Source organism: Oryctolagus cuniculus, chromosome 3, assembly GCF_964237555.1.
Source record: "Oryctolagus cuniculus chromosome 3, mOryCun1.1, whole genome shotgun sequence".
In the NCBI taxonomy this organism is placed as follows: domain Eukaryota; kingdom Metazoa; phylum Chordata; class Mammalia; order Lagomorpha; family Leporidae; genus Oryctolagus; species Oryctolagus cuniculus.
Window position 1 is genome coordinate 90,396,258 of NC_091434.1, and position 103,180 is coordinate 90,499,437.

The window sequence follows — 103,180 nt, forward strand, 5'->3', positions numbered from 1 at the left end:
TTAGACCTAAAAGTAGTTGTAAGGATGCCACATTTATGATTTCAAACAAACTCCACTTGTAGAAGGACTAGCTGGATGGTGGTCCCTGCTGTATAAAGGAGAACTTAAACTAGACAAAAGTATTACAAATCTGTATGACTTTGTTGTAGAAGCTGCCATGGGTTAGATTCTGAATAAAGTGTGAAATAGAAATTCACTGACAGAAAAATAAGTGAGATATATTCTCAGTTACAAAGAGGAAACAAATACAGGAAGTCAGGCATTAATACTAGGTTGATAAAACTTAAAATGTTTTAATTATATACACCCTATTTTTTTAAACCAGGCAAAACATACATATATAAAAGAACAATTTAACTTTTTTCAAGTTTTTAGGTATAAATGACAATAGCAGATAAATTTTAGACTTCTTATAGTCCAACCTGCAATGACAATAGTCAAACTAACTCTCCATTAAGAAGAAATTTAACGAGGCACGCTTTCTAGTGGGTGATATCTTCTTCCAAACCAAAAAGGGGGGAAAATGTTAAGCATATGAATAGCAAGGTTGTCATGTAACATTTTCTCATTTTGGTAATTTTAGTCATTCTAGTTACCTTAAAAAATAAACTCATCTGTTAACTAAGTAAAAAACTATGTGCTATTTTATTTGTAGATACAGAATACTACAAGTATCTGCAGCAAGCCCATGAAGCACTTCTGTCTACTGATACTTCAGTTTTAAATATATACAAAATGTATCTGTCAAACAAACCAATGTATTCACAGAAGCTGCAGAAAATTCATGCAATTAACGAAGGCTGAAATTTATAAATTAAAAATATTGTCATCTATACATAATGTACAAATTTGTGCATTTAAAAATGAATACTATTGTCTAAAGAGTAAATTTTCACAGGCAACTTTTGCTGCACAATGTTTGCTAATCAATGAAATCTTAGTATATTTTGAATATTTTGCCCTCAGAAATTAAAACTTCTGGTATTTTTCCTCAAAAATTGTCCTAAGTTGTTATCTTAAGAAAAAAGTACAGTTCAATTACATCCCATTTGAGGTGCTTTTCAAAGAACAATTTCCTAAATTTCACCACAAATACAAATAATTTGTACAATTAGTTCAGCAAAAATTCAAAAATGTTTCAATTTTACTTAAAGCATTCAGTATTACATATTTCACTAGAATATGCATAAGTTGAAGAAAGTGCAAAACATCTATACTTTTGTTTCTAGTTTCACATCTTGGTAAGATACTGAAGTTTGAAAACAGCACAGCAGCCAGGAAAATTACATGGGGGGGGGGGGGGGACACATAATGAAATTACAAGTCTAACTTACATAATAAAATATTGCCCCTCAGTGTTTTGAAACATTACCATCTTTGCAATAGTCTCTTTGAAATTGTGCTATACTTCTGAACTTAGTCAATCAAGAAGAAATCCAGTGAGGCTTCAGTTCTCTTGAAATACTAAATAGAATTTTCATGGGCTGATGACTTCCAACGTGACTGCAGATTTTTTATTATAGAGTTTGCCATACTACCAAGTTTCTCATGCATTTCAAATAGCTGGTTTCCTGAGTAATTATGGAGATCTTCTGAATCTAACTGAAGAGCAAGAGCACTAATTTGTGCCATAAGATTTTTAGAAAATGGAGTTTCTAAAGTAACAGGATCAGCCAAATCTAAAAGAAAGTGCAAATAAATGAATGGCAGATAATAATATTCAATTACAGATATCACCTTTCAAGTTAATGAAGTTTAAGTGCATAGGCTTTAAACAGAGAACAGGCTGAGTTATCCTTGCTCTTCAAGAGAACAAGGTGACAGAAAAATTCACCACACATGTTTTCTGTTAGTCAAGAAACCACTAGACTAGTTCATTTTTAGTAACATAACTGTAACAAAATGTGTGGTTTATATCCTTGAGACCTTGATGAACTAAAAGCTGACAATTAGAGGAAACAAACTTTACACAGATAAAGTAAAATCAGTTATTTTTTCCACACATCTGTCATCAAATGTGTGCACACACACTAATATACACAATTAAGGACTCTTCAAATTAAAACCAAAACAAAAAATTAAGAAAATGAGGTATCTTCATAAAATTGTACAAATATGCCAAAATATACCTGAAGCAAGTCTTTCATCATCTGAAGATTTAGTTTCTATTCCATTTACTGTTTTTTCAGAAATATCAAAAACTGGAATCTCTTCTAATCCATGAGACTTCACCTTGATTATACAATGTTAAAGAAAAAAAAAATCAAATCAAGCTACATTTCATAAACATTGGTACAAACACCAGAAAAAAACTTATGTGGAAAACATGGTCCATAGCTAATTATAATTAACTTAGCTTATCTTGCTAACACTATGTTCTCTACTAACTATATAAAAATAGCATTACTATTTCTTCCCTAAGAGTCAGAAATGTGTATTTCATAGGGGCCAGCATTTTGGAGTAGCAAGTAAAGCTGCCATCTGCAATGTGGGCATCCTCTATGAGTTCTGGCTCACGTCCCAGAAGCTCTGCTTCTGATCCAGTTCCCTCCTAATAGTGTGGGAAAAGCAGATGATGACCCAAGTGCTTGTGCCCCTCCTACCCATGTAGGAGACCTGGAAGCACTTGGCTGCAGCCATGCGCAGCTGTGGCCATTGTGGCAATCTGGGAAGTGAACCAGTAGATGAAAATCTGTCTAACATTAACTTTCAAATCAAGAGAAATCTTAAAAAAAAAAAGTTATATTTTGTAATAGGTTCAGTCATGAAAGTCAAGGAAATTGCATTGTTTTCCCAAGTTCAGGGATGAGGGAAAGGAAAAGTCTATGGCAGCAATTTCTAAGTACAATACGTATACGTATATTTAAACAGAACATAATTTTCATAGCTCTTCCCAGAGCCTGACCAAAAGCTTTCCAATAGTTATGTTACTCAGAAACTACTCTTCAAGGTACATATAACCAAAATAAATGAAAATATACATTCAAAGCAAAAACTTGTATATGAATGATCAAGCAGCATTACGAACAGCAGCAAAAATGTCCATCAATTTACAGAAAAATGTGGAATATTTTTTCAACTTTAACATGGAAAGAAATTGACACGCTAAAACATGGGTAAACCTTTATAATATTAAACTGAAAGAAGCCAGTTAAGCAAAGACTAAGCTAAGGTTATATGACTTCATTTTCAATGTCCACAGCACACAAAATCTATAGGGACAGAGGAAGGAGTTAACAGCTAATGAAGTAAGTTAGGGCTTTTTAAGTTCCAAAGTTAGGCCATGGGGTTGGCTGTCTAACTCTGTATACAGAAAATAAAAATTAATGGAATAGACATTCTAAGTTCCCATGGACACTGAATAAGAAAATTTCAGAACTCGAAATCTTTGTCTAAGAATGAAAATTACACACACAGCACAGTTCTTGATTTTGTTTTCTATTCTGAGTTACTGCATTTTTTTTTTTTTAATTTTTATTTTTTTGACAGGCAGAGTGGACAGTGAGAGAGAGAGACAGAAAGGTCTTCCTTTGCCGTTGGTTCACCCTCCAATGGCCGCCGCGGCCAGCGCGCTGCGGCCGGCGCACCGCGCTGATCCGATGGCAGGAGCCAGGAGCCAGGTGCTTTTCCTGGTCTCCCATGGGGTGCAGGGCCCAAGCACCTGGGCCATCCTCCACTGCACTCCCTGACCACAGCAGAGAGCTGGCCTGGAAGAGGGGCAACCGGGACAGAATCCGGCGCCCCAACCGGGACTAGAACCCGGTGTGCCGGCGCCGCTAGGCGGAGGATTAGCCTAGTGAGCCGCGGCGCTGGCCTGAGTTACTGCATTTAAAAGTTCCTGAAGACAACAAATTAATTGAAAATCTAGTACTCTGGAATAGAGACAAATCTCCATTTTAGAAGTTCTAACACAGAATTCTGCTTTTCACCCTTAAGTATACAATTTTTCCATTTATCACAATTCATACAGTGTCAATGGATAGGAAAATCTTTGACTGGGCTCCAGAAGTTTTGTAAATCCTAAAATAACAAGCGTTAAGTTTTCATATACATTTTAACCAGGAGGCTTACTCTTGGCTTTCATCAAAATTTTGAAAATTATTAATGTGTACAAAATGTTAAAAGGAAAAACAAATGTAAACTGGCAGACATCAAAATCACAATATTGTGACCAATAAATTTGTGTCAAAGCTTGGATTTGAACAACCAGGTTTTAGCAGTACTCACATCCAACCAATCATTGATTGCAGGGAACGAATCAAAGAAAAAGTAGAACAGAATACAATGAACAAGACAATTAAAAAATTAACTTATATACTCCCTAAAAATTACTTAAATACATGAACTAACTTCCCTGTGGAATTCTAAATCCCTTTTAAGTTACGCTTGATTGGGAAGGGGAGTATTACATAAACTGCACTTGTAAAAGCAACTGTAATTCTGTATCATTAATATACTTTTGTAATTAATACTTCAGCTTTTACCTGTTGCTCATGATATACTCTGAGTGCCCTTTTTACATTAGACACTTTTGGAGAACGGATAGGAAGAGTTTTTATTTCTGAAGCTGTAAGAGTACTCAAATCACCAATTGTTTTTATATTCTTGGCTCTAATAAGTTGTCCCAGGCCTCTTGCCCTGAGAAAAGATGAGAGAAAAGCAAAATTATAGTTTATATCTTAGTTGTGAACACTCAATCCAGTTGACATTTCTTCATGTGAACTCAAACTCCTAGCCCATAAGGGGGCAGGCATATATATGAAACAATCTCCAAAACGTACATGGAGGAGCTGGCACGGTGGCCCAGTGATGATGCTGCCACTTGAGACACAAGCATCTTATATGGGTGACAGTTTGAGACTACCTCCCTGCTAATGCTCCTGAGAACAGTGGAACATGGCCCACATGCTTGAGACCAGGTGACCCATGTGAGAGAGTCAGGTCAAGTTCTAGGCTCCTGACTCTGGCCCAGCCCCAGCCCCAGCCATTATGGCCATTTCGTGAGTGAATCAGCAGATGGACCATCGCTCTCTTGCATCTCTCCATCTCTCTGAACTCTACCTTTCAAATATTAAATCTTTAAAACTTTATGGAAATGTGAATTATGAAAACTAGACTTTTGTCCTAAAATAAAATTATTTAATTCCATTTTTCTCTGAACATTTAGTAGTACCTTTTATGCATTTAGTTAAAAACAAAATTTCAATCTTTATTTTTATACTTGGCTTTAGCAACGGCACAAAAATAGAATAAGCTCATGGGGGCTGGCACTGTGGCACAGTGGGTTAAAGCCCTGGCCTGAAGTGCAGGGATCCCATATGGGCGCCAGTTTGAGACCCAGCTGCTCTACTTCCAATCCAGCTCTCTGCTATGGCCTGGGAAAGCAGTGGAGGATGGCCCAAGTCCTTAGGCCCCTGAACCCACGTGTGAGACCTGGAGAAAGCTTCTGGATCCTGGCTTCGGATCAGCACAGCTCCAGCCACTGCAACCATCTGGAGGGTGAACTAGTGGATGGAAGACCTCTCTGTCTCTACCTTTCTCTCTGTAACTTTCAAATAAGTAAATCTTTATAAAAAAAAAAAAAAAAAAAAAAAAAAAAAAAAAAAAAAAAAGCCCACTGTGATCTCTGCTTCTATGTTCTTTTATCAAGTAACTGCTTTCTAACCGTTGTTACATACACAGCAGCAGCATACGGAGACACTTTTTATGCTGAAATGTCCGGCTGCATTTACAGTTCAGGCTCCTCAATGATTTTTTTCTTTCCCACATCCCTTTTATTGTGCCCTCTCCCCAATTTCTTTTATCAAAAATGGACACACATTATCCCTTGAATAAATCTGAGAACACTTTTCATCCTACTGAAAATTATATCATAATACAGAAGTCTAATACTTCATTTAAAAAGTAATTTTCTCAAGGTGTGAACAAGCTACACGGAACTATTTTCTTAAACAGGACATGGTACCAGAACTGTCTACCCATAAGCATTGTTGCCAAGACTGACAACATTAAAGAACCATTTTTTTTTTTTTTAAAAGATTTATATTTGAAAGACAGAGTTACAGAGAGGTAGACACAGAGAGAGAGGTCTTCTATCCACTGAATCACTCCCTAGATGGCCGCAATGGCCGGAGCTGATCCGAAGCCAGGAGCCAGGAGCCAGGAGCTTCCTCCAGGTCTCCCACGTGGAGACTTGGACTTGGGCCATCTTCCACTGCTTTCCCAAGCCGTAACAGAGAGCTGGATAGGAAGAGCAGCAGCTGGGACTAGAACCGGCATCCATATGGAATGCCAGCACTTCAGGCCAGGGCTTTAACCCACTGCGCCACAGCACCAGCCCCTAAGAATCAAAAACAAAAACGCTTCGGAGTAAGTTCTGCATATACGGACATCACACTTCAGACTTTTGGTGGCAGTGCACTTTTGGTGGGTTAATCTTTATGAACATCATTTCCTAATAAAGAGGAAGTGATATATTATTCATGGGTTTATGTTAAACAAGATAATGCATGTAGGGGCCAATGCTGTGGCACAGTGGGTTAAAGCCCCAGCCTGAAGCACTGGCACCCCATATGGGCACTGGCTCAAGTCCCAGCTGCTCCTTTTCGGATCCAGCTCTTTGCTGTGGCCTGGGAAAGCAGAAGATGGCCCAAATGCTGGGGACCCTGCAACCACGTGGGAGACCAGGAGAAAGCTCCTGGCTCTGGATCAGCTCTGCTCTTGCCATTGCAGTCATTTGGGGAGTGAAACAGCAGATGGAAGACCTCCCCCTGGCTCTACTTAACTCTTTCAAATAAAAAATAAATCTTTTAAAAAAACATAATGTACATAAAGATTTTTTTTTTTTAATTATCTGAAAGGCAGAGAGTCAGTTACAGAAATCTGGTTTATTCCCAAAGTGCCAACAACTAGGCTGGGCCAGATTGAAGCCAGAACCAAATATATAACTCCCCTGTAGGTGGCAGAGAGCCAACTACCTGAGCTACCATCTGCTACTTGACACGTATGCGCAACAGGAGGAAGCTGGAATTGGAAGCAGAGTGAGCTGAGAACCAAACTAAGGCATTCCAATTCAGTAGGTAGGAATCTCCAGTGCAAACTGAACTGCTATGCCTCAGCACCTGATACACTTATCTTGAAATACATTAGGAAAAAACTATCTCTCACAGCTCAGTCTGGCCTATCTTCCAAACTGTATTTTCTTTTTAATTCCTAAAACACGATGTATGTGGGAGTGATACCAATCAATTCTAAACAAGAAGTCCTCTTATAAAAGAGTCATGTTGGAATATAAGCTATCAGGCTTATAAATAAGCACTTACCACATGTTTGATGTAATCTGAGGTAAAATGATGTCAACTGGTGCTGCACAGTTCACCAATGCTGGGTAAACACTTTCTGTTGGGCATGGCACAGATTCTTTCACCATTTCTGTAATCTTAGAATAAATTTTGAAAACCATTAAACACAGGTCACCAGAGTGAACATAAAAATAATAAAGTTACGTGAAAACTAAAGCACTTCTTACTAAACACTTCTTTGAGCTCTTAAATTTAGGGCTACGTGATCCTGGGGACAGAAATCCTTTGGTTGAAGTGGTATTATGCTAGATAGAAGAAAGGAGAGAAAAAAAAACTCAGAACCCTAAATAACTATAATTTTACAACTTTCACAATTTAGACTATAGTTATTTCTTTAAAATTTTAGAGAACATAAAAAGGGTAGAATAAAACTAGTACCTCAATTACTTAGCTCAATCACCACCACCACCTCTTACCAAGCAGCCAAAGAATAAACGCAAACCAAAGAAAACTTTCTTAAATAGCTCACTGTGAGACCAATTATGTACATCATGTGCATATTCACAGATGTGTATTTTAAAGCTTATGGCTTACCTTAGATTGTACAGTGGGTGAAATTTTAACACTTTTTGCAATGGGAGAGTTATTTAAAGGATGGGACCTAACAACAGAGCATCGTCTATCAATGTCATCTGCCAATCCTGCTTGGTATATTGGATCTGCAAAGGAGACACGGCGAACCTGAAAACACAAGTCAGATTTTTATTTAACAAAATTAAAGTTTTTAGAAGTGATACCATAAATTCCCGTTATGAGGTTACTCAAAAATGTGGATTTGGAATCTCTATTTCACCAGAGGACAACTATGTATAGTTGTTCAACCTTGTGACTGCTTAAGACCAAAGTTCATTCTAGCTACCTATATTCTAAACTGTCTTCGCCTAATGTAGCACTAAAGATTGTAAAACTGACAGTGTAGAAACTTAATGAAATGGCATGTGGCAGTTCATACTACAGTGATTCATATTACTTTATGGAGTTACTAAACAGACTAGACAGTCTGAAAAAGATAAAGATGTTAAAAAATAATTGGCCTCTGGTACCCCTTACTGATGTCTTTAAATTCTTTGAGAGCACCATCAGAGTCATAGTAACTAGGTAGCAATTTCTGTCTTAACCACAGCTTGAAGAGAATTACGTCTGAATTCTTACTTTATGTTTCTTCATTCAGTTATGTCATAAACACTTTTTAAAAAAATTATTTCAAAGGCAGAGCGACAGGGAGAGATAAAGATATCTTTCATTTATTCATTGGTTCATTCACTGGTTTCATTTATTCATTCATTCACTCTACCTATTCAAATCCAACACCACAAGAGAAAGTTCATTTACCTGGACAAGTAGAATTTCACCCTGGTTTGCAGGGATGGTTCAATATTTGCAAATCATACTAACAAATTGAATAAAAACCATACAATTTTTTGAATAGATGCAGACAAAGAATTAGACAAAAAATAGCTCTCCATGATAAAAACCTTTAGCATTTTGGGTACAGAAGGAATATTCCTCAACACAATCAAGGCAATACATGACAAACCCACAACTGGCATCATATTTAATGGGAAAAAGTTGGAAGCATTTCCACTGAGATCAAGAACCACACCACACCTGGATGGAAAGGAGGAAGTCAGATTATCCTTGCTTTCAGATGACATGATCCTATATAGAGGGAAACCAAAAGACTACACTAACAGACAACTGGAGCTCCTAGGAGTTTGGTGAAGATGCAAAATACACACACACATACACACACAAATCAATCTTTTTACACACAAACAATGCTATGGCTAAGAAAGAACTTGTAAGATTAGTACCACTAACAATAGCTACAAAAAAATCAAATATCTTAGAATACATTTAACCAAGGATATGAAAGATCTCTGCAAGGAGAATTACAAAACATTAAAGAAACAGAAAAAACAAGGGACACCACTGAGGCACAGTAAGCTAAGCCGCCACCTGCAGTATGGGCATCCCATGTAGGCACCAGTTTATGTCCAGGCTGCTCCTCTTCTGATCAGCTCAGCTTATGGTCTGGGAAAGCAGAAGATGGCCCAAGTGCTTAGGCACCTGTACCTGTGTGGGAGACTAGGAAGAAACTCCTGGCTTTAGATGGGCGCAGCTCTGGGCATTGCAGCCATTTGGGGAGTGAACCAGTGGACGAAAGACCTCTCCCTCCGTCTCTCCCTCTATCTGTAACTCTACTTCTCAAAGACAAGAAAAAGGAAAAATTTTCCATGTATGTGGATTGCAAAAATATCCATACTACCAAAATCAATTTACAGATTCAGATTCACTGTGATCCCAACCAAAATACCAATGGCATTCTTCTCATCTCTAGAAAAAAACATGCTAAATTCATTTGGAAACACAAGAGACCCCGAATAGCTAAACCCTGCAAGACACTAGCATAGGCAAAGTGTTCTTGGGAAAGACCCTAGAGGCACAGGCAATCAAAGCCGTAACTGACAGTTGAGATTACAAACTGAGAAACTTCTGCACTACACAAGAAGCACTGAGAAAAATGAAGAGAAACAGACAATTGCAAACTATGCAATTGAGGAAGGATTAATATCCAGAATCTGAAGAGCTCAAGAAACTCCTACAACAGAAAAAACAATCCAGTTAAGAAATGGGCAGAACTTTAACAGGCATTTATCAAAAGAGAAAAATTTAAATGGAAAACACACACATGAAAAAATGCTCAGTATCACTGGCCATCAAGGAAATGCAAATCAGAAATGCAGCAACAATTCACCTCCCCCCAGTTAGAACGGTTTTCAAACAGAAAGCAACATCAAATGCTGGTGAGCATGGGGGGGGGAAGAGTAATCTACTTTTGGTGGGAATTTAAACTGGTATAGCCACTGCAGAAGACAGTATGGAGATACCTAAGAAAGCTGAAAATAGATATCCATATGACCCAGCAATCCCATTCCTGGGAAAGGAGGGAGGGTGGGAGCATGGGCAGTAGGAAGGATAGGGAAGGAAGTACTGCTATGCTCCTAAATCTATATGTAAGAAATACATGAAATCTGTTCATGTTAAAAATAAATTAAAAACTTGCTAAAAACTCAGTATGAGCTATATGTAGCAAAACTTGTATAAACATCTAAAATATACTGAAAAACACATCACAAAAAATTCTATCTTCATAAATTTTAAGTATCATGGCCTATTAAACTTACGTATGTTAATAGTCTCAAAACAAAAAAGACTAAAATCCCCACAAAAACAGCTAAGTTTCCCTGAATGGATTTTTCTGAATTCTTAAGTTTCCAGTGTATCAAGTGGAAAGGTCCTAAGAAAAAAAGGCATAGAGATTCAAATATGAAGTTCAAAAAATGTCCTTGCTGAAAGCAAAAAATCAGATATTTTCATATATGTGCGTACTCATTTTAACTATATATATAAAAACATGTCTTCTACAGCAAATAACATGTTGACCTTCAAAATTCACTTTTCAAAATTCAGGGTTTGATGTTTAGCCTTGTGGTTAAGATGCTAGTTGGGGTTTCTGCATGACATATCAAGTGTCTGCGATTCTGAGTACCAGCTCCAGCTGGTACTTTGACAAGGCTGAACTCTGGCTAAAAGTGACTGGGTCCTGCCTCTCATATGGGAGTCCTGGATTTAGTTCCCAGCTTCCAGCTTTGGCCCAGGTCACTGCAGGCAATTGAAAAATGAACCAATGGATGGAGAACTTTCTTTGCAATTTCAGAGTTAAATAGGGGAAAAATAAACTAAAAATTTGCAGAATTTCCTAACACCTTTTGAAAGTAGTTTAAGCAGAAAAGTTAGTTACATAAATGAAAATAAAAATTAAAATGCCTAAGAGGCTAACAGAGACCCCTGCTGGTTCTCTCAAAAGACCTATGAATTCAGTTCAGGCTTTCTACATGGCTGTCAGGGTCCCAACTATCTGAGCCGTCACCACCTGCTGCCTACAGGGTGTGCATCAGCAAGAAGTAGAAATTGGGAACCAAAGGTGGGACTTGAACCCAGCCACTCAGACACAGGACACAGGCATCACAAATCTCAGCTGCTGGGCTAAAGTACTACCATTTTTTTTGATTTTTACTCATTCATTCAACAAACCACATGCAATGTACAAGATCAGAACCTTAAGAAACATGCAAATAACCCTTGTTTCCTAATAGGTTTTTGTGCAGTTTAAAGTTTGTTAAGTGCAGGAGATAAGGATGCTAATAAAACTATAAATGAAATCATATCCAGAAACTGAGAATGAAATAGCTTAAGGATTTTTCAGATACAGACGGAAAATCAGTTTATATAAACACTTAAGTGAACAGCATGCCATCCCAGTACACTTTAAGGGGTTTATCTGTTTTATCGGTAGCAGTCAGTGTCACCTAAATTCCTAAATCTGCTTTTCTTATATATCACACTGAGAATCTAGAGATTGAGATTTGTCCCAATTTTACCAAAGGTTAACCGTGTATATAGCTATTTTAAGTATCTTTCATTTTGTCAAATGATAACCAAAAGGGCTTCAGTTTCCTTTTTTCAACACCTTAATTCCCCCTGCCTCTTCCTCTAGAACAATAATTCTAAGTAAAGAGTTGAGTAATCATAATTCTGTCATTCGCCAGGTGACCGATACAGTTAAAACTTCCAAGCACATACTGGGCTCATTATTATAATGCCTTATTCTACCTACCTTGTTAACAGGTGATGAATTTTCATCCTCTTGAGGTCTTTTTAGTCCCCTCTTTAAAATGCTGGTGGATGGAGAAGCCAAAGGAGACCACACACAACGAGTCTGCATGCCACTTGGACTTTCATTTGCTGACATAAGTAAAGGATCAAGTTCCCTTAATTTTTGAGGAGACACATTATTGTCTTCTCTTATCAGTTCAGAGACAACAGCTTCAGATGTCAAGGAATGTAATGGTTCCTCCACTTTCTTTGAAGTGTGATGAACATCCTGTAAAGTATCATTTTCCAGGACCATTTGATTGTCATCTGATTTCGTTTGTTCAAGTTTATCAAGTTCATTATTTGTTTCTGTTTTCTCAGAGTCAACCTTTTGTTCCTTAGCATTCATTTCAAGTGCATCAGGAACAGCATCAGTTTCTACATTCAACCTCTTTATTTCAGCTTCTTCAGGCTTAGAGATTTTCATAATCATGTCTCTGTCCTCCATTTCCTTGACATGGTCAGTTTCAGCATTCACATCACTGATCACTGCTTCGTCACAGCTGCCCAGGTTGGCATTTATCTCTTCAGATGAGCCTTGATTAGATTCATCCCTTCCTCCACCTACGTCAACAACTGATTGTTCAGGAGTCTTGTTTTGAGCATCCAGTTTTATGTGTGTATTCTCAGAAAGATCAATACTCACATTAAATTCCTCAGCTGCAGTTTTTTCAGTATTCAGTATCTCAGCTCTGTCTGGTTCCGATTCATCACTTCGTTCACTATTTTCTGCTACTGCTGCCTTTCCAACCAAATCAGCTTTGGCATTCTCTTGCTCAGAGGAATTAACTTCAAGTTTTTCATTTTCTCCATCCAATTTCATAGCTTCCATTTCCTCTGGATTAGAGTCTACCATTACTTTATATGAATTCTTGTCATTAACAATGGTTGACTCTTTTTGGGGGGCACCTTCCAGTTTTTCTTCAGTTTCAAAAGGGGAACATTCCTGTTGAATGTTCTTGGGATCACCTATACATGGTCCAACAGATCTAAATTTTTTATTAGCTGGCTCTTGGCTTTCAACATTTTTCACTTCAATGGAAACACTGTTATCGCTCTCTTCAAAATTTACTTGAGAAGGAAGAGATTCTTGAATAACACTTTCTTTCAAGTCAGTTTCAGGTACAACTAGTAAGTCATTACCAGTATCATTCTCCTCCTTGAGATCAAAATGAAAATTCACACTGTGATGCTCATCAACAAATTTTGCTTCAGAATACAGATGAGAAGTTTCTGATAAAGTTACAGCTGTTTGTACATCAATCTTTTTTATCCCACTAATCTTTTCATCATTTTCTGTATTCTTTAACCCAATGACTGACTTTTCCTGAGACTGTGACTTTTCCCCACAGCAATCACAACCTTTAGATTTCCTCACCCTCCTGCTTCTCTTATGTTGGCATTCAACGGTTTGTAGACTTTTTTCAGAAAGCAAAGGAATGTCTGGTGTCCCAGTTTTTGAGGATTCTCCCATAGTGTTATCATCAACAGAATCTCGCTTATGTAATCTTTTACTGGCATTTCTAGTCCTCAGATTTGATTCTGGCACAGGTGGGCTTGTAAGGTAATATTCTTCACATTTGGTAGTTTTACTTTTCCCTTCATGAGTATTGGGTACATCATCAGAAATATGCAATAAATCTGAAGATACTGTAGAATCTTGAAGCATTATAGTACTGTCACCTTTTTCAGAAATCTGAGATTTTATATCTGAATCAACTTCTGAACTTGCTTTACAATCATATGTCTGATTTTCAACTTTCATACATTCTTGTTTTACTGTTTTTTCTTCTTGATCTTCAATGTCAACACTGTCATTGCCTTTGTTTTTCCATTTCCCAGATCTCTTCTTTCTAGAGCCTTCTTCCTTTGCCTCAGAACTATCAGATTCTGAGTTTTCAATGCTGGAAAGCAAACCCTGAGATGCTCTTCTTGTTTGATAACGTGTTCGCCCCCTTAATGGTTTATCAGAGGACTTATCTGCAATGTCCTGGGAACCATCTCCCTCAGAAGCAATATTTTCAACGTCTGACTTTCTTTTATTCTGGTCAATTTCACCATTAGCACTGGTTTCTCCCCTAGTCTTCTCAAGTAAATTGTCTTTCTCAATTAAATTTTCCTGTACAGTTTGTTCTGAAGTCAGTTTTTGCTTAGGTGACACATCAACTTTAACATGAAATGGACTCTTCTGCAGAATTTTTTCTTCTTCTTTACTACGTCTTTCCCTTTTCTGATTGTTTTCTTTATCTTGGCTATCAGTGGTAGACTCAGATATTTCTGAGCGTCGTCTTGATGATCTCCTAAGTGTTTTCTGATTTGGAGTTATCTGAACCTGACTATCCTCATTTACCATCTGATCTGCTGGTATTACTGCTGGGGGTGTATTTTCTTTGGAATCTAAATTAGTCTCTGTGCTTCTCTCTTCTACAGTACTGTTTTCTAATAATACAACATTTTCTACTGTTGGTTTAAGCTTTGCATCTTCATATTCTACTGTATACTCAGAAAGATGAGTTTGATTATCTGACACACACTCGGTTTGATTAAGCAAACAAGCTGGGTTATTTTCTAAAGCTATTATGCCTTCAGATTCCTGAGTATTTTTCTCCTGATTAGACCTCACTAAGGGCTTAGATCTTTTATTCCCCGACTGTTCAGCTTTACTACATCTGCGGCCTGATCTCTTAATTCCATTCACTATTTTTTCAGAGTCACATTGTGAAAGAGTCATTTCTCTTTTCTTTGTCTTTGATACACTGTCTGATTTACTCATGTATTCTTGATTATTTCTCACTGTAACAGGTGATGACATATCATTCAATGGGGAAGGGCTAAAAGGTCTATTTTCTGAACCATCAAATTTCTCCAAGGTAATAAAAGTTTGTCTCCGACTTGTAGGCTGTGGAGGAGTTCCAGACATAGTAGTGCTAGAAATGGAGCTACTGCTGGCAACAGAGGAGTTGTCTGTTTTAGATGTACATTCAGTTGTGGGCTTCGATGAAATTAAAGCTCTTTTTTTGGCATCATTAATGTTCAACATTTTTGGATTGGTTTCATCAACAGAACCAGATTCATTATTTGAAAGGGGAGTGTTTTGAAGATTTTCATCCATACCACAGTTTTCCATCACATCTTGAGAACTGACAATGTCACTCTTTATTTGCTCCTCCTGCACAAAAATGTATACATAGAGATAGATATAGATTAGCCAGGACACAGTTGGACTTTGAGAAAATTTTAGACTTTGTTAAGGTTTAGTAACTCAAAAAATAATCACTGACATTCTGCATGTATTAAAGATATTAAAAAGGCAATGCTGACCAATGATTTAGGTTGTGTTCCTAATTATAAGCATCCAATAAAAGGCAAATATATTTACTTTCAATATGTGTATGCATGCAGACACTATAATCCTGCTAGTGTATGAGTTGGAGAAAAGAGATTAAACAGAAAATTAACAAAATTAAGACTCAAACATCTCCCGGTAATTTGAGGTTCCAAGATTCCAAAATGGAAGGGTGATTCTAAAAACTCTGAAACATGAAATAATGACTATACCTTAATCATTATCTTGGAATCTTCCTTTGATTTTTTGGTAGAAGTAGAAATTTCCCTGAAATAAATATTTATATTAGGAGGTTATTTATAATTACTTAATAAGTAGGAAATTATATAAGTCTGACAATTTCATTACTCACATAGACTCTTCTTGACTGTACTGACTAGATAAGAAGGTATCTTGTGAAACATCCAGATTATTATACATTGCAGGAATATCACATCTGAAAAAGATTTTCAATAAGCAACTTAAAAAATCTAATATTGCTACAATGAGAAATTATACATCAAGTTTTACCATGATGTTTTTTCTATAAACAAAATGAAATCAAGACCTAAATTTGAATCTTGACATGTTCTATGTTAATTATCTTTTACCCCACAACATACCTCACTAGAGAAATTCAGTTTTGAAACATCTGGCACATTAACTAAGTGGCATTATCTTCACTGTAAAAATGAAGTGCTACTTTTCTGCATGAAATGTAAGCATAAATATAGAATTTCAGATAAAAGGCCTACAAACCGCTTTGTTTTGAGTACTTCTTTTTGATGTTCAGTTAAGATTCTTTCCTTCGCTTCATTTTCTTCTGGAGAGATAAACACAAAATCAGTAGATTTTTCTTCTTCTAAAGGCATGTCATTCTTTACTTTTGAAGATGAAGAATCTAATTTCAGCTGCAGATTTGAAAAGCATAAACAGTAGAATGATGTGACTAGGAGAGCTGACTACATGTGCTCATAACACTTTCCTCCACAACAAAAGAAAAAATATACTAAATAATAACCATACATTTGAGTTTCTAAGTTATTTTCCAGTATTTCGTCAGTTTACCTACAAGTATCTAAATTTTTTTTTCCTTTTTCTTCATTTTACTTAAAGGGCAGAGAGAGATGTAGAGATATCTTCCATCTGCTGGTTCATTCTCTAAACACCAACAACATCCTGGGCTGGGACAAGCTGAAGCCAGGAACTCAGAACTGAATCCAGGTCTCCCATGTGGGTGTCAGGGACTCAACTATCTGCGCCATCTCCTGCTTCCCTACAATCTGAGCATTAGCAGGAAGCCGGAAATGGAACATAATACAGACTCAAACAAGACACCCCAATATGGGATGCAGGTATCCCAAGTGGCAACATAACTGCTATACCTCATGCCAAATAACATTTCTAACTTCTGAATAGTGATTATGAAGCTTGAAGTTCAAGTCCCTACAAAAATTATGATTAACAAAATGGTATAATCTTCTATTTTTCTTTTCCTACACATAAATAATAAAGAAATAAACATTAGGGGCCGGCATTGTGGTGCAGTAGTCTTAAGGTTCTGCCTGCTGCACCGGTATCCCCTATCAGCACTACTTTATGTCTCAGTTGTTCTTCCAATCCAGCTCTCTGCTTATGGCCTGGGAAAGCAGTGGAAGATGGTCCAAGTACTTGGGCCCCTGCACCAACTGTCATGGGAGACCTGAAAGAAGCTTCTGGCTTTGGATAGGGTAAACTCTGGCTATTGCAGCCACTTGGGGAATGAACCAGTGTATCGAAAACCAGTCTCATTTCTTCTTTTGTCTGTAACTCTACCTCTCAAATAAATAAAATCTTCAAAATAAAAATTAGTAGGTCCCTGAAAAATTACCATGGACAGGGGACAGTGTTGTGGTGTAGCATGTAAAGCCACTGGCTCCAGCCCAGCATCCCATCTGGAAACTGGTTCAAGCTGCTTTGCTTTACTTTTGATCCAACTCCCTCTGAATGCCTTGGGACAAGCAGTTAAGACATCCCAAGTGCTTGGGCCCCTGCCACCCATGTTGCAGACTTGGATGAAGCGCCTGCTTCCAGTCTGACCCAGCCCTTGCCATGGCAGCCAACTAGGGAGTGAACTAACAGAGGGCAATCTGACTTCCAAATAATTTAAAAAGATTTATTTATTTGAAAGTCAGAGTTACATAGGGAGAGAGAGAGAGGTCTTCCATCTGTTAATTCACTCCAATTGACCACAATGGGCAGAGCTGCAACGATCAGAAGCCAGGAGCTTCTTCCAGATCTCCCACATGGCTACAGGGGTTCAAGGACTTGTGCCGTCTTCCACAGCTTTCCCAGGCCATAGCAGAGAGTGGGATGGGAAATGGAGCAGCTGCACCTCCAACTGGCGCCCATATGGGATGCTAGCACTAGAGGCAGCAGCTTTACCTACTAAGCCACAGCACCCGCCTCCCAAAAAAAAAAAAATCTCAAAGAAAAAATTCACATGGATAAGCATGTATTTTAGGCTGACACATAGGAAATTTCACCAAGGCAATAGTTTCAAAATTCCCCAATCACCATTACTGGTTAGAGGGCACAAAGGGTTCGAGAACTACTGTCTGAAAGTCAGTTAACTATCAACTGGCAAGAAATTTAGTTTTAGATTTGAGGTTAAAATAGAAGTCTTACCTAGACATGGTTTCTCTTTGTAATCAAAATATTAAACTTCAAAGTAATAGCAGTTCTAAATAGAACAAGTATTCAAAAATATTCTCCTACTATATGTTAGTCATTCCAATTCAAGGAGACTATTAATCATTTGATTCTAAGTTTTTGTATCAAGCTAAGTTTAACAGACTTGTTGAACTTTCCTAGGAAGGAATCACCACCCCAGACTTCCAGATTATCCTTCTATCCCATAGAAGTCTTTCTGGAACAAACTATCATTCCTAACTTTTATTTACCATTTTAGAGCTTCTCCCTCTAATTAAAATTTATATCCTTACATGGCTATATGCTTTATTGTAAAATGTCCATTAAATACATCTCTGAAAAAATATTTTTGGGGTGGAGATGTGGCAAAGTCACCATGTGGGTATCAAGTTCTAGCTAGTCAACTTGTAATCCAGCTTCCTGCTAATGTGCAGAACTGAGAAGGTAGTAGTTGAAGGGTAAAGTACTTGAGTCCCTACCATCCATGTGGGAGACCTGGACTAACTTCTGGGCTCCTGGTTTTGGCCTAGCCCAGACCCAGCTGTTGCAGGCACTTGGGAAGGAACCAGCAGATAGAGAGATGGAAAGAAATCTTTCAAATAAAAGTTTTTTTAAATTTAAAATTTTTCTTTAAAATACAAAAGCAACAGTTAATTTAAAAGGAAAACTTACTTTGCCTGATGGCTTCATGTTTTCCTTCTTATCCTTTGTTTGTGACAACAAAGAATCTCTTTTTCCACTTCCTCTTCTTTCCATGCCACTTATCTTCAGATTTAACTGTGAATTTTCTGTCTGTTTTATTAGATTAATACAGTTTCATTAAGCACAACTGTACTATTTTTTCTTTTTTACATTATTGAAAATTCCAATTTAAAGACTATTCACTCCAGATCAAATTTCTTCTAATTATTCAAGTTTATTAAAATCAAATAAATGAAAACCAGTATCTAAATTTCAACAACAGAAAACAGGTTTGGTGTATCTTTCACAGCTGCTGTTCTGTATCATTTAACTATAAATTCTCAAAATAAGATATACCACATAAATACTGTAAAGTAAATCAAAGTACTAGAATCAAATATCTTACTTATTACACGTGAAATACTTCTAAAGACAAAAACAATTAAGCATCAAACATTAAAAAAGACTGAATAAAGCAGGTATGTCAGAACCTATTAATACAAGGACACATCAAAAATTCATGGACAGGGCCGGCGCCACGGCTCACTAGGCTAATCCTCCGCCTAGCGGCGCCGGCACACCGGGTTCTAGTCCCGGTCGGGGCGCCGGATTCTGTCCCGGTTGCCCCTCTTCCAGGCCAGCTCTCTGCTGTGGCCAGGGAGTGCAGTGGAGGATGGCCCAGGTACTTGGGCCCTGCACCCCATGGGAGACCAGGAAAAGCACCTGGCTCCTGCCATCGGATCAGCGCGGTGCGCTGGCCGCAGCGCGCCATCCGCGGCGGCCATTGGAGGGTGAACCAACGGCAAAGGAAGACCTTTCTCTCTGTCTCTCTCTCTCTCACTGTCCACTCTGCCTGTCAAAAAAAATAAAAAAAATTAAAAAAATAAAAATAAATTCATGGACAGATGGAATTAAAAAGTTTATTTTGGTATAACAAAAATTTGAAATCCACTATGTACATGAGTTTCAAAATATTTTTGCTCCAAATAAAGTTATGTGCCATTACTTGCAATTGAGTGTTGACAAGCAGCTGGAAACTGTAGCTGAGCCAGGAGTCAAACCCATACACTCAGATATGGGATGCACAGGTAGGGTCCCAAGCAGAATCTTACCACAAAACCAAACACCCTCTAAAGTTATCCTTTAATTCCATTTTCCATGAAAATTCTGAGGTACCCTTATACATGTCACATCAAAATATATGGTTTTCACAGGCCACCGAGCCTTAAGAAGTCTAGATGGCCATTTGGAACAAATTTCCATTTTATCCAAGACAAAAACAAAGAACAGCTACCTGTAGCATTTTTTCCCCCTCTTACATACTATAGAAGTTACATGTCATCTCTTGCTGAATAAGAATAAAAGTGTTGTAAGGATGCTCTCTCATAATTGAGTAATTGTTATTATGCCCATTTCAAACTTCAACACTTATAAACCTTCAGATAAATTTAAATATCAACACTCAGCAGACTCATAGAATGGCGGATGTCCTAAACAGCACTCTGGCCTCAGAATCAACCCTAAAGGCATTCCAATCTGGCTGAAAAGCCCATGAGAGTATTTCAGGCATGGAAAGCCAAGACATTCTGGCAAAAAAAAAAAAAAAAAAAAAACAAAAACACACACACAACAACACCTAAATCAAAGATCTCTGTGAGTGAGATCCCAGTGGAAAGAACAGGTCTTCAAAGAAGGAGGTACCTTTCTCTGAAGGGAGGAGAGAACCTCCACTTTGACTATGACCTTGTCTAAACAAGATAAGAGTCGGAGAACTCAAGGGGCTTCCATAGCCTTGGAAACTCATGACTGGAGCACAGGGAGATTACTGATGCCATAAACAGGAGTGTCAATTTGTAAAGTCAACAACAGGAGTCACTGTGCACTTACTCCTCATGTAGGATCTCTGTCCTTAATGTGCTGTACATTGAGGCTTAATGCTATAACGAGTACTCAAACAGTATATTTCACTTTGTGTTTCTATGGGGGTGCAAACTGTTGAAATCTTTACTTAATGTATACTAAACTGATCTTCTGGGGAAAAAAAAAAAAAAAGGAAAGAAGAAGAAATTATCGATTCCCAACTTGACTCTCACTGGGATTAAACATGACAATAGGTCTGATCTGATTTCATCATCATTTAAAGAACCATCTATTATTTTTCACTTTATGTTTCTGTGTGGGTGCAAACTGTTGAAATCTTTACTTAATGTATACTAAGCTGATCTTCTGTATATAAAGAGAATCGAAAATGAATCCTCATGTGAATGGAAGGGAAGAGGGAGTGGGAAAGGGGAGGGTTGCGGGTAGGAGGCACGTTATGGGGGGGAAGCCATTGTAATCCATAAGCCGTACTTTGGAAATTTATATTCATTAAATAAAAGTTAAAAAAAAATTAAGTACCAACTAAAATAAGGGAGTTGTTGGGGGATTTGAGAGCAACAATTTGTTTTTTTGACAGAAGTAATGAGAAGTTTAAAGAAAGGAGAAACTAAAAAGTAGGTCTTGCTTACACATTGACACTACTATTACCACCAGGGTTCCCAAAGCAACACCGAAAATATTTAAACAAGGACAATCTTATTCAAGTAGTAGTACGTGAGGCACCTAGAGTTTGAAATTTACATAAAAACCTTTATGTGGAAAAATCTGTCCTTAATTCATAATTAGGTCAGACCACTATGTATATAACAAGAAAATCTTATGCAACTTCTCGTACAGGTTCTTCCTGTCTCTCATTTACAATGAACAAACTACTCAAATATTCAAAAATCAAGAACTTACTGCATCTGAAAATGGCCCACTGGATTCCTCCATCATTTCAACGTTTTCCAAACCAGGTAAAAGCAGCAGAAATTTTTGTTTGGCTTGTCTCAGTATTGGTCTTAAAAAAAAATACATAAATGGTATAACCTGAGTCGTGGTATTATTGGTGAGTACTCATGACATGTCCACAAGAACATTTTTATTATAACTTAGAGTAAGCAAAATACTCGTGGCTTAAAGACTATTTTCTTAGAACATACATAAAAAAACTAGGAGATTCAACCAGTGCTGTGTCGTACCATGTAAAGCCACTTACTGCAACACCAAAATCCTATTTGGGCAATGGTTCAAGTCATAGATGCTCCACTTCCAATCCAGGTCCCTGCTAATGGTCTGGAAAAACAGTGAAGGATGGCCAAAGACCTTGGGCCCCTGTACCCACATGGGAGACCTGGATGAAGCTTTTGGCTTTGGATTGTCCCAACTCCATCTGTGAACCATGGATGGAAATCTGTCTCTCCTTCCCTCTCTGTAACTCTGCCTTTCAAATAAATAAGTCTTAAAAAAAACTGGGAGAAATTACACAAATCTGAATATTTCTATATACTTTTCAGAATTAAGTTTTAAACTTTTCAAAATTTATAAAACTTTTTATCATGGAAAATTTTGAAGGAAAGTATATTACAGGAACAAGCATTTTGGTGCGGGAATTGAACTGCCACTTGGGAATTCTGCCTACTTGCGCTCAGATCCCGACTACACTTCTTCCAATCCAGTTCCCTGCTGATGTGTACCTTGAAGGGCAACAGTGATGGTTCACATTACTTTAGTACCTGCTACCCATGTAAAAGACCCATTCTTAGTTCTGGGCTCCTAGCTTTGGCCTGGTCTAGTCCAGCACTGGCTATTGCAAGCATCTGGAGAATGAACCAGTAGATGCCAAGATTTCTGTCTCTACCTTACAAATAAACTGAAGTTAAAAAAATTTTTAAATCATTGTATTAGGAACCCATGTCTAACTTCAGTAATCAATTTCATGCCCTTCATGCTTCTTTTATTAAGGACAATTTTAAATTATGTCTGGATTTTTTAAATCAAAGTTCTCCTGAGGATCAAGGAAAAAGTAAAATGTTTAATAATTATCAGAAATTCAACTAATAATTATGTAGTGATTCCCCACAAGAATAGCAATTATACTATTACAATACAATCACAGTTTAAGTTTCATTGTTAGCATACTTTAACTCTTCAGGATAATTCAATGTTGTCACTTTAGCAAATGTGGCATTCCAGAACTGAGCACTCTGTTTGCGAATCTGTTTATTCTTATGCAGAAATATTATGCGTAATAGTGGGGAGAGTTGCTCAAGAAATTCACTGTCATAAGTTCCAGAGTAGTTGAACTGCAGACATGCAATAATTTCTCCTAGTAGCTTTTCTAACTAGAAAAAAATGAAACAAAGTATATTGAATATCAAGTCACAGAATATGCTAATTTTAATAAAACAATTTTAACGAGTTTCTCATAATCATCCATCTTTATAAACTTAGATTCATTGGTAAATTTACTTTGCTTATTGATATTACAACTTGATTGAGATATTCCATTAACAAAAAAATTTCTGTATCAATTAGAACAAAAATTGTCTATGTAAATTTTACTTAAAAAATTCGAGCCAAATTCCTCTATATAACAAAATGAGATAAACCTTTGAGTTTAAAGTAAATCACTCAATTTAAAAAAAAAACAAAAACAATATTTTTAAACATCCATTAAACATTAAATATAATTTTAGAAATCAGCATTATGGGAGGCGCAACTGTTAAAGCCACAACCTATGATGCCAGCATCCCAGGTGGGTGTCGGTTCATGTTCAAATTGTTCCACTTCTGATCTACCTCCAGGCTAATGGCTTGGGAAAAGGAGAAAATGAACAGTTCAAGTGTCTGGGCCCCTGTCACCCATGCAGACACTCAGAAGAAGGTCCTGGCTCCGGCCTGGCTGAGTGTTGGCAATTGTGGCCATTTTGGGAATGAACCAGTGGATGGACTATGTATCTCACACCAGCCCCCAAAACTCTTTCAAAATAAACAATCATTTTAAAATCAGAATTGTTTAATTTATAATTAGGATAATTTATCACGAAAACATGCTTTATGGAAAGCTGTCTATTTTTACCTTGTTGTTCAGACAACCATAAACTTTAGGAACTTCATCAAGCCTAGGAACACAAAACAGTACGAAATTTAGCACTACCATCAAGCTAAATCCTAAAAATAAGGGAGTAAAGACAAAAACAAGATACACATGCAGCAATATAATAAAGTATGTGAAGATTTAATAACTTAAAATTGGTATACATGAAATACGTTACAAACCCATTTTTAAAGAAACTGTAGGAATCATCTAGAATAGATCTCTTACGTGTTCATTATCAATCTGCTTGTTTCTCTTTTAAGCATAATTTTTAATGAAATGCCAAAAAAGTGCAAAAGTTCAAATGTCAGGGTTGTATTTCACTGTATAAAATCTGTTCCAAAAACATTCTGCATGGATTTTTAAAAGAAATTATATTATGATTGAATTCTTCATGGCTGCTACAAATAACACCAATGAATACTTTCAAAACGCCTTTAATAAATGTCATTTGTAATTTTTTCAGGCTTTAAGATGCTGCCAATATTTTGATTCAAATGTAAAAGGCAATGCCTATTAATTTAAATTTTTGAGGAGTAATTAGGTAATTTAAGTGTATACTCAGAACCAACAGTTCAACTTATCCTACTAAATAGCAGCAAATGTGAACAAGATTTATATACAAATAATGTTCAACTGTTTGTTGCGATGCAGTCTAAAACATTTTATAGGGCCCAGTGATGTGGCATAGTAGGTAAATAAAGCTACCACCTCAGTGCTGGCATTCTTTATGGGCGCCAGTCTGAGTCCCAGCAGCTCCATTTCCAATCCAGCTCTCTGCTGTGGCCTGGGAAAGCAGTAGAGGATGGCCCAAGTCCCCGAGCTCTGGGCACCCATGTGGGAGACCTAGAAGAAGCTCTAGGCTTCCGGTTTTGGTTCAACACAGTTCTGGCCATTAAAGCCATTTAAGAGTGACCCAGTGGATGGAAGACCTCTAACTCTTTCAAATAAATAAATTAATCTTTTAAAAAAGAAATGCAATCTTATGCAGACATTAGAATCAAATTCCCAGATGAATGGTGCAGGAGGCATCCAACACATCAAGTGCATGCCATATACATACTTGCATAGTAGTATGTGATACATGCTTTTACCATGTATTAATACGCATGCCTGTTTCCATAAGCAATTCTGAATATGCACAAGTTAAGGATGATTGTGAGTAACATGCAAAAAAGGACTTTCAAATTCTATTTTATATTTCTGTCCTAATCACAGAAGTATTGTCTAATGTTACCCTCTAAAGTTAATAAACTGTCATTTAGAACAAAGCTGATAGGAAAACCAAAGTTGCTAGCTATTTCAACCATATAAATTTAATAACAAAGCTATTAAGGTCAAAATACTTACTTTGCATTTTCATAAAATAATGCCAGAGGTCTTGTTAAAGTTGCAAATATTTTTCGGATTACAGAAGGTAAAGAAATATGTCCAAGCACATTGGAAATAATGTTGGTGACTGAGACGCCAATAGCCAGCAGAGTATCAGAATGTACTTCTTTGAAGCTCAGAGTGTGGAAAGAATAGATCACTCTCACAATAAGTTTAAATAAAGAAGCCAATTTCCCTAGGGGCTCCTTCTTCCTTTTGGACCAATCTGAAGGTCTCTGTGGTGCTAAGATAAAATAGTACTGATTAAAAACTCAAGTACTTTGAAAAATATCACTGTCCATTTACAACTTACACCTCACATTTAAATGCTACAAATAGTTTTGCTTTTAACCGATACTGCAAATAAACCTTAAAATAATATCACTAGTAGCTAAAGATCACCACAGTATAGAACTGGAGACAAAGGAAAACATATTGGCAGATCTAGATAAAGAATTCCAGAATCTATTTTCTAAGGAATACAATGCATTTCAAACTTCTATTCATTTCTCAAAAATTTACCATTTATAAGAATAGTAAATCATATAAGGGTCCCAAAATTAAACTTAAGCATTAACTAGCTTATAAAAATCGAAAAATTCACACTAAAAACTGGCATTATACATGTTATATATATATAGATAGATATGTCACATCCATAAATGTATAATTTTAATGCCTATTAAAAATTTTAATGGGAAATATTTTTAATAAGAGAAATGACTACTCATTTCCTATCTCATCTTTAGTAACACTGTTCCCTAATAGTATTCAGCAAGTAAGATACAAATCCTGAAAAAGTATGTAAGGAGTTTACTACTTACTTCTTGGTTTAAAGAAAAAGATTATCTTAAGGCAGTCTGATTTTGTATCCTTAAATTACTTCTCTCCAGGTACCTACCTATAAAAATAAACTCAGATTTCCCTTGCCCAGAAAACCATTTACTCCATTATTATCTTTGTTTCTCTCAAACAAATTCATATTCTAAGGTTAGAGATATCAGAGTTAACAAACTGTAAGATGGTGCTAATTAAAAACTAAACTCAAGCTGTAAAACAGGAAACCATCTCTTACTATTGAAGGGAAGTCAACCTTGTTCCCTAGAATCAGTCTGTCACACAGAAATGTGCATTGAAAACACCAGCCAGAAATTCCTGGGTAGAATATTGATGCTAAAATGACAGCCCGTGTGTCTGGGAAGGCAGCAGAGGATAGTCCAAGTGTTTAGGCCCCTGCACCCAAGTGGGAAACCCGAATGAAGCTCCTGGCGTTGGCCAGGCCCAGCCCCAGCCATTACAGCTGGAAGATTTTGTTCTCTCTCAAATCTTTGAAAAGAAAAATATAAAACTTAAAATTCCTGCAGAACCACAACCAAGGGACTAATTTCATCATTTTCTTTAAAATTTTCATGTCAATTCAACGATTACTTCAAGTCAAGCAAGCTTCCATATGGCATTTTCAGCAATGTTTTAAGTTTCTTGTCTAGGCCCGCGCCGCGGCTCACTAGGCTAATCCTCCACCTTGTGGCGCCGGCACACAGGGTTCTAGTCCCGGTCGGGGCGCCGGATTCTGTCCCGGTTGCCCCTCTTCCAGGCCAGCTCTCTGCTGTGGCCAGGGAGTGCAGTGGAGGATGGCCCAAGCCCTTGGGCCCTGCACCCCAAGGGAGACCAGGAGAAGCACCTGGCTCCTACCATCGGATCAGCGCAGTGCGCCAGCCGCAGCGCGCTGGCCGCGGCGGCCATTGGAGGGTGAACCAATGGCAAAAGGAAGACCTTTCTCTCTCTCTGTCCACTCTGCCTGTAAATAAATAAATAGATAAGTTTCCTGTCTAGATAACCTCATAGCAGATGGAATGAGGAAATCATTCGTCTTAGACAATCTACAATCTGTAATTAGTTATCTTTATGTCACAAAAATGAGTAAAAACATGTTTTTCTGAGAACATGCATGCAAGCTCCAAACATTAACTGACATGGTTTTAAAAAAATGATCAAGTCAGTAAAAAAAAAAAAATCAGTAAAATTAGATGGGAAAACCATTAGAATTCTTCATGACAAATGTTGGGTAGAGTTTATGAAGTACTGAGTGAACAAATACAGGTAAAGATGATACTTACATTTAACTTTGGGCTGATATTTAGCATTATACGGTGAAAAGTCAATGCAATCAACCATAACAGTAATAACATGAACGATCCTATCCAAAAACAACAAATTCTAGGGAGAAACAGCAAGCACCATAATTAGAAACTCAGGCATAGTATTAAACAGCAGTAAGAGAATACTGATATTTTTACTCCCACATACATAGTTAATATACCACTTATAGGTATAGGTTATAAATATTTCCCAGTTAACAGCTGTGGGCCATATACTATAGTCTATTCCTTAACATTTAATGAAAATAATTCAACTATAATATCTCCATAAAACTCATCGTATGAACTATGAAGCTGAGAATAGAAGTACAAGACTTGTCATTTTTATTCTTAAATTCCTCTTGAAAATCACCAATGTTCACTAAAACCAGAGGGAACAAAACATTAAAATGAAAGCTGTTGAGATTCTCCATACTTTCACCCTCCTCCCTCAATTCAACTGAAACAAAATATAAACAAAGCCACAGACCTATCAAAAGACTGTCTGAAATTTGGAATGGGGGTGCTGTTGAAAGGAGAAGCAGGCAAAAGACTAAGATAGCACTGTGAAATTTCATGAATGCAAGTCAAAGAGAACACCTCAAAACTGAGTTTCCACTAATGGATAATTCCACTAATAGAATCTGAGTAGCAGCATCACACTAAGTTTTTTGTGAAATCTAATGGTTATAAACAAAAAGCCAAATGGTTGATTGAAAGGTTGTCGAAATTAAAGACTCGTATATAATACTATTACCCAATGTTTCTACTCCTTTTATTCTACTAACTTCTATTTATCTACTGTATTATACTGATTCACACCTCTGCCTTGAATCTGCCATAAGGGTCAGAGGAGGAACACAATACACTAGTTTATCTATGAAAAACATGTGAAAGTCAATCCAGATGACAAGGCACATACACATGCAGAAAAGACGCTAAATTCCAGATACTTCTTCATTGTTCACAATCACAAAACAAAGAATAACTACAATTTGCCATGCAAGCCAAGAAACAGTTCTCTATTGAATAAGTAATTCTAGCTACCAATACTGTTCCACATTAACCTTTATTGGCAAATATACACAATCACGAGGAAAACAAGTACCATGATGAAGGTGTGCTAACTACCAACTTAATCCATGAATAAAGAGCCAGTATCAGAAACAAAAGAAAATATTCTAAAAGAGGGCTATCATATCCACTTGAAAGCATCCAATGTTAAAATGAAAATCTGAAAACCATCCTCAACATTTATACTGCCAAGGAATAGACAAAGTCAGAAACATCAATCTCCTAAAAGAGCAGCACAAAAACCAAAAGATAACACATGAACAGCTGCAGAAAGGATACAAACTCGAAAAAGCACCAAAACATCTAATGATAGTGAGAAACCCAAAAACCACTAATCAAGGCAATTTTTCTGAATTATTGGCACAGATCTGTATATTGATAGTCTTAGGCTACGCATGCTGCTCAAATGTTCAAATTCCAAAGAAGAGAATAGTCGAACTCTGAGAATAAAAAGGTAACACAAAAGAAAAAATTAGAACCAAAATACCTATTTGTAACAGGAAAAACTGTTAACTTGAACAATAACTTTGGTTTGCAAATCTGATACTCAGACATCCACATTCACGGATTAGGGAAGCATTATTAAAATGGCTACATTCCCTAAAAAGAATTTTCTTCAATTGAAAGGCAGAGTTAGAGAAAGGGAAAGAAGGATCAAAAGACCTTTCATCTGCTGGTTCATTCCCAAGTGGTCACAACGACTATGCCAGATTAAAGCCAGTTCAGAGTTGGGTCATTTTCCTTGCCCTACCCAGGGACATTTGCAAGGAACCAGATCAAAGCTGAGTACCCAGTTCTCTATCCAGCACTCATACACAATGCCAGCAATGCAGATGGCAGCTTAATCCACTATGCCAGCCCCATGGGGTATTTAATCTAGCCGTTAAGCTACCCCAAACCACAATGGACTACCTGGATTGATTTAAGTTTCCTGCCAATGCAGACCATGGGAGGCAGCCGTGATGTCTCAAGTATCTGAGTTCCTATTACCCATGTGGGAGATGGGGATTGAGCTCTTGGCTCATGGTTCTTGCCCCCACCCAATCTCGGTATTTAGGTGGGGGTTCAATCAGCAGATGGCAGTTCTCTTTCAGAAACTAGACAAAAAAAACTCAGAGTCTCATATTTATTTATGTTATCTAGGACACAGAAAGATTCAAATGAATTGAAAAATTATAAATCTTCCAAAAATTCATTAAAAATGTCATTTATGAAGACTGTACATTTATGAAGACTACAAATTTCAAAATTTTATATCAAAACAAACTCACATTAACTTGCAAAAGCATATCAGATCAAATTCTATTCAGATGTGTTAAGACTAAGACAACATTCTGGAAACGGCCCCTTATAGAACAATGAATTCTGCTAAACTTTATGTAAGAACAACCAAATTTATGATAAAGCTTGGGTTGAACTCATTGATGCTTCATGAAAAGTTTATGGGGACAATGAATCACAGCACTCAAATGAGTAACTCCTTTAAAAAGGGAGATGATGAAAATAGAGCCCACAGTGTCGGAATATCCACATTAATTTGTAATAATCTTTTTGTGCCCTAGTTGAAGAGGACAATTAACAGCAAAAACAAAAGCCAACAGAGAACTCTCAATTGGTTCAGTCAGATTACATTAAAAATGTATTTATCTGAAAGGTGGAGTGACAAAGATAGCGGGAGAAACATTCTTTCTCCTGGTTCACTACTTAAACTTTTAAGATTTATTTTATTTATCTGAAAGAGTTACAGAGAGGTAGAGGCAGAGAGAGAAGTCTTCCATCTGTTGGTTCACTCCCCATATGGCCGCAAAGGCCGGAGCTATGTCGATTTGAAGCCAGGAGCTTCTTACGGGTCTCCCACGTGGGTGCAGGGGCCCAAGGACTTAAGCCATCCTCCACTTCTACCCCAGGCCATAGCAGAGAGCTGGATTGGAAGAGGAGCAGTTGGGACTAGAACCAGCACCCATATGGATGCCAGCGCTTCAGGCCAGGGCTTTAACCCACTGCGCCACAGTGCCAGCCCCACTATTCAAACTCTTTTAACAGGCTGGGCTGGGTACCTGCAGGACCAGGAACCAAGAACTCCTTCAACTCTCCCACATGGGTGGGAGGAACCCAGGTATTTGGACCATGATCTGCTGTCTTCCAGGACCATCAGTAGGAACCTAATCAGAAGCAGCAGAACTCAATCCTAGGCACTGCAGTCACCCTAAGCAGAAGTAGAGCAAACATCGCACTCAACTGCTGTCAAACGGTCATGTCTAGACTGCCACAATTAAGAGCAGAGCTTTCAATGGGATCAAGATCCTGACACATCTTTTAAGAACTGTAACGGAAAGCCGGCACCGTGGCTCAACAGGCTAATCCTCCGCCTAGTGGCGCCAGCACACCGGGTTCTAGTCCCGGTCGGGGCGCCTGATTCTGTCCCAGTTGCCCCTCTTCCAGGCCAGCTCTCTGCTGTGGCCAGGGAGTGCAGTGGAGGATGGCCCAAGTGCTTGGGCCCTGCACCCCATGGGAGACCAGGATAGCACCTGGCTCCTGCCATCGGACCAGCGCAGTGTGCTGGCCACAGCGCGCCAGCCGCGGTGGCCATTGGAGGGTGAACCAATGGCAAAGGAAGACCTTTCTCTCTTTCTCACTGTCCACTCTGCCTGGTTTAAAAAAAAAAAAAAAGAACTGTAACAAAATGGACAATGGCTTTACCAAGATTCTGAAGACAAACTACAATCAAAGCAATGGCTACCAAGAGCTGGAAGTGGCCAAGAGCAAAGGTCATGGCAAAGTTTTCTGAGATGCTCAAGGCATTTTGCTCTCTGACCTTCTGGAGGGTCAAAGAAAAATAACATTTGCTTAACAGGAGAGTGTTTGGAAAAGGCTGCTCATCCCTCTTACAAACAAGGGCGATTCTGTTAGAGGTGCAACTGGAAATCTTTAGAATTCACTTTATAATCCTGACTTGGATCCTTCTGTCTTTTGTTTCCTAATGCTTTGTTTCCCACTGCCACCTAGCATCCCGTATAGGACCAGTTCAAGTCCCAGCTACTCTGCTTTTGCTCCATTTCCCTTTCTAATGCAACTGGGAAAACAGTAGAGGGTAGCCCAAGTACTTGGGCCCCAGTCACCCACGTGGAAAACTTAGATGAATTCCAAGCTCCTTGATTTGGCCCGACTCCAGCCACTGCAGGCATATGGGGAAAGAACCAGCAAATCCAAAAAAATATATCCTGAGACCAGTATTGTAGCATATTGGGTTCAGCTGCCACCTGGGTTTCCAACATTCCATACAAGTTAAAGAGTCCCAGTTGCTTCACTTCCAATCCAGCCCCCTGCTAATGGCCTGGGGAAAGCAGCTAAGATCTGTGTCAATGACCCAGATGAAGTTACAGGATCCTAGCTTTGGCCTGGCCCAACCATGGTGGTTCTGTCAGTCTGGAGAATGAAGCAGCAGATCAAAGATCTCGACCTCGACCCCCCCCCCCCCATAACTCTTTCAAATAAACAAACAAGTCTTAGAAGAAAAAAAAAAAAAAAACAGTGAGCTGGCGCCACGGTTCACTTGGCTAATCCTCCACCTGCAGCACTGGCACACCGGGTTCTAGTCCCAGTCGGGGTGCCGGATTCTGTACCGGTTGCCCCTCTTCCAGGGCAGCTCTCTGCTATGGCCCGGGAGTGCTGTAGAGGATGGCCCAAGTGCTTGGGCCCTGCACCCACATGGGAGACCAGGAGAAAGCACATGACTCATGGCTTTTGGATCGGCGTGATGTTGCCAGCCGTGGCGGCCACTGGAGAGTAAACCAACGGCAAAGGAAGACCTTTCTCTCTCTGTCCACTCTGCCTGTCAAAAAAACAAAACAAAACAAAACCCAAAACAAAAACACTGTGACCAAAATGTTTATCATAAGGATACGAGATCACTTCAACGTAAGGAAATGTATTAACAAGAGCTTTTATATACGTCAACAACGTAAAATGTAGGGGATGGATGGAACTCACTTATGAGTTTTAAAAAAGAAAAATCAAGCAAGACTGAAGTATATAAACTCAAATATCCCTAACGAGAATAATTCACGTTATAAAGATGTAATCCATCTATGAATTCAATATAATCTCTACCAAACAAAACATCGAGTCTTTTACAAAGTTTGATATGCTCTTGATTTTTTTTGACAAAGATACAGAGCCCTATGACAATCTTTAAAAGATGAAAACTTCTGTGGTCCAACTAGCTAAACTGCACATTCCATATGCACATAGGTTCTATTCCCTGCTTCTCCACTTCCAATTCAACTCTCTGCTAATATGCCTAGGAAAGAAACAACAGATGGCCCAAGTACTTGGGCCCCTACACCCACATGGAAGACAGAGTTCCAGGCTCCAGAATATGGCCTGGCCCGCCCAACAGTTGCGGCCACTGAGGGAGTGAACCAGTGGATGGAAGTTCTAACTCTGCCTTTCAAATAAATCTTAAAAAAAATAAATAAAATAAAATGATAAACAGTCACCCTTCTTGCCATCAAGTTATAAACACATTTATCAAATTAAGTATTCAGTGTTAGATAAAGGCCAGGGATAAAAGATATTGCCCCTAACCTCATAGGTGAAATAATGATACAGAAACAATTCTGAGACAACAGCCAAAAAAGGATTAACAAGGTCTTGTGATAGAAATTAACACGCCTCGCTTAAGAGTATAAAATTCTTAATGTATGAGTAAAACTAACACCTTTGGATTTGATTCTTGTTTATAGTCTTGTCTATATTCCCTGCTTCACAGTCACCTATCTTGTATTTTTCAACTATTTAAATTAAAAATGTTTTCCCAAACATTAAAAGAATAAAGAGGAAGAGGCAGGGAGAAAGAAATACCATATTCTTAGAATTGCATTGCTAAAACACATTAAATATGTTCTCTTCATATTTAAAAAGTGTAACTTTAAAAATAAATTAACAAAACTAATGAGGGCATTTCAAAAATTAAGAAAAATTTTAATTAAAGTTTGGTTGGGGCCAGCACTGTGGCGTAGTGGGTTAGGTTACTGCTCCACTTCTGATCCAGCTCTCTGCTATGGCCCTGGGAAAGCAAAAGATGGCCTAAGTCCTTTGGCCCCTACACCTGCGTGGGAGACCCTGAAGAAGCTCCTGGTTCCTGGCTGGATCAGCACAGCTCTGGCCATTGTGGCCAACTGGAGAGTGAACCAGCGGATGGAAGACCTCTCTCTCTCTGCCTCTGCCTCTCCTTCTATGTGTAACTCCTAATAAATAATAAATAAGTCCTTTAAAAAAAAGTTTGGCACAAAAAATGTTTAAGTCCATGCAGAGGAGTTTTCTTATACTGATTTTTTGTTTTTAAAGAACTCACAGGGGCCGGCGCAGTAGGTTAATCCTCCACCTGTGGTGCCAGCATCCCATATGGGTGCTGGTTCTAGTCCTGGCTGCTCCTCTTCCAATCCAGCTCTCTGCTGAGGCCTGGGAAAGCAGCAAAGGATGGCCCAAGTGCTTGGGCTCCTGAACCGGCATAAGAGACCAGGAGGAAGTGCCTGGCGCTTGGCTCCTGGCTTTTGATCGGCCCAGCTCTGGCCGTTGCAGCCATCTGGGGAGTGAACCAGCAGATGGAAGACCTTTCTGTCTCGCCCTCTCACTGTAACTATCTCTCAAGCACCCTGATATAGCTGCCAATTATCATTTATAGATTCAATCTACAGGATCATGGAGAGGCGAGTGTTTAGCCTAGTGATTAAGACGCTAAGTTAACACATCCACACCCTGTATCAGAGTACATGGGTTCTGATCCCAGCTCCAGATTCCAATTTCCAGGTAATGTGAACCCTGGGAGGCAGCTACGGGTTCAAGTAATTGCTTTCTTGCCATATAGACTAAATACCTGCCCCTGCCCCCAACCCCACATTACAGGATTCTAGGGATTGAACCTGTGGACAGAAGACAAAAAATAAATAGTTGAATATCAAATACAGATGGAATGATAACCAACGGTAGTTCCATTAAGATAATGGAAGCGAAAATTTCCTATTGCCTCATAATGTTGTAGCTCTCATTCTGTCATAGCATATGTTTGTTGTAATGTTTTAATAAATCTGCAATGCCAGTCTTATCGATGTATAGCACAACTGTGTACTAAATACCTAATGATAAAGCAATTATTTTACTGTTTTATGTATTTACTGCAGTACATCTCTAAAATATGTATCAGACAGAGACACAGAAAGAAACTAAGAATATCATCCACTTTTTTTCTCCCCAAATAGCCCTAACAGCCAGGGCTGAGCCAGGCCAAACCCAGAAACCAGGATTTCAAACCAGGTCTCCATATGGGTGTGGCAGGGACCCAACTACTTAAGCTATCACCTGCTGCCTCCTTATATGCACAATAGCAGAAAGCTGACAAAGAGCAGAGCCAGGACTTCAACCTAGGCTCTCCAAAATTGAATGTGGGTGTCCCAACCAGGGGTCTTAGCTAATAGGAAAATGAGTGCCCTTATAGAAGACTGTTATTTTAATATTTTAGTGTAAATCAGTATGCCGTAATATACCTCATACATCTGTTTAGCACATAACAGCCTCATATATCTATTTAGCACCTCTCAAATTATGTGACTGCCCTATTCCATCTAGGTGTGTAAAAGCACTGATGTTCATACAATTAAGTTGTCTAACAATGCATTTCTCAGTATGTATTCCCACCGTTCAGTGACCCATGTTGTGTACAGAAAAAATTTAATGAATTTTCTCCATTATTTCCTGAACAATACAGTATAACAAGTATTTACACAGGTTTCTTACTGTATTTGATATTATACAGGAGGACCTGTGCCAATTATAAGGAAATACGATGTCATTTTATACCAGAAGTTTGAGCCTCTTGTGGTACTCTTGTGGGGAGCTTCCTTAAAGCAGGTCTTTGTGGTTACAGAATGTCAACTCCACTTTTTAGGATGACAAATTTTGAAAATGATTATCAAAGAGCTAACAAATTAGAGAAAGTGAAGAGGGAAAGGCTATACGTTAATGCCACAAGTACAAAGTACACACAACACTGAAACAGCCTCACTACTAATTTTCTGAAACATGGACCTTAGAGCCCTAAAAACACAACTGTTTCCATAGCATTAGTAAATGAGAGCTCATCAAGTGTTATCTCCATTTAATTGAAGACAAATTAAAAAATGGCACTATTATCAAGAAAAAACTCACTATAAAGTCTTCATCTTCCATACTGGACATTATCTTGAAACAAAGTTCCTCACAGCACAAATTCTCTTCTGCTGTTGCCACCAAAGCTGCACAGCGGGCAAATGCTCTATATAATTCTGACCAAGTTTTAAGTAAGGTCTTCACTGTAGCCTGGTAAAAAAAAAAAAAAAAAAATTGTGTAGCTATATATCAAGCATACAACAACAGAATGCATCTTTAAGTTTTTAAAATATTAATAATGTATTACAGAACAGCCACCTCTGCCCATGAGATTCAAATTAATGAAAAATTCAATTTAATAATGCCACAACATCAGCAATTTTAAAAGGTAAAAAGGAACATTATAATAGGAGAATATTCAGAAGACCATATATTCTTCTCACACAAAAACAGTATTGTCTTACCACTGGAAATTTCTGTACTGAAAAAATATGGTTTATTGGTAAAGTCAATGCACCATAGATGGCACTAAAATTATGTTCTAAGGCATCACCTTGATTCACTTCATTGGTCTGAAATAAGAAAAATAATGAAGTTAGACACACTGTTGTAAATTGCTAGTCCTACTAAGTAATTTAGAAAGTAAAGCAGAACTATGTGCCCCAATTTAACATATTTAAGATACTTTAAACTCCTGTTGTTACCTGTGCTTGTGACCTGATTTGGATATATAATTTTTGTAAATATAACCAAGATGAGTTCATACTGGATTAAACAGACTGGTCACTGAATGGCATCCTCGTAAGAGAAGAATATTTAGACACAGCTTTAGAAGATACAGGGAATAACACCATGTGAACACAGCAGAGATTTAAGTGATATAGCTGCCAGCCCAGAATTGTCAGGGATTGCCAACAACCACTAGAGGCTGAGAGGTGCTAAGACAGATTCTGAGTTATTGAAAGATCCAATCTAACAACTCCTTAATTTTGGATTTCTGGCCTTCAGAAAGGTGAGAGTAAGTTCCCACTGTTTTAAGTCATCAATTCGTGGTAATCTATTGTCACCAGCAACCCTGGGAAACTAAACATACTATGTTTAAGTCCAAAGAGAATCCCAGAGGCAACTCCAAAATCTTTTACTCTTCATGCGCAGCATGAAGCAAAGACTTACATAAAAAGTTTCAGTTCTCCTTCCAGAAGTGGAAAGCTGTTTAGAAATGCTAGCCATTTTCCTTTCAAAACAGTATATTCAATGGTGTGCTAACTAAGCAACCAAAACAAGGCACTTTACAACATGAATTCTTTGGAGCCTTCATTTTGTGAGTTACAAATGAATCAGTACAGAGCATACATTCAAAGACAGAAAAAAACTCACCACCATGCATACCGAGTAACAGAACTTGTGCTTTGTGCCACGTTAATATTGCCACTTATTGAAATACTTAAATATAAGTAGTAGTTAACTCCTAATAGGTTGCTGACTTGGGAGACTGCTATCTGGTCTTAAAACCACAGATATATAGTTTAAATGACCATTATCATTCCCTGTTAGTAGTCAATGAACCCAAGATATAAATGTTAAAAATTTGCATGTCTTGAGTATGTATATTACAGTGTTTTTATTTGAAAGGCAGAGTTACATCCAGTGTTTCACTACCGAAAGGGCCACAACTTCTAGGCTGGGCCAAGCCAAAGCCAGGAGCTTCTTCCAGATCTTCCACGTGAGTGCAGAGGCCCATGCACATAGGTCACCCTATGCTGTTTTCCCAGGCCGTGTTAGCAGGGAGCTGGATCAGAAATGAAGCAGCCAGGACACAAACTGGAATCCATATTGGATGCTGGTATCACAGGCAATGACTTAACCTGATATGCCACAATGCCAGCCCTGCTAACTAGTTTTACAATCCTAGGAGGAGAAAACAGAACTGCTTAGTTCAAGTTCCAATTTTTGGAACTGGTGTTGTGGCACAGCAGGTTAAGCCACCACCTACAACCCCAGGACCCAAAACAGGCAACAGTTTGAGTCCCAGATGCAATGCTTTTGATCCAGCTCCTTGCATATGTTCTTGGGAAAGGAGTGCAAGAAGACGCAAGTATTTGGGGATCTGCCATCCACATGGGTGACCTGGATGGAATTCCAGATTACTGGTTTCAGCCTGGCCCAGAACATGTGACTCTGCCTTTCCAATAAACAAATCTTAAAATATAAAAAGGAGCTCTTGCTTCCAAGATGACAAAGAAAAAAGGAACAACAGCTATGCAAAAAAAAAAAAGGAAAAAAAAAAAAAGCAGCACTGTCATTTGGTACACAAACTGCAGTGTATTGAAGTGTGCTAAAGAACTAGGCCATTTAGAAGTTATTCGAGGTGACATTGTTACAGCATAGAGGGGTAAGCCCCTGCCTGTGATGCAAGCACCCACTATGGGTGCAATTCATGTCCCAACTGTTCCCTTTCCAATCCAGCTCCCTACCAGGGAGCCTGCGAAAGCACTGAAAGCTGGCCCAAGGCCTTAGGCCCCTGCACACATGTGGGAGACCCTGATAAACTCAATCTTTTTTTTTTTAAAGAGGGAACTTCCATCCCCTAGTTCACTCCCCAAACGGCTGAATCCTCTAGTTCAATCCCCAAAGGGCTGGGCCAGGCCAAACCCAGGAGCCAGGAGCTTCTTCCAAGTCTCCCATGTGGATACAGGGGGAGGCTCCAGGATCCTGGCTTCCGCCTAGCATACCCCAGCCATTGTGGCCATTGGGGGAATGAACCAACAACAGACGGATGATCCCTGTTTCTTCCCTCTCTATGTAACTCTGCCTTTCAAATAAATTTAAAAAGCTCTAGGAAAATAGAATTGAAGGATAAATTTTTAATTTTTATTAAATTTTTTAAAAATTATTATTCCAAACACAGTAGAGGGTACAGCCATCAAGGACATCTCCAAAGCAAATGTATCCAATGACCATGTGGTTCCCAAGCTGTATGTATAGCTACATTATCACAGGTTGTGGCACTCAGTGAGGAAATCAGCACTTGATCTTGTGAAGCCCAAAAGGACCCAAAACTACTACTGCAATTTAGATGTGCTGTTGATACCCCATGCCTTCCAAAACCTATGTAAAAGCAGTTTATTAGTCTTTAAGGGCTAAAGAAAAACTATCCTCAGAAAAGTAGAAATTACTACTATAATTGCAGGGTTGGGGGATGACAGAAAAGTTACCAAATCACACTAGATAGAATTTTATGTCTTCTATATAATTCCAAACTGATATTCATTTCTCCTTTAACAGACAAAATGAAAAAAACTAAATTCGAGAGGAAATATACAGATGTTTATCATACCTGATTAATCAATTCAGTTAATGGGGTGACTATAATACTCCACATTCTCCAGAGATGTTCCTTGTTATCCAACTGCTTTGCATTTTGATTAATAACATTTAAAACAGAGTCACTGAAAGCCAGTGGTGAAGTTGGACCAGAAAGCACACAGCTTACAAGTGTTTCCAGATTGAGAAAAAACCTAAAGAAAAAATTAATGCAACATAATCTACTTTTTTAACACATTAATTGTATGTTAAATTTCCAAGACTGCCAAGAATATGATTCCAAGTTCTTAATTCAATTAAAACATTCCAACATAATCATATACATACATTAAATTAAAAGAATCTCATTTGTTACAACCTTTGCAAGATAAACTTTCAGGTTTAAGTACCAACTTACTTTTCATCTGCTATACCACACTCCAGAAGATTACTGAAAATTAACTGAATTAAGAACAATGCTGGAGTTCCCTAAAGAAAGCAAAGAATGAAGTCAATCTTCTCAATTACAATGAATAGTATACTTGTTTTCTATAATCAGTTAAGTAAGACGATTAGTTTAACAGAAGTTTATCTTTTAGCATCTGTTAGGATATAACAATTTCCATACAATTTCCATAAACTATATACAAAAATAAAGCTCTTAATATTGTAATTTTAGTCATTCCATGAATATAAGAAATCTAGGAATGACATTCCAGACATAAAAAGAACATTAACTTACAACTTACTTGACTTGTAATACCTACATCATGCTGATATTAAGTACATTTTACATTATAAAGCTGACATTCCTAATCTTACCAATTTTTTTTTAACAGGGACTAGCACTTACTATGAATAAAATTTTCCTTCTGCAGTCCATAAATTGAGGAAAATATTTCACAATATCTCATTTAATTAACATTACTCTATTACTTCCTCCATCAGTTCTTTAAGTTGGTCAACAAACTGCAAATCTAAAATTTTCAGTTTCACAAAAGTATTTTTTAAAGAAAGGAAAATACCATGGAACTCTCATGTTTTTGACCATATTTATATCATTACATTCAAGATACTTGCATTAAGAATATCCATATTAGCAACCTGATATGCCGGTGAACCTAATACTTTCTGGGGAAGTCCTTTAACCGCAATTTCCATGAGGATCTAAGAAATATAAAAGGTTTTACAATAAATCAGCTATGGAAAAATCACTACTTAGTACAAGGTCAACTAGTGTTAACTGTATTTTAACTTAAAATTTCTCACAAGCAACATTCATTAATGTGAATACATTCTCATTCAAAATGACTAAATACTTGAACAATAAGGTTTACATTATTTAAAAGTTCAAATGAATGTACAGAAAAGTAAAACAAAGACCTTTATCATTAGGAATAAGCAATGCAAAGTCTTCTAAATTTCAAATACAATTCCATTAAACCATTAATTATCAGTGCAGTTTACTATAATTCTAACTTATTCAACCATTTTCTATTAATGAACCTTCAGGCTACTTCTTTTTATACTGCTTTAAAAAAATGTTGCAGTGAATTAGATACTCACTAGCCTCAAAAAAAAACAAGAATTTCAAAGGATTACTTGCTCAAATCAAACTTGAGTCTGCCTAATAGCTGTCCCAGAGTAGTACAATACTAGTACTAATGTGAACTGTGTAACTAAAGTGTCATTAACACTGAGAATTACATTAGTGAAAATAAGTCTTCACATATTCTTTGAAACAGACACTAGAAATATTTAGAGTCTGGCACATGGCATTCTATATGTACCAACTTATTTAATAATCAACCACTACAATTCATATTACAGATAAGGTAAAATAATGCTAATAAACAGTTGGGGAGTTTCAACTTAAGAGCCAATGCTATTAACCATTACGCTATATGGCCCAAGAATAGTACAGAAAAAAATCCATCTAACAGTACTGCTTGTTTCATCTGCATTTTTCAGAGCTTACTGTAAAAATTATGCACAATTTATACTTTCTTCTCCATGTTAAAAACATGTGCTTGATACCAAAGTCAATACCCAAGTAGAAGAGTTATTTTAGAAATGTATTCCAGTAAACCATTCATGAAGTTAAGCAATCTTGTAAAATTAGCAGACATCTGAGTTTCTTTAGTCAACTGTTAAATACACTTGATATAAAAAACGTCTGCCCAGAACCGGCGCCATGGCACAGGTTAATCTTCCAACTGCGGCAATGGCATCCCATGTGGGTTCTAGTCATAGTTCTAGTCCTGGCTGTCCCTCTTCCAATCTGGCTCTCTGCTATGGCCTGGGAAAGCAACAGAAGATGGCCAAGTGCTTGGGCCCCTGCACTAACATGAGACGGGGAGGAAGCGCCTGGCTCCTGGCTTCAGATCGGCACAGCTCCAGCTGGGGAGTGATCCAACAGAGAGATGACCTTTGTCTAACTCTACCTCTCAAAATCTTTTTAAAAAAATGTCTGCCCAACCAATTTTTTTTCCAAGTATCTTCAATGTCATTTTCAGAATCTGTTTTTAATATACTACCTGTAGATATTATACTTACCAATGCTTTTGAAACAGGAAATACTTCTGACTTCACTATGCCTTCCAAAGATTTTAGTAAAACAGTCAAAACCTCAGAACCTGGTCTCTCTTTTTTGTTACCTATCAAAAAGCAAAAAGGTATAGCTTCTAAACATGTAGGTATTTAAAGAGACCAATATATAATGAGACATGAAAATTAATTTCTTAATCAGTAACTGATTCGTTCAAACTAATGCCTGAAACTACAAAAATTCTTTAAAATGAATTTTATGTATAAAAGACAAACATTTCACTAAGTGCTATAAAAATCATTTGATCAGTATTTAAAGTGCTTACCTGATTCAGTAACTGACTTGACCAAGCCAATCAGCTCTTTCCAGATAGCACTGAGAACTGCATCTGTCAAACAAAATAAACTTAACTACTTTCAATGAACTACACATAACTACAAAGGCTGTTCCCCCCTCTTCTTTACACTAAAAAATTGGGTAATAATTTAAAGATACTATTTTCCTTATATTGAACCCATATAAAACACTTGTCATATACTGTATTTGAACAAAGGATTAAAACATGCTAATACAGGACTGTACAAGTAAGAGTAACTGCTGTATCTTTTTCCTACCATCTGTATATTATAAATTCATCTTCAAGACAAGGAATAACAATGACACAGAAAGGTACCTGACAACCAAAAGAAAAAGTTATGTGATTCATTTTCCAATCAGTTAACAGTGAAAGTGTGATTTTTAAATTTCTTTTCCTCATTACTGGATAGATTATACAATTTAGCAGTGTAGATACAGATGCTGGAGATACAGATGCTGGAGACACAGAGCCTGGGAATAAATCATAGTTCCAGTTGTACCATGTACTTTGTGACTTTGCACATGCTATTTACTTCTCTGTACAACCCAGTTTCCTTAGTTTGAAAACTAACAGGGGTTGGAGTTGTAGTGCAGCAGGTTAAGCTGTCAGCTCCAACACCAGCACTCTGTATGAAAGTTCTAGTCCTGGTTGCTCCACTTCTGATCCAGCTCTCTACTAATGCACCTGAGAACAAGGAGAAAATGACCAACTACTTGGGCCCCAGGGGGCCCAAGAATTTCAATGTTATTTGGGGAGTGGATGGAAGATCTCCTGCCTCATCTTTGTAATTCTGCCTTTCAAATAAATCAAAGAAAAAACAAAAACAAAGACTAACAGGGTTATTTCAGGAATTACGTAATGGGCCAGCATCATGGCACAGCGGGCAAAATTGCCATGTGTGGGGCCAGCATTGTGGCCTACACTTGCATCCCATATGGGCCTGCCTGCTCCACTTCAGATCCAGCTCCCTACTAATTCACCTCAGAAGGCAGTGGAAGATGGCCCAAGTCCTTGGGACCCTGCACCCATGTGGGAGACCTGGAAGAAGCTCCTGGCTTCTGATAAGCCCAGCTCCAGCTGTTGTGGCTGTTTGTGGAGTGAACCAATGCCTAGATGCTCACTCTCTGTAACTCTTTCAAATAAATCAACCTTCAAATGAAAAAAAACCGGGGGAAAAAAAAAAACGCTATCTGCAACACCAGGATGCAGCATGGGTGCCAGCTCTAGTCCTGGCTGCTCTACTTCCAGTTCAACTCCCTGCTAATGCACCTGGGAAAAGCATCAGAAGGTTGCCTAAGTGCTTGAACCCTTGCCAACCAGGTGGGACACCCAGATGAAGCTTTTTGCTTTGGACTGAACCTGCCCTGAAGGAGCCACTTGGGGACTGAACCAGCAGATGGAAGACCCATTTTCTTCCTATTAACTCCGACGTGCAAATAAATATAGAGAGCACTGTGGTGCAGCGGTTAAGCTAATGCCTGTATGCCAACATCCCACGTGGGTGCTGGTTCAAGGCCTGGCTGTTCTACTTCCAATCTACCTCCCTGCTAATGGACTGGGAAAGCAGCAGAGATGACCCAGGTGCTTGGGCCCCTGCACCCACATGAGACCAGGAGGAGGCACCTGGCTCCTCGAACTAGCCTGGCCTAGCCCTGGCAATTGTGGTTATTTAGAGAGTGAATCAGCAGATAGAAGACCTCTTTTTATCCATTTCTCCCTCTCTTAACTCTTTCAAACAAATAAAGTAAATCTTTAAAAAAATAAACGAATCCTTAAAAAAACTGAATATATATATTAGGCAAATGGTTAACAACCTGACCAATGAGTGGTATCACAAATATCTGCCAGATTCTTTTTAAACACAAATATGAACAAAGAATCTCTCCAAAATATTTACCAGAAGCATCTTTTCCAACTGCAACAAAGCTATCATGAACAGCAGTAATAAGTATATTTGCATGTTTGGAGAAAAAAGAAGGGCTGCTGATTAAGGGATGTTCAAGTGGCTCTAAAAGGGAGAAAATAAAAGACAATTATACAAAACAGAAATTTGAGACTACTTAATTTAAATTTTAATTTCTGAAGGTCTTAATAAATGTTTTATATTTATAATTTTATACTCATTTCACAAACAGTTACAGAGTATCTGTAGTTGTGGGGAAAATTAAATCTCATCTCAATCCACTGAGTTCTAGAATGGTTTAATAATGGAAATTATTTAAAACAAATACCTAAGCTCAAAACAAGTTTGTTTTGCTTAGCAAAATTCAAGACTTCTGGACCCAACAAAAAATGAAGTAACATCTCAAGTCCCAAAAGCTGAATGGAAGGAATTGCGGCCATTCCACCTAAGTTTGAGATCAAGTTCATCCGGGGAGTCACAGGAACTCCGTAAGTGGAAGCACCTTAAAAAAGAAAAACACAAAAGCTTATTAAATAAGCTTGCTTGATCTTAGCATTCCATATGCATATATTTTACTTCAATAGAATGTACCTTTAAAAATTTATTTTCAGGTGTGAATTTATACCTTGAAGTTTCAGTATTTACTGCACTGGGTCCCACAGCAGTACCTGGGAAGAAGGGAGTGACCTGTGCCACACACTAAGGACCACCCTGAAGAAAGCAGTGCAGAAACTCATCCTGAGATCCAAAAGGCATGGTGGCCTCACCAAGCCCACCCCACTACTGCTCTCTATTCTACCACTTTGCTGTTGGTTAGTCCACAACTGGCCAGCATTTTCCTTCTCTCTGCCCTCCTTCTAGGAGCCCTCCTTCAGATTCCTGTGCTTCCTTTCCCCTCATTTCTCTGTCTCTGAAGTACTCAAGAGTTACCTCCTCTCCCACTTCAAAATGTGGGCCCCTGCCTAGGTGGTATGCATTTCCTCTTACCCTGCTTCCATAGTTTTCTTATCCCAGACACTTGCTGAATTTTCCTTGTTTCTCAAAGAAATTAATTCCCACCATCATTAAATAAATTAGAATAAGTAAGGGAGGTGGGGCTCAGAAGACTTCAATATGTCTTTCTGAAATTTAAATATAAAAGATAGCTGCCATAATTTACAGTAACTAGTCACTTTAATGTTGTATAAACTAAGCAACATTTAAATCTGAGTTGCAACAGTTCATATCCTATGCCAGGAAAACATTCATCTTTTCCAACCTAAACAATGCATTTGTAGTCAATCACAAACTAAAATATATAAGGCTTATTTTTATATTGGACGAAATTTACAAGGAGCTTCATTTTGTGTGGAAAATACTAAACAAAACCTTCTCTAAGAGCCTCTCAAAAATAAAAAAACAAAAATGTTTCTCTTACCTTTGGTTACAGGAGTCATAGGACTCATACCAGGAGAAGTAGCTACACGAGAGGAAGTGCTAGAATCGATGCTTATTGTGCTCTGAATAAGAGGCACACAAACCTATTGAGGTAAAAGGGAAAATTTCCAACTGTAATTGTGATAATTTACAGAGTTCTTACATAACATAAATGCGCTTAAGAAGCCACATAAAGGGGCCAGCATTGTGGCATAGCAGGAAAAACAACTGCCTGCCATACCAATATCCCATTTAGGTGTCAGATTGAGTCCTGGCTGCTCTACTTCCAATACAGCTCCCTGCTAATGCACCTGGGAAAGCAGAAGAAGACAGCCCAAGTATTTTGGACCCTGCATCAAGGTGGACAGCCCAAATAATTTCCTGGCTTTGGCATGGCCCGCACCTGACTATAGCAACAATTTAGGAAGTGAATGAGCAGATGGAAGCTTGCTCTCAAGTGCTCACTCTTTCTGTAACTCTTTCAAATAAACCTTTAAAAAAAATGCAATCTAAATTCTTCTGACATATAGGTTGGATATCCTGAATAACACTGAAAAGTTTAAACTTCTTGAGCTCCTACACAATATTAATACTTGACCTCGACAAGTACACTAAAAATACTGTATTATAATATTCAGGCTACGAGCATAACATGTTTAAGAAACCTATTTCATGGTTAGACTTGGGTCCTATCCCAGGATATTTCATTATATAAAACACAGGTATTCCAAAATACAAAAAAACTGACATCCAAAATACTACTGGGAGCAGCACTGTGGCATAGTGGGTTAAAGCCCTGGCCTGAAGCGCCAGAATCCCATATGGATGCCAGGTCTAGTCCCGGCTGCTCCACTTCCAATCCAGCTCTCTGCTATGGCCTGGGAAGGCAGCAGAAGATGGCACAAGTCCTTGGGCCCCTGCACCCACGTGGGAGACCCAGAAGAAGCTCCTGGCTTCAGATCGGCGCAGCTCCGGTCGTCGTGGCCATCTGGGGAGTGAACCAGCGGATGGAAGACCTCTCTGTCTCTACCTCTGTCTTTCAAATAAATAAAATAAATCTTTAAAAAAATTTTTTAAATTAAATAAATTTATTAAAAAGAAAACACTGCTGGCCCCAAGCATTCCAGATGAGGGAAACTACTGAAATAAATTTTACCAGCTGCTTCCAATCATATAAACAAGCTAAAAATTAAAATCGAGAAATTAACATTATAGCACTATGTGACAGTGTTACAAAAGTATTATCTGTGTATCTGTCAATTCTAAAATTATATTACATAAATAACTTTTGTAAATGTCAACCCAAGTTTTGTATGACATTGGCAGACTCCAATTCTTAAAGCACTTTACAGATTATCAACTAGCACTATGAAAAAAATCAAGTTAACTAGAAAACAAGAATTTTGGGGCCTGGTGCTATGGTGTTAACAGGTAACACCAATGCCAGTCTGAATTCTGGTTGCTTTAGTTTTGATCCAGCTCCATCCTAACCTGCCGGGGAAATCAGCTAAAGATGGTCTAAGTGCTTGGGCCCATGTACCCATGTGGGAGACCAGGAAGAAGCTCCAGTCCTTGTGGTCATTTGGGGAGTGAACCAGCAAATGCAAGATCTCTCTACCTCTGCCTCTAGGTAATTCCACGTTAAAACAAAAATAAAATGAGAATTTTGGATGTTTTCATTCTACAAACATCTTTTAAGTGTTCGAAGAGATAAATATTTTACCTTGACTGGATACTATGCAAGATATATATGTATCAAAATATTACATAGTGTTCCATAGACAATTTTTGTGTCTCCTGAATTTAAAAAATTAATGAAGAGTAAACTTTTAAGATCATTTTTACACTAGTCATATAGTCACTGAATAAATTATTCCAATTAATGTTAGACAACTAGTTAAGATTGTCCTATTTATCCTATTAGGACTTCACAATTGTAGAATTTAGAAAACTGATGGTCCCCATTATATACTACCACCCAAAGCCATTTTTCAGTTCCTTTATGTCATATCATGTTTAAAAGGACTTACTAAAGTTTAAATCATTCTCTTTTTCAAGAATGCTTTTCCTTATATGCATTTATATAAAATCTTAAGAATACAAATTCACAATTAAAATGTAGCTGAAAATGCACAAGAAATCAAAAAGGTAAAAGTTATCAAAGCTACTCTTTCCAATTGCTTAAAAAAAATTGGCCGGCGCCATGGCTCACTAGGCTAATCCTCCACCTGCGACGCCGGCACCCTGGGTTCTAGTCCCAGTTAGGGCGCCGGATTCGGTTGCTCCTCTTCCACTCCAGCCTTCTGCTGTGGCCCGGGAAGGCAGTGGAGGATGGCCCAGATGCTTTGGTCCACTTTGGTCCCTGCACCTGCATGGGAGACCGGGAGGAAGCACCCGGCTCTTGGCTCTGGATCGGTGCAACACTGGCTGAGGGGGCCATTAGGGGAGTGAATCAACGGAAGGAAGACCTTTCTGTCTCTCTGTAACTACCTGTCAAATAAATTCAGAACCAAGGACAGAATTAAAGTCAAATAGGTCTGGAGCCAGCGCTGTACCCAGCAGGTTAGCACCCTGGCCTGAAACACTGGCATCCCATATGGGCGCTGGTTCGAGTCCCAGCTCCTCCACTTCTGATCCAGCTCTCTGCTATGGCCTGAGATGGCAGTGGGGATGGCCCAAGTCCTCGGGCCCTTGCACCTACATGGGAGACCCGGAAGAAGCTCCTGGCTTCGGATTGGCACAGCTCCGGCCATTGCGGCCATCTGGGGAGTGAACCACTGGATAGAGGACCTCTCTCTGCCTCTCCCCTCTCTGTGTAACTCTTTCAAATAAATTTTTTTTCTTATTATTTAGTTTATATTAAGACTTCAACAGTTTGCACCCACACAGAACATGAAGTGTAAAATACTGTTTGAGTACTAGTTATAGCATTAATTCACACTGAACACCACATTAGGGACAGAGATCCTACATGAGGAGTAAGTGCAGTGACTCCTGTTGACTTAAATAAATAAATCTAAAAGAAAAAGTCAAATAGGTTTGATAATATTAAATTTTATCTAAATGCCCATGAAGAGATCTAAATGTGTGCGAAATTCGTAAAATATTAACAAAAAAAATCAAAATAAAATTATTGGTTATCACTATATAGCCCAGAAAAGGAAATAGTTTATCACTATATAGTCCAGAAAAGGAAATAAAGAACTGATTAACTTTATATCTACTCTATATAACACTTGATTTCTTTCTTATAATGTTTCCACAGCAAGAAATTTGACCGCAGACTAAAAAGGCTTTACAGGGCTCTATTTTAGGAAACTTGAAAATATTCCTTGTAGGAAATGATTCAAGTTCTATGCCAAGTAGAATTCCATATATTGTGGCCTACAAAGACAAGGGTATTTCCAAAAGTTCCTACAAAATGGAAAGTTAAGTTTATTCTGATGCAAAGCAAAATACAGAACCAAAAAACTGCAAAGGTCGTTCAGTTTTTCAAGATAATGTGTTTTCCATGAAATTCAAGATCCTTTGTAGATACCAAAATTAGCACAAAGACTATACTGGTAAAAGCATATTAATAAATGTTACCTGTTCAAAATTAGCAGCAAGATGAGGTCCCAGTCTCATCAATAAATACCACCACACTTCTAGTTTAGTTAATGCTAGAGTTTCTGTTCTCACATGGATGGAACTCAAAGGCTGCATCAACAACTTGAGTCTTTTTGCACTACAAAGTATATCTTAAAAGAAAATAAGCACAGAAATAAGATTTAAGAACTAAACACATTTTTAAGAGCAGCAATGCAGCAGACTCCTTTCACCATGAGTGAGTACTGAAAAATTTTAAAGCAGGATCAGACATTTAGAATAGCAATTAAGACTCTGGTTAAGAAACCCACATTCCTACTCACATCAGAGTACTTAGGTTCAATTTCTGGCTCCAGTCCCAGCTTCTGATTCTAGCTCCTGTCAAACTCCTGGGAGGCAACAGGTAATGGCTCAAGTGATTAGGTCTCTACCACCCACATGTGAGTCTTGGGACTGCACTCCTGGCCCCCTAGATTCTGCCTGGCCAAGACCTGGCTATTCTAGGCATGTGGGGAGTGAGCTAATGGACAAGAGTTCTCTCAAATATTTTAAAATAAATTTAAAAAGGTGGCCGGCACTGTATCATAGCAGATAAAACTACTGCCTACAATGGCAGCATCCCATGTAGGCACAGATTTGAGTCCTGGCTGCTCCACTACTGATCCAGCTCCCTGCTAATGTGCCAGGGAAAGCAGTAGAAGATGGCCCCAAGTCCTTGGGCCCCTACACTCATGTGGGAGACCAGGAAGAAGTTCCAGGCTCCTTGCTTCAGATAAGCCCAGCTCCAGCCATTGCAGCCATTTAAGGAGTGAACCAGCAGATGGAAGACCTCTCTCTCTGCCTCTCTCTAACCCTGCCTTTCAAATAAATAAATCTTTTAAAATAAATTCAAGCTATCACTGTGGCGCAGCGGGTTAAAGCCCTGCCCTGGCCTGCTGTGCTACCACCCCATATGGGCACCGGCTCAAGTAATGGCTGTTCCATTTCCCATCCAGCTCCCTGCTCACGGTCTGGGAAAGCAGAGGAGTACAGCCCAAGCCCAGTACCCATGTGGGAGACCTGGAAGAAGCTCCCGGCTTGTGGCTTCAGCCTGGCCCAGACCCAGTCATGGCTGATGCAGCCATCTGGGGAGTGAACCAGTAGAAGGAAGACGTGTCTCTCACTGCCCTTCTCTGTAACTTTCAATTTTTTTGCAAAAATTTGTTAAAAAATTAACTACCTGGTTGTTCCTGTTCTTCTTAAAAGACAATGGACCAAATCACCTGTGTGCCATAGGCAATTTTCCCACAAGAAAACAATCAACAATGCAAAAAGCATCTTTGCCTGTAACAGCTGAGAAGATGTGACTAGCATCCAGTTGGTAAAAAACCGAAGACACAGAAAAATTTCATAGAACACTCAGCAAAATGCTCAAGAATTTGCTCAGTACAAAAAAATTTTTGCTTTCTAAAGTGCTGTCCAAGGTGCTCTGGTATTCTCATTACCTCCATCTGACAATTAGCAGCACATTTTTACATTATGACCAATAAGGGTTGGGTCCAATACTGTGGCAATAACAGGTTAAGCTGCCACTTGTGACATCAGCTTCCCAAATGGGCAATGATTTGAGACCCGGCTTCCCTATTTCCAATCCAGCTCTCTGTTAATGCACCTGGGAAACCAGTGAAGATGGCCTAAGGACTGGGGCTCCTGCCACCCAACTGGGAGGCCTAGATAAAGATGCTGGCTTCAGCATGGCCTGGCCTAGCCTAGCCCTGGCCATTGCAGCTATTTGGAGAATGAGCCAGAGGATGAAAATTCTATCACTCTCCTATGTTTTTCAAAGAATTAAAGATATTAATAAAAAGGAGTATGATACTTTAAATTCAAGAATTTATGCTATCAAACATCACTGCTGTTGGGGCCTTTCATTTTATGTTGGAAATCTAAAGATACATTTAGATTCAGGTCTACCCTACCTTAACAATGATCAGACTGTAAAATTCAGCATGAAAATTAAATCTAATTCTTTAAACAAAATGTTTATACTAGATATACAATGTTAAGAACTGGAGATACATAAAACTAATAGTTTGTTCAAGTATCTTATAATAAAGACTTGAAAAAGATTCTGAAACATCAGGCAAGCCTTGTATTTGATAGAATGGCACTTTTCAATGTTTCTTGTAACTACTTTCATTTAGCTATTTCAATTAACACTTCTGTTATAAAGCAAGATCATGTGGGGGAACTAAGTACTCAAGACACTTCCTTTTTGGAATTCCTATTCCTCAGACAGATGTTGGCCCATGGTTGAGAGGGTATGGTGAGTCCTGGGTCGCACTCCCTGTGCCTCGATTCTGCCTGGTCCACTCTTGGCCATTACAGGCAGTTGGAGAGTGAACCAGAAAATGACTGGGAGCTCCTTCCCTGTTCATCAGTCTCTCAAATTTAAAAACAGAAATGGGGCTGGTGCTATGGTATAGGTTAAGCCTCCACCCGCGGTATTGGCATCTCATATGAGTGCCGGTTCAGGTCCTGGCTGTTGCACTTCCAATCCAGCTCCCTACAGATGGCCTGGGACAGCACTGCAAGATGGTCCAAGTGTTTGGGCCCTTGCATCCATGTCGGAGACCCAGAAGAGGATCTTGGCTTCAGATTGGCTCAGCTCCAGCCATCGCAGCCATTTGGGAACTACACTAGCGCTCTGTGCCTCTCAAATAAATAAATCTTTTCAAAAAATAGAGAAAATTTAAATATTACTTACCCGGATTTAAAGCAAAATTATCTATTAAGCTCTTCCATGCAATAAAAGCTATTTTTTTAATCATAGGTGTTCCACTACGAAATCCTAGTTCTTCCAGCTGTAATAAAGAATTGATGAAGCTTCCACTTCGATGCAAGGTCTGGAAGAGAGAAAAATCATTTAGAAGCTACTTATCTGTAAGAAACTATATACAGATAAATAGTATCATCCATCATTCATTCACTTAATATATGGTCTTAAGAGTCCAAAATGTAATACAGATAAACTACCTATAAAACATTAAAAACAGTAAACGTTAGACATGTGTTTAGTGTAGCAGTTAAGACACAGTGTGCAACACCTGTAAACTGTTATCCAAACGTCTAAGCTCGATTCCAGCTTCCTGTTAATGGGCACTCTGGGAAGCAGAATTACTGACAACGATTGGATCCTTGCCACCCACATGGGAGAACCAAACCAATTTCCTGGTTCCTGGCTCTGGCCTGGCTCAGACTCAATCATTGTGGGCATTTTGAGTGTTGACTGTACGCCTCGCAGATAAATAGTGCTGTAACAGTTAAGTAACATTTTTAAGAATTTAGTAAATATTAGACTTGTATACACATTCAATATTCAAGATTACAAAACAGAAAGCTCTATAAGTATGCATAACACAAGAATTCTAAAATACTAGAGGAAATCAGGAAGAAAGAGATAAACCCCAAATTTTTATCAAGGTAAAAATCAAAGACAACAGGTACAGGTTTGAATATCACTTATCAAAATGCTTGAGAGCAGAAATACATTGGACTTTCAGAGTCTGGAATGCATGTAAATGTATTAATGAGATTATCTTTGGAATGGGACCCAAATCTAAACCAAACTTTGCTGATGTTTTATATACCTTATACACATAGCCTGATGGTAACATGACTGTTTTGACTGCAACTTGTCACATGACATCAGGTATACACACAAGTTTTCCACTCATAATGGATATATGAAAAAAAGAATCAACACTGGAAAGATATTAAACTCTAAAACCATTAAAAACAATCTTTCTGGGGCCAGTGCCAAGGTGCAGTAGGTTAATCCTCCGCCTGCAGTGCCGACATCCCATATGGGTGCCAGTTCTAGTCCCAGCTGCTCCTCTTCCAATCTAGCTCCTCTCTGCTCTGGCCTGGGAAGGCAGTAGAAGATGGCCCAAATCCTTAGGCCCCTGCACCTGCATGGGAGAACGGAAGGAAGCAACTGGCTCCTGGCTTCAGAACAGCACAGCTCCGGCCATTGCAGCCATTGGGGAGTGAAACGACGGCCGCAATGCCTTTCTCTGTCTCTCCCTCTAACTATACCTCTCAAATAAAAACAATCTTTCCAGAAAGACTAAATTAGACAGGAAAAATTATTGAAAACCTGATGCAATGAATAAAAAGCAATGTAGAAAATGGTAATACCTGCTAATACAATGGCAAAGTAAGATCAAAATCAAGAGTACTGGATAGGGGCCACTACTGTAGCATTAACAGGTTAAGCAGCTGTCTGCAATGTCAACAACCATTATAAACACTGATTTGAGACCCAGCTGCTCCACTTTTGATCCAGCTTCCTGCAAAGGTACCTGGGAAGCAGTGGAAGATGGCCCAAGTACTTGGGCCACTGCACGCTCACTCTTTCCCTCTTAAAAGTATTGGGTAATTCCCAAGATGGTAGAATACAGAGGGAACTTACTGCTGTAGTCTAGGGAAAGACAGTTTAAAAAAAGTAGAGTGTTCAACCTCAGGGAAGAATTAGAGAGAAAACCCCAAAAGAAATTCCACACAAATTAGAGGGACATTGTGGACCTATGTTGAGGGTGTGGATGCACACAACTCAGGACCCCAGTGGCCAAGAGCCTCACCACCAACTTTGGAGAGTGATGTGAGACCAGATCGCAGCAACCCAAGCCACTAGCAATAAAGCTACGGGAAGAGGCTGGCGTGAGCCTGGCTTGGAGCGTCACGGGGGACAGTGTGCCTGCCAATCTAGAGGGGAGTGCATGTTTCTCTTTCCCCGACCACCCAGCCCCAGCGTCCCGTAACTAGCCAAGAGAGGGCGCACACCATTTTGGAATTATGTAACAGCTGTGCCAGTTTGTATCTGCAAGCCCAGCAACCAGCCATGCTGAGACACCCATTCTTGGCTAAGAGAATTGACAGGGGCTGGGTGCTCCTGACTGTGGGAGCTTTGTGTGCCAGGACTGTTAAAACACTGTGGCTGCATGGGAGAGCTAACGGTGTAGCTGTGACTTTGAGCAGTCATTGTGGTAGGCTTTTCACACTCGGGGCTTCCCTGATTTCCTGGTAGGGTCACTGCTGCGGGACCCACGCAACACCATGAACCGCATGGATCCTCTGAGCGGTTCTTGTGACAGCATGGACAAATACTGTACCCCGTGGGGCTAGCACACAGGCATTGGTCTCCTTTGAGGGAAAGTAAACCTGAGAATACACCCACAGCACAGGAAAAAACCTCCCATGTGATTTAAAAAAAAAAAAAATTACCATGCCCAACCTGTGTGTCACCTTGGACACTCTCTTACTCTCTTCTACCTGCAGCACTGAACACAGCTCCCTGACGACACCTAGAAAACGCCTCTATGTAGTCAGTGAAAGAAGGGACACTCCAGTAAGCCACAAAAGCATTATCCAAATATAAAAGCCAAAGGTAGAAAAAAATATAACTCTACAAATGCCTAATAATAAACACAGTAATTCAAGAAACAAGAATAAGGAAGATAACATGACGTCTCCAAGGAGAACACAACACTTCAATACTAGAATGTGAAGATGAAGAGCTTGACAAAGTGCAAGAAACGGAATTCAAAAAACTGATCGTAGGATTACTTAAAAGTAATCAGAAGCAAATCCATGAACTAAAACAAATTCATACATGACACATATAAAAATTTTTTCCATGAAATTGAGATTTTAAAGAGAAATCAAAACAAACTACTGGAAATGAACTCAACAGAATAAAAGTGAGGTGGAAGGCCTTAGGACCAAACTCGGTGAGGCAGAAGAAGCAATATCCAAGTTAGAAGACAAATCTCTGGGAATTTTACAGTCAGAAAAAAAAATGTTAGAAAACTAAAACAGCATTACAGATTTATGGAATACTATAAAATGACCCAATATATGGGTCATAGGAGTTCCTGAAGGTGTGGAAAGGGAATGGATTAGCAGATCTTTTAAGTGAAATTATAGAAAACTTTCAATTTGTAGAAAGGGGCAAGTACAGGAAGCACACAGAACTCCTAATGGACATGACCAGAAAAGATCTTCACCACAACATTGTAGCCAAACTCTCCACAGTAAAACATAAGGATTCTAAAATATTCAGGACAGAAATGCCAGAGTAATTTCAGAAGATCTCCAATGAGACTTACAGCTGACTTCTCATCAGAAACCCCACAGGCTAGGAGAGAATGCTGACATAGTCTAAGTCTTAAGAGAAAAAAGCTGTCAACCCAGAATATTTTACCCTACAAAGCTCTCATTCATGAATGAAGGTGAAATAAACCTTCCCACAAACAGAAATTGAGCAACACTTGTCCACCCTTACAAAAGATGCTTAAGGATGTGCTATACACAGAAACAAGGTCATCAGTACAAAAGATGAAGACAGAAAATCTCCTAGTAAAAGTAAAAATGAAGTCCGAAATAAACATTGGAATATTTATGGAAAAATTTCAGGGCCACGTCATTATTTATCAATAGCCACCTTGAATGTAAATGACTTCAATTCTCCAGTTAAAAGAGACAGACTGAATGGAACAAACAAAACCCATCTATTTGCTGCCTACAAGAAACACATCTCAAAGATGCATGCAGACTGAAAGGATGGAATACGTTATTTCATGCTAACAGAAACCGAAAAAGAGCTGGTGTAGCCATCCTAATATCAGACAAAATAGACTAACAAAAACTGTTAAAAAAGACAAAGGGCATTATGAAATAATTAAGGGATCAATTCAACAAGACGATGTGACTATCAATGTATTTGCACCTAATCACAGCACACCTAGCTATTTAAAAAAAAATGTTAAAGGATCTAAAGGGAGAGACAGAATCAGATACAATAGTAATGCGGGGGCTTTAACACCCCACTTTCAGCAATGTACAGACCAACCAAACAGATAATCAACAATATAGACCAGATGGACCTAACATATCTACAGAACTTTTCATCCCACAGTTGCAGAATACACACTCTTCTCACCTGTTCATGGAACCTTCTCTAGGATTGACCACATGCTAGGCCATAAAACAAGTCTCAGCAAATAAAAATAAATCAAAAATCAAAAATCATGCCATATATCTTCTCTGACCACAATGGAATGAAGCTGGAAATTCACTCAAGAATCTCTAAAACATATGCAAACAATGGAAACTGAACAACATGCTCCTGAAGAAATCAAAAAATGTGGAAATAAATGAAAACGACAATACTTCATATCAAAGTCTATGGGATACAGCAAAACCCATATTCAAGGAAAGTTTTTAGCAACTGGTGCCTACATCAAGAAACTGGAAAGGCACCAAATAAACGAGCTATCAATACATCTCAAGGACCTAGAAAAACAAGAGCAAACTAAACTCCAAACAAGAATAATTAAAATGAGAATAAACAAAATTGGAACAAACAAAATGACAGAAGATCAGCAAAACAAAAAGCTGGTTTTGAAAAAACGAAATAGATATACCAACTGCCCAACCAACCAAAGAAACAATAGGGAGAAGGCCCAAATGAATAAAAGTGATGAAAAAGGAAACGTAACAGACACCATAGAAATAAAAATCATCAGAAATTACTACAAAAAGCTACATGCCAACAAATTGGGAAACTCAGAAGAAATGGAGAGACTCCTGGACACATACAATCTTCCTAAACTGAGCCATGAAAACAGACCAATAACCAAATTGGAAAATCAATCAGTAATACGGACCCTCCCAGCAAAGGAAAGTCCTGGACTGGATAGATGGCTTCACTGCTGAATTCTACTTGACATTTAAAAGAACTAACATTCTTCTCAAGCTATTCAAAACAATTGAAAAGGAGGTATCCTCTCAAACTCTGAGGCCAGCATTACCCTAATTCCTAAACCTGAAAAAGAAACAGAACTACAGACCAATTTCCCTGATGAACATAGACATAAAACATCAACAAAATACTGGCCAAACAAATCCAATAACACATCAGAAAGATCATCCGCCTGAACCAAGTGGGATTTATCCCTGGTATGCAGGGCATGGTTCAACATTCACAAATCAATGTGATACATCACATTAACAAATTGAAGAACAAAAGCCATGTGATTATCTCAATAAATGCAGAGAAAGCATTTGATAAAATACAACACCCTTTCAGGATGAAAACTTTAAGCAAACTGTGTATAAAAGGAACATTCCTCAACACAGTGAAGGCAATTTATGACAAACCCACAGCCAGCCTACTAATGAATGGGGAAAAGTTGGAAGCATTCTCATTGAGATCCAGAACTAGACAAGGATTACATTAGGTATCCTAATCCACTGTTAGTGGGAATCTAAACTGGTACAGCCACTGCGGAGAACAGTACGGAGATACCTCAGAAATCTGAATACAGACCTACCATATGACCTAGCCATCACACTCCTGGGAATTTTCCCAAAGGAAATGAAATCAGCACATGAAAGAGTTATCAGTACCCCTTGTTTAAACTGAAGACTAGATAAAGAAATGGGTTATGCACACCATGGAGTACTATGTAACGGCTGAAAAATTCTGTTGTATGCAACAAAATGGACGAAACTGGAAAACATACTCAGTGAAATAAGCCAGTCCCCAAAGCAAAGGACAAATACCATATGTTCTCCATGATCTTTTAGGTGCTCTGTTATCACAGATCATCCATAGAAAAGAAATTAACACATCCAGATGCAATGACTTTGAACAGCCCTTAACAGTTGAGGAAATTTTTTTCAGACATTTTGTTGAACTCTTTACTTCATATAGCTAAATCTTCTGTGATTAAAATAAATTGAAAACATCTTCGTAAAAAACTAGACATAGGAAAGGGAGGAATTAAGAGGGGGTAGGAGTGTGGGTAGGAGGGCAGGTATGGTGTGAAGAATCACTATATTCCTACAGTTGTATTTACAAAATGCATGAAGTTTATATTCCTTAAATGAAAGGTTTCTGGGGAAAAAATTACATGATATGTATACTACGGACTACTACACAGCAGTTAAAAATAAAATGAGGGGCGCCAGTGTCCCATATAGGCACCAGTTCCAGTCCCAGCTGCTCTTCTTCCAATCCAGCTGTCTGTTATGACCTAGAAAAGCAGAAGATGGCCCAAGTATTTGGGCCCCAGCACCCATGTGAGACCTAGAAGCAGCTCCTGGCTCTGGATCAGCCCAGCTCCACCCATTGCAGCCATTTGGGGAGTGAACCAGTATATGAAAGACCTTTTTCTTTCTCCCTCCCTTTCTGTAACTCAACCTCTCAAATACAAATCTTAAAGAAAAACGAAAAAGAAAAATCCTGGTGCCGGCGCTGTGGTGCAGGGTTAATGTCCTGGCCTGAAGCGCCGGCATCCCATACGGGCGCAGGTTCTAGTCCCGGCTGCTCCACTTCTGATCCAGCTCTCTGCTATGGCCTGGGAAAGCAGTAGAAGACGGCCCAAGTCCATGGACCCCTGCACCCACGTGGGAGACTCGGAAGAAGCTCCTGGCTCATAGGTCCAGATCGGCGCAGCTCCAGCCATTGTGGCCATTTGGAGAGTGAACCAGCGGGTGGAAGACCTGTCTCTACCTCTCTGTAACTCTGCCTTTCAAGTAAGTATTAAAAAAAAAAAAAAATGGCTATAACCGGAAAACATCATCATACTTTCCAAAAATGACAAACACCGTATGTTCTCCCTTATCTATAATAAAGCACCTAAAACAATCTATAAGTGAAACTGACACTTTGAGATGCAAGAACATTGAACTCCTCTGTTTTTATACTATTTTTGGAACCCTTAGAGTTAGTCATGTGTATAAAGTTAATTGAAAATAGATCTTTGTAAAAATTAAGAATGGGAATAGGAGAGCAAGAAGAGGGGTAGGAGTGTAGGTGGGAAGATCAGTATGTTCCTAAAGGTTATGAAATTCATGGAGTTTGTACTGGGGGAAAAAAAAGTATTGGGTAACTTCAAAAATACTTCCAAATATTGTACATAATGTGGGGAGCAATCCGGACTAGACTAAGTTACTCGAATTAAGACTTATTCTATGCATCTGCTCTCCCACAATGTGGCGTTGGGAGAGAAGTAAACAGCTTCCGCACAGCTGCCTCCAGTTCAACTGATAAACTGTAGGACTTGCTCCTGATTGGAGGAGAGTGGCGTACTCAGCGTGTGGGCAGCCGAGTTAGGATTGGCGGAGGAGGACTATAAAGGAGGAGAGAGACGGCATGCACCGGGAACATCTATGGGGAACATCTAAGGGAACCCGTGCAGCCCCCGAGAAAGCCGGCCGGCGGTGCGCCGCTCCCCTGCGGAAGTGGGGAATGTGGCCAGGGGGAACCGCCCTTCCACGGAGGTGGAAGGGATAGTAGCCAACCCGGGAAGAACCAGCAGCAAACCCGGGGAGGGCCGAGCAGACGAAAGAACAGCGCAGGGTCCTGTGTCGTTCCTCCACGAAGAGGGGGAGCGACATAATGGTGCCGTGACTCGGATAGGAAACCTAGCTCGGATAGGAAACTTAGGACGGATATGAAACTTAGGAGGGAAGAAACGGGAAGAACTAGGGAAAATATCGGAGAGAGAGACTAGCAAACAGCCTAGGGAAAAGCCGGACGAAAAGGGTGCCGGAAGAAGCTATTGAAAGCCTAGGCATAGACTCAGATATGGACTACGGGGGGAAGCTGGGAGAAATCTCTAAGGTCGAAAGCGAAAGTGAAAGCTAGAACAAACAGACTCGGATGCGGACTGTGGGGAGAGGCCAGGAGAAATGAGGGAGGAGTATTGTTGGAGGAAAGCTTGGGGAAACATACCGGGTAGAGAAAAATGTTAGGGAAATTGAAGCCGCGGGGGGCAGGCCGAGGCGGATACGAAAGCCACTTTGGGATTCTCAAGTTAGCCCGGGAATGGGGGGCGAAAAGTTGAAACCAGAAGCTGAAACGCAAGCCAGGTTGGGATCCGTCTGATTAGCCCGGGGAGCAAAGGACGGGAAGCCAAACCGTGGGGCGGAGACGTATGCTGGGTTGAATTCGCCAGGCTAGCCCGGGGAACTTAGATTGAATGCTAGTGGCGGACACGTAAGCTACGCTGTGTTACTCGTGGAAGCCGCCGCGTGCAGAGAGAGCACGGGGCGTGAATAGATAGGGAACGGGGCTGGCGAGGCCGTGGTTCAGACGCGAAAGGGTTAAGTGCGAGACCGCGGAGCGCGAGAAGCCAAGCCGCGCAAAGCCGAGCCGCGCAGATGAGGCGCGGGCTGAAGCTGCGCGGAGCCGTGAAGCTGCCGGCAGTGCGAGGCGCCGGGAAGCTGCGGGGATAAGAGAAACAGAAGTTTAGAAGTAAAGTGAGAGAAATAGGAATGTTGGCAGACAGAAGTAAAATGGGAGAAATAGGAATGCCCGGAGATAGAGAAATAGAGAAATAGAAAGGCCTCCCTACAACACTGCAATGTGAGAGCTTGGATTCGGTCTGCCTGATTAAGTGAGGCGATGAGCACGATGAGCACCTGCGGCGGCTAGCAGCTTATGCGCCGCAGGTCACCGAAGACAGGCACGAATTAACATCAGTAAGGCTTTCCCACAATGCAACAATTAGGAGGCTTGGATTCGGTCTGCCTGATTTAAGGCGGTAAGCACCAGCAAGCAGCTCGACCAAAGCATGAGCTGCAGGTCACCGAAGATAGGCACAAACCAACACTAATAAGTCTCCCCCACAATACGGCAATGAGAAGGCTTGGATTCGGTTTGCCTGATAGGTTTTGTAAGCACCTGCAGGCAGTTCTAGCAGAGCAGAGCATGCGCTGCAGGGCACCGAACACAGGCACGCATCAGCGCCTAAAAACCTCCTCACAACATGGCGAAGAGAGGACCCGGATTCGGTTTGCCTGATAGGACTTGTAAGAGCCTGTGGCAACTCTAGCAAGTAGAGCAGAGTGTGTGCCGCGGGACACCGAAGACAGGCGCGTATCAACGCCAAAAATAAAAAGAAAGGGGGATCTGTGGGGAGCAATCCGGACTAGACTAAGTTACTCGAATTAAGACTTATTCTATGCATCTGCTCTCCCACAATGTGGCGTTGGGAGAGAAGTAAACAGCTTCCGCACAGCTGCCTCCAGTTCAACTGATAAACTGTAGGACTTGCTCCTGATTGGAGGAGAGTGGCGTACTCGGCGTGTGGGCAGCCGAGTTAGGATTGGCGGAGGAGGACTATAAAGGAGGAGAGAGACGGCATGCACCGGGAACATCTATGGGGAACATCTAAGGGAACCCGTGCAGCCCCTGAGAAAGCCGGCCGGCGGTGTGCCGCTCCCCTGTGGAAGTGGGGAATGTGGCCAGGGGGAACCGCCCTTCCACGGAGGTGGAAGGGATAGTAGCCAACCCGGGAAGAACCAGCAGCAAACCCGGGGAGGGCCGAGCAGACGAAAGAACAGCGCAGGGTCCTGTGTCGTTCCTCCACGAAGAGGGGGTGCGACAACATAACTGACTGGAATGGGAGCATTATCAAACCACAAGGAAATAAAGCACAAAATAGGTAACAAGTAAACATGCATCACTAGAAAAACAGTCACACTCCTAAGAGGCTATAAACCACATACAACCTCAACAGAATGTGAAGAGCAAAAAAAATTGGATTAAAAAGTAACAAGTCTGGGGCTGGTGCCTTGTCGCACTAGGTTAGTCCTCCAGCTGCAGCGCCAGCATCCCATATGGGCCAATGGTTCTAGTTCCAGTTGCTCCTCTTCCAGTCCAGCTCTCTGCTGTGGCCTGGGAAAGCAGTGGAAGATGGTCCAGGTGCTTGGGCCCCTGCACCCACATGGGAGTCCAGGAGGAAGCACCTGGCTCCTGGCTTCGGGTCGGCACAGCTCCAGCCATTATGGCCATCTGGGGCGTGACCCAATGGATGGAAGATCCTTCTCTCCGTCTCTCACTGTATGTAACTCTACCTGTCAAATAAGTAAAATCTTAAAATAAAATAAAATAAAATAAAAAGAACAGAACAAGTTCAGGGGCCAGCGCTATGGTACAGCAGGTAAAAGTTGCTGTCTGAAGTGCTGCCATCCCATGTGGGCACCTGTCGAGTTCCAGTTGCTCCACTTCAAATCCAGCTACCTGTTAATGCATCTGGGAAGGCAGTGGAAGATGCCCCAATTCCTTCGGCCCCTGCACCCACACGAAACCCAGATGAAGCTCTTGGCTTCAACATGGCCCAGCCTTAGCTTTGGCCCAGCCCTGGTTGTGGCAATGGCAGCCATTTGGGGAGTCATCCAGCAGATGGAAGACCTCTCTCTGCCCGTCCTCTAACTCTTTCGAATAGATTTTAAAAAATAACATTCCATACAATAGGGCTAAAAAATCCTGCAATACTGCAGAAAACAATATCAATACATTCCCTGTTTCTAAACACCAGCAATCAAACATCTAAACAATTAGTCAGATTATCATTACTTGATGGAGACAGTCTGAAAAATTTTGTCGAGGCAACATCAAGTATACCTATACAAACTAGACGGTACAGCATCCATTATCAGAGTCTATTAAAAGTCCTGGCTACTCTGCTTCTGATCCAGTTTCCTACTAATGCACCTAGGAAGGTGGCAGAAGATGGATGGAATACTTGGGCTTTACCCTGCCACCCATATTGGAGACAGGGATGGTGTTCCTGGCTTCAGCCTGGCCGAGCCCCAGCTTTTGTGCACATTTGGGGAGTGAACCAGAGGATGCAAGATTCCCTGTCTCTCCCTCTCTGTCCCTTTGTCTTTCAAGTAAATAGATCTTTAAAACAAAAACATTTCTAGTCAAAAGGCGGAAGATCTGTATGATCAAACTTCATTTAGCAATGCTGTATAGTTTAAGAGACCACAAAAATGAAAGACATTCACTCTGGTGGATAACAGTTAAAATGTCAATACTACCCAAAGCCATCTACAGATAGTTTCCATCAAGATTCCAATAGTCTCTTCCACAAATACAGAAAAGTTGATCCTTAAATTCTCATGGAATTACAAGGAGCCATGAAAATTGAAAAAAAATTTGAAAATTAAAAAAGGGCTTATATTACTGATATCCAAATTTAGTACAAAATGAAAAGTAACTGAAACTTATGGTGGGTCCAGCACTGTGGTGTAGCCGGTAAAGCCACCACCTGCATTGCCAGCATCCCATATTGGTGCCAGTTTGAGTCCTGATACATCTCTGATCCAGCTCTCTGCTATGGCCTGGGAAAGCAGTAGAAGTCAGCGCAAGGCCTTGGGCCCCTGCACCTGTGTGGAAAACCTGGAGGAAGCTCCTGGCTCCAGATCGGCACAGCTCCAGCCATTGTGGCCAACTGGGGAGTGAAACTGCAGATGGAAGACCTCTCTCTTTCTGCCTCTCCTGTTAACCCTTTCAAATAAATAAGAAAATCTTAAAAAAAAAAAAAAAAAAAAGAGGGGGGGTGCTGTGGTTCACTTGGTTAATCCTCCGCCTGCGGCACCAGCATCCCATATGGGCACCAGGTTCTAGTCCCGGCTGCTCCTCTTCCAGTCCAGCTCTCTGCTGTGGCCTGGGAAGGCAGTGGAGGATGGCCCAGGTCCTTGAGCCCTGCACCCGCATGGGAGACCAGAAGCACCTGGTTCCTGGCTTCAGATCGGCACAGCACGCCGGTGGTGGCGGCCATTTGGGGAATGAACCAACAGAAGGAAGACCTTTCTCTGTCTCTCACTGTCTAACTCTGCCCGTCAAAAAAAAAAAAAAAAAACACCTTGGTAATAGCCCAGGCACATAGAACAAGAGTAACTATTCCATATATAAACTTTCAAAAATTTACATTCAAATGACTTTCAACTAAGTTACATGGCCATTTAATAAGAAGCGTTAATGAATGAATATATAATTGTATCTATTTGGGGCAGGTGCTGTGGCATAGCAGGTTAAAGCCCCAGCCTGCAGCATCAGCATCCCATATGGGCACTGGTTTGAGTCCTGAATGCTCCACTTCAAATACAGTTCTCTGCTAATGCATCTGGGAAAGCAGAAGATGGCCCACGCCCAAGTGGTTGCCCCTGCACCTACATGGGAGACCCAGAAACAGCTGCTGGCTCCTGGCTTCAGATCAGCTCAGCTCTGGCCATTGCGGCCACTTGAGGAGTGAACCCGGGGATAGAAAGACCAATCTCTGTAAACTCTTTTCTTTCAAACAATTATACGTATTTACCAGAATTTTTAAGAAGAGTAGTATTCCTCCCTTTCCCCCACCAAAAAAAACTGGTTTAGATTTAGTGTGTTTGGACTAGCACTTGATACCCACTCCAATAATGAAGTGCCTGCATTCAGTATCTCCCAAAAAAGTTCTTGATTCCAACTCTCTTCCACTGCACACTTGGAGGCAACAGGTGATGCCTCACGTAGTTCAGTCCCTCCTCTGGTTTCTGCCAGGCCATTTTGAACATTTGGGAGCAAATTCATGGATGGAAGCTAACTTTAAAAAAAAAAAAAAAACAACAACAAACTAAGATTGAAATGAATGTACATGTGTTTCAGTATTTGTGGTAGTTAAGCTTTATATTCACTCTGATCAATGAATTACTGAATACTGAGCCACTGGCCCTATAGGAAATACAAGGTTAGGTTTGAGTCTCTAGTTCTAGCAGCTTGGTCAACTGTTCAACATATAACCCTTTTTACTGATTTCTATTTAGGAAGACACTTCATTTTATTATATTTATATATACACATACACAGTTGATTCCTAACATTAAACTCATGGCCAACAGAAAAAACTAATTCCAGTGAGAACAAAAATTTAATGCACATAACTGTTTTCTTCATTCAAGAGCACATCATAATCTTTCCATGTTAAGATAATACCAGTTTTTTGTCTTATGCTCAGAATTTCAAGCAGCGCAATCAAGAAAAGCACAGACAAGGAGTGGAGAATGCTATTCTAAATGGACCTGGAAAACAGCACTTATTTAAGGTCAGAGAAATAAAAAGGCAGAGTATAACCTTGCCTTGACCTAAGATTGAGACCTCGACCTCAAAGTACAATTCTGTGCCACTCTCCATGTTTACAAATATGAAATGACAGCAACAGTAAGAATTGAATTGGGATTTACAAATGATTTTTAGCAGTAGGCAAATTTGTAAATAAAGCAAACATGAATGGTGATAGTCCAACAGAACATAAACAAAGCTGGTAGACGTTGTGATTTAGCAGGTTAAGCTGCTGCCTGGGATGCTTATACCCTATATGAGAATGCCAGCTTGGAGTCCAGGTTACCCTGCTTTAGATGAAGCTCCTGTTAAATACGCTTGAGAGGCAGCAGTTGACAGCCTAAATACTTGGATTCCTGTCACTCTCACTGGAGACCCAGATGGAGTTTCTGGTTCCTGGTTTTGGTGTACCCTATCCCTGGCTGTTGCAGACGTAAGTGTAGTGAACCAGCACATAAGAGCCTCTCCCGACTCTGCCTTTCAAATAAATAAATCTTTAAGGGAAAAAGAAAAAAAACAAGGGAGGGGGTCCATCATAAAACTCAGATGATTAACTGTGGCACTTACCTTTCCAAGAAGTTTGACAAACAAAGGCCATAATTTTAATACATAGGTCTCATTTTTATTCATAAATAGCTTCTGGAGTTCTGAGAATAATTTCTACAAAAAGCAAAATATTTACCAAATAAAATAGAATGAGAAAAAAGTCCACTATCGAAGTCTAGAAATAATTTTCAAAAATTCTCTTAGACAAATAACTTCCAACAAAATAGCCCTCCTCAAAAAAGCATGAAAATTTTTTAAGTATATAACACATCTGAAAAATTTTACAATACTTGAACACAGACACTCAAGTTCTACCATTAACATTTATTGAGTTTGTCTTATCACTTATCTGGCCACCTTACCATTCACCAATCCAGTTTTTCCTACCACTTATCCCAAAAAACTTGATCATACACATCATTAACTATAGTTCCAAAATAATATATTAACTCCTCAAACTAGTAGTTACAGGGGCCGGTGCTGTGGCACAGCGGGTAAAGCTGCCGCCTGAAGTGTCAGCATCCCAGATGGGTGCTGATTCAAGCCCTGGCTGCTCCACTTCCGATCCAGCTCTCTACTATGGCCTGGGAAAGTATCAGAAGATGACCCCAAGTATTTGGCCCCTGCACCCGCATGGGAGACCTGGAAGAAGCTCCTGGCTTTGGATCAGCCCAGCTGCGCCCATTGCGGCCATCTGGGGAGTCAACCAGTGGATGGAAGACTTCCCCCCTCTCTGCCTCTCTATAACTCTGCCTTTCAAATAATTAATCTTAAACAAAAAATAAAAACCTGGTAGCTACAAAAATACATTAATAGCATCATAAATAGGTATCTCAAAGTTTGAGTTTTGTTTCATATTTAGCTAAAAATGAATTATCAAAATAAAAATTCATGAAGACATTGAAGTTATTAAAATAACATTACTGAGACCTCCTGAATTTCAAAAAACAAAGTCCTAGGTTTTAAAATCCTGAAGGCTCCTCCCCTGATTATTGCATTATCTCCCAATGAGTCTCTCTACTTCTGCTCAATAGCAACCATCTATTTTCAATACCACCACCAGAATGAATGCTTTAAAGTCCAGGACAGCAGGTATCACTCCCAGGCTCAAAACATTGAAATATGGCTTTTCATATTCCTAACGTAAAAGTTACATCTTTACAACGGTTCCCAGAGTCCTATGCGATTGGGTCTTCTGTTCTAATATCTACTCCTCTCACCCTCCACTCCACAGCTGTTATACAGCTTGGTGTTCCCTACAGATCAACTAGATACACAACCAGAGCAGAACAGAGACTTTTTGTCCTTGTGGTTGTTTGCCTGAAGTGAGTTTAAACTATCATCCACATAGCTAGTTCCCACACTGCCATCAAATCATTCTTAAGACATCCAATTTTTTAACCATCCTTTACTACCTCTGCATTCCTATCTGGAAGTCATCATTTAATACATTATATACTTTATCATCTTTCCCACTTGAAAGCAAGCTCAGGGGCCGGCTCTGTAGCGTAGTGGGTAAAGCCCTACCACCATATAGCCTGCAGCACCAGCATCCTATATAGGCACAGGTTCAAGACCTGGCTGCTCCACTTCTGATTCAACTCCCTGCTAATGTGCCTGGGAAAGCAGCATAAGATGGCCTAACTCCTCAGGGCCCTGTATCCATGTAGGAGACACAGATGAAGCTCCTGGCTTTGGCCTGACCCAGCCCTGGCTGTGGTAGCCATTTGGCGTTTAAACACAGGATTAAAGATCACTCTCCCTCCCTCTGCAACTGACTTTTAAGATTTAATTATTTGAAAGGCAGAATTAGAGAAAGGTAGAGGCAAAGATAGAGAGGTCTTCCATCCACTGGTTCACTCTCCAGATAGCCGCAAGAGCTGGAGCTGAGCCAATCCGAAGCCAGGAGCTTCTTCTGGGTCTCCTATGTCAGTGCAGGGGCCCAAGGAATCGGGCCATCTTCTATTGCTTTCCCAGGCCATAGCAGAGAGCTGGATTGCAAGTGGAGCAGCCAGGGCTTGAACTGGTGCCCATATGGGATGCCAGTGCTGCAGGCAGCAGTTTTACCTACTACGCCACAGTGCCAGCCTTTCAAATAAATTAAAATCTACTATGTTCATGATACTTAGAACAGTAAACTGTATTACCAGATACTTAATAATCTATTCTAAGAACAAAGGTTGAAAAATCTAAAGCATGAGGCAAGTAGTAACTAGGAAACCACAGATAAAATAAGTTTATTTCTACTGGATTATAGAGTAACAACCCAATTTCAAAGCTCTTGCTTTTTCTGAAATATAATCTTTTCTATTCATCATTAGGGTTAACTGCCTAGACGGTATTAATAAGGAATAGAAAGGTTAGCACTGCACCATAGTGGGCAAAGCTGCCGCCTGCAGTGCTGGCATCCTATACGGGCACCGGTTCAAGTCCCGGCTGCTCCACTTCGCATCCAGCTCTCTGCTATGGCCTGGAAAACAGCAGAAGATGTCCCTGCACTCATGTGGGAGACTAGGAAGAAGCTCCTGGCTCCTGGCTTCAGATCCACGCAGCTCAGGCTGTTGCTGCCATCTAGGGAGTGAACCAGTGGATGGAAGACTTCTCTCTGTTCTCTGTAACTCTGCCTTTCAAATAAATAAACCTTTAAGAAAATAAACAGAGCTCTGTTCCTGTTACACAGGAGCAATGTCTCCACTCACTTAAGTGGTTGTTTTAACTCAAACCTAAACTCATACATCACAGTGCAATTATACTAATGAGCCCACAATATCTTAAGTTCTATACTAAGCCTAAAATTTAATCTCTACTTAAAATAATACTTACAGTAGTCATAAGCTGCTCTGTAATAGATGCTATTTCTTGTTGCTTCTGGAGCAACAAAGGCATTCCCATCTCCAAAGCAGTTGCACCCCGTAGATGTACCTTTTGTGCTGAATGAACTACTAACGGTATAACTAGTTTGGCCCATCTCACTGATTCTTCTCCCATTTGAACTGGGGCTTGTTCAATTAGCCTGTAACAGAAAAACAAATGAATTAACTTGACCTCACTTTTTAAGCCTAAAGTACTAGGGTAATAGACAATACCTAGAAATATGCACAAGGAGCCAGCGATGTGATACAGGTTGAGCTGCCTGTGACACCAGCATCCCATAGAAGCTGGAATCCTGTATGAGTAAGGGTTTGAGTCCCAGCTGCTCCACTTCAAATCCACCTCCCTGCTAATGCATCTAGAAAGCAGTGGAAGATGGCTCAAGCATTTGGGTCTCTATCATCCAAATCAGACACCCAGAGGGAGTTCTAGGCTCCTAGCCTCAGCCTAGCACAGCCCTGGGCCATTGCGGCTTTCTGGGAAGCAAACCAGCAGATGGAAAATATCTTCGTATCTTCCTGTAACTCTACCTTTAAAATACATAAATCTTCAAAAAAATTTATACACAGTAGGGGCAGGAGTTTGGTACAGTTCTTGAGTCACTACTTGGGAAGCCTGCATTCCACACTGGAGGGTCTGACTGGAATTTTTTTTTTAAGATTTATTTGAAAGTCAGAATTGGGGGGGGGGGGGATCTTCCATCCGCTGGTTCACTCCCCAATTGGCTACAACGGCTGGAGCTGCGCCAATCTGAAGCCAGGAGCCAGGAGCTTCCTCCAGAACTCCCACATGGGTACAGAGGCCCAAGGACCTGGGCATCCTCCACTGCCCTCCCAGGCCACAGCAGAGAGCTGGATCCGAAGTGGAGCAGTCGGGACTCAAACCAGCACTCATATGGGATGCCGGCACTGCAGGTGGCGGCCTAACCAGCTACACATAGCACCGGTCCCGAATGGAATCTGCTTCTCTGCTTCCAATGCAGCTTCCTGCTAACGTATAACCTAGGAGGCAACAGGTGATGGGCTCAAGTACTTGAGTCCCTGTCACCTACTTGGGAGACTTGGATTGAACTTCAGGCTCCTGGCTGTGGCCTCAATCAGCCCTGACTATTGTGGGCATTTGGGAAGTGAAGCAACAGATGAAATCTTTCCACTCCCCATCTCTTTCTCTCAATAGGAAACGTTTAGAAATTTATACAGTACAGCCCACTTGTTTCAGTATACATGTGTACATACATGCAAGAAACATCTAATTTGCTTGCTAATTTATATACTTTTTTCCTATAAATTTTCTAAACAAGGAAAATTCACTTTCATCAGGCTATAAACTGTAAAATACTAATTGTTACACTATTAAATTCAACACTATGAGAGAGAGATTCCAAAGAATCATGATATAATCGGGGGAATCAACAGGAACTTCCAAACGCTAAGAAGTGAAAGCAAATACCCCAACAACTGAAGAAACAATGCAGAATGATGAAAGAGTCTGTGTGGTTACCATATCTGGTAAAAAGCAAAGATGCCTAGAAGACAAGTGATTTTTCTTTTCTTAGTAGGCACTGTGACTGCTTCCCTAAACTTTCCTTATGGCCCACAAAAGAGTTTATGGCCGGCGCCGTGGCTCAATAGGCTAATCCTCCACCTTGCGGCGCCGGCACACCGGGTTCTAGTCCCGGTTGGGGCGCCGGATTCTGTCCCGGTTGCCCCTCTTCCAGGCCAGCTCTCTGCTATGGCCAGGGAGTGCAGTGGAGGATGGCCCAGGTGCTTGGGCCCTGCACCCCATGGGAGACCAGGAAAAGCACCTGGCTCCTGGCTCCTGCCAGGATCAGCGCGGTGCGCCGGCTGCAGCGGCGGCCATTGGAAGGTGAACCAACGGCAAAAGGAAGACCTTTCTCTCTCTGTCTCTCTCTCTCACTGTCCACTCTGCCTGTCAAAAAAAAAAAAAAAAAAAAAAAAAAAGGAGTTTATGGTAATTTTTAAACTCTTGCAAAAAACTTTAGCAGAAATAATCTTTAAAAACTGTTATCAGCGGGTACAATAATCAAAGAGTTAAAATTGTTTTATTTTTATTTTATTTGAAAAGGAGACAGATCGCCCATCCTCTGGGTCATTCCCCAAATGGCTACTATAGGCTGAGGTTGGGTCAGCCAAAGCCAGGAAACTCAATTCCTGTCTGCCTTGTAGGCTGCAGAAACCCAAGTACTTGAGCCATCACCTCTGCCTCCCAGGGTGTGCTCTAACAGTAAGCCAGAATTTGGAGCAAAGCCAGGATTCCAACCCAAGCACTCTTAGTAAGAGATACAGGCAACCCAAGCAATGCCCTAATCACTGCACCAAATGCCTGCCTTCAAGACATTACTTTAAGGCTGTTCTGGTAAAAATAAATCTGCTAGGCCCAGCACTGTGGTAAAGTAGGTTAGGCTGTTATCTGTAGCACCAGCATCCCATCTGGGCACCAGTTCAAGTCCCAGCTGCTCCACTTCTGACCCAACTCCCTGCTATTATTGCCTGGCAAAGTTGCAGAGGATGGCCCCAGTGCTTGGGTCCCTGCATCCACATTCAGAGACATGGATGAAGCTCCTGGCTTCAGCCTGACCCAGCCCTGGCCATTGTGGCCCACAGGGGAGTGAACCAGCAGATGGAAAATCTCTCTCTCCATCTAATTCTGACTTTCAAATAAATCAATCAATCTTAAAAAAAAAAAATCTGGTGGGGCCGCCTGTAGTGCCAGTATCCCACATGGGTGCAGGTTGGAGTCCCGGCTGCTCCAATTCCAATCCAGCTCTCTACTATGGCCTGGGAAGCAGTGGAGGATGGCCCAAGTCTTTGGGCCCCTGCACCCATGTGGAAAAACTGAAAGAGGCTCCTGGCTTTGGATCGGCCCAGCTCCAGACGTCTGGGGAGTGAACCAGTGGATGGAAGACTTCTCTCTCTCTGCCTCTCTAACTCTCCCTTTCAAATAAATAACTCTGCCTTTCAAATTAAAAAAAGTAGATCTGGTGGCCTATGCACATCATCCATCCTCTTATCTTTTTACCATCCTCTTATCTTTTTTCTTTCAGTCTAAGTATTCTTACTATCTCACTTAAATCCCAAAACTTGACCCCGTTAAGTAAATTCTGAATTTTTACTCTTCCAAATCTTCAAGCATCTAAATGCATACCTTATGATAACATTTAATGCTTCAAAATCAACAATGGCAGAATGTATCTCTCCTTTATTATATACTATTTCTAATGAATCAATTATATTGGATACCTACAAGAAAGAAGAAAATAAAAACAAATCAAATAAGCCTGAACTGTTTATTTCACATGTAGTTAAGACATATAAACTATGTACTCACCACTCTGCCAACAAGTTCAGTAGGAAACGTCTGCTTGGATAAGACCCAAAGTGCCCTGGTACGTACATTTTTGTCCGAACTCTTAACAATATCATTTAATTTGGAAAGCAGTTCCTGAATATTTGCCTCTGTAAAGCAAGCAGTTTTAGTTTTTAAATGCAACTTAATTATGTAGAATATTTACAATCTTCAAAATCTTAAAATACAGAAGCACATAAAAATATATTCTTCAATCAACAAAATCTCATCTATATCCTCAGAGCATGTCAAATTTCCTCCCAAAACACATAACTCAGTTCAGAGTGGAAGGAGTATATTCAGGGAACCAGGACTCCAAATCAGATTTTATGCAATTAAAGTATCTCTAAGTATCAGTATGCATAAAAAAAAATGAAGACAATTTTTGGCAAGATAGCCTCCATCTCAGGGCAAGCACTGTGGCACAGTGGGTAAAGCTGCCATCTGAAGTGCCGGCTTCCCACATGGGCACCAGTTCAAGTGCTAGCTGTTCCAGTTCTGATCTAGCTCTCTCCTATGGCCTGGGAAAGCAGTGGAGGATGGCCCAAGTCCTTAAGGCCCCTGCACCCACGTGGGAGACCCAGAGAAAGCTTCTGGCTCCCGGCTTCAGATCGGCACAGCTCTGGCCATTGCAGCCATTTGGGGAGTGAACCACCAGGTTGAAGACCTCTCTCTACCACTCTGCCTTTCAAATACATAAATAAATCAAATCTTAAAAAATAAAAATCCTCCATCTCTGCTGCAAAATGAACGCTGTTATTTCATGTTGCTAACACTTCTACATATAAAAAAAATAAGCAGAAACTTCTTCCTCCAGGAAAAAAATTGAGAGACAAAGCTAGAGCACAACCATCCTCTGATTCACTCTCCCAAATGCCCACAATGGCCAGCCAGAGTTGGAAGGCAGGAAGGCAATCCAGTTCGACCATTTAAATGGCAGGAACCCAATTACTTGAGCTATCTTCCAAGGTCTGCAGTAGCAGGAAGCTGTAGTCAGAAGTCAGAGCTGGGAATCAAATCCAGACACTCTACTATGGCACTCATTTACTAATTGCTACATTGAGGCCTGTAGAGTGGGTAAGAACTATATTTAGGTGTGATGATACTGGTCTTAGGCATCTTTCCAAAAAGCAGTTACTACAAGTTTTTCAGAATAAACTAAAGGTAACAGTACTTGTAACAATATCAAGGTATACTTTAAAGCCTTAAAACACTAAATGATAACAAATTTATCTACCTGATAATCCTGAGGTAACTTTAGGATTATACAAGCAAAACCCCAAGGCCTGTAGAGCAGCACTACTCAGCTCCAAGTTGGGACTTGAAATATGAGTCTATAAAAAACACAATCATTTGTTACAAGTAAATATGATTTTGAACCAATTCTTAGCAATCTTAAGTTGATACATAAGCAAGTCCTCTATATTTTAATTCAATCAACAAAGCCTGTGGTTGTGCAAGAGAAGATGTAAGATCAGAAGGCCAAATAGAAAGCTTAACACAGAAAAGGAGGAACTAGAAAGAAATCAAAGAACATTTTTATTAAAAGAAAAAAACACCTATGTGTGTAAAAACAAAGGAAAGGCCAACAGATGAAAGATGCTACAATTATCAGGCAGGAAATAAAAAGAGTAAAGGCCATCCCACCAAGGGGAAGCAATTGTTTGAAATGCAGAAGCTGACATCGGAGCTTTCCAAGTGGAGTGACACCTCCTGTTCAAAGACTGCCAAAGGGAAAAGACTGGAATGTGACATTTACTAAATACCTAACACAGGAGCAGGTACCTTTCGTCTACCAAGGGTCATCTGGATATGTGTAACATCCAGGAGTCATACAAAATTATCAACAAAATTCAGCCTATTATAAATTTACTGAGTTTCAAGCATTGCCTCCAGTTGCCTTGGCAGGGCCAAATCAAATTATTTTGCAGTCTTTACATGGCCCACAAGCAAGATGTTCCCCACGCCTAATCTAATAGGTGCTATGTGTTTTAAATGTTATTTCTACTTAAAAAAATTTTAATTCCTTCTTTATAGAAAAAGAATGTAGCCCGCGATGCACGGGGCTCCGCAAAGCTGCAGTAGGAGTCGGGGGTGAGCGGGCCGGGCCGGGGGCTCGCGCGCCGCCACCCAGTCTGAAGAAATGAGTGGTGGATTGGCCCCCAGTAAAAGCACAGTGTATGTCTCCAACCTGCCCTTCTCCCTGACGAACAACGACCTATACAGGATATTTTCCAAGTATGGCAAAGTTGTAAAGGTTACTACAATGAAAGATAAAGACACCAGGAAGAGTAAAGGGGTTGCATTCATTTTGTTTTTGGATAAAGATTCTGCACAAAACTGCACCAGGGCGATAAACAACAAACAGTTATTCGGTAGAGTGATAAAAGCAAGCATTGCTATCGACAATGGAAGAGCAGCCGAATTCATCCGAAGACGGAACTACTTTGATAAATCCAAGTGCTATGAATGTGGGGAAAGTGGACACTTAAGTTATGCCTGTCCTAAAAATATGCTTGGAGAACGGGAACCTCCAAAGAAGAAGGAAAAGAAGAAAAAAAAGAAAGTTCCTGAACCAGAAGAAGAAATTGAGAAAGTAGAAGAAAGTGAAGATGAAGGTGAAGACCCTGCCCTGGACAGCCTCAGCCAGGCCATAGCCTTCCAGCAAGCCAAAATTGAAGAACAACAAAGAAAATGGAGACCCGGTCCAGGGGGTCCCTCCACATCCGATGACTCAAGACGGCCGAGGATAAAGAAAAGCACCTATTTCAGTGATGAGGAAGAGCTCAGTGACTGAAATGGCATTTACTGTGTAAATGTCCCTAAGATGGAAAAGCCCGGGAGCATACAGTTCAGCTGAGGGCCATGGTTACTTTTAGAATTTGAGATAAAAACACTTAATACCAAACAGTTTTTTACTAGAAAGTAGTTCATAGGAAATTTAAAAATAAATGGAAAGTATTATGTTTCTCTCTTGCCTTAGCACAGTACAGTTTGAGCATCCCTAATCTGAACTCCTGAACACTGCACAGTCTGAAGCCTTGTCATTGCCAACACAGTGTCTCAAGCCGGACATCGTGACAGTGTCACACACCCTGTGTCCTGCTGCCTTCAGGCTGTGTACATAAAGCTTGACAAAACCTAAATGAAGTTCATATTCAGGCTTGGTCCCTTCCCATCCCTGTGGTATCTCATTATGCTTGTGCAACTAGAAAATTCAGAAAAACCCAGAAAACAAAATACTTCTGGCCCCAAGTATGTTTCAAATAAGAGATACACAACCTATACTAGAACTCAGAACTTGCTACTACTAATCTGAAAAGAGCTAATGTTAATAAAAAATAAGAAAGTATTATAATGCTGTTGTCATCCCATGAGAAAAAGGTATTAAAATGATTTGAGATGTTCATTCCAAAACTTTACTCGGTTTGGTTTACATGGCTTTCAAAACTTAGTCTTCAAAACAAATGCTTCATAAAATGTTAATAAACTTTTTCAAAAGAAAAAAAGAAAAAGAATGTAACTCATGTAAACAGAATTTGAAGTCTTACTGATACTAGATATAAAAGCTATGAATGTCCAAACCTGTCAAATGGGTTCTCCATTTATCCCTCAATATTTGCTTGTACCTGTCACCTTTCCTCTCCAAATTTTTTATTTGAAAAAAAAAAAAAATGACATAAAAACCATACATATATATGGTGTATTATATGAGGTTTCATATATGCATATGGTATATAATATCCAGTAGTTTAATTATATCCCCTTAAACATTTAAGGCAAAACACATCCAAAGATCTCATTTTCTCTGTTTTCTACAACATTATCTACAGTCATCCTGCTGTGCAAAAGAACCCTAGAACTTCTTACTCCTAACTAGTTGTATTTAGTCAAAGTGATTTATTTTCAAAATCCTCTATCTCTCTGGACCAAGGATTCAATGAACCCTCCACTGCCAGTCTTGACCAGGAACAAATGTTAGTGGTCAGATATATGAACAATCCTTCAGAGTGCCCCTCTTACATCTCATTATTAAAAAAAAAAAAATCAAACTTTACAGTATAAGAGTATACCAACCAGTTCAGAAGACAATTAAGACTTAAAGCTACTACTGTAAACCCAACATATGGATCAACTTTTAAAACATTTGCTTGAAAGTTATTCCTTAATAGTGTTACGTCCCATTTTCTAAAATGTTACAGGTCCTTAAGACAATTCTAACAGAATTCAAACAAAACTGAAATACGTTCTACTTTAACATAGGTCTTAAATTGTTTCATTCAAATGGAAAGCTTATGTTAATGGTATATTACCAACTTTCCACATGCTTCCAAATAATTCATAAGGAATTTAAGTTACAAACCCGATTTACAGAAAGGGCAAAGTGCACATAATATGGTTCCTGATCCTTTATGCCCACAAACATTAAATACATGAAAGTATGTATCTTCATCACAAACATATTGTTAGAATGTGAAGTAGGTTAATGAAGAAAGTGGAAAAGTCACTAACATTAATTAAGACTTTTATGGAACTTCCACACAAGTTTCTTAACTTAAAGAAGGTTGATTATGAAGTACTTCTGAGTATGCAATACCTTTAAGTACTTCAAATGTTTCCATGTATGCTAAAACATACAGTCAATGTTTTGACAAAATACATTTGAAAGCACAAAAACAGGATCTTAAAAACAAGAGCTCCAAGAGACCTTAGAGGTTTAGTTTCACTCAAAAACAAGGGACCTTAAGCTGAGATGTTCGTGAAGTTACAAAGCCACTGAGTAGTCAACTAAGGACAAAAAACACAAGTCCTCAGTTCGATGTTAAGCTGTATCCCCTCCTATCAATAAACAAGGAATAACCATAGTAACGGTTCTCTAGTGGCAAAAACTGAATGTGAATGAAGAGAAAAAAAAAGAATGCTATCTACAGAACAGACCAAAGACAATCATAATTTTAGAATCATTTACTTAGAAGTACATTCCCAAAAGGAAAGAAAACAGATTATTTAATCTCTGATCACTGCTTTCAAGAAAGAGCACAGGTTTTGGATTCAAGTGGCCACTGGTGACTTCAGGAAAATTAAACCAATCTCTTCATCTGCAAAGTGGGGATTGAAGTGTAAGCTCATGGAGATATGGAGAAGTAAATGAGAGAAAGCATGTAAGATAATTAAAATACCTGATAATTTATATGTAAATCAATAAACAGTATGACATGTCAATCCTATTGCTACTAGCGTATTTTAGATTCAAAATCGAGTCAACTAAAAGTTTTAGAAGCCAAATGTAGCTCTATTTACCAAAAATACATACCCTTAGAACTTTGTACAACCGAGGAATTTTTTTCTCAACTTCTGTAATGACTTCTTTTCCTTCTTCTCCAGTCATACGACTTTAAAAGTAGAAAAAACACAAGTTTATGCAAACAGTAGAAGCAATACTCATTCCCTAAAATACTCCAATTTACCTAACCTTCTAAAATCTTCTAAAAGATTGCTAAGCCTTGTAACAGAATACATATAGCAATGAAAGTACTTCAAAATGTTTGTGAAACACAGAATTAAAAGAAACTTATTTTGGTGCCAAAAAACTTGAAACCCATGCACAGCTTATTCATACTACGTTTTCCATTCATACTACGTTTTCCATTAACTTTTTAAAGACTGGTTGTATGATTTCAGAATTTATTTTTGCACTAACGAAGCCCCATGAATCAGAAATAGGTATGAAAACCCTCAAAACAACTTCTGGCATCTACAAAGTAAAAGTTTTGACAAGTTTCACTGACGACGGGCACACTTGCCCAAGCTACAAGTTCACTAACAATTACTAGATCTCCATAAAATTCTTCTATAATGTTTGCCACAAAAACATTTTGAAGCATTATACAACGATAATAGAGCTTAATTACTGCACCTATTAAAGAGACAACTCTGAGATGCTCCACCTCCCCAGTACGTCGGGGGTTTACGCTGAAAACCACTCCTCCTTTCAACCACTTACCACCCAAACTTCTCAAGCCTCTCGCTTCCAACACACAGGAAAAGGCTGCCCGCTGAAAAGCCACCTTCGGCGCTGCACCCGGGGCGAGCACGCAGCCCCGGACCCCGACTCCCCGACGACCTCACATCTTGCCAGCGGAGCAGAAGTCACACTCAGCACGCCCGACCCGCCATCCTCCTTCCACCCCGCAGACCCCACGGGACGCCCGTGCTCCCGCCCCCCACCCCTAGCCAGCCTCACCTGGTCAAAGCCAAATAAGCGTCAGTCTGCTCTCCAGGGGAGGCGGAAGAGTCCTCCAACGTCTCCAACAGCGGCGCCAGGGGGCTCCGACCCGGGGCCGTCATGTTGGCCACCCTGAGGCCCGGACCGGAAGAGAAGAAAAGCCAGTGACCGACGGAATCAGCCCCGCGGCGGCCCACCGCGGAGCCGGCCCTAACACCTGCACACCCGCGCCAGCCTCGCAACCCCGCAGCGTCCACACCGCGAGCCTCTGGCGCTCAAACCCAACCTCCCACCTGCCCCCACGGCCGGCAACACGCGCCCAGACCCACGCCGCGCTCGGGCCCGGCCCGCTCCCGCCACCACTTTCCCGGGCAGCTTTCAACAGAGGGAGGAGACCGGCGAGGGGCGGGAGAAGCTCGGGGCGCGAGATGTCTCGCCGCGAGGGGGCAGAGGCTGCGACAGGCTGAGTCTCCCCGGTGGCATAACACCCTCTGCTCCATACTTACCCCCACGTCCGAAGGCCGGGGCAGGGTCCTCTCTGCTGCTGCAGCGAAACACCGGCCGGCAGCCACAGCTCGACTTTCCCGGCACGGGATGTTTACTCACGCGTGCGGCCCGCTCCCTCCTAGGCCAAGATGGCGGCGGGGGCGGGCCCAGGAGCGCGCGGGAGCAGGACAGGCCTGGCGCGCGAGGCTCGAGCCAATCCAACAGGCAGCGGCGCGCCAGAATTGTCGATCGCCTGCCTCCCAAGTCCTACCGCCCCGCCCCGCTCCGCCCCTCCCTCCAGGTCACCTTCAGGTGATGGTATTTTGCCTAAGGCGAAGAACTTGAAATTCAAAATGTCAGTGAGTTGCCCAGGTTCGCCAGATTGAATCTAATGAGCCAAGTTTTCAAACTCACTACTGGTCTCGTTGAAGTATTAGATCATTTAGCAAAAGGAGATAACACTTAAGGTTTGAGGCTAGCAGCTGTATCTCCATCTCAATTTTCTCCCCTAAAATAAAGCTAAAAATAGTACCTATATTTGTGACAATGAGTGGGCAAGGCTAAGGGTTCTTAAATGTTCAGCATGCATAACAATGGCCTGGGAGTATTCCTATAAAAGTGCAGATTTCTGTGTCTCCCCACCCTAGACCTGATGATTCCCTTGTAGACTTAGGCAGCTCCCAAGGATGTGCCTGCTTCTGTTGGACCTCAGGTGTTGCAGGAGTGATTTGACTAGGGCTTCATACTTAGAGAAACTACAATAAACGCTTGTGAACTGAAAAGTCAGAGCCTGATTGGAAAATCAAAGTTGAAGTTTACTCAGTGAGTCAAACTGAGGATTTAAACCTGGAGACAGTTGTCTGAGCTGCCTATTCCCCAAATTTGAGTTTGGTTACAGGTTTTATGACTTTCTTATAGAGAACATGCGTTGAACCAGGTTTAAACAATACAGATTTATGTGTGGTTATCACATGGAAAAGCAAGGAATACCTGGTGAAAATTGAACACCTGATAATTGATGAAGACTGGGCATCACCTCTCCTTCCTCATTCCTACAAAGGATATTATCTGTACACAGGGGAAGGCTAACCATGAGATGTTTAATGATTCTTTCTGCAATGGCCCTAACAAGAAAAGCTTACCACTTCATACATCCATCCTTTTAAAAAAAATTATTTGAGGGCCAGCACTGTGGCACAGTGGGTTATCGCCCTGGCCTGAAGCGCTGGCATCCCATATGGGCGCGGGTTCGAGACCCGGCTGCTCCACTTCCCATCCAGCTCTCCTCTATGGCCTGGGAAAGCAGTGGAGGATGGCCCAAGTCCTTGGGCCCCTGCACCCGCGTGGGAGACCCGGAGGAAGCTCCAGGCTCCTGGCTTCGGATTGGCGCAGCTCCGGCCGTTGCAGCCTATTGGGGAGTGAGCCATCAGATGGAAGACCTCTCTCTTCTCTCTCTCTCTCTCTGCATAACTCTTTCAAATTAATAAATCTTGAAAAAAATTATTTGAAAGACATAGTGAGAGATAATTTCCTCCTGCTGATTCAGCCTCCAAATACTTACAACAGCTGGGGTTGGGCCAGGCCAAAGTCAGGAGCCAGGAATTCCTCCAGCTGTCTCACATGAGTGGCAGAAACCCAGGTTTTCAGGTCATCATTCGCTGCCTTCACAGGTGCATTAGCAGGAATCCTGGGTCTGAAGTGGAAGAGCTAGGACTCGAACTAAAGCTCCTTATTGGATGGCGGCTTAACCCACGGCACCACAATGCCTGCCCAGCTCACTCTTTTTAAGGTACAGTAGAAATTACCTTGCCCAGGAATGATGTGTCCTTGATCACAGTGGGGGTCATTGAAACATCCTGTTACCTAGAAACAAGCCACAGGCCATCTTCAAAGCAAGGACTGCATCCTGGCTGACTTAGACCTCTGCAGGATTTAAGTTCACGCCCTAAGTGAAAGTCAGTTTTTTGGTGTTTTGTTTTTTTTTTTTTTTTTAATTTCTATGCAAGTCCTCTTTTCCTGTGTCTCTGAGAGCTCTCCAGAATTTTAGTGAGTTTAGAACTGGCACTAGAAGCCCAGCAGCAACAGTACTTTCGACTCTGGCACCCTGGGTTTTGAGCCCTGACCCACACTCAGTACAATTTTGGAGTCTAAAAGTTAAAGCTGTGTTTTCTTCTTTTCTGTACCTGCACTTGGCAAAATGTCTGCCAAACCAGGTATTTAACACATTACCTGCCGCTTAAATGAAAAAATAAAGGGAGAGAAAGAGAGGGAGACATACAAGCTCTTGTGAGTCAAGCTATAGAAACTAGAAGCTTTACCAACGGCAAAGGAAGACCTTTCTCTCTGTTTCTCTCTCTCTCACTGTCCACTCTGCCTGTCAAAAAAAAAAAAAAAAAATGGTAAAGTGTTGTCTGGTTGCAATGGAGAGTCTCCTTGGAACTAATGACAAAGTTTTCAATTGCAGTGTGTTAGTGTTCTTCAACCCTCAAAGAGAAATTTGTTTCTCCTTTTCTGGGGTTTAGGAAATCAATACATGTTTAAAAGGAAAGTTATTAGAAAATGAATGAAACATATGGGGAGATTAGGAACACTTAGATTTAGTTATAATGGAGCTGTTATGTTGGGAAGGGAGAGTCTTGAAATCCTATTACTTTATATAGTATCTATGACATTAGTGGAAATTGGCCTTATGACAGGAATCTCCATCCAATCATTACTTACCCTGTTTTATTCTTTCTAGCACTCGTCACTACCTGATATTATATATCTACTTTAAAGCGTGCCTCTCCCCCCTACAATGTAAATCCTATGAGGGTAGGATTTTTTCAAATATTTCTCTCTCTCTCTCTTTTTTAAGACTTACTTATTCATTTGAAATGTATAGTTACAGAGAGATAAGGATAGACACAGAGATCTTCCATCTGCTGGTTCATTCCCCAAATGGCCAGGGGTGTGCCAAGCCAAAGCCAGGAGCTTCTTCTGATTACCTCACATGGGTGCAGGCACCCAGCGACTTGGGCCATCTTACACTGCTTTCCTAAGCACATTAGCAGGGAGCTGGATTGGAAGGGGAGCAGAAAGAACTAGAACTGGAGCCCATATGGGACATGCAGGCCACAAACAGGCCACAGTATAACCCACTGTGCCACAGCACTCACCTTAGGAATTTTTGCTATATTCACTTTCCCCCTAATTTCTTCTTTATAAAGAAGGAGCTGGTAGTCATGTTGCTTCTATGTCTTTCAAATTTATTATTCTATGAGCTTCATAAATTATTATATTTTATTGTTGTCACTCCAATGCCCAACATCCTCTAGCAATTCCCATCAAATACAGGATGAATTTCAAGAATCTTGAAATAACATGCAACCCTATTGGGCTACTGCTCAACCTTTATGTCCAGCATAACTTCCTCATTGTCAGGTTCCAAACAGTCTGCCAGGATCTCCAGTTTTTCTGATTTTGAAGATGCCTCATGTTTAGGACATCAATGCTTTTTTTCCCAAGATTGATGAATGAATGAATTCAAATCACACCTCTCTATAACATCCTTCCCTTGTCTACTCTCCCATCACACATATTACTCCTAGAGAAACTTAAATATTCCTGCCTCCAGGATATCATATTAATAATCACTGTTTGGTTATAGGTGTCTACAAAGGCAGGGTTGAAGGTTAGCCTAAGGGGAAATTAGTTACAGCCTGAATCTCAATCAATGCCCCTCCCTGTTCTTTCTCAATCTGATCTAAATATTAAAAGATTATAGAGTCAAAACAAATCCCCTCTCCATATACTTTTCTCACCCACAATCATCCCGTTTATGGAAATCTGGAACCACTACCATGGATCTGCTCCATTGACAATAAATTCATAGCACTCAATATGGTATGAATTGGTTTGTTCATGCACTCATTCATCCTTTCATTCATTCAAATTAATATGTCACTTTTTAAAGATTTATTTATTTGAAAGTCAGAATTACAGAGAGGCAGAGACAGAGACAGAAAGAGCGGTCTTCTATCTGCTGGTTCATTCCCCAGATGGCCGCAGTGGCTGGAGCTGTGCTGATCTGAAGGCAGGAGCCAGGAGCTCCCACACAGGTGCAGGGGCCCAAGGCCTGGGGCCATCCTCCACTGCTTTCCTAGGCCATAGCAGAGAGCTGGATCAGAAGAGGAGCAGCCAGGGCTCAAACGGGCACCCATATGGAATGCTGGCACTGCAGACAGTGGCTTTACCTGCTATGTCACAGTGCCTACACTTTATATGCCATTTCTTTCTTTCTTTTTTTTTTTTTTTTTTTGACAGGCAGAGTGGACAGTGAGAGAGAGAGACAGAGAGAAAGGTCTTCCTTTGCCGTTGGTTCACCCTCCAATGGCCGCCACGGCCGGCACGCTGCGGCCGGCGCACCGCGCTGATCCGATGGCAGGAGCCAGGAGTCAGGTGCTTTTCCTGGTCTCCCATGGGGTGCAGGGCCCAAGCACCTGGGCCATCCTCCACTGCACTCCCTGGCCACAGCAGAGGGCTGGCCTGGAAGAGGAGCAACCGGGACAGAATCCGGCGCCCCGACTGGGACTAGAACCCGGTGTGCCGGCGCTGCTAGGCGGAGGATTAGCCTAGTGAGCCGCGGCGCCGGCCTATATGCCATTTCTGTCTTCTTTGCCTCTTCAAATCCTAAGACTCTTCTCAGAATATCTTCCCTTTCAGGATAAAGAGTCTTACACCCCCAATCCAATATTACTTTCTAAATTCTCTTGTCTTAAGTCACATGTTACACAGCAAATATCAAGCCTATCATCTAAGTTTCTCAATGACTCCTTCCCCCAGTTGTTTCCAGTGGTTCTAATGATTATTCCTCCGAGGTCAGTTGTATATGTATATATGTACATATATGTATATATTTATAACCAATTTATTGCCTAAACACATCTAAACATTATTTCAAGGTTATAAAATTGCTTTTTTTCTCTCAACTCTTTTATTGAATGGTAGATGCATCCATTATCTCGTGTATTCCTCACAATAGTCCTGACATGAAAAATAAATATAAAGGATATACAAATGAGAAATACGATTCTTAAAAAATAAAATAGAGAACTTTTTACATTCAGTCTGAGCAACACTAAAGCTAATCTACTTAAACTACATTCATTCAGAAACATACTTTTTATTTATTTTTATTATTATTATTTGAAAGGCAAAGAGGCACAGAGAAAGAAGGAGAGAAAGAGCATCCATCTGTTGGTTCACTCTTCAAATGCCCACAACAGCAAGGGCTGAGCCAAACTGAGGACAGTAACCTGGTCACCCATATGAGTAAAAAGGACACAACTCCTTGAGACATTGCCTGCTGCCTCCCTGGGTGTGCATTAACAAGAAGCTGGAATGGAGAACAGAATCAGGATTCCAACCCAAGCATGACAATTTTGGATGTGGGCATCCCAACAGGCATCTTAACGGATGTACCAAATGCCTGCCCATCAAAAATATTTAATGAACTCTACCCTGCACAAGTCAATACGGTAATAATGTTTTTCATGACAGATTTACTACTGAACCTTGTAAAAAAATTCAGTGAGAGCAATCCTATGGGAACTCACCATTTAAAGACCTCTTGTAATATTCCTGTGGTAAAATAAAATATCCATCAGTAATCTAAAATCTATAACAAATGCAATGAACCCAGCTTTGGAGTTAAATAAACCCTTTGGTGAAGGGTTCAAATATACATTGTGCCTTGCATGAATTGATATCTTCCAGAAAAATGCTCAAGTTTATCATATTTTCATTAATAAAATGAAAATAATACCAACATCAAAGTTTAGTAAATATAGGGCAATTATTATTACCTAGTGCCTAGCACAAGTCCTGACTCATAATACATGTTTAATGGTTTCTATTAAGTAAATGTAAGGATAAATTATAATAATTGGAAATCTTACAATTTTTTCTAAAATATACAAATTTGCATGATTAGCATCATTTAAAAATTGTGTAAAAGTATTACACAAAAGGCAACTCGAAATTAATTAAAGACTTAAAACCTGATACTATAAAATTACTAAATGGAAAAACTACAAGACATTGGTCTTTGCAATGATTTTTTTAACTTGATCTCAAAAGCACAAGAAATAAAACCAAAAATAGAAAAATGGGAGTACATTGAATGAAAAAGCTTCTGCACAGGAAAGGAAATAATTCGCAGGATGAAGAGACAACCTACAGATGGGGAGAAAAATATTTTAAGTCATATATCTGAAGAGGTTAATATATAAAGAACTCAGACCACTAAATAGCAAGAAAACAACCTAATGAAATAATGGGTAAAGGGACATAAAAGAATTTCTCAAAAGAAAACATATAAATGGCCGATATATCTATTAACAATTCTCATTATTATTAATCATTAGGGAAACACAAATTAAAACCTGTCAGAATGCCTATTAGTGAAAAAATGAAAGACAACAAGTATTGCCAAGCTGTAAAGAAAAGTGAACTCCTGTACACTGTTGGGAGGGAATGTAATTAGTATAGCCATTATGGAAAAAATATGGAAGTTCCTTTAAAAATTAAAAATAAAGCTACCTGTGGTTCAGCTATCCCACATATGGGTAGTAGCCAAAGATTTTAGAGGGGCTGGCACTTTGGCACAGCAGGTTAACACCCTGGCCTGAAGCAGCAGCATCCCATATAGGCACAGGTTTGAGACCCAGCTGCTCCACTTCTTTTTTTTTTTTTTATGAGCTATTGTATTTTTTAAAAGATTTATTTTATTTATTTGAAAGACAGAGTTATAGGGAGAGGTGGAGACAGAGAGAGAGGTCTTCCATCCGCTGGCTCACTCTCCAGATGGCCGCAGAGCCAGAGCTGCACTAATCCGAAGCCAGGAGCCAGGAGCTTCTTCCTGGTCTCTCACATGGGTGTAGGGGCCCAAGGACTTGGGCCATCTTGTACTGCTGCTTTCCCAAGCCATAGCAGAGAGTTGGATTGGAAGTGGAGCAGCCGGGTCTTGAACCAGCGCCCATATGGGATGCCGGTGCTTCAGGCCAGAGCTTTAACCCGCTGTGCCACAGTGCCAGCCCCTGCTCCACGTCTGATCCAGCTCTCCGCTATGGCCTGGGAAAGCAGTAGAAAATGGCCCGAGTCCTTGGGCCCCTGCACTCCTGTGAGAGACCTGGAAGAAGCTCCTGGCTCCTGCCTTCGGATCAGAGCAGCTCTGGCCATTGCAGCCAATTGGGGAGTGAACCAGCGGATGGAAGACCTTTATCTCTCTCTGCTTCTCCTCTCTCTGTGTAACTCTGACTTTCAAATAAATAAATAAATCTTTAAAAAAAAAAAAAGATTTAAGAGAGGGAGGAGGAAAAGGGTTGGGAGTAAGGGTGGGTGTGCAGGCATGGTGGGAAGAATCACAATATTCCTAGAGTTGTAATTATGAAGTGTATGAAGTTTATAACTGTGAATCTATATAGATGTGCATACATTCCTGTGGACTTACTTCTAAGGGTACAGTTTAAAAACTTGCCATGGGACCCTACATCCCCTTAAGTTGGGTGGTAAAAATGTCATCTTAAGTGTTGAAGTGATCATATGGATAGGATTAAGTGTCTGCTCTGGCCTCAGATTCAGCCCTAAAGGCATACGGATCCGGCTGAGAAGCCCATGAGAGTATTTCAGGCATGGAAAGCCAACACACTGTGGCAAAAAACAAAAAAAAACAACAACAACAAAAAAAAAAAACAAACACCACAACAAACCTAAATGAAAGATCTCCGTGAGTGAGATCCCAGTGGAAAGAACAGGTCATCAAAGAAGGAGGTACCTTTCTCTGAAGGGAGGAGAGAACTTCCACTTTGACTACGATCTTGTCTAAATATGATCAGAATTGGTGAACTCAGAAGGCTTCCATAGCCTTGGCAACTCATGACAAGAGCCTAGGGTGATTACTGATGCCATAAACAAGAGTGTCAACTTGTTCAGTCAACAACAGGAGTCACTGTGCACTTACTCCTCATGTAGGATCTCTGTCCTTAATGTGCTGTATATTGTGATTTAATGGTATAACTAGTACTCAAACAGTATTTTTCACTTTGTGTTTTTGTGTGGGTGCAAACTGCTGAAATCTTTACTCAATATATACTAAACTGATCTTCTGTATATAAAGAGATTTGAAAATGAATCTTGATGTGAATGGAAAGGGAGAGAGAGCAGGGGGTGGGAGGGAAGTTATGGTGTGGGGGGGAATCCATTGTAATCCATAAGCTGTGCTTTAGAAATTATACTCATTAAATAAAAGTTAAAAAAGGATTAAGTGTCTGGTAATAATAATAGATAGAATTAAAAAGGAATGAATGCTCCATCATGGGAAGCAATCCATGTAGCAGAATTATAGAATGACAATCGCTTTAATTAGCACTCTGACCTCAGAATCAGCCCTTACGACATTCTAGTCTGGCTGAAAAGCCCACGAGAGCATTTCAGGCATAGAAAGCCAAGACACTGTGGCAAAAACATATCCTACATGAAGGACCTCAGTGGATGAGACCCCAGTGGATTATACTGAAAAATACGAATAAAGAGAGAAGGAATGACAAAATTTTTTAACCATAATAATAATAGTTGACTTAGGTGCTAAAGCTATTTAGCAAAAGTTTAATAGACAGAAGTCTCAAAGTATCTCCCAATAAGATACCTATCAATTAATAAATTAGGGTTATTTATCAGTAGAGATTCCTTAGGAAAAAAAAATTATTTATTTTATTTGAATGGCAGAATTACAGATAGGCAGAGGCAGAGAGAGAAAGAGAGGTCTTCCATCTGCTGGTTCACTCCCCAAATGGCCGCAACTGCTATTCCTGGGCTGATCCAAAGCCAGGAGCCAGGAGCTTCTTTGGCCATCTTCCACTGCTTTCCCAGGCCATAACAGAGAGCTGGATAGGAAGTGGAGCAGCTGGGACTCAAACCAGTGCCTAAATGGGATGCTGGGGCTACAGGCGGCACATTACCTGCTACACGACAATGCTACCCTCCCCACCCACCCACCCTCAGGTTGAGATTCCTAATGAAGACTGCCAAACTTGGTAGAAACCAAGGTCCCTGCTATGATTCACTAAGGAAACACCTTCACTACTATGGTGTTTCTGCCAAAAGTTCATAACTCTATTATACTCATGGAAAAATAATCAGAAAAATCAACACTGAAGGATCTTATATAAAAACAAAAGAACAACTTGTCCAACAGAAAACTGGCCTGTACCTCTCAAATGTCAAGGTCATGAAAGACAAAAGGAAGCAGAGAAACTGCTCCAGGACAAAGAAGAGTCAATAGTGTGTGATCATGGATTGGGAGCAGCAAATTTTGTTTAAAGGACTAGTGAAGTTTGAAAAGCACACAGACACACACACACATACACCTAAATTTTCTTACACATTCTTATGTATGAGAGTCAGAATAAGAACTTCTTACAAACTTAAGAAAAAAGTTGATTGTTCTGTAGCCATAGATCCAAGTACTGATCAGAACCAGTTTTCAATTTCTTCCTTTGATAAACATGACTCACCTCAGTGAACCTGCTTTTGTGAACTGGTTAGTCCACATTGGCCTCTCATTTAAGAAAGTCAATCAGGGATGAAGTCACTGTAAAGCAACAAGCCTCAGAGTACCAGCCAATCAACAATAAGTTTATTGGGTAACCAACCTTTTGAGAATCTTGCCAACTCACTTATGCCTCCAAAAGTTCATGTATCTGTGAACTCCAATCATCCACCAACTAAGAGTCCAGTAGCCTACTCTGCTCAGAGACTGACAGCGCCTGTCCCACATAGCTCTTTTTAAGTACAGTAAGCAAATTCAGATTTGTCTTTATGTTTCAGATACTAAATGGTAGTCTCATTATCTTTTTGTTATTCCAGAAGCTTCACCATGGTCATTTTGGAGATTCCTTGGCAGCATTCCAGGTAATTTTTGGACCAATGTATGCACTTACCTGGCTCCTTGTATCTATACTTCATTGGTCTACCAGATGCCAGGTGAATCAGTCTCAATAACCATCTGAGCTCAATTTCATTGAACACTCACTGCTGCACTTATTCTTCTGTGCCAGGATATATAACCAGGTAGATCTTTGCATAAGGCCATTAGGCTTACATTTTTGCATTAATTTGACATTTTGATTTGAAAAAGCAGCATTTGATAATTAGAACAAGGTGTTTTGCTTTGGAAGTACACCATTTGAAAATATGTTTGCTGTTAATCTTATTCTCCTGCTGTTTTGTTTCTTTCAAAAATTTAATTATTCAGGCTGGCACCACAGCTCACTAGGCTAATCCTCCGCCTAGCGGCGCCAGCACACCAGGTTCTAGTCCCGGTTGGGGCGCCGGATTCTGTCCTGGTTGCCCCTCTTCCAGGCCAGCTCTCTACTGTGGCCAGGGAGTGCAGTGGAGGATGGCCCAGGTGCTTGGGCCCTGCACCCAATGGGAGACCAGGATAAGTACCTGGCTCCTGCCATTGGATCAGTGCGGTGCGCTGGCCACAGCACGCCAGCCGCGGCGGCCATTGGAGGGTGAACCAACGGCAAAAGGAAGACCTTTCTCTCTGTCTCTCTCTCTCTCACTGTCCTCTCTGCCTGTCCAAAAAAAAAAAAATTTTAATTATTCAATTAAAAACAAAGTATCCTTGTATTAACATAAATAGCATATGTTCATGAGAACAATATGAAAAAATTGGAAGAGGGGCATTGTGTTTTACTTTTAAAAAATCTGTCTTAATAGAACACAGCTGAGTTTTCATAGCAGTTTGCATTTAATTTATTATGTCATCTTCTTGAAGAATATGAAAAAAATCTAGCCTGGCACAGGCATTTATTTGGAAGTGGAAATAATTTTCTTTTTTTTTTTTAAGATTTATTTATTTATTTGGAAGTCAGAGTTACACAGAGAGAGGAGAGGCAGAGAGAGAGAAAGAGAGAGAGAGAGAGAGAGAGAGAGAGAGACAGAGAGATCTTCCATCTGCTGGTTCACTCCCCAGTTGGCCGCATTGGCTGGAGCTGGGCTGATTCGAAGCCAGGAGCCAGGAGCTTCCTCCAGGTCTCCCACACAGGTGCAGAGGCCCAAGTACTTGGGCCATCTTCTTCTGCTTTCCTAGGCCACAGCACAGCTGGATCAGTAGAGCAGCTGGGACTTGAACCAGCGTCCATATTGGATGCCGGCACTGCAGGTGGTGGCTTTACCCGCTATGCCACAGCACCAGCCCCGAAACAATTTTCTGTTTCATTGTTTTAATTTTGTTTGGAGTCAGAGCGACAGAGATAGAGACAGAGACAGAGAGACAGAGAGAGCTTCTATCTATTCTGTCACTCCCCAGATGCTCACAGCAGCTGAGCCTGGGCCAAGTGAAAACTAGCAACTAGGGACTCAATCCAGGTATCTATCCCACATAGGTAACAGGGACCAACCACTTGAGCCATTATCTGCCACCTCCCAGGGTGTGCATCAACAGGAAGCTAGAATTGGGAGTAGATTCAGTACGCTAACACAGGTGCTCTGATATTGAATGCACGGGTTCCAAACAGTGTCTTTTTTTTAAGATTATTTATTTATTTATTTGACAGAGTTGCAGATAGAGAGAGACAGACTGAGAGAAAGGTCTTCCTTCTGTTGGTTAAACCCCCCAAATGGCCGCCATGGCCAGAGCTGCACCGATCCAAAGCCAGGAGCCAGGCACTTCCTCCTGGTCTCCCAGGCAGGTGCAGGGGCCCAAGCACCTGGGCCATCCTCAACTGCCCTCCTGGGCCACAGCAGAGAGCTGGACTGGAAGAGGAGCAACCGGGACTAGAATCCGGTGCCCATATGAGATGCTGGAGCCGCAGGCGGAGGATTAACCAAGTGAGCCATGGCGCCGGGCCCAACAGTGTCTAAATTGGTAGACAAAACACTACCCCAGGGAGCAGTGTTTTAACAACTTTCTCAGATAATTATGGATATTCTTTTTTACAACACCAGAATTTGACAAATGGTAGTTTCCTTTTTTAAAAGATTTATTTATTTTACTTGAAAGTCAGAGTTACACAGAGAGAGGAGAGGCAGAGAGAGAGGCCTTCCCTCAGATGGTTCACACCCCAGTTGGCCGCAATGGCTGGAGCTGCACCGATCTGAAGCCAGGAGCTTCTTCTGAATCTCCCATGCGGGTGCAGAGGCTCAGGGACTTGGGCCATCTTCTACTGCTTTCCCAAGCTATAGCAGAGAGCTGGATTGGAAGTGTTGCAGTGGCACTAGAAACTGCCCATATGGGATGCCGGCACTTCAGGCCAGGGCATTAACCTGCTGTGCCACAGTGCTGGCCCCAAATGATAGTTTCTTAAAGATTCATTGCATTGTGAATTGGAAATCATATCAATTAACTGATTACATCAAAATATGTTGGTCTACCTTAAATTTTGAGTGAATCTATTGTTCATGCATAATTGTGTCTCACTATGTGTTAATCATTAGAAAAATATTAATTCACTGAGTTTTGTATGTCTTTCAAAGATTGGCATATTTTATTATATATCATCAAATACTAGATTCATAAAAATTACTACCAATCTCATCAGAAAAGTCTTATCAGTATTTATATAGCAGTGAAATTTCTGGGTCATAGGCCATGAGAATATTTAATCTTTTTAAAAAAAATTTTTTTGACAGGCAGAGTTAGACAGTGAAAGAGAGAGAGAGAGAGAGAGAGAGAGAGAAAGGTCTTCCTTTTCCGTTGGTTTACCCCCAAATGGCCACTACGGCTGGCGTGCTTCACCGATCCAAAGCCAGGAGCCAGGTGCTTTCTCCTGGTCTCCCATGCGGGTGCAGGGCCCAAGTACTTGGGCCATCCTCCACTGCCTTCCCAGGCCACAGCAGAGAGCTGGACTAGAAGAGGAGCAACCGGGACAGAATCCAGTGCCCCAACCAGGACTAGAACCCGGGGTGCCAGAGCCGCAGATGGAGGATTAGCCTAGTGAGCCACGGCGCCGGCCTTAAAATTTATTTTTAAGGAATACAAATTTTCTAAGTACGACTTAGCAATATAGTTATTCTTCCCACCATATCAGCCCTCCCACCCACACTCCCATCCCTCCTCCTTCTCCTTCTCCCCTTGCCAGTCCTATGCTCCATTAAGACTCATTTTCAATTAACTTTGTACACAAAATATAAACTCTATACTAAGTAAAGATTTCAACAATTTGTACACACACACACACACCTGAGAACTGGTCTTACAGTTAACTCTCTCTCTCTCTCTCTCTTTTTTTTTTTTTTTTTTTGACAGAGTGGACAGTGAGAGAGAGAGAGAGAAAGGTCTTCCTTTTCCGTTGGTTTACCCCCAAATGGCAGCTATGGCCGGCATGCTGCACTGATCTGAAGCCAGGAGCCAAGTGCTTCTCCTGGTCTCCCATGCGGGTGCAGGGCCCAAGAACCCCGGGCCATCCTCCACTGCACTCGTGGGCCATAGCAGAGAGGTGGACTGGAAGAGGAACAACTGGGACAAAATCCAGTGCCCCAACCGGGACTAGAACCCGCTGTGCTGGCGCACAGGCGGAGGATTAGCCTATTGAGCCACAGCGCCGGCCAGTTAACTCTCAATACAACTCATTGAGGTCAGAGGCCCTGCATCGGGAATTAGTGCACAATAACTCTTGTTGTTAACTTAACAGTTAATACTCTTTAAGTATGATGTCAGTGACCACCTGAGGCTTTTGAAATGAGCTGCCTATGCTATGGAAGCCTTTTAAGTCCACAAATTCTGTCAGTATTTAGACAAGGCCATAAGCAAAGTGGAAGTTCTCTCCTTCCTTTAGAGAAAAGTACATCCTTCTTTGATGGCCTCTTATTTCCACTGGGGGTCCCTTTCACAGAGATCCTTCATTTAGAACATTTTTTGCCACAGTGTCTTGGCTTTTCATGCCTGAAATGCTGTACAGATCAGAAAGCCTTAAGGACTGAATCTCAGGTCAGAGTGTAACTTAAAGCAATGTCATTCTTTGAGTGCTGTGTAGATTGCTTCCCATGTTGGAAATTCTCTACTTTTTTAATTCTATCTATTATTGCTGGCACTTGATCCTATTTAGTGAATATTTAATCTTACAAGACTGTGATAACTTCTTTCCCAAAATCATGTTCCCAATTTACAATCTCACAAGCAATTGTTTAAGAGATTTCATTGATTCATATTGTTTCCTAACTTTGGTAATTTAAATTTGAACCAATTAATTGATGTAAAATAGTATTTCACTGTTGCCTTGATCTGCATGTCTCTGATAATGAATATAAGTATTTAAATATTCATATTTATTAGCTAATGTGGAAGAGATGTTATGCCTCTCATTACCCACTTTCTGTCAAATAGCTTTATTGAGATATTCATGTTCTGTACGAGTTACCCACTTGATGTGTACAGTTTGATTATTAGTATATTCACAGTTATACAAACATTGATATAGTTTTAGAACATTTTTGTCAGCATAAAAGGAAAACATTATACTGTTTAATTATCACTCCTCTTTCCTGTACAATAATTCCTAGTCCCAAGCACCACTAATCTTTTTTTTCTCTGTATATAGACTTACCTAATATGAACATTTATATAAATGGAATCACATAATATATGACCTTTTGTGACTGGTTCTGGCACTTAGCATTTTGTTTTCTAAATTCATCCGCATTATAGCATATCTCACCACTATCAATGAAGGTTTTTTTTTAAGATTTATTTTATGTGTTTGAAAGGCAGAGTTACAGAGACAGAGAGGTCGTCCATCTGCTGGTTCACGCCCCAAGTAGCCACAACAGCCAGGACTGGGCCAGGCTGCAGCCAGGAGCCAGGAGCTTTAACTGGCTCTCCCATTTGGGTGTAGGGGCCCAAGGCCTTGAGGTATCCTCTGATGCTTTCCCATGTGCATTAGCAGGAAGCTGGATCAGAAGTGGAGCAGCTGGGACCCAAACTGCTACCCATATGGGATTCCAGCATCACACGAAGCAACTTTACCCATTACGCCATACCACCAGCCCCAATACCCATGAGTTTTGCATCTGTGGATTCAGCACTAAATTCTCAATGTTCTTGTGTTTCAGGTAGGCTGCCTAAAGGTTTAGTTTTTGTCTTGCTTGACTCAGAGCACTGACAGGAACAGAATATATTTTATTTTTGCTTTTCAGATTGATTTATTGGTTTGAAAGACAGAGTATGGGGGGAGAGCTTCCATCTGGTGGTTCACTCCCCAAGTGACTGCAACAGTCCCAGCTGAATCTAGGAGCCCACAACTGCTTCTGGGTCTTCCACATGGGTGGCATGGGCCCAGGTATTTCTGCAGCCTCCCCAAGTGTATTAGCAGGAAGCTGGTGAAAGCAGAGCAGCCGGAACTCCTATATGAGCAGCCAACACTGCAAGCCATCACTTATCCTGCCGTGCCACAACAATGGCCCCCAGTGGTATACTTTGGATGGCAGATTCAGAGCTGCTGACACCAAAGATATATGTTGCTGTGTTACATCAGGGACAGCAGTACCAGGACAAATACAAAGGGAGCAAGAGATTATATACTTCTAAGAGGAAACAGAGGCAAACCACTTCAAGTGGGAGATTATACACACAAGCCCAGAGAATAGAACAGTCCTGGAAAATGTTTGAGAGGTTCTCAGAATTTCTAATCAGACTGGTGAAGATTTTTCCCTGACAAAGACAGTCCATAAAGATGAAAAGTTACCTGATTTTTCAAATGCTGAAATCATGAGGCATAAAAGAAACAGAGAAACAAGGCTCAAAGGAGCAAAAAATAAAAATGAGAGACAACTAAAAATTTTTTAAAAGATTTATTTATTTTACTTGAAAGTCAGAGTCACACAGAGAGAGAAGAGGCAGAGAGACAGAGGGGTTTTATAGCCATTGGTTCACTCCCCAATTGGCCACAGTGGCCTGAGCTGTGCCGATCCGAAGCCAGGAGCCAGGAGCTTCTTTCAGATCTCCCATGCAGGTGCAGGGGCCCAAGGGCTTGGGCCGTCTTCTACTGCTATCCCAGGTCACAGCAGAGAGCCGGATAGGAAGAGGAGCAGCCAGGACTCGAATCGGTGCCCATATGGGATGCCAGCACTGCAGATGGTGGCTTTACCCACTATGCCACAGCGCCAGCCACAACTAAAATATTTCAAAACTTACTATGGAGTGGTCCTGTGGCTGGCTAGGTTAAACCACTGCTTGGAATGCCACATTCTGTATCAGAATGGCCAGAATTAAGTCCTGTCTCTGCCTCTGCCTCCAAACCAGCTTCCAGGAAGCAAAACATGATGTTCGAGTACTTGAGTTCCTGTCCTTTCCACACACTTGAGAGACTTGGATGGAATTTTTGGCTACTGGCTTTGGCCTGGCCTCAGCTTCCCTCAACTTCCAGGCTATCTGGAGCAGAATGGAGAGCAGTGGCGAATAAAGTAGCCTGTTTTCACAACTTTCTTTCATCTTCTCATCTTCCATCATAACTAAGTTGTTAAAAACATTAAAGGCAATTTTTAATCATTGAGAGGTATTGGTCTGAGGACCAATAGCCAATTTCTGGTGTCCAATCTCTTATATATTTGAATCAGCAACTTAGAACTGCCAGGCAATTGGCAAAGCCTCCCACCTATGCCTATGGGAGGAAGCAACTGTTCCTCAAGAGTAAATAAGCCCTGGATGAGCTGCAGTCACCAATTGCTTCATCGCTTGTGTCTAGTCACCCTGATCCTCTGCTAGGGACAGCTCCATCTGGGCTCATCATACTCCTTAGTGGACACAAGGAGTCCCTTAGCGTAAGTGTTGCCAAACAGCTTTAAGCAGAAGTTGCTCGGAGAGAAACTTTATTGAATTGTGACAAGTAAGGAGGCAGTGGTGGTGCAGGTGGGGAGGTGGTTATCAAGGAGGAGCTGAAGTCACCAACACCTTTCTGCAGCCCTGCCTGCAATGCCCACCCCTCCCTTACCTTCTATGCAGTAGAAAACCACAGTTTCTGTGTTTTCACCACTTAGAACTGATGCTGGCTGAAAATAATCAGCATGGCTCTGGCTGTGTCTCTGCAATGACCTTCAGCTCATTATAATAAAACTGACACAAAAGATGCTTTCTTCTGTATACCCTTCTATCCAGATCCCAGTATCTATTCACTTTTGAATAGACAAATCCATCCTCAAATATAACTCAGCTGTACATCTGGAAGGTCCTTCCTCAGGGCTTTAGGGATGACCTTCATTTGCTTTGCGGTACCCTTGTCAGGGAACTTGGAAAGCTCAAGTTAAAGACTGAAGCATTTTACAATATGTAGTTGGTATCTTTATTTGCAGTCATTCTTAGGAGGGCTCAGATGAAAACAATATTCAGGTCTTAAGTTTTTTAGGAAGACAAGGATATAAAGTTTTTCTAATCAAAGCCCAGATCTTCAAACAGAAAGTAGCCTCCCTGAAATACATCCTGACCCTGAGAAATTGTGCCCTTTTGCTTAAATAAGAGGAAACAATATTGCATGTAGGGCCACTACAGACAACGAAACAGATAAGGACATTCCTGGGAATGGTAGGCTTCTACAGGATCTGGATTGCAGGATTCAGACCTACTACTAGTGGTCTACTTTTCTAAAAAACTGGCTTCAATGGTGATAGGATGGCCTGGATACTTGAGGGCAGTTGCTGCTACTGTACTTATGATAGATGAAACCACCAAATTGACTTTAGGCCAGTCTCTTGAATTTCAAACTCCACTACAAATGAAAGGGTTTCTAGAGATTAAAGGACACGAAGAGCTAATGGGAGGATGCCTTACTAAATACCAAACCCTTCCTTTAGATTCACCAAAGGTCACTCTCAAAGTATGACAAATCCTTAATCCAACTACTCTTTTGCTATCTGAAGATACTAAAAAACTAACTCATGCTTGTGTAGAGACCATACAGCAGTTCTGCTCCAGTACACCTGACCTACAAGATGAACCTCTGGAAAACCTGGATGAAGAATAGCTCACTGATGGCAGTAGTTTCAGGAAGGAAGGTATTAGAAAGACAAGTTATACCATTTTAGACCTTACCCAAGGTGTGGAGGCTCAGGAGTTGCTCCAACATCTTGGCTCAAAAGGCTGAACTTACTACCTTGGTTAGAGCCTTAAAATTGGGAAAAGACCAGAGTCAATATTTACAGACTCCAAATATACTTTTGTTATGCTACACAAACATGCAGCAATTTGAAGAGAAAATGTCCTACTGGCTGTGAAACTCCTCCCTCTCCCCCTTTGGATACAACCAAGAGAACGTGACTCTCCAAGCAGGAGACTTCTCCAGGAGCCTCCAGAAATGATTATTTTTTTTACAGGGGTCTCCAATAGAGAAACGGGGGTATTGTCAGAGTGAATGTACTGGCAGATAGGGCAGCAGATAGGGCTGTGACTCAGGGGATTCTGGAAATGACTCTAATACCCCAGATTCTAGAGACAGCTGGAGTCTCTGCTATATTCCACCTGAGATAGAATGGGCCTAGCTGTAAGATTACACTAAAGTTTCCAATGGGTGGTGGACTTTAGGACATAAAATCATGTTCCCAATAGCCTGCTGTGGAAAATTATCAGACAGAACTGCAAGACTTTACCCATCTGGGATGAGAGGCCCTAATTTTGTGACTTTGGATCAAAAAACTACATACTACTATAAAGGTAGTGACCCAATCTTGTCTGTTCTGCTTACAAAATAACCCTAACAGCTGCATCAAACCACCTTCTCTACCCACTCCTGTACAAAGGAGAGGCTTGTACCCTCATGAGGAGTGGCAGATATAATTAACTAGCATATCCCTAGGAAATAGCCACAAGTATTTGTTAGTCTTCATTGATATTTTCACTGGATGGATTGAGGTCTTTTCAACCTGAACAGAAAAAGCACAATTTTCCAAAGTCCTGCAGTCTCTTGTTTGGCCTCCTAAGGTTCCTCCAGAGTGACAACAGCTCCTCCTTAGTTCTAAAGTAACTCAGCAGATAGCCACCACTTTGGAAATTTCCAACCATATTCTGCCTCTTGGAGGCCACAATCCCCAGGAAAGGTTAAGACAGTCAACCATTATCTCATAAGAATGCTGGACAAGCCAAGAGACTCAGAATCCTGGTCCACACATCCCATGTCGGAGTGCCAGTTTGAGTCTTGTATATTCTGCTTCTAATCCAGCTACCTGCTAATGTACTTGGGAAAGCAGCATATGATGACCCAAGTACTTGGGTTTTTTCCATCCAGTGGGAACCTGGATGGAGTTCTTAGCTCCTGAATTTGGCCTGGCCCAGCCTCAGCCTTTTTGGACATTGGGGAGAGGAGGGTCACCTAAAGTTCACTAATGGATGGAAGATCTCTCTGTCTCTCCCTTTCTGCCTTTTGAATAAATACATTTATTTTAAAAAGCTTGGAGAGAGGGATCCTCCTCTGACCAACTGCAGCCTAAATGGAAAAGACCCTATCAGGTGCTCTTTAGCACTCCCACTGCAGTTAATTCACAAGGAATGTCTATCTGTTGTCCTAAACAGCACTCTGGCCTCAGAATCAGCCCTTAAGGCATGCGGATCTGGCTGAAAAGCCCATGAGAGGATTTCAGGCATGGAAAGCCAAGACACTCTGGGGAAAAAAACAAAAACAAAAACAAAAACAAAAAACACCTAAATGAAAGATCTCCGCGAGTGAGATCCCAGTGGAAAGAACGGGTCATCAAAGAAGGAGGTACCTTTCTCTGAAGGGAGGAGAGAACTTCCACTTTGACCATGGCCTTGTCTAAATATGATCAGAGTCAGTGAACTCAGGGGGCTTCCATAGCCTTGGCAGCTCATGACAAGAGCCTAGGGTGATTACTGATGCCATAAACAAGAGTGTCAATTTGTTAAGTCAACAACAGGAGTCACTGTGCACTTACCCCTCATGTAGGATCTCTGTCCTTAGTGTGCTGTACATTGAGATTTAATGCTATAACTAGTACTCAAACAGTATTTTTCACTTTATGTTTCTGTGTGGGTGCAAACTGTTGAAATCTTTACTTAATGTATGCTAAACTGATCTTCTGTATATAAAGAGAATTGAAAATGAATCTTGATGTGAATGGAAGGGGAGAGGGAGTGGGAAAGGGGAGGGTTGTGGGTGGGAGGGACGTTATGGGGGGGAAGCCATTGTAATCCATAAGCTGTACTTTGGAAATTTATATTCATTAAATAAAAGTTTAAAAAAATAAACAATCAGGGCCGCAGTACAATCAATTTTTGTGAAAGAAAAACAATAAATAATTGCATATTTCTAAAAAAAAAAGGAATGTCTATTTGTGTACATCCGTCAAAATTAATCCTCCATGCCTTGAGTCTTCACAGGCACACCCAGAGGAAAACTCTGCCTATACTTCTGAGTCAAATAAAGACCTTAAGTTTATCTTTAAAAGGCTGAAAGATGGTAAGTATTTTGTTTTGCTGTAAACTTCAAGGGAGAGACAGACAGACAGACATTAAGGCTATTGCACTTCCCACCTGACATACTTTTATTTTCTTCTTTTTTTAAAGATTTACTTATTTATTTGAAAGTCAGAGTTACACAGAGAGAAGGAGAAAAAGAGAGAGTCTTCCATCTGCTGGTTCACTCCCCAGTTGGCCACAACGGCCGGAGCTGTGGCAATCCAAAGCCAGGAGCCAGGAGCTTCTTCTGGGTTTCCCACATGGGTGCAGGGGCCCAAGGACTGGGGGCATCTTCTACTGCTTTCCCAGGCCATGGAAGAGAACTGGATCGGAAGTGGAGTAGCCAGGTCTCGAATAGGTGCATATATGGGATGCCAGCACGGCAGGTGGCGGCCATACCCATTAAGCCACAACGCCAGCCCCCTTCTACTATTTCTTCTACTACCTTTCTCAGAAACTTCCAAGGAAAACTCTGGTAAACTTTCCCACCACAACGACAGAAGGAGAAAATCTAACTACATATCATGAAGTTGTTTTGATGAACCTAGCTATTACTTTGGGGAACTTGGCCCAGCCCACCAGCCAGGTCCTATAGCAACTACAAGATTCTTTAGATATTCTAGCTAAAGTGGTCATAGACAACTTACTATCCCTAAATTACCTACCAGCAAAACAAGGCAGAGTATATGCAGTGGTTATAAAATGTGCTGCACTTACATTAACAAGAGTAGGCTCATGGAAAAATGTAGTAAAAGGATTTATGATCCAGCCAAGTGGTTTCATTTTTTTTTTAAGGGAATGGCCTTGGTTTTCACCATCTGAAAACAATAAACAGTGCTTTCTTTTCTCTGACATGGTTTTCACTTTTGTTCATTTTTGGCCATGTTTACTCATCCTAATGTCAAATTGTCTCTTCTGGAATTCAATAGTTTTGTGTAAAAATGAAGGTCAAGGGGCTGGTGTTGTGATTTAGCAGGTAATGCTACTGCTTGAAATGCCAACATCCCATATTGGCTGTGGTTCCTGTCCTGGCTGCTCCCTGCTAATGGGCTGGGAAAAGCAGCAGAAGATGGCCCAAGTGCTTGGGCCCTTGCTACCTTTGTGGGAGACCTGGAAGAAGCTCCAGGCTCCTGGCTTTGGCATGGCAACAACTGTGACCATCTGGAGAGTGAACCACTGGATAGACGCTTTCTCTCTCTCTCTCTTACTCTCTCTCTCTTTGTAACTTTCAAATAAATTTTGAAAAAATGATGGTCATGCTGGAATTCCATTGATCACTAATGACTAGTGGTATAATCTCTAACTCTTTCTTTTGATGGAACCTCTAGATCAGTTAGCAAGGGATTTTCATTCCCTGGCTAGGCAAGGATGATAGCCTGACACAGCATGATGTTACAGAAGATGGGCCTTTCTCCCTCGATCTCGCATAGGACTGTGGGACAAAAATCTCTAAGGGAGCGCAGATGATGTAGGCAGAGTGGCAGTCAGCAAGGGGGAGCTGAGGTCACCAGCTCCTTCCTGCAGCCCTGCTTATGGCCCCTCCTCCACCACCTAAACCCCGCTTCCAAGCAGCAGAAAACCACAGTCCCTGTGATTTCACTGCTTAGAACCAGCACCAGTTGAAAATAACATAGTTGCCAGCTGCCTTCTCTTTGATGACCTTTAGCTCATTCTAATGTCATTATAATGAAATTTCCATGGCTAACAACCGACTTGCATCATGCACCTGATGCCATAACATATCCCAAAAAGTGCAAGGAAATGGTGGGGCTCAATCTCTGCCTCAAACTCCACCTGTTTGGGTATTCAGTTAAGCCCTACTCCCAGGCAGCTCCCTATATGCCTCTAGACCCAAACCTTGTTGAGTCCAATTCTCTTTTGAGCCTACACTCCTGCCTCAGTGTATACCTTGGCTTTTAAAAAAATTATTTTACTTATTTGAACGGCAGAGTCAAAGAGAGAGACAGACAACTAGATAGAAAGAGAGATATAGAGGTCTTTCATCTGCTGGTTTGCTCCCCAAATGGCAATGGGCAATGACCAGGACTACACCAGGCTGAAATCAGAAGCCAGAAACTCCATCTTGGTCTCCCACAAGGGTGGCAGGAGCCCAAGCACTTGGGCCATCGTCTATTGCTTTTCCAGGCACATTAACAGGAAGCTGGTTTGGAACTGGATCCGCCAGGACTTGAACAAGTTCTCATGTGGGATGCCAGCATTTCTGGTGGTTGCTTCACCCACTGCACCACAACCCCAAGCCCTGTACTTTGGCTTTGCATGTAAATAAATCTTACTTCTCTGCTGTGCTGACCTTTACCTGTTTCCGGCTCTTGAATTCCTTTCTGATTGGAGTCAAGCCTGGACCCAGCCTCTCAAAAACAGTGAAAAAGCAGAGTTCTGAAAAAGGCTCTGATAGCAAGGGTGGGGGGAGCAGGAGAGCTCTTCCTGCTTCCAGTAGACATCTAGGATGTGGAAAAGGGAGAGCGAGAGAGCTCCAGCAACACACTCCTTATACACTGCATGTTGAAAACTCTGACCAGTTACGAAATAAATAAATAAATAAATAAATTGTTATAATTTTAAAAAAGAGAATTATTAAATAAATAAATAAAACTCTGACCCAGACTAATTTTTTTTCACAGCTTTCATTGGTTGACTTGTGGTCTGGCCCCCTCCAAGTACAATGTTGCAAGATAAGCTTTCCTGGAACTCCTAATGAAAAACAAGCTCTGGGGAGTAAACCATTTCAGATTCTCTGTTCCTGTCTCCATGTTTCCCTCTTGCCTAAATCCTACACTCTGATATCCCAAAGGCTCATCCACAGGTGTTCTTGCTTAGTGCCAGAGGCAGTGGCTGCTCTGTATGTTTGCTCAGATCTCTTTTGTATTTACTTTTTTTTTTTTTTTAAGATTTATTTATTTATTTATTTGACAGGTAGAGTTACAGACAGTGAGAGGGAGAGACAGAGAGAAAGGTCTTGCTTGCGTTGGTTCACCCCTCAAATGGCCGCTCTGGCTGGAGCTGTGCCGATCCGAAGCCAGGAGCCAGGTGCTTCCTCCTGGTCTCCCATGCGGGTGCAGGCGCCCAAGCACTTGGGCCATCCTCCACTGCCTTCCTGGGCCACAGCAGAGAGCTGGACTGGAAGAGGAGCAACCGGGACAGAATCCAGAGCCCATATGGGATTCCGGCACTGCAGGTGGAGGATTAGCCAAGTGAGCCATGGCGCCGGCCCCTCTATTTACTTTTCACAAGTCAATCCTTTGTCACTCAATTCCTCTATAAAGTAATAGCATAATTATTTTAAATATTTTTTAAATTTGGCCGGCGCCGCGGCTCACTAGGCTAATCCTCCGCCTGCGGCGCCGGCACACCGGGTTCTAGTCCCGGTCAGGGCGCCGGATTCTGTCCCGATGCTGCCATCAGCAGCATCCCAGGAACACTGGTGTCCGCAGCGCTTAACATAGCACACATTCAGGGCCTTGAACCTGTGCCACAGAACCAGCCCCAATTCATCTAAATCTATTGCCATGAAGCTTCCTTTGGTATCATGAGACTCACTGGGAGACTGTAAATACTTAGATAAGTAATGGTCATAATTTAAAATTGACAGTCAAATAAACACTGACAAGTGATTGTTTGCATTTTTATAAATACAGCAAGTATGTGGCACTGTTAATAAAGACCCCAGAGCCTGTGTTGTTAGGGAGTTTACTTTCTAAACTGAAGTTTTGTGGAATCTGACTTCTAGTGGTTTCCTTTGTTAGTCATTTGTTCAGAAGGAAACAAAACAGCTGTGGATATATGTTTTAGAAATCTAAAAAACAACATGAGACATGAAAACAACTTGCTTTCGCAATAACAGAACAGCAAAAAATTTGTTTGAGGAGAAAAAATTACAAAGGATATTTCTAAAATATATCCATTCCAAAGAATCTGAACTCAAGCACTATTTCAAATAAAATACTGAATACATATCTCAACATCAAAACATTAATTTCAGAGAATATTAACAGAAAGATCATATTAAATTGAAAATGAGCATTACTTAAGAACCACAACCAAATCAAATATAAGTATAGCAAAGAAAAAGAACTAAAAGAGAAAAATCCATAAATAAATCTAAGCATGTATTAAATTGAAATCATTCAAATGAGTAGAATTACATGAAGAATAAGAAAACAGACATGAAAGAAGGAGCTACATTGGGGGCCGGTGCCATGGCTCACTTGGCTAATCCTCCACCTGCAGTGCCGGAATCCCATATGGGCTCCGGGTTCTAGTCCCGGTTGCTCCTCTTCCAGTCCAGCTCTCTGCTGTGGCCCGGGATGGCAGTGGAGGATGGCCCAAGTGCTTGGGCCCCTGCACCTGCCTGGGAGACCAGGAGGAAGTGCCTGGCTCCTGGCTTTGGATCGGCGCAGCTCTGGCCGTGGCGGCCATTTGGGGGGTGAACCAATGAAAAGAAGACCTTTCTCTCTCTCTCTCACTGTCTGTAACTCTACCTGTCAAAAAAAAAAAAAAAAAAAAACCAGAAGGAGCTACATTGAAAAAATCAAGTTTTAAAAAATGTTCTAGGAGTGGGCATTTTGGTACAGCAGGTTAGGCTGTCACGTGGGACACCTACATCCCACACTGGAGTGCTGGTGTGTGACCCAGCTCTTCCATTTCCAATCCAGCTTCTTGCTATTGTTCCTGGGAAGGTGAATGATGGGAATGATGGCCTTAA

General features: G+C 40.7%; 1 protein-coding gene and 1 pseudogene across 3 annotated transcripts; one reads left to right on the plus strand and one right to left on the minus strand.

Annotated features, from left to right (window-relative positions):
• Positions 1-266: 266 nt before the first annotated feature.
• On the minus strand, positions 267-78,183 carry RIF1 (replication timing regulatory factor 1). Of its 3 annotated transcripts, none has more exons than XM_008258578.4 (36): positions 78,035-78,183; positions 77,547-77,660; positions 76,617-76,695; positions 72,540-72,636; positions 71,285-71,412; positions 71,102-71,196; positions 67,889-68,078; positions 65,087-65,179; positions 51,329-51,467; positions 48,583-48,734; positions 44,996-45,098; positions 43,907-44,080; positions 43,573-43,683; positions 41,643-41,705; positions 41,326-41,426; positions 39,874-39,936; positions 39,188-39,258; positions 38,804-38,984; positions 35,931-36,038; positions 35,527-35,676; positions 27,226-27,325; positions 25,088-25,352; positions 23,720-23,762; positions 22,780-22,982; positions 21,559-21,658; positions 18,769-18,888; positions 16,165-16,316; positions 15,779-15,862; positions 15,639-15,693; positions 12,043-15,249; positions 7,896-8,042; positions 7,529-7,606; positions 7,323-7,438; positions 4,485-4,638; positions 2,130-2,232; positions 267-1,679 (listed from the first exon to the last, which is right to left on the minus strand). In XM_008258578.4, the coding sequence occupies exons 2-36, from the start codon at positions 77,648-77,650 to the stop codon at positions 1,465-1,467; spliced, it is 7,344 nt and encodes a 2,447-aa protein (XP_008256800.3). In that variant the 5' UTR covers positions 77,651-77,660; positions 78,035-78,183; the 3' UTR covers positions 267-1,464. The 3 variants fall into 3 exon arrangements, with proteins under 3 accessions (XP_008256800.3, XP_002712208.3, XP_008256801.3); XM_002712162.5 differs by having other exon boundaries at positions 39,850-39,936; positions 78,035-78,177; XM_008258579.4 differs by lacking the exon at positions 7,529-7,606 and having other exon boundaries at positions 39,850-39,936; positions 78,035-78,177.
• LOC100343207 (zinc finger CCHC-type and RNA-binding motif-containing protein 1 pseudogene) lies at positions 73,358-74,237 on the plus strand (annotated as a pseudogene).
• Positions 78,184-103,180: the final 24,997 nt, after the last annotated feature.

Bases quoted from the DNA above. Each gene is read 5' to 3' on its own strand.
- RIF1 (XM_002712162.5), bottom strand. From the start codon at position 77,650: ATGACGGCCCCGGGTCGGAGCCCCCTGGCGCCGCTGTTGGAGACGTTG. The intron at 68,079-71,101 runs GTATGCATTTAG...TTTCTGTTACAG, and splicing joins GCATTAAATGTTATCATAAG to GCTAATTGAACAAGCCCCAG. The intron at 2,233-4,484 runs GTAAAAGCTGAA...TGTATAATCAAG, and splicing joins GAGTATATCATGAGCAACAG to GTGAAGTCTCATGGATTAGA.